Source organism: Rhinolophus hipposideros (genome assembly GCF_964194185.1).
Source record: "Rhinolophus hipposideros genome assembly, chromosome: 21".
Taxonomy (NCBI): Eukaryota; Metazoa; Chordata; class Mammalia; order Chiroptera; family Rhinolophidae; genus Rhinolophus; species Rhinolophus hipposideros.
In genome coordinates this window covers 42,622,301-42,738,957 of record NC_138067.1, presented here as the reverse complement: position 1 = coordinate 42,738,957, position 116,657 = coordinate 42,622,301, and the positions used below count along the sequence as shown (strand labels likewise).

Below are 116,657 nucleotides of genomic sequence, written 5' to 3'. Positions count from 1 at the left end.
CAGTTGGATTCACACATCTACCATCACCATAGGAAGGATATTCCTGGAATAGCCTGCTGGTCCCAAGCGTTGGAGGCATGTGCCAAGGCCAGCCAAGATCAGCCCACCCACAAACACCCGATCATCAGGCAACCCAGCCATGCCCAGCCCTAATCAATCAAGGCCAGATGACTTCAGACATACGGGAGAGCCCAGCCAAGATCAGCAGAGCCACCCATCCACAATCAGCTGACCCTCAGCCAAACCCCCGATGCATGGTGCTAAATAAATGCCCATATGTGTACATCACACACGAGTTTGGGTTGTTTGTTACCCAAAGAGTTAACTGATACATTACCAGCGGTCTACCCGCAGACCATCTCGTTACATATTTGCAATGTGAGTGTACGACCGCCAGATTATTTTTATTTTATTTATGATCCACATAGCAAGATAGTGTTGGCAAAATAGTAGGAAATTGTTTCCCAGAACCAGATGTTAAATTCAGATGACCTGGAAGGCTAAAGGCGGTTTTGCAACCACATAAGTTTCAGGATGATGTGGTGGGGATGGGGGCGGCTAACAGGCTTGAAAAATCCATGCTTAGGATTTCCCATGACTTGGCTGGACTTCACCCAGATTTTTTTTTCTGGAGGCTAGATGACATGTGATACTGCAACACATCAAATGCAGAAGCAGCTATGAGAATCCAGTTGTCTTCTATTGAGCAGATGTTAAATATCCTCAAAAATGTAGAATGCCACTTTTCTCATTATTTTTTTTGAAAATACAGCATTTCCAAATGTTATTGATATTAAAATACAATATTCCAAATGTCCATCAACAGATGAATGGATAAACAAAATGCTTGTGTACAATGGAATATTACTCAGCCTTAATAAGGAAGGAAATGGGGCCGGCCCCGTGGCTCAGGTGGTTGGAGTGTTGTGCTCCTAACGCCGAAGGCCGCTGGTTCAAATCCCACATGGGCCAGTGAGCTGCACCCTCTACAGCTAAGATTGTGAACAACAGCTCTCCCTGGAGCTGGGCAGCCGTGAGCAGCCAGAGGTGGGCATGAGCTGCCATGGGTTTCTGTGAGCAACCAACCAACGAGAGACGACAGCTGTATCCTACACAACTAGACTGAGAAACAACAGCTCGAACCAGAGTGAGGGGGGGAGGCGGAAGAAAGGGGAGACAAAAAAACAAGGAAGGAAATTCTGACACATGCTACAACATTGATGAACCTTGAAAACATTATGCTAAATGAAATGAGACAGATGCAAAAAGACAAACGTTGTATGATTCCATTTGCATGAGATAAATCTGCCTATTGTAGGCAAATTTATAGACACAGAAAGTAGAATAGACATTACCTAGGATTGGGGGTGGGGAAATGGGGAGTTAGTGTTTAAAGGGTACAGAGTTTCAGATGGGGAGGATGAAAAAGTTCTGGAGTTGAATGATAGTGATGGTTGCACAATTCTGTGAATTTATATTTGATGCCACAGAACAGTACACTTAAAAAATGGTTAAAATGGGCTGACCCACTGGCTCAGGCAGTTGGAGCGTGTCCTGTCAACCACAAGGTTACCAGTTCGACTCCCCCAAGGGATGGTGGGCTGCGCCCCCTGCAACTAACAACAGCAACTGGACCTGGAGCTGAGCTGCGCCCTCCACAACTAAGAGTGAAAGGACAACAACTTGACTTGGAAAAAAAGGCCTGGAAGTACACACTGTTCCCCAATAAAGTTCTGTTCCCCTTCTCCAATAAAATGTTTTTTAAAAAAATGCAATGGATTTTCTATGGCTAGTTTCAAATGAATTAATACTTTTGTCAACTTCTCAGTTTAATACCTAAATATTGATAGATAAAACCCACCAACACAAAATCTCTTTGGGCGGTCCTAAGTAATTTTTTATTTTTAAGGGTGTAAAAGAATGCTGAGACCAACAAGTCTGAGAACCGCTGCTCCATATACAGCTGAGGTGAGCTTGAGCTAGCTGCCCCTGGCACTTGACTGCAAACGCCCAGGAATTAAATAGCAATAAGGCAGTTTAAGTTTCTTCTGGGTAAAGTAGGCAGGCGACCTCTAGTGGAAGTACAAGGTATTCCTTGACAGGGAGAAATTGCTCTGGAGTAATTTACGTTGTAGAGTCCGTTGAGATCCCAAAACAGACAGAGATGATCGCCTGAAATGAGGACTTTATTTCAGCATGTTAACTTTAAATCCTGAGCCATGCCTCCCTTTCATGCACATTCACACTCTCAGAGACCCAGTCACATTCACACATACACACATTTACACACAGAAACAACTAGATGTTCACAGACACCACACACAGAGACACAGACACGACGACAGACTCACCATCTCTCATAGAGACCCACGTATGTGCACACACAGAAATGTCACGCACACACAAAGAGACGCAACCTCACACATGGACACACACTCACACAGTCACAGACACTTTCAAATACACAGACACACACATTAAAAATAGTATATCATTAACAACGGGATTTACCGTGTTTCCCTGAAAATAAGACCTAACCGGAAAAGAAGCCCTAGATGATTTTTCAGGATGACATCCCCTGAACATAAGCCCTACTGCGTCTTTTGGAGCAAACCTTAATATAAGACCTGGTCTTATTTTCAGAGAATAACGGTAGTAAATGAACGTCATTTTCTATTTTTAAAATACTGCAATGGAAAATGAGTTTCTACCCAAAGCCATTAAATAAATGTTGAACAAATAATTAAAATGAATCTAGGTTTTGGCAGTCTGCCCAATTAGAGGTCCACAATCCCTTAGCTGAAGCCCTTGGAGACAGATGCGTTTCAGAACTCAAAATTGTTCCAATTTTAGGAAGGTAATTCTGAGGGAATGCCATATATTATGTAACACTCACAGAAGCTGAAGCAGCCCCCTCCCCATCAGACATGTTAATATATTTGCAACAAACTGTGTGAAAATTCACACCAAAAAAAGATAAATGAAAAGTGTAAATAACTAATATTTATTTCCCACCGTGTGAGACTGGGCCAAAAATATCCCCAAGGAAATATTTTTTGGTTTTCAGCTTTTTGGAATTTGGAATTTGGAATTGCAGATAAAGGATGCGGGATTGTGTATTAGTAGGACTCTCACACGTATATCGACATATATTCCTGTTCTGATTGTAAATCTTCAATTCCAGGAATGGACAGGGGAAAGGACCGCAGGATCCGGGAGGAGCGCGTCTCTTCGGCGCCCCCTCCTGGCAGTCCCAGCCGTTGCAATTCGGCTGCGGATTTGGGATGTCAACTGGCTTTGGCCAGATCCAGCGAAGAGTCCTAATTGGTCTAAACCTTTAGAGTCATCCTGTCTTCACTTGCCAGTGAGTGGTTCAGAAACCCAAGCCTTAATCAACCAGCACCTGACATACCTCTGGCACAGGCATTTGTTCTGGGGTTGTCATGTGAGCCATATTGATCCAATCAGATTGAAGTAAAGCCCCTAAACTCACCAGTAGGGGCCAAGCCTCCTTATATCTGAGGGATGGGAATGAGGAGTTCACAAGTGCCTAGATCTGTGAGCATTTTGCAAAGCTGCCTGGGGATAAGACTGGTCCCGTGCACAGAAAGAACTAGAAACAGTTTAGGTCCCTGGTGGCCATGGAAGGGCGTTGGAGTGCCATGCTTCTAACTCCGAGGTCACGGGTTCGATTCCCACATGGGCCAGTGAGCTGCTAAGATTGTGAACAACAGCTCTTCCTGGAGCTGGGTGGCCATGAGCAGCCGGGGGTTGGCGTGAGCTGCCACAGGCTGCTGTGAGCGGCCGACCAACGACTGGCGGCTGACTGCCTCAGCCAGCGGGAGCGCAAGGCTCATAATACCAGCATGGGCCAGGGAGCTGTGTCCTACACAACTAGGCTGAGAAACAACGGCTTGAACTGGAGTGGGGGGGGGGAGACAGAAGGGGGGGAAAAAGATTCTGCTGCTGAGAGCCCAGCTGTCTGACAGCCCCACCGTGTTGGTGCCAAGGCTATACCTCTTTCAGGTTGTTCCCAATGACAGAACACAGTGGGTACTAGTGCCAGTCCACCACCTGACCCAGGACTCCTCTGATGGGCAACTTTGCTCAAGGACCCCACCCGTCATGCGGGAGACCCTGCTTGCTGCGCCATGTGTCATGCAGGGCGTCGGGGGGGGGGGGTGTCTCAGCTCCCGCTCCCCACATAAGAACGCAGGACATGGTGAGGCCTAAAAGGAACACCCACGGAGCCATAGATGGGGGAGTCATATCACTATAGTCTCGCTGGCGGCACTATAGTCTCACTGGAGGCTGGATCCACACTGTCCGCAACCCGCCATCCTAACTGCAATCTGCGCTTGCTAGCTCAGCCACCATCTTCTTGCTAGCCCCCATTTCTTCTGCTAGCGTAGCCATGGCAGTTATATTAGTGGCCAATGGCTCACTGGTATAGCTGACGGCCAACTAGCCACAGCTGATGGCCATCCAATCATAGTTGATGGCCATTTACTACCCGAGCCAGCACCTTTCCACATGAGGCCAAGAGCCTGGAAACTGCTCTCTGGGGCTCTGTCCCCACCCCACCCCCCCCCCATGGACATATACACCGACTTCCTCAGAACTGTGTTACAGCCTGAGTCTCCTCTCACCCAGTCCCTCCTTCCCTCTGACCTTTCACAGATCTTGGATGGATGGTGGTGCTGGTTGCCCAGCATTGTGAATGTACTTCATGCCCTGAACTGAACACTTTAAAATGGTAACTTTTATGCTCCGTGCATTTCACACACAAACACTGACCATCCACTTCTCCCCTCCTCTCCAGGCACCACGCTCGTGTAGCCACCATCACCCCTCACCTGAACCATGGCAGTGGCCTCCTCACTGCGCTCCCAGCTTTCACCCTAGCCCCTACAGTTCACTCCCCACGCGGCAGTTAGGGGGCCTGTGAATACCTAAGTTGGCTGACATTTCTCCACGGCTCAGAAGTCTCCCATGGCTCCACCTCACTCAAGAGTAGAAGCCGAGGTCCTCACCGTGGCCCATTAGGCTGTACACAATATCCCCCACTCTCTGCTGTCTCACCTCCTCCTGCTCACCTCCTCACTCACTGTTCCAGACACGCTGGCCTCTGTGCTGCTCCTCCAACAAGCCAACCACCTCCAGCCTCAGGGCCTTTGCACTTGCTGTTCTCACTTCCTGAGCACTCTCCTCCCAGAGATATGCAAGTCCTACCCTTATTTCTCTTAAGCTTCTGCCCAGCAACCAGCAACTCCCATCACTCCCTTTCACCTTTACCCTGTTTCTCCTTTGTGCTTATTATTACCTGACAACATATATTTAAATTACTCATTTTTTTTGTCTGTCTCCCCACTAATATGTCAGTGCCATTGAGAACAGGAGTTTTTGCCTGTTTTGTTCACTACTGTGTCCCCAGTGCTTAAAATAAGGCCCGGCGCTTAGTAAATCACAAAATATTTGTTAAATGAAAGCTTAAGGGATAGTGACCAAAAGAGAGGCAAGAAAAGACACAAAGAAAAGGGAGGAGATACGGGAGAGAAGCTGAACTAGGGGAGAAATGGGAAAGAAGAGCAAGGTGGGGGTGTTGGGCAAAATGAGGGGAGAGAAATGAGGAAGGCAGAAGACAGCTAGGGTGGAGAGCAACAGAGAGAGATTAGAGTGTCAGAGAGTAAGAGATAAAGACAGAGACTAGTTAAGAGACATCAGGGAGAGACACACAAAGATCGAGAGACAGACAAACAGAAAGAGAAAACGGGAGAGAGAGGAGGATGGAGAGGGAGACACAGAGACAAGAAGGAAAACCAAGAAATCGAGAAAAATGGGGCTGGGAGCAGAGAGCTGGAAAATAAAATGGGTGGGCCAGTGGGGACAGAGATGAAGTCCCTCCCTCTAATTCACCATTTGCTGACATCCAGATCTCTGGGCTGACTTGATATCCCTTAGGATCCAAGCTGTGGTTTTTGAAGCCCTGAGGGACAGAGGTGGGGTAAAAAGAAAGAGTATGTGATGCTGTTCTAAGAGCTTTGGATCACTAGCTTATTTAATCCTCAGAGAAACTCTGTGAGATAGGTACTATTATCATCTTTACAAGACCAAAGAGGTTGAGTAACCTGCCCAAAGTCACACAGCTAGTGAGAGAAAGAGCTGGAACTTGAATCAGGGCACCTTAGCCCCGAAGTCAGCGCCCCTAACCACCACCAATGCTAATTGTAAAGATGCTAATTGTACTGGCTTCCTGAGTTTCTCTTCAGTCTGGGAAGTGGTGTTGGAGAGGCAGACAAGAGGTGGGGACTTACAGAGAATGACTGATCCCCATCCCTCTCCACATCCACAGATATCCCAGTCTAAGGGAGGAGGCTCAGCTTCACTCTCCTAGAAAAGTCTCCAGTTCCAGGGAGCAAGCTGGAAAGGAAAACTACCTACTGCATGAAGGGTCCACTGCCCTCCCCAGACCATAGTCAGGCCTCAGTCTTCCAGACGGGAAAAGGGACTCACTTCTGATTCTTTCAGCGGAACCCGAGTTTCTCTGCCTTGGTTTACCAGCAGCATTGAAGTCGAGAGAAGCTGTACTAATGTTCAAAGACAGCGCACTGCCTTGAGAACTTCCTCTGATTTCCAGGAAGGTAGAGAAGCCCCAGCACCACCCGTCCTCCCTCATCTCTCAGACCCAAGGAAACATCATCTCCCTCATCTCTCAGACCCATCATTGCCTCCCAGCAGCATCTGGAAATCTCAGGATGACTTAGCCTCTGTCCCTGACATTATACTAAGCACAAATCCCAGAACCCCAGTTCTGGCCTGAAATCATCCCACCTCTTCTCTTGCCCCGTGCGGTAACAGCAGGGCGGACCCTCTACTTCTCTCCAAAGGCGCTTACCCTCTGCCTCAAGCATTAAAAAAACAACACACACAAAACTGTGAAGTTCTTCACACCGTCAGATCTTCAACTGCTCTGTTGCAGATAAGCCTCTTCTTCCCATCCCAACCCAAGAACTACATGATGGCGATGGAAGAGAAAGGACCACCTAGGGAAGGGAAGAACCCACCCAACCCACGGAGAACAAGAGACAAAGCTAAGACGCCAGGAAAGACTTCCCTCACAAACTTGAGAGGGGAGGCACCTCTGCAGACAACACGACAAACAAGCACGAGGCAGTTGGGACTGGAGTTTATTGCAGGTGGACGTATGGATACGGAGATTCAGAGGGGGACGAGCCGTGGGCTATGTGCTCAGAATCCTACGGAGGGTCAGGAAAAGAGGTCAAAATGTAGTCTGCCAGATGGTGGAGGACCGGGCCAAACAGCGGAAGAGCTGCGAAGCGCGCGGCCCCAAGACAGCTCCCCTTCGCCCTCCCCCTCACCCCCATTCTTCAGGATGACGGCGCCAGAGACGCTAGGCGATTTCATGAAGACGGAGACCGGGCCCAACTGGGAACGGAGGATCCACGGTGCAGGCGCCGCGCTCTCCAGGATCAGCGGTCTAGCTTAGCGTAATTGGGATGATTACCCGAGCCCTCGCCTCCTCGCGGCCTCCGGCGTCTCTCCAGGCGTCTGGCGGCTCCGGTCGCTGTGGCGGCGGCGGCGGCGGATGGGCGGCAGCTCAAGCTGGGGTCGCGGCCCGTCGGGGGCTCCCAGGAGACAGGAGACTGAAGCAGCGGCGGGCGCCGGGGCAGGTGGAGCGCCTGGGCGGGCGGCGCACTGAGGGGACGGCGCGCTGGGCGGCGGGCCGGCCGGGGCCGCGGGGGGCCGCGTGGGAACCCAGATGAGACCGTAGTAGACGGCGAGCAGCACGGCTGCCAATGAGACGCAGAGGAAGTAGGCGCAGACCGGGGCCAAGCGCAGCCAGCGACCCCGCGGGCCCTCGCTTAGCCCGGCGCCACCAGGGCTCTCGCCGCCGCCCACGCAGCTCGCGCCCCGCATCCCCGCAGCACACTCGGCCGGGTGCGGAGGCCCGCACAGGACCCACCCCCCCACCATAGGCCCCGCCCCCTCGGAGGACCGCCTCCGCGGTCTAAATCTCCCTGGTCCAACCGCGCCCCCGCCAGCGTGGTCACGCCCCCGCAAGGGCGGGCCTCCTCAGCGTTCTAGGCCCGCCCTCCCTCAGCCTCTAGCCAACCATTATCAAGCTAAAATTTAACCACAGCGTTCTGACCCCGCCCCAGGCTTGTAATACTTGGTCTTTTCTTAAATTCAGGTCTCGGCCCAGCCGACTACTGACAGACTTCTGAGTTATACCCAAGCCTCTTAAGTGTGAGCCCGCCCCAACGCTTAGCTCCTCCCTCTTTTTGGGGCCACTTTCCCGCGCCGTCTGACCCTGCCCCTTTTCGGGACTCAGACTTTTTCCAGGCATCTAGCCACGCCCAAACCCCGCCTCCTGCTCAGGCCTCTCAAGTCCCGCCCCTCCTTAGGCGCAACCCCGCCCCAGTTCCAACTTGCTTTTCTCCGAATCAGACTATACTCCAGCATTCGACTCCGCCCTCCTGTCTCCCTGGCCTCACCCCTCTCTGGTCCAGGCTCCTTTTCCTTTTCCTCACCCGTTTCCGCACCGAATTCTAACTACGCTCTCCGCCGGTGGCTGCCCCCCACACCAGTACTAGGAACGCCCATAAACCGGCTTTCGTGGCCCCACCTCTTTTCCTGACGCTTCGCAAGTCCTAACCCCGCCCACCAGAATCCGGCCCCGCCCAGGAGCACTAATCACTCCCCTCGCGGGACCAGCCTCCTCCTCCATACTGTGTCCGAGGTCAAAGGCCACGCCCCAGCCCACATCCAATCACGCCCCTTCCCTATCACCCTTAATTTCTCCCTTTCCCTAAACAATGGGGTCCAGAGGAGAGTGGGCTCCAGGGAGGAGAGAGCACAGCCTGGAGAGCCAGAATAACCCCCTGCAGCCGCCCCCTCCCCATCAAGGCGGGGAAGCTTCAGTCCCCTCCCAGCAGCGTCTTCAGGAATTCGGGGAGGCCTGCGGGAGGGGGGAAGGGAAGACGTATCAGGGGGGGAGGAAGGAGGACCCTTTCCTCCCGCCTCTTCCGCCACGGAAACGTCTGCGAAGCACAGCAACCCAGCCTGCCCCCGCCAGAAACACAGTTCAAAGATTAGCGAAAGCGCTGCGTTTTAATAGAGACGGGGCCAGTGGCTGAGAAATTCCAGTCCTTCGGAAGAGTCACCGGCTGGTGGCCATGCCCCAGATGTGAGCTGCTGCAGGCGAGGAACTCGGCCCGGAGACTGGCACCTACCCCCCAAGCCTCCCTAGGTGGGTAACCCGGGGGCGTCTCTAGCACTCGGGTGCCAGGGCGCCCCCGATGGTGAGACCGGTCTATCGCCCCGGTCCTTCCCGTTCCCGGTCCCTGACTCCGCCCCCCTTACATTTAACCCTCTCCTGGCTGGAGTGTGGCGGAAGCAGAGGACAGAGGAGCGAGGCGGCGGGATGTTAGTGCAGAGTCGGCGGGTGCGGTCAGCGGGCGGCCCCCGGTGGCGGAGCGGCTGCCACCACCTTGCAGAAACGCACCCTCTGGAAGTCGGTGATCTCGGCTGTCTCCTGGCCCTCGGGGCCCTCCTCTGGGGAGAAAAAGGGAGGTCAGCAGAGGAGAGCAGTTCCCGCCGCTCCACCCAGACCCGGGACAGCCCCGGTGAGCCCCGCCCTCAGGACTGGCCCCGGCTACAGCCGCTCCGCGCTAAGTAGTTTATGGGGCTCAGACAACTTTAATTCTCGCAGGGGACCCACGCAGCAGCACACCCCCCAACAGAACCCTGTTTACAATCGAGAAGATAACCTAGTATAGCGAGGTCAGTCACACTTGGCCAACACGTGACCCAAAGACAAAGCGCTCGGACACCCCGGCCCCACCCACCACCCTAAACTACTCCGACACTAGGCCACCCCCACCTCAGGAGCCTGAACCTGTCAAGACCTCCCTTGGAGGACCTGCCCTCCCTTGCCCTTGCCCGCCTCCTCGGTTCTAACCAGACCTTCCTTGGCTCTGCCCCCAAATCCTAATCCCACTGGGGGGGGGGGTACCTGTTTCACAACCTGGCTTCCACGGGGGGGGGGGGGGGGGAGATGGGGTTCAGCCTCTCGTTCCTACTCCCTTGGACTCAACATTCTAAACGGGTCCACATTTCTATTCTAATTTACCCCACTCGTTACACCTCAAAACCCTAATCGCGCTCAATTAAACCCATTCTTCTGTCCCTCCCCATTTTTTTAGACCTGTTTGAATTTCTAATCCTGCCCCTCCCCTTGGACCTAGCCCCACCCCTTTACCTGTAGATAACTTTCCTAAATGGCTAGGGCCCAACGCTGAATCCTAATCCCGCCCTGGCTCCACCTCCTCACCCCCAGGCCAGTGCGTACCTTCAATTCCTGGTCGCTGGGGACCGAAGTCCTTCGCTCAGCTCCACCCTCTGACCCTGGCTCCACTCTCACCTCATCCCAGCTTTCTAACCTCACCCCCAGGTTGCTACCCCACACACCTAAGGTGGAGCCACAGCTCCACTCCATCCTACACTCGCCAAGTCCTCCTCTCCTCAGCCCCAGATGAAGAAGAGGAAGGAAGGCAGCCACCTCCAGGGCCCATCAGCTCCCCCACCTGGAACTGCCTCAGACCCATCCTCTTCAGCTTTCTGGGTTCCTGGGAGGCTGGGCGCACTCTCCAGCAAGGCAGGAGCTGGCTGGTCACCTCCTGGGGAAGGGGGAGGCCCAGTCAAGAACCTCCCCCTCCAAACAGCCCCCACCCCGAGAGAAGGCACTAGGGGAGTGAGAGGGGGTTCAAGGACACACCTGGGGAATGTCATTTGACGTGAACTCTTTATTGGGAAGGGGGCTCTGAATGGCCCAGAGCAGGGGCAGGATATGGGGGTGGGCAGTCCAGAGACGGGTGGGCAGTACACAGCGGGGCATGGGCTGTCCTCCCTAGCCACCAGGGCAGTGGGACACATGGGGTCCCAGAGCACAGCCCCTAAGGTTCCCCCCTGCCATGCACCCCTGGAGCACACACACAAGCAGCCAGCTTCATGCATTTCCAAAAGGCCAGGCCTCACCCGCAGAGAGGGCATCAGCCGGGTGGGTAGTCCGGGGAGAATTCAGCTCCATCTCTTCACCCCAGTCGGACACAGGCTGATGGCCCCCCGAGGGCGAGAAGGGGCTGGAAGGCTTGCTAGGAGACTGGGGAACTGGCAGGGGCTCTTCGGGCCTGGAGGGCTCTTGTTTGGCCTGCTCACTACTGGGGCTCTCAGTGGGCTCTGCCTCTTGGGGTTGATGGTCTTGGGCTGCTTCTTCCTCCTCCTCCTCCTCCTCCTCCTCCTCTTCCTCCTCAATCTCCTCCTCGTCCTCACTCACATCTTCCCACTCCTCGTCTTCCCCTTCATCCTCCTCCCCCTCATCCTCCTCGCCCTGATCCTCAGGAGGCTGGTGGGCAGGGGCTGGGGTCTCAGGTGGCTGTGGGGAACACAAGGAAAGACGGGCGGAGGGTGGGTGCCCTGAGCACCTCCACAGCCCCTGTCCGGAGATGACAGCCCACCCTACCTTTGTGGTTGTCTCTTCTGGGGGATTGGGCTGTGGGGCCTCGGGGGCTGGGGACACGGCCTCCTTTGTCTCCCAGCGGTCATCATGGTCACTGGAGAGGACAGAGAGGAAGGGTGAGACCTGGGGGTAAAGAAGGAAGGCGCTTCCCACCTCCAGCTCCAGAGAAGCAGCACAAAAGTCAACTTGTGGGGAAGAGAGGGGCTGCGGGATTTCCAGGAGGAAATGGTGGCATGTGGTCCTCAGGTGTCCGGGAGAGATAGATTGGGGGGAGCGGGGGGACAGGTAAAAGAGGAGATGGGTGGGAGGGGAAGGGTGAACAGATGAGAACAAGGTTGAGAGCCAAGCCCCGACTCCCCCAACCAAGCTCCTGATCCAGAGAGACCAAGTACCCAGAGAGACACACAGACCCACAAATACACAAGTAAGAACGACCGGGGACAGGGCCACACAGCCCCACTAGGGACGTTCACATACTCAGGGAAGGGGTGTCCCACCTGTAGGCATGGGGGGCTGCCTTGGCCTGGGGTCGGCTGCTCCTCCTCCTGCGGCTGACCTCAGCTTTATGCTGGGACAGAAACTCCCTGAAAGTGGGGGGTTTGGGGGGCCGGGCCCAAGCCTGGTCATCTGCAACAGAACCCAGGAGGGGTTGGGGCGGGGAGCATGACACAAACTACCCCCCACGTCTGGCCCAACGAGCTGCGTCACCCCACTGGAGACACCCACTCACCGTAATGGTGGGACGGTTCAAGGGCAGCAGCCGGGCCATCCTTGAACCTAGAGAAAGAGAAGGGGATGAGCAGGCAACTGGTGACACAGTGGGAGCAAGAGGGTAGGAAGAGATAAGGGGCGAGACGGGGGTCAGGGTCAGAAATCAAGATCGTAGGAGAACATGTTCAACCAGACTGGGGGTCACTGATTAGAAGGGAGACAGGATCAGGTGATGGACAAGAGACAAATTTAACATACTGACAAATACAGAAAGAAAAAACTCAGTAACCCCCTAGAACAAAAATTTGTAAAGTACATGATCCCCAGCTTCCTGTCTGGACTTATTTCCAATTATTCTCTCACCTTCCCAGCTAAGCAGGTTCTCCTACCACAGGGAGCTTCTGCCTCAGGGCCCTCGCACCTGCTGCTGCTGGGACACTCTTCTGCAGATCTTCCAGTGGCCCCACCTCCTTCAGGCCTCAGCTCAGAGGCCTTCCTAAACCCCCATTTAAAATAATCGTATCTTGGGGCAGCCGGATGGCTCAGTTGGCTAGAGAGCGAGCTCTCAACAACAAGGTTGCAGGTTCAATTCCCACATGGGATGGTGGGCTGCTCCCCCTGCAACTAAAGACTGAAAATAGCGACTGGACTCGGAGCTGAGCTGCGCCCTCCACAACTAGATTGAAGGACAACTTGGAGCTGATGGGCCCTGTAGAAACACACTGTTCCCCAATAAAAAATAAATTTAAAAAAAATTGTATTAAAATAATCGTATCTTATTACATATATACTTTGTATACTTTGTTTACCCAAAACTAAAACCTAGCCGGACCATCAGCTCTAATGCATCTTTTGGACCAAATATTAATATAAGTCCCGGTCTTATTTTACTATAACATAAGACCAAGTCTTATATTAATTTTTGCTCCAGAGGACACAGTAGAGCTGATGGTCTGGCCAGGTCTTATTTTCGGGGAGACACAGTATTACCTAAGTCTGAAACAATAGCCTCCTTCGCTCCGTGCACTCTGCTTCATTCTTCTTCATAACCTCAAATAGTCATGGCCCATCTTTCCCACTGGACTCTAAGTTACATAAAGGCAGAAGTGTGCTAGTCTCTGCTGTGTCCCCATCATCTAGAACCTGACACATAAGAGGGACTCAATAAACATCTGCTGACAAAAATCAACGCACACATGCATTAATGAGACGTTGCAGGCTGTTTTAGGGAACCAAAGGAAAAACAATTACTTTCTCATTTTTAACCCTAAGAACATCTCCCCAAAAGCCCAGCTACCTATACTTTAGAAAGATCAGCAACAATATCTGTGCAAAATACTCATGCTTGCACAAGCTTAGCTCGCAATCCAAAAATAAGTATTCTGACCACCAGACACACAGACAAGGTCCTCCTTCTGTAGCCAATGTTAATAGAAGTTCTAGGTATGAAATCTTCCAACGCAGCAAAAGACAGAGGATGGCGTAAAAGCTACAGTTGCTGATCTTAAGACTTCCGTTCATCAGCTCTTTCAGTATGGAAGTTGGTCCTCTTGTCAATGACATAATGATGCCTTCGCTTTAAGTCTGACTAACTGGATTTTTCCTGGACCCGAAAGAGGACAGAGTCAGATTTGAGGATAATGATTCCGCTTGGGTTGGTGAGGGACAGGTTAAAGGGATGAAGGGAGAATGCAGAGGTCTAAACGCTGTTAGCAATTCTTCTTGTCCTCCCTGCGTATGTATATCCGTGCCTTAAGCCACGGAGCCACTGCAGTACTAGCCACTGGAGTGGGCGGTTTTATAGTTCCTGCCCTGGCGATGCTGGTCTCTTGACTAATTAGAATGGGGAAGTGTGTCCATTCTCCCCCTTGCCCATCTGCCAATGCTATGACCAGCGCTTCCCAGGGAGCTGCTCCCCTCAGCCTGAACCCCAGAATGAACACACGTGGAACAGAACTGAGTTCAACCTGCATCGAGAAGCCACGCCCAGCCAGACCCACAACTGAAAGTCCAGCCTGCATTAGCTGAACCCAGCTGACCTGTGAACACAAGAAAGACACTGAGACGTGGTGGTTACACAGCAAATGTGAACTGACATATAGGGTGAGAAGCTAGAGCAAGTCGAAGAACTTAGAAGTCAGGGCCAAGGTCAAGGAGCCAAACGGGGTGAGCACAGAGGAGACTCACATGCCATCAGTCTTCTCCGCGTCCCACTCCCGCCGCCACTGGCCAGTGGGCTTGCGGTGTCTCTGCAGCCGCTCCTGGTCAATCTTCTCCCTCTCCTGCTTCCAGCGCAAGTACTCCGACCGCTCCCGGCCCGTCATGGAGAGTGTCATGTCACCGGCACCACCCAAGCCGGCCCGGCGGCCCTGCCCAGCAGCAGACAGGCAGTCAGGGCCCTAGTCTACGCCTCAGCCCACCCCACGCCCTCCAGGTTCTCAAGGTCACACGAGAAGTGGACAGGGCGGAGATTAGAAGCAGGACTATTCCCGGGGCACCATCTCAGAGAGGCGATCCTAGATCTGTGCTAAGGAGCAGCCCTCTCTATCTTCTATCCCCTCACCCAGCTTTCTTAGACTTTTCTTGACAACATTTGGCATCACCTGACATCTTGTCATCTATTCATTTATTTAGCTGCCACCAGAATAAACTTCGTTAGGGCAGAGGCTTCGCCTTGTTTACAACCCTAAACCCCAGCAGCTCCGACAGTGTCTGGTACCCAGCCGGTGCCCAGTAAACATTACTGACATTAGGAAGCAGAGGACATGGCCAAAAGGAAGCAGTGTGGTACTGGCACCAGAACCAACATTTCATGCGGTGGTGACAGAGACGCTGCCTCTCCCTATCCTGTCTCTGTCGCCGCTGTGCCTGGGGCTCAGCACACACCCAGGGTGTCCCTGCTGCCAGCACCCACCTGCCGCTCCTGCTCAAGGCCACAGCGCACCCGCTCAAAGTCAGGACCCCCCCAGTTGCGCCCGTGCCGGCGGCTGCCTTCCCGGCGGTCCCGCTCGGGCTCCTCCAGGGGCCCGCTGCGCCGCCGGGGGTCATCCAGGAAGTTCCGCACGGGGTTGGGCTCCAGCACACCTTCCTGTGGGCACAGGGAGCAGGGAGTTGGCAGGCTCACCAGCCTAGGCGGCTCTGCCCCACACAGGGGACTGACACTGACCCGCTGATTGCGCTCGTACTCCGCAATCTTCTCCATCTCTTCGTTCATCTTCTCAATGTTCTGCCTGCGCCGCTCCTCCCACTCCTGGGGGACAGAGAGACACCAGCATCAGGAAGAAGCACTCAGCTCTTCTGTGCAGAAGAATCAACGTGGCAGACGTGAGCCTCTCTTCTCAGACAGACCTGCTTTCCAGGCTGGCTCTCAGCTGGCATCTGGAACCTGGCTCCCAGTGTGTTCTAGTCAACAGGTACTGACAAGGGGGGCTCACCGTGCCTCGACGGTTTATGCCATGATGGTGTATGCTGACCACTTGCTTTCCTTCTGGGGCCACAAGTTTTGAGTATGTACCAGGCAGAGGGGACCTACATGGCCAGCCCCCGATAAAAACCCTGGGCTCTAGGTCTCTAATGCGTCCCTGGTAGACGGCATGTTGCCATGACTCAATGCTGGAAGAATTAAGTGCAGCCTGCGTGACCCCATTGGGTGAGGCTTCTTGGAAGCTCACGCCTAGTCTCCTCCAGACTTCAGCCCACGTGCCTTTTCCCTTTGCTGATTTTGCTTCATATTCTTTCACTGGAATAAACCTCAGCAGGGAATCTTTCTAGTAAAACACTGAGAAGAGTTGGGAACCCCGACACTCCATAGCCACCCCAGTTATAATGACAATAATAGTAATAATTTGGCAGATGGCTAGGTGACCCACCCCCAATTTATTCTCCCCTTCTTCCACGGTAACAGAATTATACATGATCACATGGCCAAGCTGCTAGAGATGATGTTTTCATTCCCAGGGCTCGGCATACAAGAGGGAAATAAGCTTTCCCTTGGTATTGTGGAGTCTTTTTCTTACAGTTGCTTAGCACGTACAAATAGTCAACGTCTATAAGTCACGATCATTGAGCGCTTCTCTGAGAGTGTCAGTGCCTGATGTTGCAGAATGTTTATGATAACCTTTAAAGCTGAGTAGTCTTCCCACTTAAGAGTGAGAACCAGAAGCTCCCAGAGAGGAAATGAGCTGCCCAAGGACAGACAACTAGTAGAACCAGGGCAACCTCAAGTCCATGGCGGGCTCTGAGCCACTATGCTAGCTGGTCTCCCTCCCTGCTAACCTGCGTGTCGGGGTGATGGAAGCAGTTACAATAAAAATATCACTGCTCCACACAGACAAATCCAAGGAGTGAGACAGACAGAAAAAGAGAGAGAGCATATGCACTGGACAGAGCCCACCAGACAGAGAGAGCCCACCAGAGACAGACGGAGCCAGAAAGAGATGGGCAAGCACGCACCAAAGATCAATGAACGGGGAGACAGAGAGAAAGACGGGGGAAGTACACACAAGTACTGGCCAGGAAGAAGAGAGAGACAGTGCTGGATGGAGGGACTGGAAAAGAAAATGAAACACAGAACGATAGACAAATGGTCAAATGCTCCATTTGAAAGTAAAAAAGGACAGGAATGACAACAGAGAGTCCGAGGCAGAGGTCTCCACCCTCACTGGCTCCTACCTTGGATTTGCGGTCAGCAGTTGAGGTGTCTCCAGCTCCAGAGAGATGAGGGGATCCCCTGCCCCGGCCCCTCCGGCCACGGCCCCCAGCTCCTCCTCGAGGCTGCTCCCCAGGGCTGTCCTCCCAGCTGCGGGACGCCCGGCCCATGCCTGCCCGGCCTCCCTGCTGGGTGGGAGGCCGGCCTCCCCTGCTGGACCCTGGGAGCCGAGGAGTCCCCGGAGACCTCCGGGAGGGACCCTGGTGCTTTTCCTGAAAAAGGAAGGGAGGAAAAGTCCAATGAGTGGGGCAAGGAGACTGGGATGGCCCAGGTCCAAGGGCAGCTGCCAGGATGGAGGCCACCCACAGGTGTGGGACAGCTGGGAGGACTCTCGAGTCTCAACTCTCTCCCCCTCCCTGTTCTCAGGCATCCCCCACCTCGGTGTGGAGCTCACCACCTCAATTGCCACATTCTCCTTCTCCAGCGAGCGGCCCTTCCGGGGAGCTGTCACTGCTACACCCTCAAGTTCAGCTTTTTTACGGTCCTCTTCAATCTCCTAGGAGCAGACATCAGACGTAGGCGAGTATCAGAAGTCCTGTGCGCTGCTAGACTCCCAGAGACCCCTGAATTTCTCCTAAAATTCCCCAGCCCAGGCCTCTCTCCTGAGTGCTAGAAAACTGGTCACTTCAGTATCTTCCCCCAAACTGCATCACGCTGCTCCCCTGCTCAGAACCCTCCTGTGGTACCCACCTCTGAGTAAGAGTCACAGGCTACCCCACAACCTACAGGGTCCTAAGGATCTGGCCTTCCTACCATCTGAACTCATCTCCCACCTGCTTCCATTGCTCACTCTGGCCTCCTCACTATTCCTAGGAAATGCCAGACTCACATCTGCCTCAGGGCCTTTGCACCTGCTATTCCCTCTGCCAAGAACACTCTATCCCTAGAGAGCCTTCAGTCCCTCACCTCCTTCAGGTCTCTGCTCAGATGTCCCCTTCTCAAGGAGGCCTTACTTGACCAGCTTATCAAAACCAGCTCCCCTACCATTCTCACGCCCCTTCCTCTGTTCATACCTGGCATTATGTGTATTTTGCCTATTGTCTGCCTCTCCCCGCAACACAATGTGCTCAAGGACAGGGACATGTCTGTCCTGTTCACTGATATATACCCCAAGCTTAGGACACTGCCTGGAACACAACATAAACTCAGTATATATTTTTTTTTTTTGCTTTGTTTTGTTTTGTTTTTTAAATGAATGAATGCATGAGAAATGAATAAATGAAAGATATTCCTCTCAGGTCCCATCTCAGGGACAGCCCCATCTATTCTGTCACCTTTGACAGAGAACCTGGGCCTCGTCCTAGACCCTCCCTCCACCTCCCCACCTCCCATCAGTCACTGAGTCCCCTCAACAACAGCCCTTTCCCATGCCAGGCACCCCTTCTCTCCCCCTGAGGTCCCTGCCTTAGCTTCCTCCTTGGTTTCTGGTCTCTAGTTACCGCCTCCTCCTATTCACACCACACAGCAGCCACAGGGGCTTCCTAAAAAGCTATTCTGACTTGGTTCTACTCCTACTCCCAGGCTCACAGCCCTCCATGGCTCCCCAGTGCACTCTAGACAAAATATAAACTCTTAGCCTGGCCCCTACTGACCTCTCCAGGTCAGTATCGCCTGACCGACCCTCCAACTTTAAGCTCCAAGTTTTTGCACAAACTGGTCCCTCTGTTGGAAACACATTCCACTCTATTTTTCAAATGACTAATGTCTACTTACCTTTCAGGTCTCAGAATCCCCTCCTCCAGGAAGCCCTCCCTAATATACCCCCAGCTGAGGGAAGAGGCCCCTCTGAGCTCCCAAGGAGCCCTGAACTCCCATCCCAGCCTTGCCCAGTTTGGGTTATCACTAACTAAAGTCAGGTCTGTGCACCCACTGGACTGTCAACCCTGGAAGAGCAGGCCCAGGGCTGTCTCAGTCACAGCTGTTTCCCCAGCCCACAGGGCCTGATACAGTAAAGACCTTTTGTGAATGAATGACGAAATGATGGCATGAAGAAAGGAATGCCAGGCGAAGGCCTTTGGCTTTTATCCTGAGAGTGAAGGGGAGCCATGAAAAAAGGTTTTAAGGCAGGGAAAGGTGAGGGAAACTCACTGCGGGGGAGGAGAGGGGATGGGGTCTCCCAGGACGGGGCTAGGGCACCTGGTAGCGCCGGATGAGGGCCTCGTTCTTCCGCCGAAGAGCCTCGATTCTCTTGTCCAGCTCAGCGTCCTTGTCCTCCTTGGATTTCAGGTCCAGCGGAGCTGACTGAGAGGAAGAAACAGTAAGAACCTATACCCATCCCAGTGCCATTCAACCCAGGGTCTGAGTCTGGACCCTCCTCCCAAGCCCCCTGCTCCAAAGCTCAGATTGCAGAGACCCCACTTTCCATCTCACCATTCCACTGGCTGGGTGGGGCCGAGGTCCCAGCAAACCTTCCCTGCACAGTCTGGACACAGCACTGGGGGTTCCTGAGGGCAGAAGGAACAAAAGGACTAAGGCCAGTGCTTCCGCAATATGCTTCTTCGGCTCCCACACGAGGGGTTCCTCCCTCTCACACCGGTACACACAAAAACACCTGCACCTCGAAAGAATTGCAGCCCTCTCATGCCCTCTTCTTCAAATACTAGTCCACTTCTTACCTGGAACATTTAGGGTCGGCCCCCTGTGAACATTTGGACCCACCCGTTTCCCATGTAAACACTAGATTCCCCCCACCTTGGGAAGTTCTGGCCCCACACCACCACCTCGACCATCTAACACTGCTCCCTCCAAACCAAGTTCTCTGGTCCAGCCTCTGCACCCCTGTGCTGAGAGTTTTAACCTGAGACTCCATCGCAAGAGATTCGGAGATACGTTCTCGCCCCACGACCTGCACAAGAAAGTTCTCGGCCCACCCCCCGTGTCCATTCTGGTGCCACTCACAACCCTGCGAACATTCTAGATCCGTTTCTATCCCAGGAATGTTTCAGAGACGTCTCATAACCCCACACCCAAAACAAGCTCGAACCCCACTCCTACAGACTGCCGCGAACCCTTAAAGCACATTCTAAACCCACGTCTACCTCAGCGATGTCCTGGCCTCGTCCCCACCATCCCGAGAAAGGTGTCGCTGCCTCCCTGTACCCCGCAAAGATCACGAAAACAGGCCCGGTACCCACTGACGAGGCTTCGTAGGCCAGGCCCGACCTCCCCAGTGAATATTCTCCCGGCCCCGACACAAACAAAACTTGCCGGACCGCCGTGGCTTTCCAGGGAAAAGCTCGTCTCGACCCGGTCGGCAACGCCACGGCCCCGCCCCCCCGGCCAGGATAAACTTTCTAGCCCCGCCCACGCGCTCGCGTCACTGATCAGGTCCTGCTTCCGACATTCCCCGCCAACCCTCTGGCCCCGCCCCCTGATTCCCCAGGCAACAACCGGAACCCGCCTCCTCCTTCTCGTATTACACCGGCCCCGCCCCGGTTCGTCTGCCACCACTCTGGCCCCGCCTCCAGCCAACCTTCTTGTCACGCCCCCTGCCTCCCGCTCCCGCCTTGTCGAGTCAATATCTGGCCCTGTCCAACACCCCCAGCAACGGCCGTAGTTCTGACTCCACAGCCGGCTTCCCGGCCAACGCTCTGACTGCACCCCTGGCTCCGACAAAACTTTCTGGCTCCACCCCAGCATTCCCCTCCAGCACCCTGGACCCGGCCCCTGGCTCCCGGTACCTTTTTGGCCCCGCCCCCGCCTTACGTCAGCCTCTGGATACGCCCCTGACTTCCCGGCCAACCCACTTCCAGCTCAGGCAAAACTTTCTGGCCCCGCCCCCAGCGTTTCGGCCAGCGTCCCGGCCCCGCCCCCTAGCTCTCCGGGCAACACTTTGGCCCCTCCCCCAGCGTGGAGCACAACTTTTAGGCCCCGCCCCCAGCTGCCCACCCATTCTCCGGCCCCGCCATGCCGGGCCCTGCCCACCAGCCGACGTCTCGCCCCGCCAGCGCCCCTCTAGCTTCCCATGTGGGCGTCCTATCCCCGCCTCCCACAGAGTACTCCGACCCCGCCCCCGCGGGCTGGTCGCTCCCCCGCCCGCATCCGCTACCCCCACGTGGGGCGTCAGGCACCGCCCTCTCCGGGCGCACTCCCGGCCTCCTCTCCCGGTCACCTGTCCCGGAGACCCCGCGGCGTCCGCGACTCCGGGTCCGTCGGCCTCCACGTCCGCAGCTCCCGGGCCACGCGCGTCACTTCCCGCCCTCGTCACGTGACGAGGGGAAATAAAGAGGGTCACTTCCGGTCCTACCGACCCATTTCCGGGAGCCTTAAAGGTGCCGCGCTCCTGCAGGTGGACGCCGAAGTGCATCGAACTGGTCAGCAAGGGTGTTGTGCAAACGTGTTCCATGTCCTTCTGCTTGGATTACCTCCTTCCAGGGAAAGGAGACACCGTTCTCTCTCTGTCTCTGTCTCTCTCTCCCCCCTACGTGCTCCCCTCATTTCCGGGTGCCAATAACTAGGTCCCAGGCACCGGTCTATGACTCCTGGAAGCCTGACCTGCCCGGCTTGTGCTGGGGGAGATGTAGAGGGAGGGTCAAAGTGATGAACGTGGCAGATCCCATCCCTACCCTCCTGAGGGAATACACACGTAAATGTGAAATAACCAGAAACGGACACGTGGGAGATGCTTTGTAAGGGGCCGGAGGAGAGGCCTGAGGATGAGAGCAGGTGGCTGTGCAGGCAGAGACACAGCCTGTGCAAAGGCCCTGGGGTTTGGTGTAGTACAGGACCTGGAAGAAGATCGGAAAGGGATCAGCTGGCTTTGACTACAAAGTCCAGGGGGCTACGTGCATTACTCAAAACTCAGACATAATAAGCCAGTTATTATAAGTGATGATAAATGCTACGCACTAACTTTATAAGAGGTTATCACAGTTATAAGCCGGCAGACCAGATTCCCTGAGGTTGCCAGTAATTTTGTTTTGTTATTTAAAATATAGAAAGTGGGAGTATCTGGGAGTCTCTTGCCCATTATACGGCTAGTATTAACAGCCTTCAGAGACCTCTACATATACAACTTAATACTCATAAGTCCCCAAATACCTGTCAAGTTGACTACATCACTTGCTTCAGCTCTTTGTTCAAATGTCACCATGTCACCTCATAGGGGCTTTCCTTGAAACCAGTTTAAATATCTTTTACTTACTTAACTTGTTCACAAGCTGTCTCTTGCACTACATTTTCTGTTTTATATCTTGCTATGTTCCCATTGCCTCCAATGGTACCTCACACATAGTAGGCTTTCAAAAAAAAAACTGTTGGGGCCGGCCCGGTGGCTCAGGCAGTTAGAGCTCCGTGCTCCTAACTCCAAAGGCTGCCGGTTCGATTCCCACATGGGCCAGTGGGCTCTCAACCACAAGGTTGCCGGTTCGACTCCCGCAAGGGATGGTGGGCTGTGCCCCCTGCAACTAGCAATGGCAACTGGACCTGGAGCTGAGCTGCGCCCTCCACAACTAAGACTGAAAGGACAACAACTTGACTTGGAAAAAAAAGTCCTGGAAGCACACACTGTTCCCCAATAAAGTCCTGTTCCCCTTCCCCAATAAAATCTTTTAAAAAAAATTGTTGAATCTTTATTACTACTATTTTCTTGCCTTTGTATAAAACAAAAAGCATATATACTGCACTGAAATTCTATATCTTTTAACAATGGATGGTTGACAACCTTTTAAACTGCTGTGTGATATCCCATCCTGGAGATGGGCCATAATTTGCACACACATACACACACACTCCATGGACATTTAGTTTTTTCCAATTTGGGGATATTGCCGACAATACTGCATTAAACTTCTAGAAGCACACACCTTTGTGGGTACATGATCTGTAAGTTAGCTCTAAACGGACTCATAACATGGTTACTACTGTGGACTCGGAAGCTAGAAGGTGTGGGTTTGCATTCTGGCTGGAACACTTACCGACTGTGTGACCTTGGGCAATATAGGACATTTCTCTGGACTTCAGGTTTTTCATTTGTAAAACAGAGGTTGTGACACCTTCATCCTCGGTTTGTTGTGCAGAAGAAGTCAGTGTGTCAGTGAATGAAAACACATAAAAGTGCTTGGCACAAGACCATTATGACTTCTAAAGAGACAAGTTGCTGGATCGAAGTCTAATTCACATTTTTACTTCATAGTAAAAATGAAGAGTGGTGGCACCAGTTGTGTAGGGCCTGAAGTTTATACTCAGTAGGAAGCCCTCTTGGAGAAAAAGAATAAAATAGTACAAGATTAGATAAAGACAACAGATTGGTGGTTACCAGTTTGGGAGGAGGGTGGGGGAGGGCAAAATGGGTAAAGGGGGCCAATCATATGGTGACAGGTAGAAACGACTTTTGGTGGTGAGCACACCATAGTGTATAGAGATAGCGAATTATAATATTGTACACCTGAAACTTAGATGCTCTTATTAACCAATGTTACCTCAATTTTAAAAATTGTTTTAAAGAATACAAGACTGAAAGGACACCTCCCAGGGTGTTGGACAGAGCCATAGCAGTGAGGGGCCCAGAGTCTTACATTTCATGTGCCACACAGTAAAGCCACCTCTGATGGTGACAGCTATGTAAAGAAGTTGTGCCCACTTCCACCCTTCCAAACAGGACGGGAGTGCGTGCTTTCCCAAAGCCTCACTGACACGGCGTTTTATCACTTGTTGATTCTTGCCAATCTGATGGCCAAAGGGTGATGTCTTGTTACAGTTTGAGTTGCCTGACTAAATAAATCTCTGATTAAAAACTGAAGCAGAATGCTTTTGTGTATGTCTACTGGGGATCAGAAGATAAGATTAAGAGTGAGCCGGACCCTGAGAATTCCTCCTTGGGGCACTCAGCAGTTTCACCAGAACCCTCCATGAAACAAAGGGAACATCATCATTATCTCCGTTTTATAAATGAGGACGCGGAGGCCCAGTGAGAACCCAAAGGTCAGCTAAGCTACCACTGACCAGGCACCTGCCTGGAGCAAAGCCACAGGCCCAGGCTCCAAACAGTCCTGATCTCCTTGCCCTTCCCAGCCAGCCAGGAGAGGCTTCTCACTCTCATTTCAGAGATGAAGACCCATGGTCAGAGAGCTGATGCCGCTGGTCGTAAGTCATCCAGCTACTCAGCAGCCAACCTGGAATTTGAACCGAGGGCTGCCTGTCCTGGGAGAGGAGAGACAAGATCATGCATGGATTCTGGAGCCAGGCTGCCTGGGTTGAGATCCCAGCTCTGCCACCTGAGCTGTGGGACCCTGGGGAATTCACTTAACTTCTCTGATCCTTAGCGTCTTCATCTGTAAAATGATAATAACAGTGCCCACCATTGGGCTATGGGGGAGTAGGCAGGCTGAATAATGGCTCCCAAAGGTGTCCACGCCTTGATCCCTAGAACCTGTGAATGTCACTTTACATGGCAAAGGGGTCTTTGCAGATGTGATTAAGTTAAGGGTCTTGAGATGGGGAGATTATCCTGGACTCTCCTGGTGAGCCCGATGCAATCACAAGGGCCCTTATAGGGGGGATGCAGAGGGCGGTTTGACAGGGAAGAAGGCTGTGTGACACTGAAGCAAGATGTTATGCTCCTGGCCCTGAAGATGGAGCAAGGGCCCACGAGCTGAGGAATGCAAAGAACCCAGCTGGAAAAGAAGCTTGAAAAGGTTAGTAAACCGATTCTCCCAGAGTCTCCTGAAGAAACATGGCCCTGGCCACACTTTGATTTTGGTCCAGTGAAATTGATTTTACACCTGACCCCCCAGAACTGTAAGAGAATGTGCATGTTTGACAGCAGCAAGAGGCACTTGGAACAGTGCCTGGCACACAGTAAGTGCCTTAACAGTTGCTATTACTATTCCCTGAAACACCCCTGGCCAAATAACCCTCATTGCCTACTGGCGACTTCACAAATGTTTGCCAGCTTTTTTGTTAAATAAATGCTCTCCTAATTTGCATTACAGCCTACAAGGTACCGTGTTTCCTTGAAAATAAGGTCTTTTCAAGGAAAGGTCTTATATTAATTTTTGCTCCAAAAGATGCAATAGGGTTTATGTTCAGGGGATGTCATCCTGAAAAATCATGCTAGGGCTTATTTTCCGGTTAGGTATTATTTTCGGGGAAACACAGTAAGTGCCTATTTAGACCCATTTTACAGAGCAGAAAACAGGCTCAGTGAGGTGCTCTTCCCCAAGGTGTCACAGCTGCTAAGCCGCCGCATTTATGTCGTGGGGATGCCGTAACAATTTACCACAAACTGTGTGACTTAATACAGCAGAAATTTATTCTCCTGGAGTCCTAAAGTCTGATATCAAGGTGTTGGCAAGGTTGGTTCCTTCTGGAGGATTCTGAGAGAGAATCCGTTCCATGACTCTCTCCTAGCTTCTAGCGGCTGCCAGCAATTCTTCACATTCCTTGGCTTGCAGACACATTACTCCGATCTGCCTCAGTCTTCATGTGGCCTTCTTCTCTGTGTCTCTGTGTTTTCTCCTTTTCTGTCTCTTATAAGGACACCTGTTCCTGGATTTAGGGTCCTTTAACTACATCTGCAAAGACACTTATTCCAAATAAGGTCACATTCTAAGGTTCCAGGTGGACATACCTTGGGGGCCACAATTCAACTCACTACAGTGGTAGAGCCAGGTTTGAATCCAGTCCCTGGGACACGCCCACTTCCGTGTGCCTAGCCCTCAGTCGAGTCCTTCAGATAGAAAGAGGCTACCCAGGTCACAACAGAGCCAAGGTTGAGAAACCCTGCTGCAGCCACACAACAATACCTTTGGTTCCTTGAAGACAATATAGTCTCCGTCTTGTCTGGGCCTTGGCCTGGATGTTTCTCCTGCTTGGGACACTCTTCTCAACCTCTTCCTCTAGTTAGGTCCTCCTTGTCTTCCAGGCTCATCTTAGATGTTACCTCTTCCAGCAAGCCCTCCTTTACCCCAGGATAGGGTAGGGGGCCCTCTTCCCAGCCCAGCCCATTCAGGGTCCTCACTGTGCAGGAACAAGTTTGTATCCTCCCAAACTCAACCCCTGTAGAGGCAGGGCTGGGGTTGTCTCTGTCACCACTGTGTCCCCAGAACTGCCCAGCACAGCGCCATGCACACAGTAGCCCTCAATACGTACTGAACAACTAAAGCAACCTGGTCCTCACAGAGCCTTCACAGTCTCCCCCACCCATTAGACCAGCAGGTCTCAACCCCACAGTTTCCCAAACACCTTGTATGACAAGAACTATTTTCATAACACCCCTTTTACTATCCTGAAATGAAATGCATAGCTAGTACATCCTACCTGCACACATCATTTTAAAAAATCACTATAATAACCCAACTGTAACATAAAAGAAACGAAAGTAATTTATAATAGCGTAAAATATGTGTAAAAATGCATTAGTACAACTAGACTGGAAAACATAAAGAAATGGTCAAATGCTTCCACCTACTTATAATGAATGTGTTTGAGTAGAAGAGAATTCAAAAAATTGCCAGTGGAATAGTGTGAATTCCCTTTCGTTATATTTGAGATTTTGAGAAAGGGCTGCACTTTGTGTGTGTGTGTGTGTGTGTGTGTGTGTGAACACAGCAGCTGAGACAGCAGACTGACACAAAACACTGTAGTGAAACACTTTGATGTGACTTTGATACTGGAAGTGGGGTTGCAGTGGGGACATGATTATCAGAAATGGTGCAGTATCCCTGGCTGATTTCTGAACAAAAGAGTACGATTTTCTCTAGAAAGAAATAATTGAGTCCCTGGAAAATGCAGACTGTGTTATAACCATGCAAACAATATTTGGTGTCTACCAACAACAGAATGTCTCAATTTAAAGAGACTAACACCATCAAGTGTTGACCAGGATGTGGAGCAGCCGGAACTCTCATCCTCTATTGGGGGTGGGGGATGTGAATGCTCCAATCACCTCAGAGAATGAGTTCTACTCCTGGTCACACATGCGCAGACCCTATGAACCTGCCAATCCACTCTGAGAGTGGAAACACATGTGCATGTTCACTGAACGACATGTCAGGTACCAGAATGTCAATAGGAGCCTTAGCTTAATAGCCCCTCTTATGGGCTGATTTGTATGCCCCCCAAGTTCATATGTCGAAGTGCTAACCCCCCATACCTCAGAATGTGACTTTATTTGGACACAGGCCTTTTGCAGGGAAATTAAGTGAAAATGAGGTTATTAGGGTGGGCCCTAATCCAGTATGACTAGTGTCCTTATACGAAGAGGAGATTAGAACACAGACACGCACACAGGAGAAGACGGCCATCTACAAGCAAAGGAACGAGGCCTCAGAAGAAACCAACACTGCCAACACCTTGAACTTGGATTTTCAAGCCTCCAGAATTAGGAGAAAATACATTTCTGTTTTTTAAGCCCCCCAGTCTGTGTTACTTTGTGATGGCAGCCCTACCAAACGAATATAGCCTCAAAGTGGAAACAACCAGAAGACCGGTCAACACTGGAACAGATCATCTCACTCTCTGTGGTGCCCTCACACCACGGAATACTATACAGCAATGAAAATGAACGGTCGCTATCTCCACACAACAACATGGGTGAATCTCGCAAACATGATGCGGAGTGACAAAAGCCAGACAGGCACAAAGGAACACACTGCTTAGTTCCATTTATATGAAGTTCTAGAACAGGCAAAACTAATCTCTGTTAGAATTCAGGATCATGATTATCCAGGAGAAAAGTGACTGGAAGGGAGTTTGAAGGGAGGTCCTGGGAGAGCTTGTAAGGCTCTGTTTCTTCCCTGGGGTGCTGATTACATGGACTTTTTCACTTGGGATTTGGGGGTTTTACAAAAGTATGTAAGTTATGCCTCCATTTAAACAACGTTTTAAAGAATTTTGAAAATAAAATTTGAAAAGTTCAAAAAATTATCGTAAAAATACTTTGCGTGTATATGTAAAATGGAGTTAAACTCTAGCATTAGTTCATAATTATCAACTATCAGGCTATATGAAGATCTGGTAGGAAATTTGACAGCCAAGTAGGTCGACTTTCGTGTGCACGTTTCCGATTCGCCACCAGAGGGCAGTGTGGCTCTCTCCCTGCCGTTTTAGACGCCAGACAAGCATTCATTCAACAAATAGTCCTTGACCCATGAAAACCTACTTTGTGCCCGGCCTCCTCCTAGTTTTTCGGTCTGTGAAATGGGAATTCAAATGTACAGCTGTTCTGGAGTCACGTCTCTGCCGCCATGGAGCTCACTATCTCCAAGATGAGACGTATCGTAAACATCTAAACAAAGGAATCTATAATAGGAGCGCTGTGAAGCAAAATAAGGCAGGATGAGGGGACAGAGATGGCCAGGGAAGGCTTCTCCAAGGAGATGACATTTGAGCAGAGACCAGAGTAAAACACGGGGACAAGCTAGGTGACTATGGGAGTGTCCCAGGTGGAGAAAGGGACTCTGGTGGCTCCATTCCCCAGTTATAAGGGAGACCGAGGTGGTCCTAGCCAGGCCCGATGGGAGACAAAGGGCGGCACATTCTCTGACGCAAGGAACACAGGTCAAGGTATAGACAAGATAACCTCCTATGAAACTTGGGGGAGGCAGGGAGGCGATTGGGGGGCTTCTGCCTAGAGGAGGCAGCATAAGACTCAAAGCTTGTAGGCCTCTCAGGATGACTGAATGAGTATTTGTTTTATCATGACTGCTTTAAGGTCCTGTCTGGCTTTCTATCACTGTATCCCCAGCCCTGAAAGAGAGTACAGGGGATACAGTGATAGACATTTAAAAAGCATTTTCTACATCTCAGCCTCCCTTTGTTACGTGCATTATCTCACCAACTCATGCCATACTCTTCCAACCTCCACTTTACAAAGCAGGGCATCAAAAGCCAAGAGACGTTGTGAGCTGCCCAATGTCACCTGTTCAGCTGGGATTTGAACCCAGAGGGGTCTTTCTGACTCCCAAGAGCCCACTACACCACTGCTATAATAAATTATTATAATTACTAGTAGTATTGTGTTTGGCAAGGTGCTTAACTTTTCTGTCCTTCAATTTCCCCATGTGTAAATGGTGCTAATGATAGCATGGTGTGAGGATTAAATAGAACAACATAAGTGCTTATAACAGTGCCAGACACACAGTATATGTATTTGCTGTTATTGCTATTATCCATTGGATCCACAAATAGCTACTAAGCAAATTATGCAGACTACTTTCAAAATAAATAAATCGAAATAAATCCAGAATCCTACCACATCTCCCACCTCTACCTCCTGCCTATCAGGATAGTCATAGGATTTAACGAGGTCAGGCACATAGTAGGTGCACAGAATGTGAGTTGCCATCATCATCATTATCATCATCATCATCACCTCGGCCCTTATGATTATTAGGTTGGTGCAAAAGTCATCGCGGTTTAAAAGGTTACAAATTGCAAAACCACAATTCCTTTTGCACCAACCTAATATCTCAGGCCAAAACCTGGAGCTCCCTATACTCCTCTCTTTTCCTTACACCCACACCCAATGCCCCAGCCAATCCCATCGGCTCCACCTTTAATCTGATCCCAAAGCCTCTACTCTGGTCCAGTAGCCATCACACCATTCTTACTACAGTCATCCCACTGGGTGGGCTCCCTGCTCTCTGCTCACAGACTGTTTCCCACTTGGCCGCCAGAGGGCACCTGTTAGAACTAAATCAGCTTATATCCTTCCTCTGCTCAGAACCCACCTGTGGCTCCCACCTCACTTAAAGTAAAAGCTAAGGTCCTCACCATGATCTAACCCCCTCTCATACCTGTCCTCCCATGCCTCCCCCTTTGCTCACTCACCCCCAGCCCTTCCAGCTAGCTTCTCACCATCCTGGTCACTCCAGCTCTGGCCTCAGGACCTTTGCACCTGCTCTTCCCTCAGTCTGGGGCACTCTTTGCTCCCTCACCTCCTTTGGGCCTTTACTCAACTATCGCTTTCTCAGGAAAACCTTCCCTGGTCATCCTAGTGAATAAGATCACCCTCAACACTATCGAGCCCCCTTCCCTGCTTTCTTTTTTTTTTTTTTTTTTTTTTTTTTTTTTTGAGAGCCCACTGGCCCATGTGAGAATCGAACCGGCAGCCTTCGGAGTTAGGAGCATGGAGCTCTAACCGCCTGAGCCACCGGGCCGGCCGCCTGCTTTCTTTTTCTACTTCAAGACTCATTTTGTATTGTTGTTTATGTTTTTCATTGTCCATCTCCCCCAGACCAGAGCATCACACCCATGAAGACAGGGATGTTGTCTTTTGTTCACTGTTATCTTCCCAGTGCCTACCATACTGCCTGGCACAGCGGAGGTCCTGATAAGTCTTTGATGAATGAATGAATGAATGAATGAATGAATGAATGAATGAATGAATGAATGAATGAATATAAGAATAAATGACCGCTGGCATCTTTGTGGTTACAAGTATCCCCTTCTCTCCCTATGGAATCCCAGAGGCTCCATTCACCACCTATGTGACCTTAGGTGGCGGACTTCAATTCTCTGACTTCAGTTTCCCAATTGTAAATGGGATTTTAAATAGTCTCCATCTCATGGGATTGTTGTGAAGATTAAATGGGTTCATATTTACAGCATTCGTGAGTTGGTGACATCGTGAGTAGCAAAGGCGGACTGTTTTGGCGTAACCTGCGTTTCCCCCTTTCGCCGCTCGGGAGCAGCAGGCGCCCGACGGATTCGCCCGAACGGCTCGCTCGGGCTGAGGAGAGGGGGCAACTCCGGCAGAGGAAGCTGATGAAATCCAAGCCAACTCGCAGTGAGCTCATCCCGCCCGGGCGCCTCCGGAAGCCACGGGGCCGCCCGGCCTCCGCCTGGCCCGAGCGATAAAGCCCGGGTGCTGAACCAAGGCGGGAAGTCCTTCCTGAAGTCTGCCCTGCATGCTGCCAGAAGCCGGGCCCTGCGGGGAGGGGCGAGGATGAGTAGAGAGTTGGTCCTCTGACTGTCTACGCAGAATGAAAAGTGAATTCTGAGGATGGCTGTGGGAGTGAGAGCCAGAGGAGATGAGGGAAGCAGGGAGGGAGAGACAGAGACAAGAGGTGGGAGAGACAAAGAGAAGGAGAGACAAAGATAGGGAGGCTGAGGCAGAGGAGAGGGAGGCAGCCCAGGAAAGTAAATGGAGGGACAGAGATGGAGACAAACGGAAAGAGAGATGGGGAAGACAGAAAGAAAGAGACAAGGAGAGATAGAGATGGTGGAGATAGACAGCGAGAGACAGAGATGAGAGAGACAGAGATGGGACTTGGGAGACAGAAACAAAGAGACAGAAGGACAGGGACACAGAAATAGGGAGAGACAAACTTGGGGAGACAGAGATGGAGAAAGAAACAGAGAGACCTAGCAAGTGGCAGAGATTGGGGAAGCAGAGGCAGAGGTGACGGAAATGGAGTCCAGGGCACAGAGCTGTAGGGACAGAGGTAATGTACGGGAACCAATGGAGAGAGGGGGAGCCAAGGAGGGTCGCCCCAGGTTGGGGTCGCCTGCGGGGACGGGTGCTGCGGGAGACGGGGCGGGGTGGGCTCCGTGGGCCCCGTGGGCCCCGCCCCCTCCCAGTCCCCCAGCCCCGGCGGCGGCGGCGGCGGCGGCAGAGTCCCGAGTTACCAAGTTACCGCAGGATTCGCGAGCTTCTCACTGGCGAGGTCGCAGCCAATCAGAGCGCAGCGCCGCTGTTCTCGGGCAGGAGCTTGGAGACGCGCGCACCTTCCCCCGACACCGGCGCAGCACGCTGCTGACACACAATCACAGTGGCTCACACACACACTGTCCCAGGGACACGCAGCATCGCCCCACACACACGCAACCACAGTGGCACAGTGACATACACACGGTCCCGGGAACACGCAGAGACACTCAGCATCACACAGACACCCCAAATCTCAACGACACAGGCACAGTCCCAGGACACAGCACTGCCCAGACCAACAATCACAATGACACACAGCATTACCCTAACACAATCACACTGACACCCAGCATCGCCAAGAAACATGCAGTCTTGATGACTTCGTCCCTAGAACACACAGTATCAGTGACATACATGATCACAGTAGCACCCCCACAATCCCACAGCCAATTCATCCTGATACACACACAGTGACATACACAATCACAACAATGACACAATCCTGTTGACTCACAACATTGCACAGACACACAAACTCATTAACTCATACAGTCCCATGGACACACAACATTCCCCTGATAAACACAACCATGGTGACACCCATTTACAATGACACACACAATCACAATGACACACAGCATTGCAAGTTGCACATACTCTCAGTAATAATACTCCCATAGACACAAAATTTCAGATACAATAACAGTTACACACACAATTCCACTATACAGCACTGTCCAGACACACACAATAGTGACACACATACATATCTTCCCTATACACAGCAAAGCACATTGGCACACACTATTATAGTGACATAACAAACACCCACCACACACAACGTGACAATTCCATTGACACACACGACGGCACATACAATTCCACAGATATGCAGCATTGTGCACACACACACAACCACCATGGCACAGACACGCAATCCCACTGACACACAGCATTGCACAGACACACTCATAGTGATGTAACCACACCGACACACAGCGTTATACTATGTACAACAACACTAACACAACAGTACCATGACACAACTTGTTCACAGACCTTCCTGATAACACACATCATTCTGACATGTGTACAATCCCAGTGTTACACAAACACAATCACATAGACACACACCGCCTCACCCATGCACACCTGCATATTGCACATAACAGCACACTGACACAAACAACACATCGATACACCATCACATTCACACACAGGACACCAGAACATATACAATAGCACACTGACACACAATCACATCGTCTCGGCTTCTCCATGACACATGGGACAAATGTAGCAAGCTGACACACAACACCATCCCACTGACACACAATCAACTGATATACAATAGCACACTGACAGTCACACTGCACACTGACACACCACCACCTTCCTGTGCCAATACTCTGACACCAGCACACTGACCCTGCAGACTTAAAGAGGACTCTCCAGCACACAAACACTCAGTCACACAAATAATCCCCCATTCCTGCCCTGTCCCAGTAAAATGTGTGTGATGTGGGATGATGGGGGAGGGGATGCTGAGTGGGCTTGTGTGTGTGTGTGTGTGTGTGTGTGTGTGTGTGTGTGTTTATGTCTCCCCCTCTCAGCCCTTCCCCGGGGGCTAGGCAAGCAGCAAACGCTGTTACCGGGTAAACTTCCCCGCCCCCCCCCAACGCGGCCATTAGTCAACCCCCCCCAGGATGATGTCATCGCCTCATTCTGGAGGCTGAGTAATCCTCGACTCCGCCCCCCCCCAGGTACCATGGTAGGGGCGGGCCGCACCTGGGCTCGCCTGGGTCTGGAGCTGGGGGAGATTAGCCGCCTTGAGTCTGTCTCCCTGGGACGGAGGCTGAAGAATCATAGCCTCTCTGGAGTGGCCTGGGGGCTCACAATCAGGGTCCCTTGAGGCTCGGGGCTCACAGCTCCGGCTCCATGTCAGCCAACTAAAGGTGCTGTGGGGCTGGATCTTCCAGACCTAGGGTCCTGAGCATCCCAGGATACCGGGACTGGGAAGGGGCCCCTTGGACCATTGTGAGGAGCTGGGTCACCTGGTCAAGTGTCTGGGGGTAGGGTCTGAGAGACTCAGGCTTAGACTCCAGGGTCCTTGGCACTATGAGGCCTGGGACCCCTGGTGTCGGTGGGGTTGTTGAGTGCCAGTGCGTAGAGGGAGTGGCTGTGGGGTCAGATGCCTGGGTCCTGGAAGATCAACAAGCTGGACCCTGGGTAAAAGGACTCAGGGGAGGGGAGTTGGGCTCTCTGGGCTGGGCAGATGGTCATCTGGGTGCAATGGACACCTGAGGATCTGGTGATTGCTGGTGGGGGGGATCTTCCTGTATCAATAGAGCCAGGGCTGAGATGCCCAGGGGCTCTGAGACATCTCAGGGCCTGGGGACTCAAAGGCATGAGTGCCGATTCCTGCTGTGGCGGAGTGCTGTCCTAACTTTAATAGTATCAGATAGGCCTGAGTCCCCTTCTAGGGGCACCCTCAGCTCTTGTTTCCTGGGGCTGGAAAACGAGCATATCCTGGGGGGAGGGGACTCATATCCTTGTTGTCATAGGAAAGGGAATGCCTGGGTTCTTTGGGGGAGGGGAGGAGCATCCCTACTTTTATGGGGTCTGAGTTCTTTTCTGGAGGATCCTCAGTTCCTGTTTTCAAGAAACGCAGCCTGAATCCTTTTTTTTTTGGAGGGAGGGGGGTTCAACCAGCTCCTGTCTTCATGGGGTCAAGATGCCCAGTTCTTCTGGGAAGGGATCGCTGGGACCCTGTTTTCGCAAAGCTAACTCCAGCGTACCTTCCTGGAGGGAGGGACGGGATGCGCAGCCCCAGTTTTCAGCCCATCCCAAGTGCCCATCTTCGCCCGAAGAGGGCGGGGCGGAGGCGGGGGATCGGTCCATAGCCCGAGCCTCACCCCGGAGGGCCGCAGGCTTGCAGGCCGTGCGCCCGGCAGCTCCCCAGGGCCCGGCTCCCCGCCCCCCGCGCCGAGGGCTCCCCTAGATCCGGGCGGGCGGGCGGGCGCGGCGGCGGCCAATGAGCGCGCTCGCCGTCTCCGGGAGCCGGGCCGGCTCTGCCCGCCTGGCATTGGGCACGCGGTGGGCAGCGGCGGGCGGGGCCTGGGGGGTCCTCGCGCCTGGTTGGGCCAGGCTTGTTGCTGGGTAACGGGGCGGCGAGTTTCCCCTGGCAACGGCGGCGGGTACCGCTCACTGGCTGGCCGGGAAGGAGGGGGGGCGCGGGCTCAGGCAGGCCCCGCAGACCCCAGCAACAGCGCGCGGCCCCCGCCCCGCCGGGGAGCGGTAACCTTCACACGCGCCGGCCTCTCGGACCCTGCGGACGCCGGCGCCCCCGCCCAACCCCCACCGGCTCCCGTTCAGCCTCTAGGCCTGGGAGGCCGTTGCACCGAGGGCACCCACTAGCCACCCCCCCCATCACCACCAGCGCGAAAAGCCAGGACTGAAGCCCTGCAGTGAAAAGTTAAGTCCTTCCCAACTCCCTCTGGCCATGCTGACGAACCTACTTCCCGAGAATAGCGTACAAGAGATTCGGAAGGTTGTGGGTCTGCAGTAAACTAGCTGGGACATTTATTTCTTTATCCAGCACTTCACACGGAGGCTACTTCTGCCGGACGCCGCTCTACGTGCCTTACAAATATGCACTCATTTAATCCCCACATTTAATTTTGGGTCCTATGGTGATCCCCTTTGCACAGATGAGGAAACTGAGGCACAGAGTAGGGAAGCTACTTGCTCAAGGTCATCATTTGAACCCAGGTAGCCTGGTTCCAGAGTCTGGGTGTTTTATCACTCACTGTGCTGAATTTCCCTTTGAGAGGCATTAATATTCAAAACAAGAAACTGAAGTTCAAGGAAGGGAAACACACTAGAGGCTGTCCCGCGGGCCACGGTTTTGAAACTCCTGCCCCAACCTGAGGGTCTTAACTTAAAGTCTTTGTTTGGATTTTCAGAGAGTCAGTAGACCCCCCACACTGGTAGTAGTAATGCTAAATAACATGTATTAAGTACCCACCAGGCCTTAGTGCTTTATTTTTATTGACCTTCTCACTCTACAAAATCCTATGAGGGCCCTTTACTGGCCAAACTCACAGATGAGGAGGAAATTGAGGCATAGAGACATGACCACTTGTCCAAGGTCACACAGCCAGTAGGCAGCAGAGCTAGGGGATTCTAACTCAGGTCATCTAGACCCAGAACCCTCTTTGGTGAGCTCTACCCGCAGGCTTTGAGGCGGGTGGGCCTCAGCTCTGGGTCTGGTTTGGAAAGATAGGATGCCATAATTTGGAACAGGATCTGGACTAAATAATGGGAAGGATCTTGACCGGTGACAGTGCTTATGACCCAATAGACTCTTGGCCCTCTCCTGCTCTCTGACACCCCTACCCACCAAGCTGGATTCTTCCTGTCCTTCACATTCACTTTCTTCTCAGAAAATCATTCTAACACATCTGACCTCCTGGTGTCCAGTCCTAAAATGGGCAGCTTGAGGGCATGGATTGGTGAGTGAGGGATACAGGCTGGACAGTGAGCTAGCCCAGGGCTGGGGCCTGCCTCTCTCCCAACTTCATCACTGCCAGGCATAGAGCAAACACTGACAATAACTAGTTATACGAGTGATAAATGCTAACATGTATTAGGTGCCTACTACATGTCAGACACTGCACTCAATGACTTCCATGCATGATCTCATTTAATAAATGTCTAAAAGTGGCATTTCTTAAACACCTTTACACTGTCTTTAAAGTCAGAAATACGTGTTTTTTGTGTGTGTGTGTCCTGATATCTACAAACTACATAACAAATTTTTCACAAAACATTTTCCTTTGCCTTTATGATTTTTAAAAATGATTTTCTATTTTGTGTTTCTTTTCTACGTCTGGTCAAGAGCCACCACAATTGCAGTTAGAAGGAGCTGACAATAAAGGGGCACAGAGAAGTATTCGGGGTAAAAGAAATGTTTTGAATTTTGATTTTGGTGGTTTACAATAGTCTACAATTGTCACACCTTGCCAAACTATAGACCTAAAAAGAATACATTTTATTGTGTGTAAATATATCTCAATGAATAAAAAAAATAAGATCCATGAAAGTGATTTTACAATCCATGATTTGCTCACAACACACAATTTGAAAAACACTAGAAGGAAGAAAAGAAGGAAGGGGGAACGAATGAATGAGTGAATGAGGGAAGGGAAGGAGGGAGGGAGTTGAATTCATTAATCTCCAATATTTAAAGTAGGGAGATTTCAGGTGAGGTCTAGTACTGGAGGGAGCCGAGTTTGAGAATCTGGACAAGCCCACCATTGCTCAAGACTGGCATTCCTTCTTGGCCAGCCCAGTGCTGGCACTCAGAGGTGACTCATCCTCTGGTGACTTGGTTTGGTTGGGGGTGTGACATAGAAGAAATGGAAGGTGCAGGTCAGACAGAGCCCCAGGGCACTAAGAGAAGAAAGGATGGGTCACTAAGTGAGAGCTGGTGTGGTAGTGACAATGAGAAACTGAGAAAGGAAAAGGAAGTGAAACCCACGAGACAGTGAGAGTCGGTGCAGGGGCTGCCCGGGCATGTCCATGCCAGGTGCGGAGGCTTCCTTCTGGCCCTGGGTCCCCCATCAGATTTGTGGCAAGTGTGGTCAGGTGTGCCTCCTCCAGAGTGTGACAGTTAGCAGGTAGCTGTCACAGGTGTGACTTTGTGAACTGTGTGTTGGGGGCCAGTTTCTTTTATGTCTGACTTGATCTATGTCTGTGAGAGTCAACTTCTGGCAGTTTTACTGTCAGCTATGTTAGTGTGTGTCCCTGTGGGATTGTCATCTAGATCAAGCTGTGTGTCCAGGTATCCCCGGGACAGGTGTCTCTGTGTGTGTGTACCTGCTCAGTGGGAATGTCATGAATTCATACTCTGAGTTTTGGGGTCTGCATGGGCTCATCAGCGTGGGTGTCTGTGCGCCTGTGTGTGTCCCTCTCACTGGGTCAGTCTGCGTGTTCCAGCAACGGTGTCAGTGAGTCAGTTTATGTATTTGTGCCTGGGGGTGTATGTGAGTGTGTCCTCGCCCCTGTTCAAGGTTTGCATTTGTGTGACTGTGGCCATGTGTCTGCGCGTTGGTTTGACCCCGTGGCCCTGTCAGCACGTGACTTTGTATACTGAGCTCCAGGGGTGTGTGTCTGTGGGTCCCAGTCAGTGTGTCAGTGTGTCAGTGTATGTGTCCGGCTGTCCTGTGTCGCCCCGGGCCAGGCCCCGCCCCGCCCAGGCTGCAGGGAAACCCCCCGCGCTGAGGTAGGGGGCGCGGCAAGCGCCAGCAAGTCCCGACTTGTCCACCGCGGGCGGGCGGGGCCGTGGCGTCACTCGGGGGCGGGGCGTGGGACCCGCTGGGCGGGGGCGGGGCGGGGCGGGGCGGGGCCGCAGCCGAGCGGGCCCAGGATCCGCCGGGCGGCCTGAGACGCGGTGCGAGCCACATGCGAGCGGGCGCCTGGCGGTTGCAGCCACAAAATCAGCAGCGGCGGCCACGACGCGGACGGGCCTGCGGGCCGAGCAGCAGCAGCAGCAGCAGCAGCAGCAGCAGCAGCAGCAACCACAGCGACAGCAGCAGCCACTGCAGTTAGAGCAGCAGCAGCAGTCGCCGCAGCGTGCGGCGCTCGGCGGGCGCGTCCTCCTGAAGGAAGCCGCCCGCCCCCTATCACCACCCCCTCCGGCGTGTTCATGCCCCCGGGGTGAGTGTGCGCACCCCGAGTCCCAGCCGGCCGCGATTGGCCAGGCCGGGTGGGCTCCCTGGAGGAGGTGGCGGGAGTACACGCGGAGAGCAATGGGGGCGCGCTGCATCCTCACTTCATGTCTCCCTCTCTCCCCGCCCTCTACCTTCATGAAGGACCCTGGGCTGGGGTCTTTGGGCTAGAGGCACTAAGGGTCCGGGAGCGCAGGTGCCTCAGCGGTCTGGCGGGTTTGTTTACAAACAATGGGGTGCGGGCTCGGCAGCGCCCCCTGGCGGCCAGTGCGGCCCCGGGGAAGTGAGTCGACCCCGACTGCCCCGGCCCCCGCAGTCCGGGAGGGGCGGGGGGGGTACGGCAAGGAGGGGCGGCCACACCCCAGGCGCGCGCCCGCTGGGGGCGGCGACAGGGGGCGGCTCGTGGGCCGCGTAGTCTGCGGCTCCTGCGGGCGGGGGCTGCGCCCCAGCAACAGCCGGTTATTGGCCCCGCTCTCGCCTGGCGGGCGGGGCGGGCGCACGTGGCGGCGGCGGGGTGGGGGGGGCTGTGACAGCGCAGGGGGGCGTCTGGCCCCGCCGTGGGAGCGCGCGTGTGCGGGGTTGTGGATCTGCAGGTGTCTCGCCTGGGTGTGTGCGTGTATCTGGCTCCGAGTTTGTGCTGGGGTCCGCAGGGAGTGGTGGTGTCCGTCCAGGGGAATGTTGGGGCTGTGGCCCGTCGGGGTGTGTGCGTGAGTCCCTGTGTGTGTGTGTGTGTATGGGGTGCTGTCTGTGTCTGCCCTGCTTGAAGGGTGGGGGCTGTGTTTATGTGTGGTGTGGTGTACCTGTGTGTGTGTGTGTGTGTTCTCTGCGAGAGTTGTCAAGAGTGTGCTGTTTGGGGGTGATTCTGTGTGTCTGTGTTGCCTGCATGTGCTAGTGTGTGGTTGTTGTGTGTTTGTGCGTTGCTTGAGTGAGCTGTGTTTGTGTTTATATGTGTGTCTTGCACGATGTGCTGTGTTTGTGTGTCTTGCCTGTGTGGACTGTCTCTGACTATATCTCCAGGGTATGTGTCTCAGCTAAGCGTTTGTGATGGTGACTGCTGAATGCCGATGTCTGTTTTTCTGTCCAGGTGTCTGTGTGAGTTCTGCCTGGTGTATGTATGTGTGTGTGTGGTGGGGGGTGTTGTCTCCGTCTGTGTTTGGCTTGTGTGTCTGGCATCGGTGTCTGGAATTGAGGACCGCGTCTCTGTAGGGTCTGTGCCGTGCTGTCAGTGGGTGTTGCTGGCAGCCTCTTGCGTGGGGCTGTCTGAGCCAGTGTGTGTGTGTGTGTGTGTGTGTGTGTGTGTGTGTTGGGTCTGAGGGGCTTGTCTCCACGATCGGCTGGCTCATGTGTGTCATGTGGGCTGCGTGTGTGTAGTGTTTATGTCAGTCACGTGAGACCAGTGTTTTCTGTGGGTGCTTTAGGTGTGCGTGCTGCCAGGGCTGTGTGGGATTAGAGTTAGCTGGTGTGTGTGTCCGGGGCTGACAGTTGGTGATGGTTTTTTGAGGTTGGGGGAGGAGGATGGGTTGACGACTGCTGTTCTGCTGTTGTGTCTGTGTGTTGTTGCCGGCATGTGTGGTAATGCTTCTGGGTCCGATGACATGTGTTGTGTATGCCTGATTTACATGTATCCTGGGGTCTGAGAGTTGGTGACAAGTGGGTGTGTGTCTGGGATGTCTGTTTTGTGTTGATATGTGCATGAGTCTTGAGGTGTGTACGCTTTATCTCTTGGGTGTGTGTGTGGGGAGGGGCATGTGTGTTTGAGAAGTGTGGCAGTGCCTATTTAGTGTGTTTCTGTCTGTGCTTGTGTTTGCTGCATTGTGTGTGTGTCTGTGCATATCAACAGTGGGTCAGTGTGTGAGATTTTGACAGTTTGTATATGTGTGGATGGAGGGGATGGGTTGTGCCAGACAGTATGCATTGTGTACATAGCTCTTCCCATGGTTTATGAGTATGTCCACGTTTTGGTCAGTGTGTGTGTGTGTGTGTCCTGTGTACTGAGTAGCAGTGTCTGACACTGGGACCGTCTCAGTGTTTCTGTGCAAATGGGAGATGAGGTGGGAGGTCAGGCTGGCCCGACCTGCCTGAGTCCTTATGTGTGTGTTGTGTACCCTTCACACACACCCTCAAGTCTTACCCATTTGGGTCTTGCGTGTGGCCTTGTGTGTGTTGAGGGAGCGGTCACAGTGCCTGGCTGCTCTCCGTGTGTGCCCATCACTGTGTTCCAGAAGTTAACCCCACCAGTCCATGTCCTGTGTGAACCCCTGGTTGGGTGAGCTTGTGTTGTGGGGCTGTCACCCTTAGACACACAGACACCTGACAAACCCCTGGGTCCTGTGTGAGCCCTTGTACTTGCTGTGAGAGCAAGCCATCCTGTGCCTCCCTGACCCTCATGTGTGCCCATAACCATGTGCAGCCCTAGGTGGGTGTGTCTTGTGTGGCCATATTAGGCATCCACAGTCCCCTCCATTTGGGCCCTTGTGTGCTGTGGTGGTTGCCATCTCTGCCCCCATGTGTGCTCATCGCTGTGTGCGAGAGTGGGGGTGTCCTGGGGACACCGTAGCGTGTGTATGTTGTGGGGCCGTGGTGCCCCCTGCACTTGCTGGCTGACAGCACCTCTCTCCTGTCCCGCAGGCCCCAGGGAGCGCCATGGCCCGAGCACGCCAGGAGGGCAGCTCCCCGGAGCCCGTAGAGGGCCTGGCCCGCGACGGCCCGCGCCCCTTCCCACTCAGCCGCCTGGTGCCCTCGGCTGTGTCCTGCGGCCTCTGCGAGCCAGGCCTGCCCGCTGCCCCCGCCGCCCCTGCCCTGCTGCCAGCTGCCTACCTCTGCGCCCCCACAGCCCCGCCCACCGTCACCTCCACCCTGGGGGGCCCCCGCTGGCCTGGGGGTCCCCGCAGCCGGCCCCGAGGCCCGCGCCCCGACGGTAAGTGCCGCCCCACACCAGGGATGATGGGAGACAGGAGAGAGACAGAGGAACTGGCGAAGTGGGAGCGGGTGGGGGGAGGTGGCGAGCCGGCCGGGCCACAGGGAGGGTGTGGCCAGTGTGGTCTTTGTGTTGCAAGAAGCAGGAAGACGGAGTGGGAGGCTGGGGGTGGGGGAGGCCGAGCGGGAAGTCCCTCCTGGAATCTGACTGCAGTCCTTGAGTTGCTGCCCAGGGCCTTTTCCGGGCCTGGGGCAACAGCTGTTTCCCAGCCCCTCTGTCCTAGTCTGGGTCCCTTGAGCTCTGCTGAAGATTGTAGTAGGAGAGAGTGTGGGGAGTGCGGGAGGACGGTCACTTCAGGACTTTGGGGAGGGGTCGAGGGTGGTCTTTCGCCTTTATCTGCGTCTCTTTGGCCAGGGCCGGCCCTCTGCGCAGTCCGAGAGGAGGAACGATGGGGGAGGGGCCATTATGTTGGGAAAGTTGGGGGGGGTGAGTCTTGGGGAGGGAAGGGTTAAAGGTCCCCCTGCCTGATGGGCCGTTAACCCTGTGGTGCCCGGTAGCCCCAACCCAGCCTGCACACTTGGTGGCTGGGAGACTGTCCCGGTTTCCCTCTCCAGCCCCACCCCGTCCCTGGAGCCCAGGAAAGCTCAGAGAGTAAACTTCCTTGGCTCAGTTCCCTGGCAGTCGGGCAAGAAGGGACCCGATTTCAAGACCAGAGTCCCAGGTGTGGAAATTGGGGTCTGATTTTCGGCCTTGGGGATCTCTCAGGCTAGGACCTGGGGTGACCAGAGGAAGAGACGTCAGAGAAGCCCAGAAGGGGGTGGGGCAGGAAGGCATCTCCCGCATCCCAGCCCCCCCAGGCCCGTGCCCTGAGGCAGCCAGTCTGGCCTTCTGGTCTCCAGGCCCCTGCCACATCCGGGGGTGTGGCTTCACTGTGGTTGGACAAGAGAGGGCAGGAGACCTGAGGCTTGTGACTCTGGGTGTAGTCAGTGGTTGTATCCCTGTGTGACCTTGGGCCACTTCTTTAGGGTGGGCCTCAGTTTCTCCATCTGTTAAATGGGGCAGGCAAAATTTGGCCCCGTTGTGGAATAGAGGTACTTAGGTCAGATAAGAGGAAGGCCCTCCATACTGACGGGTAGTGGGCTGGTAGCTGGTTAGACAGGTGACCCCAGAAAGGCCACCCCAGGACCTCTACCTTTCTGATGCCTGGGGAGTAGGAGCTGACAAATTTGGCTCTAAGAGGGGAAAACGGAATCGCTAGAAATGAGACAGGGAACAGAGAAGTCAGGCGGCTGGAAAAGGGAGAAGCAGGCCCTGGCCAACTAGTCCCTTGGGGACACCTCAGGGTCTAGAGGGGTCATGGTGCTGACCACACCCCTCGGCTTTTCCCAGGTCCTCAGCCCTCACTCTCACCCGCGGAGCAGCACCTGGAATCGCCGGTGCCCAGCGCCCCGGGTGCCCTGGCGGGCGGCCCCACCCACGCAGCCCCGGGAGTCCGGGGGGAGGAGGAGCAGTGGGCCCGAGAGATCGGGGCCCAGCTGCGGCGAATGGCGGACGACCTCGACGCACTGTACGAGCGGCGGGTGAGTGCTGGGGGAGGGGTAGACGGCAGGTGGGACTTCCCGCCGGGGAGGGGGCTGCGGGCGGCCCCGCCAGATGTGCGGCAGCTGCTGCCCTGCGCGGCGGGGTCGCGCCGGGGACAGGCAGGTGGGAGGGGCGGCGTGGCCGCCGAGCCGCCGAAGGGCCCGCGCTGGCGCGGCTCGGGCGAGGGCCGGGGCTGGGGCTACCTTGAGCGATGCGGCGCGCCCGGGCCCGCGGCCGCGGGGACTGAGGGCGGCGCTCGGCCGTGCAGCTCATATATCCCGGGCTATTTATAGCTGGTGAGTCAGCAGCGGCGGCGCGACCGCGCCCGCCCGCGCGGCCCGCAGCGCGCCACACTGCTTCCCGGGCCGGCCGGGGGCGGGGCCTGGAGCCCCGCCCCGAGGAAGGCCCTGCCCCCAAACCCAGAGCTCCGCCTCTGATTAAAACAAAATATTTGAAGCCGCCAGCAGAGAATAGAGAATAACAAACATCAGGGCACCCACCGCCCAGCTCTGTCCAAGCTGAACATGACACCCACACTGCTTGCTTATTCAAAGCAAAACAAAAACCGGATGTTGTGAAGCCCCTTGTTCTCTCTGACCCCCTCCTGTCCCCCCTTCCCAAGGAAACCTCTCAAGTTAGCCTGCTCCATTCTTCTGCAGGTGTTGCTTCTTTCACTCCACATTTACCAGGCCAAACAATGCTTAGGCCTGTGGGGCGTTTTGGGCGTTGTATACATGAAACAGTGTGTGTTCCTCTCCAAACATGACCCCCTCAATTTATGCTTGAGATTCATCCATATGGGCAGAGGAGCTTTGGTTTATTCATTTTCACTGCCACATAGCATTCTATTGCATCAACGTACAGTAGCCGTGTTCATTTTTTATTTGTTGGCTTTTTCTTTGTGGCTTTTCCAAACAATGCACATCTTGAGTGTGCACTCCTGTGTGTCCCCAAAATAGATACCTGGATGGTCTGCCTGCCCCTCAGCCTGACTACATCATTGTTGGCTTGTTCACCAAGGTGGCTGTGCCAGGTGGTACCCAGAAACAGTGTAACGATGGCCGACTTTTTAACTTATGCCAATCTGATGTGTCCTTTTTGCTACCTCCTGGCTGCAAGAGTTGGTGGGGAGTGATGAGTAGGCAGGGACTGGTACCAGGCAACCCACCCCAGGCACTCAGTAGGATCATTAGGATGATTTTTCCCACCTTGTTCTCATCTGTAAGATGGGTTTGCCATTCCTGTCTTGGGGATTGATTAGGTGGACCCCTCCTTATTAAATAAGCACAGAGCCTGGCTGTGCACTCAGTGTGGGGCCGGGAGAGTGCTACACCTTACCTTTCATTTTCACTGGTGCGAGTCTTCTTGTATTTAGCTTTCTTTGTGCCCGCTCTCCTAGCACTTTGGAGCTGACAGGGTCCTAGAGGCCACCCAAGGTTTCATCTTGCCACTGGAGAGAGGGCAGGGGTTAGCTTTGTGTAGACATACATCTGTGCAGCCTTAGCGCAGATGGTGAACTGTTCCCATTCTCCTCCTTCCACAGATTGTTCTAGAATCACTGAGACTATGAGCTCCTTGCTCCCTTCTTTCTGTCTCATCAGCCTTTTAGGGGAGGGCAGGATGGTCTGCAGTCCAGCCCTAGTCGTCAGCCCCGTGTGACTTTGACTGGGTGACTTTCTCAGCTGGAAACCGGAGATGAGATAGATCACAGCTAATATGCACTGAGTACTCTGTCGTCCTCTGAGGTGTCATTGGCCTCAGTGGGCCGAGGAACTGGGATTTGGACCCCATTAGCAATAAGAGCACCTACTTCCGAGGGTTGGTTGAGGGTGTAGCTCACTCTTAGGACCATGCCTCGCTCCTCACTGCCCTTGCTGCTGACCACCGATGTGCCTGTCACAAGCCCGCTCTGACTTCCTTTCTCTTCTCTTTCCCTAGAGACAAGAGGAGCAGCAGCGACACCGCCCCTCGCCCTGGAGGGTCCTGTACAATCTGATCATGGGACTGCTGCCCTTACCCAGGGGCCGTGGAGCCCCCGAGATGGAGCCCAATTAGGTGCCTGCACCCGCACGGTGGACGTCAGGGACTTGGGGGGCAGGACCCTCCCACCTCCTGACGCCCTGGCCAGCGCGGGGGACATTTTTTGCACCATGTAGCATACTGGACGACCAGCCCTGCCTGTCCCAGGGGCGGGCCAGGGCAGCCACTCCAGGCCCAGCCCCGGCCTAGCCTGGGGCGCACTGACGGAGATGTGGACTCCTGGGTCCCTGGCTGAGAAGCCAGGAGAGAGAGGGCTGACGGACTCGGACTCAGCGTCTGAAGGCGGCGGTGACCGAGGGGGTGGGGACTGAGCCACCCGCCTCTGCCGCCCACCACCATCTCAGGAAAGGCTGCTGGTGCTGGCTGCCCGTTCCAGCTGCAGGGGTGACACTGGGGGAGTCTCCCTCCCAGTGCTCCTTCACTTTGGGCCTGGCCTCATCAGGCCCCTGGTGCTTCCCCCCCTCCTCCTGGGGAGGGGGCCCGTGAAGAACAAATGAGCCAAACGTGACCACTAGCCTCCTGGAGCCAGAGAATGGGGTGCGTCTAATGGCTGCCCCAGCCCAGCGCCCAGCCATCTTCCCTGAGCCAGCCGGCGGGTGGTGGGCATGCCTGCCTCACCTTCATCTGGGGGTGGCCAGGAGGGGCCCAGACTGTGAATCCTGTGCTCTGCCCGTGACCACCCCCTGCCCCCATCAATCCCATTGCATAGGTTTAGAGAGAGCACGTGTGACCACTGGCATTCATTTGGGGGGTGGGATATTTTGGTGGAAACCGCCCCAGCCTTAGTCCCCAGGGCGAAGCGCTGGGGGGAAGATGGGGAGTCAGGGAGGGAGGGAATCTCAGAAGAGGGAGGAGTCTGGGAGCGGGGAGGGATGGCCCAGCCTGTAAAATACTGTATATGCGCTGCTGTAGATACCGGAATGAATTTTCTGTACATGTTTGGTTAATTTTTTTTGTACATGATTTTTGTATGTTTCCTTTTCAATAAAATCAGATTGGAACAGTGGATATTATTTCGGTTCTCCTTTCCCGCTGTGTGACCTGGTCGGAGCCTCCTGACCTGTCTGGGTTCAGGGGGCACACCTGGGTGTCTGCAGCTGTTCCTAAAGGCAGGTTGAGGATCCACCGACTGCCTGTGTGTGGCCAGCCTTCATGCATCCTTACTGAATGCCCACTCAAAGCAAAACCCCATGAGGGTGGGAGTTCTGGTGCTTCATTCTCATTTTATCCCCCCACTGGATAAAGTATGAATGGCCTGTAACTTACATGCAGAAGCACCACCTTGAGGACTCTTGAGGAATGTGCCAGTAATGAGATGGACAGTGACCCTGCCCTCAGGGAGGCATGAAGTAACATCTGGGAGAGCACCTCGAGCTAGGCTTTACCTACCGTGCTTCCTCGAAAATAAGACCTAGCTGGACAATCATCTCTTAACGTAAGACCTGGTATTATTTTACTATAAGACCTGGCCTTACATAATATAAGACAGGGTCTTATATTAATTTTTGCTCCAAAAGACGCATTAGAGCTGATTGTCCAGCTAGGTCTTATTTTCAGGGAAACGGTATGTAGCTGCCCTAAGGCCGTAGCTGCCTTTATGCCTGGCATAAAGAGCTGGTGTTGAATAAATGTAACAAGGGGGCTCCTACTGTTACCTTCCTGAAATCAGGGCAACTGGCCAAATGCTTTCCTTGTGTCCCCTCCCAAATAGGCAGACATGAGTTCAAATCCCAGTTCTGCCCCTTCCTGCTGTCCTCACTGGAAAAGAGGAAGTTCAGGGGAAGTGGCCCTTTTAAGAGGCCAGGGCCAGGTTAAGGGAACCATCGCTTTGGAGAGGCATTTGGCAAAACCCTGTCAAGTTGAGGTTGAACATACCCTATGCCAGCAACAGCCATCCTGGGTATCTCCCTTAGATGTGGATGTGCGCAAGAGTCCGAGAATTGGCAACACACAAAACCAACCATCTAAGTATCCACTAGCAGTCAAAAGGGTAAATTGAGTGCTTGTCATACAACAGAAAACTCCACAGCAGTTAACTCGAATGAACTAGAACCCGATCCATGTGAATAAACAAATAACAGGATGTCAAAAAAGCAAGTGGCAAAATGATGACTGAGTACCTGGGTGTTTAATTATTGTATGTTTCTTCATACTTAAGTACTGGTGCACCGACCCGAGGGCGGGCAGAGGCATAGTCACGCACGCGGCTCACCTTTCCAGTAACAGTTCATGGAATTATCCATATGGCTGGATTAGGTCTAGCGATTTATTATTGTAACTGCCACTGCTCGGGTCCCCCAAGCTTCTCCACACCCATAATTCTATGCTATAGTTGTCATATGGATTACGTCTACACCCATGACAAATTCCACAAGACAATGTCAGAACTTTTGCTTTAGTCATGTATTTCAAAGAAATTCAGAGGAAAAGTCTCTGAAAAGAATTTCCTCATTTACAGTATTGCCAGTGCTCTTCAATGCATCCTGAAGTCCCAAGTTTCTCTTGTGACAATTTCCCATAAGCCTGAAGAATTGTATTAGCGTTTCTCATAGTGTATTTCTGCCGGAGACAATTTCTCTTAATTTTCTGTATCTGAAAATACCAATTTCCACTGGTTATAGAATTCTGGGATTGACTGTTTGCTCTCAGCATTTTAAAGATGTTTCGCTGTCTCCTGGCCTCCATCATTTCTGAGAAATCTAGGATCATTTGAATCATAGTTCTGTTTGTAATGTTTTTGTCAGGCTGCTTTCAAATTTTTCTTCGTTTTTGATTTTCATACTACGGTATGTCCAGGCCCAGTTTTCTTCATATTTATCCGGTTTGGGAGTCACCGAGCTTTTCAAGTCTGTAAACTTACATCTTTCTCCAAATTTCAAAGTTTTGGGCCATTATTGACTCAAACATTTTTTCCCCCATTCTCTCTCCTTCCTTTCTGGGACTCCAAGGCGACATATTATCAGACCTCCTGACGCTGTCCCACAAGCTCTCGTTATTTAAAATCGTTTTTCCTTTTTAGACTGGATCATTTCTACTAACCCACTGCCAGTTCCCACAATCTCTTCTCCATCATCTTCATGCTATTACATTAGGTATACCAGTGAGTTTTAAAACGGCAAGGATTATATTTTGCAGTTCTAGAACGTCCTTTCAATTCTTTAACATTTTCTATTTCTCTGCTGAGACTTCCTATTTTTCACATCACACGTATATTTTCCTTTACCTCAATGAGGTAAACTCCTTCTGTTAATTCCAACACTTGGGTTCTCGATTATCTTGTCTTTTCCTTTCAGAATGGGTCACATTTCCCTGATTCCATGTATATTAGGTAATTTTGGATTGTATCCTGGCTATCATGAAGGTTATGGTGTAGACATTCTGGATTCTGTTAAATCCTCCGAAGGATGTGACTGTTTTTTAGGGGATATTTGTTAGAAACTGCTGCAGGGGGTGACAGCTCAAATCCAGTTCACTTCTGTCCTGCTGAATCTGCCACACACATTCATAGTCTGATGGTCAGCAAGAGTCTTGGGCTGAATTGATACACGTACCTTGGGGTTTCCCTTCGCTGGCGCTCTTTTCCGGGAGCTGTGGTTAACCTGGCTCTGTCCTCTGGTTCTTCAGGCCAGTAAGACAGCTGGTTTCCTACCTGAGTTTTAGTGGCCTGGCGCGCTGCCTCAGGCTAACATGGTAGGGAAAAAGAAAACACACAAGCACCAGAAAACTCATCCTGTGCTGGGCTCTTCTTGCAACTTTCAACTCCCCTCCAAATCCACCTGCCTTTGTTCACTCTCTAGGACCTTCCAGTAGTTGTTTTTTGGTAGCGTTTTTTTGGTTGTGTTATTTTGTCTAGAATTATTTTGTCTGTTAGAAACTTACCCCACCACACAAGAAACAGAACTTCTGTATCTTCTTTTGAATAGAACCAAACCTATCGTTTTTTAGAACTGAAAATGGGGAACCCCATGCCACCATCCAGGTTAGATGAAAAGCGGAGACCCAGGGACAGTCAAAGCTAGAGGCCACATTTTGTTAACCCAGTCCAAAGGGCTCCTAGAAAAACAAAGGAGGGATCACTTGTTTGGAGGGAAAGGAACACATACCTGGTCTATGGGGCCTTCTCCCTTGGAATCAAGGTGCCAAGCGGTCCTGCAACCTGGCAGAGTGAAGTTCAGAGGACCTGGCAAGGAGGCCCTCAGCTAAACCATTGCCACTTGCAAACTGCGCAATCTCTAGCAAGCTAACTCCAAACTTGACCCGACACTCTTCACCCACTTCCAAATACTCTCACCCTGCAATGGTTGCTGCTGGAAAGGGAAGATTTACTTTTCATCGTTTATAAATTTGCCCTTCCTTAAAAAACACAACTGCATATCTTTGTAAACCTTTCCGTTCCGTACTACACACATGTACTTTCTATCCAAACAACAAAGGAAAGGTCCGGTGCTACCACCCTATCGCCTGTGGAAAGAATCACCATCTCCAACGCGCTTACTCTGTAACCTGAGCATTTGGCTTTGGGTGTCTTCCCAAGTATGTACAAAGGAAACAGGCTCAGTATCACTCAACAACACACTGATTAAATGGTTTATGGCTCATCTGTGGTTTTGGAATTTGATGAGTGATGCAGTGGCAGTCTCGAAGACATAGTGAGAAAAAGCAAGTTGTAGAAAAAGTTATTTACACATATGCACAATACCGTGTTTCCCCAAAAATAAGACCTAACCGGAAAAGAAGCCCTAGAATGATTTTTCAGGATGGCGTCCTCTGAACGTAAGCCCTAATGTGTCTTTTGGAGCAAAAATTAATATAAGACCCGGTCTCATTTTCGGGGAAACACGGTAGCAGCTGACATTGAGGAGTTTCTACTCAAAGAACATATTAATTCATTTAATTTTCACCTATCAGAGGAATGCACTACTTGTTACTCCATCTGAGATGGGGTAACTGAAGTACAGAAAAGTCACTTGCCCATATAGCTAAGAGGTAGTGTGGGTTTGAACCTCACAGCCTGGAAGGGTTCACTCTCAGTGGCTGCGAGAGGTGACCTCTGGGGTAGACACGCAAGTGGATACACGTAACATACACAAAAAGCGTCTCACGTTTCTCTCCGAAATCCTGAGTTTAGCTGCTCCTATGTGGCCAACATCGAGCTGACAGGCCATATGACAGTGTGGGGGAAATCTTTTCACTCTTACGCTGGTCTATCACTTGAAGGCTTTACGAGCTTAAAAACAAAACCCACCTGCCCCTCTGGCCCCAGCTGAAGTCTCCCCCCAGCGCCGGAGCCTGACTGGTGGTGTCCGGTGGGGTCTCCTTGCCCTTACCGAGGTCATCAGAAGCGGTGCCACTAAATGAATGTTTACGTGTCCGGCAGAGACTTTACCGTTAGCCCACATCTCACCCCTTACCTCTTGGGTGAAGCCGTTTCCTTGCCTGCAATATAGTCACAACAGTATGGACCCCCATGGGGCTACTTTGAGGATTCAAACAATTTAGTGGAAGTACAAGCATTTTGAAAAATTCCAGGCAGGTAGTGTGAACACGTTAGCTATTATTATTAAACTCTTTTGACTGGACAACTATAACCTAACCTTCCATTTCCCCACCTGTAAAGGGGCAAATAGGACATATCTCAATATTTGTATGTACAAAAGAAATGCAGGAAACTGACAAAAAGGGTCTGCACTGCTAAGGGAAATCACAGATGTGGGCTATAATGGAACCGAGCTTGTTATTGTGTTGTAATGTGTTTTTACCTTTACATGTATTACTTTTCTTCTTTTTGAGTAGCACCTGTTCCACTAGAATGTTCTGAAGACTTCAACACATTAAGCACTTAACGGAGTTTCGCTATTGCACAAACCAAAGACAACAGAAGTGGCCTATGGAGTGGAAAAAGCTGGCCACCCCAAAGCCAGCCTTTCATTTGTTAACTCCAGCACCCCAAAAGTATGTCATCTTCAGAGTCGAATCTCTTTCCCATGTGGGCTACATATCTCCTGGAGCGACTAGAAACTACAGGACAATCACTGTGCACTTCCCAGAGACTTAGAAAAATCCATTTTTATGATAATACTGACATATAATATGGGAGAATGTGAAATGTGAAGAAATGAGAATAAAGACATTTCTTGCCTGGGGCTGGCAGCTTCCAGTACCACTCCCTGATTCCCGAGGGGTCCTCTGTGGATGACTCAATCTCTGCCATGAGAGGTTCAGGGTGGAAAAGTTTGAAAAGCCTCAGAGAAGATTCTCCAATGACAATTTTTTCATCCATTCAGACCCGCCTGCTCCCCCTTGTGACCAAGGCCCCACATTGCAAAGTAAGGGTATAATTAGCTCCACATTTCAAAGGCAGTGTGAGATTCATGCATCAATAAAACCGCTGACCTCGGTGCCTCTGACTTGACACTAATTGGAACTAGAAAGGGGCCCGTCCAGAAACGCAGCCCTAGCCTCACCTAAGGCGGGGGCAGAGGTGACCCTGAAGGAGTGTGGGGAATTAAGTTCTGCCTCCCGGACCACTTCCTTTTCACGGACTGCAGCAGGATTGAAAGAGGAAAGGAGCTGATTTAGTCATTCAAACTGGCCAAGCCCAAACCTCACACAATTTTAATTTTACATCAAGGAGGAGCCTACTTGGACTACTGAGTCAAGACAAACCCGGTGTTCCAAGGACAGCTCTGACCCTTACCAGCTGAGAGACTGGGGCACATTACTTAAGCGCCACTTAAATTTAAAATGTGGCTGTCGCCCCTTTCACACTGCACGATGCCTGGCACAGAGGGTATAAACAGAGGTAGTGCCAGTATCATGTTTTACTCCTTTTCTATTATTCCTGTACTTCTCATCGCTGAGAACAGCCACTATTTAACTGAATTATTCACCGATCAGAACCAGAAACTTCTACGCATTCTAGAATTGGAGCAATTTAACGTTTGCTGGCTTATCCAGCAGCGGCAGGAATGGTTGTTAGCGGGGAGGAACTGTGGGGTCACGTTAAAGCATGCGGAGATATTGCTTCAGTCGGCAGGACCAGTCCCAGTCAGAGGAAGTTTCAAATGTAGAAGAAAAGCAAACAAATCCCAAAGCAAGTAACTTTATTTCTGTCATTCCTTTTTAAAGAACCATGGAAATCTAGAAAATGTAAAAAAAACACACAGCTGCCATTCAGAGGGAAAATGAAGGACTGACACAGCCCTTACATGCACCAGCCTCCAGAGCGGTCCTCAAGATAGGGGTCTGTCAAAAGGACAGGCTCCTCCCTCCCAGCTCTGCCGCTGCAGATACGAATCCCCAGCAGGTGGGACCCTGGCCTTTGCCTTTTAAAACAAGTTTTCCTACTAATGTTCGACTTGCAAGGTCTGGCCCTAATGCCCAAGAGGACTTGGTAACATTTCCTCTCTTCTACAATCCAGGCTGGAACTCACTAATCCTCAACTAAAACTCAAGAACAGCCCACCAGAGGCCACCTGTTGTTTTTCAGGATCTCAAACTTTGGAGAAAATACATTCCGCCTGCCATGTTTTTTCCTTTCTCAGGTCACCTGTCTGACTTGGAATTGTGGTTCCATCGGTCCTGGGCCTTATTCCCACCTGAGGTCATGCTCCTCTCTGTGTGACATCAGGTGGGGAATAAGTCCAGGAACGTAGCGAGAGGCTCCTAAGCAACCAGGCGTGCTGGTTCCTGGCAGGCATCCCCAGGGTACCCCAGAGGCCTGGCCAGGCTATGACAGCACCAGGACAGAGGGGTGTCAGAGGGCGCTCTCAGGTGACCGACACTCGGGAGCTGGCAAACAGCCGTGCATGCTGGGAAGGGAGCCAGCCGGCCCCTACTCCCCTTAGCGCCCAGCAGCTGCTGGGGCTCGCAGGGAGCGTATCCGCACAACCTTGCTGCTTGCAGGAAATGCTTTGTACTGGTCCAACGACCTCACTCTCCCCTTGCCTGGAGATGCCTTCGTGGGGGAAGGGGACAGGGGACATGTGTGGGCACGCTGAGGGTCAGCATCTCTGGGGCTGCAACGTCCTGGGTTCACTTGGGGCCGAGGCACTCCACAATCCCATTCCCCTTCATGCCATCAAAAAAGAAGAAGTTGTTGTGAGGAGGGTCCCTTTGAGACAGGGCCTGGGGAGAAAAACAAGAAGAGGCTTCAGCTCAAGCGCTTCGAAAGTGATAAAACAGAGAAAAATAAGAAGAAAAGCACCCCAAACCAGGTCTTCTGTAAGGGGTGTGGGCAGTGGTTTCCCAATAGAGGTCGCTTTTGCTCCCTAGGGGTTATCTGGCTATGTCTGGGGACATCTGTGTTGGTCATGTCTGCCCTTGCTAGCTGTGTGCCCTTGGACAGATCATTTAGCCTCTCTGAACCTTACTTTCCCCGTGACAAAAAGAAATAACAAATCTATTATCCTAGGCATTAAGAGATGATGTACCTCAAACACCTTGAACAGTACCTAGCATGAAGCAGCACTACTTAGCAAATGGCAGTACAATTATTTGACTCTTCAACGGAGAGGCAGTGACTCATTTCAACACGTCTTAGGCTGCAGCCTTCATTGCCTGACAGGACACAGCGCCGCAGAAGCGGCTCGTCCGTGAGGAGACTGTGCTGCCGGCCTTCCACGGGTCGGGCCGGGGCTGGGACCCAGAGGGCTGGGGAGATGCAATGCAGCCATGGGAACGGAGATTGTCTTGTGGGGTTAACACAAGGACACAGCACTTTTCAAGACAGGCTTAGATGCCCCGAAATTCCATGCTGAGTCATGTGCGTGCCTGAGTATACTGGGTTCACAGGTGTCAGTGTTTCTTCTAGGAGGTTCTGAACCCAAACAGGGTTACCATTTAAGAGGACAGCCATCACCTAAGCAAGTTGCTAAGCAGCGTTTAGAGTTACCAGGAGCACCATGTTGTCATTCCTAAGGGCAGGATTTCCTTTACAAGGTTAGAAATGTGCTCTAAACATCCTAAACTTCTCATTTAGTGCCAATTCCAATCCATTTCCTCGTCTGTAAAATGGGGACAATTACACCTACTTTAAGTGGTTATTCAGCCATTTGTTCAGGAAATGTACTGAGCATCTAGTACCACGTGTCACATACGGTACTAGATACTAAGGGTTCTGAGGCGCTGCATGGCGCTTGGATCTGACTCGAGCTTGCTCCTCTGGCTCACATGTGACATGGCAAATAAATAGCACCTGCTGACCAGAGCTTCTGGTGAGAATGAAATGCGATCAAGCTTGTAATGTGCCCAGCACGGGGTAAATTCTCAGTCAGTGGGAGCTGCTGCTACTCACGGAGGCCGGGGGCCCTTTCCAGTATCTGAGTATCCCAACCACTCAACTGGGTGGGAGGGCCCAAGAGCCCACAGGTGGACCTCCTAGACCCTGGTCCCCAAGTTACAGGAGATGACACAGTGAGACTTAACACGGAGCCTGGTATGGCTGCTGTCATTATCACCTCTGCTAGGGTAGGCAGGGAGCCCTACTGTAGACAGTGGGGAGAGAAGGAAGCGTGACGTGATGGGGATGTGGACAGAACACGGGGTGTCTGGAACGATATAAGGAAGGAAACAAAGATGATTCCAGGAGAACAGACTTTTACATTTGTCCTCCATCGTCTCGTGTTTACTTGTTATGAGTGGAAAGCTGGTCTCTGCAGAAAGAAGGGGGAGGTCCGTGGCCCTCAGCTTGCAGGCCCCTACTGCCAGCTGCCTGAAGGCTGGAACCGTGTTAAGTAGGGGGGAGTCGTGGGGATAAGACAGCAGGGCATGGGGTGAACACGGGGCAAAAGGTAAAGTGCTTCCCAAGCCAGATGGGGGGTAGGAGGAGATTCCAGACACACCCAGCAACCAAGAATGCAGAGTGCTCTGGCTATCTGGGACAAACAGAAACAAGATGCTGGGAACAGCTGTCCCCAGCAGGCAGCGAGGAACGGCCGCACTGGAGGTTAGGACTGGGAGGCCGAGACGGCGCTGAAAACAATGGGGTCAAGGCCACCTGCCTTGACCCCTAATTTCCACCCCACATGAAAAACCCAGGGAGTAGCTTCTCAATGGGATGTAAAGAATCTGTGGGTGCCAGGACAGCAGCCTTGGGGACAGCAGCCTTGGGGACAGCAGACTTAGGGACAGCACCTGAGGCATGACGACCAAGTGGTGAAGAGCACAGGCTCAGACACCAGACCGCCTGGGCTCAAATCCTGGCTCCACCACCTCCTCCCTCATACATCAGGGAGCGTTACACTTCCTACCTCACAGAGCTGTGGTGAGGATAAACGGAGTGCATCCCTGTAAAGGACAGTCTTTGTGTGGTACACAGTGGGCTGTCAATAAATGATATTATTATTGTTGTCATTAGAGGCTACAAAAATGTGTCTGTTCCCATTCCCCCATTAGGATTTTTTCATCACTGCACTCTTTCCTGCCGAGTCTGTCAACAGGCAACCCCAGAATCCTTCTCAACACAGCTCTCGGGTGACCCCTTTCTCATACTGGGCACATAAACTGCAACTGCACATCACTCTGGGCGAAGCGGAAACAAGCCTGGCCATCGCATGCTCCTCTTCTTCCCTCTCCGTATCTCCTCGGTGCTCACCCTACTGTCCATGACATAGAAGATGACATTTGGGGAAAGAAGAATTTGGTCCAGAGAAAACGATCAGAAAAGAGGGGAAAAAAGAGCCTTAAGATGGCAGGACTATCAAATTAAGTCAAATGTCTCCAAGAGCAAACTTGCAGATCCCAAGACAAACTAGTGAGAACTGGGTCTCCAAATCCTCCTCCTAAGTTCAAACTTGACATGTAAATGGACTTGGAAAATCATTTAACCAGGCATGACTCTACCCCAGGAAAGAAAAGGACAAACCATCATTGTAAGGCCACTAAAGCAGCCAAGAACCTGCAAAAGGCAAATTTAGCATCTTTGGGCAAATACCAAAGTCCCCAAAGAAAGTAAAATATATTTGGGGATATGCTGTAGTTTTAGCAACTCAAATGTTCTTCTAGAAGAAATTCAAAAGGATGTGCTAGTTACTGGTTCCACAACCCTGGGTTAGATCCCTCCCTTCTGAGAGGGCCAATGATACCTACCCGATGTGGTCACATCACCCTCTACCGGGCACAGCACACGTGCCCCACTGGTATTGCTTTTCCTCCTCCTCTCTGTAAGTCCTATGGTGTGTGCATTTAACAAGACGGCGCTTTGACGCCACGGTGATGGACAGAAAGAAACCCTTGAGGTTAAGAGCACAGGTTTTGGAGTCCCTTCTCAGAGCCTCAGCAGTGTTCTCCTCTTAATCGGGACCATTTCATAGAGCCATGAGAAACAGAATACATGGCCAATATCATAAGCACCAAATAACTAATCAATACAGTTAGGGGAGGGCAGACAGAATCTTAAGTGCACTGTGTCTAGTTCTGGGCTGAGCAGAGAGCAGGCCCTCCGAGGTCATAGGCTGAATGTCCACCTGGGTGGGCTGGAGAGGATGGGATGGGATGCGAAAAGGAAGGATACGAAACAAGGACGAGTCAGAGAAACCAGGCAGCTAAGACAGTCCTGGATTCTCTCTCGGCACATCTGCAAGGTGAGCAGTGGATCAACGTCTTCTGTGCCATAGAGACTGTTACCTTCACGATTTCCTGGGCTAAGATCCCTCCAACCACTGCACATACTGGCGCCATCTCGGAGAAGCAGTACCTAAAAGAGAAGGCAAGAGAAATGAAGTACTGAGGAACAGGATGGCAGATGGGACATCTGGAAAAGGTCACAAGAGCTGCCTGAATGAAAACATCTACCAGGAGGAGTCAATTCAGACAACAATGCTAATGCTGGCATCTAGGAGAGAAAATCCAATCTGATCCAGGGGGTAAGTAGGTGGTTGGGAAAGACCTTTGAACTTGGGCAGGCAGGAATTGTTTCACAACGCTTTTTTTTTTTTTTTTTAAGTTAAAAGAAAAACTATATCTACGCTTCCTAAAAATAAAGTCCTACAAATATCAGATGTTTCAGTGCCCTGGTCACATTCTCGCAATTCTCTCCTTACCCATAATGGGCGGTGGGTTCTATATGCTATTCCCAGACAAATGTCAGGGAGAAGGCCTGTGTTAACATGCAGAAGGCAAGGGAAATTTGCGACCTGAAATTAAAGCAAAAAAGTCTTTGCTACCCACATAGATACCAGCCCTTCTGGGCCAGGATGGGGCATCCAGAGGACAAATTTTAGCTGATACTGTCACCTGCCCCTTCAAATCACCCATCCTGAGTAGCTAAACACTATCTTCCATCACCTCCCCAGAGGAAATATGCTTGGCCAATTCCTAACCCTGAACTCAAAGGGGTGGGAATTGGAACACAGACAAGTTAAAGGGAAAGCTTCCCTAAGGAACCCTACCATCAGAAGACCACCTCCAATCTTCTCAGTTTGTGCACATCCCTCTAGACAGTTTTAAAAGTTCACATATCTAAACATTTAATTTTAAACCCACATAGTATCAAGTAGTATTCATTCCACACTGTAATCTACTGATGGATATTTAGGCTGTTCAACGTTGCAATCACACATTTTGGCATAGATGTCCAAATAATTTATGGCAAATCCCTAAATACAAAATTGCTGGGTCCTGATGCATTTTGCCAAAAGGCCCTCCAAAAAAGCTGTATCCATCACAACTCCCACCAACTGTGTACGAGAGTGCCCTTTCCTCACACCCTGGCCAGGACCAGCGCTCCATCTGTCCAGCCACAGAGGTAACTTTTCCTCCTGACTATCAAAGTCTATTATTGAACTATAAAACACATCGAAAACTTTACCAAAGAAAAACAAATCACCCATAACTCTACCACTCAAAGATAATCAAATGTGGGAATATTTTTCCTTTTCAAAATACACCCATTCTCTTATGATCATTCTATACAATTTAAGATTCTGCTTTTTTCTCTTAAAAGTATATTATCTCAAATAAATGCTAGCAAATCAAACCAGCAACATATAGAAGGAATTATATACCACCACTAAGTGGGATTTATGCCATGAATGCACGGTTGGTTTAACATCTGAAAAATCAATCAATGTAGCATGTCATATTAATTGAATATAGGACAATAAACACATGGCAATCTCAATAGACATAGAAAAAGCATGTGACAAAATCCTACCCTTTAACGATAAAAACACTAAATGAACTGGAAGTAGAGGGAAACTTCTTCAACCCAATAAAGGGTTAACTATGAAAAATTCACAGCTAATACACTTAATGGTGAAAGATTGAAAGTTTTCCTCCTAAGATCAAGAACAAGACAAGGATGTCTGCTCTCACCACTTCTATTCAACAATGTACTGGAGGTTCTAGCCAGGGCAATTAAGGAAGGAAAAAGAAAGAGAAATCCAGATTGGAAAGGAAGAAGTAACCCATATTCACAGATGACATGATTTGGTGTATAGAAAATAAGGAAACCACACAAAAAAATAATTTGAACAATTAAATATTTCAGCAAAGCTGCAGGATACAAGACTAATAAGCAAAAGTCAACTGTATTTCTATATGTTAATCATGAACATTCTAAAGTGAAATTAAGAATTCCACTTACAATAGCATCCAAAGGAATAAAATATTCAGAAGTAAGTTTGACAGATGTGTAAAATTTATACTCTGAAGAGTATAATACATTGTTGCAAGAAATAAAAGATCCAAATAAATGGAAAGGTATCTCATGTTAATGGATCAGAAGACTTAATATTGTCAAGACAGAAATACTCCCTAAATTAATCTATATATTTGACAAAAATCACTATCAAAATCCCAGCTGCCTTTTTGGTAGAAATGGAAAAATCCATCCGAGCATTCCTACGGGAAAGTAAGAGACACGGAATAGCCAAAACAATCTTGAAAAAGAACAAAGTTGGAGACCTCGGGTGTTTTAATTTTAGAACTTACTACTACAAAGCAACAATAACTAAGACAGTGTTGTACGGGCATAAAGACAGTCACAGATATCAATGAAATAGAACTGAGAGTCCGGAAATAAATACATACATACATGGTCAATTAATTTTTGAGGGTTCCAAGACCATTAAATGGGAATGAAAAGGCCTTTTTAACAATTGGTACGGGGACAATTGGGTCTTCACATGCACAAGAATGAAGGTACACCTCTAGCTCACACCATGTATAAAAAAATTAACTCAAAAATGGATCACAGACCTAAATAAAAGCTAAAACTATAAAACTCTTAGAAGTTACAAGAAAACAGAGGAACAAATCTTTATTACTTTGGATTAGGAAATGGATTCGTAGATGTGATACCAAAAGCATGTGAAAACAGAAAATAGATCAACTATATTTTATAAAAATGAAAAACTGCTTTAAAGGATACCATCAAGAAAGTAAAAAGACAATACACAAAGTGGGAGAAGATGTTTGATAATCATATACTAATAAAGGCCTAGTACCAGAGTACGTAGAGAACTCTTGCAAGACCCTCCACCAGCAAAAAGATTACAACTCACTTTATTGTGCAACTTGTGTTATTACACGTATCGCAATAGAGTGTCTGAAATCTTGAACCTTCAGTATCTCTGAGGTATGCGTGTCTAGTACATTCTTGGAAAAGGCAGAACCATAGGGATAGAGAACAGAGATCAGTGGTTGCTGGTGGGGAGGGGGCTGCCTACAAGGCACCATAGGGTATATTCGGGGATGAGGAAACTTTTCTGGATCTTGATTGAGGGGGGTGGTAGCTACACAACAATATGCCTTTGTGAAAATTCATGAAACTTAAAAAAACCCCAAAAAACGAAAACAACAAAATGCACACAATTCATAGAACGGTATGACAAAAAAAAATAAGTTTTACTGTATGTAAATTTTTTTAAAAAGCACCATGAGGAAATAAGAATGAATTTATTTTACTGTATGTAAGTCTAAATAATAAAAATCAAACAAGACAAAATAAGGATCACCTCAAGAAATAATCAGACAAATCCAGAATATGGCATATTCTACAACATAATTGGTCTGGACTCCTTAAAAAAAAAGTGGTAAACTTCTAGATCAATAGTTGGAAAACTTTCTCTGGAAAGAAGCAGACAGTCAATTTTTTTGGCTTTATAGGCCATACATATATGGTCTGTTTAAACTCTTTAAGACTGCTGTTGTAGAGTTGTAAAAACTCTACAAAAGCTCTAACAGATAATACACAAATGAGGAGGTGTGGAATGAAACTTTACTTACAAAAAACAGGTGGCAAGTCACAGTTCGCCAACTCCTAGATTAAAAGACCGATAACCAAATGCAACGGATGAACTTGGATGCATTTTTAAAGCATCAATCACGTCAGCATCACGCCCTTACCCCCCAAACTAAAAGTAAACTAGTAACTGAATCTAAATCTAGCTGAGTGATAATATAGCTGTTCACTACTATACTAGCCTTTCCATTTTTCTGCATGCTTGACATTTTCCATAATAAACATCATTTTAATCCATGAATAATACTGCATTGTCCTATACCATTAACTCTTTATTACCTTTCTAATGCCTTTCTTTAAGGATAATTACTATGCTAAATAGGGACATTTTAATGACTCTTAATACCTATTTCCAAAGTGCTTGCTCAAAAGGTTGCAGCTTTCTCCATCACCCTCGCTAACAATAAGTATTATGAGTATTTTTTTAATCTACAAAGGATTTTGTTGATCTACATATGCTATGATAGAAAATATATAAGATGTAATACCAAACAATCAGTGGTATTCTGTACTATCTAATTTTTCCATAAATGTATGTTATTTCTGTAATTGTCACAAAAGGACAAACAGTGTATGATTCCACTGAGATCCATGAGATACTAGAATAATCCAAGTCAGAGAGACAGAGAGTAGAAGAGAAGTTAGCAGGGGGTTGGGGAAGGCAGACTGGGAAGTTAGTGTTTAGTGGGTGCAGATTTTCAGTTTGAGATGATGAAAAAGTTCTGGAAATAAATAATAGTGACGGGTGCACAATAGTATGAATTTACTTAATGCCACTGAACTGGACATTTAAGAATGGTTAAAATGGTATTTTTTATGTTGTGTATATTTAACCATAATGAAAAACATTTTAAACAGTAAAAGTTACATTACATATACAAATTATGAACGTTCATTATAAATGTATATAATAGTGAAAAGCTATCAAGAACTTAAATATCCACTAATTAAGGTAATGGTTAAATATAAATAACCACATGTCAGATAATGAAACATTATGAAGTACAAGTGAGGATATGGAACTGTACGTATTTTTGACACAAATAGGCTTGATATGCTAAAAAAAGAAGGCTGTCATATGGAAAGTACGATCTTCATTAAGAAAGAGAAATAAATGAGTAAATATACACAGAGAAGTCTGTGAGGCTAAACCCCGAAATGTTAGCCATGGCTACTTCTCAGTGGTGGGAGTACAGGGGATTCTTTTCCCTTTTCTTCCCTTCTACACTTCCTACGTAGCAGCAGGCATCTGTTACTTTCATAATCACAAAAGCAATAAAGCTTTCTGAAAAGAATAAATAAGGTGACATAAAGGACAGTGCAAGCAGAGCACAGACAGATGAGGGAAACAGAGACTTGTGCACAGCCTTCCCTTCTCAAGAGCACTTCCTGCTCCGAGCTGGCAGTGGCAATTTGTGAGGGGAGCTCAGCTGCCGACACCCTACCGCATCTAAGGTCTTATGTCCACCGATCCACAGGCAGACTTCAAGAGGCCACCAAACCCCTCTTACTTAAAGGACACAGAGCAGGAGCACCTGAGCACACAGGACCTGGACATGGGAAAGCAATTTCCGCAAAGTGGGTGGGCAGGCGGGGAAGGGAAACACTTTAGAGAGAACACCAGCCAGCTGCTAGTTAGGCTGCTAGCAGTTAGGAGGTGGCTTTCTCCTTCTGGGAAGTGGGGCCTCAGCCACTGGCTGGCGATGGAGAGCCAGGCCGTCCATCTCTCTAAATGCCCAGATTAGTCACTCAGCTGCATACGCACGGGCTGGCACCCAACCCCGGGTATCGGCCCGGCCTGCCTGGCTGGGTCTGCTGAAAATGGAGTCCTGCACGAGCCAGAGCAGTTACCACTTGCTTCTCACACACTGTCCTTCCTCCACCAAGACATTTAGCTTGAAATGGGGACCCCATCGGCCCCTCATCTCCCGGTGCTGACATACAAAAGCACCTTGTAGACTGCTGCCTCTTTATGGCTGAGAGCGCGGCAGGTGGTTCAAAGCCAACTGCTGCTCTGAAATCGGGTGGGGTTTGCTGGGGTCTAAATGAGGTGCCGAGACTCAAGTGGAGAAAGAAAGGACTAGGGAAGGACGGGACTCTGACTCCCTCTCCTGCTAAGAAAACCCAGGCAGCACGTACGACCAGAGATCTGCACTGTGGACCTGACTGACGTCTTGGTTAGCTACTTACTCAACTCTGGGCAAGTGCAAGTACCTTTCGGAGCCTATTTCTTCATCTAAATAATGGGAAAATAATCATAGCTTGAGGGAATATTGTGGCAATTAAATGTGATCTTGTGGGTAAAGCACAGAAAAGCTTCAACACACGGTGCTACTGTTATTAACTATATAAACCTTGGACTAGGCATTTAACTTCCCTGAGCTTTACCTTCTCCTCACCCATAAAATGGGTTACTGTGATGAGAGACCACGTATGTAGTAGCTGCTCAATAAATCACAGTCTTCATTATTATTGCTACAAGCTGGAGGCACAGCAAAGCAAAGCACAGAAAACCCCCCCAAAGACACAGAAAGAAAACGAGAATGAGCAGATGATCCCAGAACTGCCTGAAGGGGTTCCTGGTCTAGTCACCGTGTGGACTTCCCCAATCAAATCCTAACCCTGACTGTGGATACGAGCAGACCGGTCACATCCGCGTGCCCAGTGGAGAGGATGCCGGGACCATGCCTGCCTCTGCTGCTGAGGGTGTACACTGGTAAGCCATCGGTGGAGGGCAGTGGGGCAGTGTCTACCAAGCAGTGAGTCACATTCTTCGGACCAAGATGGTCCCTTTCTAGTAATTTATCCTGCAGTTATGCGTGCACACACACGAAATGACACACACACACACACACACACACACACACACACACGGTCACAGGCAACAGCATTTTGTGGTAACAAAAGTTACCAACAGCTGTTGTCACACACAACAGCATTTTGTAGTAACAAAAGTTACCAAAATGTTACCATTTTGTGGTAACAAAAGCCTCGCCACAATGAACTCTCCTGCTCCTGGAATACTCTAGAGCTATATAAAACGGGACAGGAAAGTATGGACTGATCCGGAAACATCCCCGAAAGAAAATGTAAAGTGAAAGAAGGTACACAATAGGGCACTGCCTCGATTGGAATGCACCATGTGAATATAAAACACCTGTTAAACACATAGAACCCGCACCTCTGTTTTTCACACACTTGCTGTACCAACGGGGAGGCTCAGGTCTCTGGAAGTTGGCAGAATGCGGCCAAGGAGGCTGGTCTCCTCAGGGCTTTCGGTCTTAATACAGCATCTCTCCAACTTAAGGCAAACACTGAAAGCCAACGTTCCTGCGACCAGGCTAAGCTGTAATAAACGCCGAGACCAACCTGACAAAGTCCTCGGAGAGCAGGTCAGGATTGACACCCAGGGAGTCAAGCACATCGTTTCGAATCTGGAGCAAGAGCTCAGAATCTTCCCCAAAGGTATCAGAACTAGGGTCTCTCCCTTTATCGGTGCGGAACTTCAGGAGCACTGGGAAAGGAAAAAGAAGGGAGGTTGAAAAGCCAAGTCTGCATAATAAATGCTTATAGCTGTGAACTGTTTTCATTTTCTAGGACGCATACATCAATTAAAATGTGGGCTGAGTGAAAGGTAATACACTTTTCATTTATTCAACAAACATAGCCAGAAAGGCAATCAAATGATTACAAAAGTGACTGACGAGTGAGTGCCATGACAGTGTGAGATCGGACGTCTGCAGGGTGGTGTCAGGTAAGGCTTCCCTGAGGAAGCAACGATGGAGCGCAGTGTGTGTTTGGGGAGAAGGGGGAGACGCTTCCAGCAGAGGGAAGAGGCCTGATTATGACCCAGAAGAGAGGGCAGGAGCAGGAGGCACGCATTTTAGGCGATGGTTCAAAGGGCCGCTTCAGCCAGAAAGGCCAGCCAAATGCTCACTCATCAGACAGGCAAGTCATTGATAAACGAAACCTCCCTTAGTACAACAATTATGTCAACCTCCAGAAATGGGTGTTTCATTTTGGTTGTGAACCAGACAGAGGCTGAGATGATGGGAGCAAAATCAGAGCCACTGTGTAACGAACGGTGAGAGCCTCACAAGGCTTACACTTTTAGTGCAAACTGGAAGACACACGGAGGAGGAGAACAGTAAGACCAGTTTCATCTCAGAAATACAAACACCTTCTATGGCCACGCCACCCTGCCCACAACGTTCGCTGTGTGCTGGGTGGATGGGTCCCCCATATGCTCCCCAAGGCAGGGGTGCAGCCAGTCTCCAGAGCGACACTCTTCCCACATCACACAAGCTGTATGTTTCAGAGCAGAGGTAGAGATTGATGGTTCCCTGGGGCTCCGGGATAGCACCTCTTACGTGGAGGGGGCTTGACAGTTTACAAAGTGCTTCCATTTAAGTCTCATCTGTTATGTGCTGACTGAAGAAGTTACCTTATTCAGAAAATTATGTTCTTTATCAGTATAGGGGTTCTTCCCTAAAAGTTAACTTAAGGTGGATTGAAAACTCAGGCAATTGCTGTGAGGCTCTTTAACAATCCAAGTATTTGGAACCCACTCCAGACTAAGGAACGAATCCTTCTTTCTCCTTGTTTTCTTAAGACTCACAAATAGTTCTGGTGATGAGCAGCCTGGGTTGAGAACCACTCTCCAAGAAATAGTACAAACTCATTCATCCAACCAGCAGGACCAAGCACTCACTGTGCGCCTGGCAGACGGAGGCGCTAAAGAACGAGGGCAGGCGAGTGAGTCTTGGCCTGTGCACGCATGCAGGCGACGGGGACAGGACGGGGAAGTTGGGAGCTACAACAGGTGGCTCCACTAAAGCCTAAAAGAAGTTCATAAATGGGTTATAAGTGTTCCAAGAAGCACCCAAGCTGCGGAGGCCCAGGTGAAACATCCAACCTGCTTCTGAGCTATGCTTTTCTCAGTGCCAGTGTCAAAGAAAAGCTCCATGTCTGTATTTATCTGGCAACATGCTCAGAAGAGAGCTCTGTACATCAGAGGGTTCAAGAGAGGTGGGGTTTGCTCCAGAAACACTTGTTTCGAACCGTTTGCTATCTGGAAACGTGACTCTCCTCTCTTTTTCAAGAACACAGCTCCTAGAACCTCAATTCTACCTGACCACTTGGTAGCCAACTCAAGGCCAGTGACCATTTTGGATGCTGGCTAAACTGATCCGTCTTCACCTAAGCTTAACTTCTAACTCTGCAGATGTATTACTACAATTCCAATTTGGAGTAAATAAACGCAGTCAAGTAAGCACTTGGGGGCAGGGTGGAAAAAAGACCGAAGAGGAAATTCATCCATTTAGACCAAGCCTCTTTTCCAACAATGCCCTGTGAAGACAAAGGACTCTAGAAATCCGCTAGTCCAGCCAAAGCAGAGGATAATCCGAGCAGACTGTACCAAATGTCAGCCTTATTCTTGTCACTCACTCTTGAGAGGACACAGTCACAAACTCTGAGTATCAGTGTTGCCTGAGCAGACACGGAGGCAGTGCCAAGTGCAGATTGCTTGTACTACACAACCCAAGGCCCAGTAGCAACCATGAGGAAACTGAGTGAAGCTGTTTGGTTTTCAGCTGTCAGGGGGGTGGACAGCAGCAGGGGCCCTATACAGGTGTTTCCATCCGATCCTCTCATTTCTGTGTCACTGGGACAGAAGCACGGCTGTCACAAGGGATCAAGACAGGATAATTTTTTCAGCTCTCACCACAAAGGTTTTCATTTTTTGGTTAGAAAATATAAGCTCTTGGAAAAAAGCTCAAACCATCATAATAATAGCAAAGCCAACTGCCTACTATGTGCCAGGCATCACTGTAAACATACTGCATATGTGAGCACACCCACAATAACCTGGTCAAGCTGGTGGGTCCTGTTACTCTCCCTACTTTATAGATGAAGAAACTGAAGTTCAGAGAGATTAAGTGGCTTGCTCAGTGTAACTGCCAATAACTACTGGCACAGAAATGCCAACTCTGGCATTCAGTCTCTGTGCTTTTTAACCTTAATCAAACCCAGGAGAAATGGCAGGACCATCAGGAATGCAGCGTCAAGGATTCCAAGCAGCCTGGCTCTTTGCCCCCCACCTCAGGAGGACTCCCATTCAACCACATTTTTGTGCATTTTCCAGATAGGCCCTGCCCTCTCTCAAATGGTCCATTAATTGTAAGTTACTACTTCAGTGGGTGAGAAGTGGAGGCGGAGGACACATGAAACCTTGCCCATCAATCTTCAGACAGTAAGACCAGTTTCATCTCAGAAAGAACTAAGATGGCACTAAGAGGAGTGAAGGCAGCCAGCAGCTGGGCCCGCTGTTTCTCTGGGCCCCTTGCTTGTTCTTGGTGCAGGCAGCCTGGACGAGGGCCGGCAGGCTGGCACCGTCCAGATACCTCGCTGACCACATCTGAAGTCCTCTCAGGGCCTCTGGGAAGGAGGCCAGTTAGTCCGGCCACTCATTTGCAGCAAAGCAAACAGAAGCTGTATTTTTCACTCTTTTTTCAATGTCAGCACTCCAGTTAGCAGGGGTGGAGGGGTGGGTGGGAAGAAGCCCATGTTCTAGACAGGCAGCAGCCTCAGAACTGACCCCAGCCCCTGACAAGTTCTTGCTTATTAAATTCTCCTCTTTGTTCTGCTCTCCACCCCTCCCACATAGCTAGACACACACACACATCGCTGTTGACTCTGCATTTCTGAAGAGCACCTCCCCACCAGTTTCCAGATTATAAAACTGTTCCATTAAGATCAAATATTGCCAGGGACGGACAGCTGCTCTGCCAAAAGATGACTCATCGAATGGTATCAAAACACTGCACAAAATTAGAGCCCCGAACTTGATTGACTTCATCTGAACCTTTTAATTAACTCAGGTTGCTGAAGTCCGGGGAAATGACATTCATCGCTGTAGATGACAAGCTAGCGTCTCTGCTGAAGTTCAGAGTTTGCCAGTGTAACGGAAAAGGAAAAACCAAGCACCTTTTCATGTATTAGAAGAAAAACTGTGTACATGTAAATATATTACTATATTTGCAAAAAGAAATTAACACTCAAATTTAAATTTAATCTGAATCAGAATATCAAATTAGTGTTACAACAGGAATTTGGAAAGCAATATTATTAATCACTGTATTTCTTTCTATAAATTTCTTATTGCATTTAAATAGCGGAATTATATTTAGAATAATCACTAAGGCCACCGGAAAAAAAAAAAGTATTTTTATAGAGAAAAAATGAAGTCAATGTTGCAAATTAGCCCCAGCCCAATTATTATCCCCAAAATAGCTCAATTAAGGGGAAAAAAAGCCAAATCTATATAAAAACCTCATTTGCCTGACTGATGCCTAAAGCTTTCTGTTCCAGACACCTTCTGTTCCAATCTCCCTGGTTCCCTTGTGTTCCCCAACCTACTGGATACCCCTTCTCCCCAAGCCAGCTCCTTCAATGGAGACTCACGATCTCTGGAAACGGCCTAGAAATCGGCTCCACTCCTGAGTTGCATAAACTTCCAAGAAAACAAGAAGTACAGTTATCCTCTGAGCTAACAGCCTATCTTCTAAGGCAAAACACGAAGTCTGACATTTAGTCAAGTGTCCATTCAATAAATTTGTAAAGGGCACCGACTTTGTACCAGGCACTGAGCTGGGCAGGGGAGAGCAAAAGGTACCCTCTGCCCCCTCGGCGCCTTCATTGAGGGCAGCCAACTAAAACTCCATAGCCCATAGCGACAGGTGGGAACCAGAGAAGGAGCTCTGAGAGCATTATGGGGGTGCAGTGGCGGGTCTCGTCGAGTAGCCAGGCTTCGCACCATCGGGTTGAAGCACCCCCTCCTCACTGGCCCCCACCATCCTCGCGCCTTCCGCATGCGCCCACAGGCTGCCCTGCGGGCCCACTGCACCGTCTCTCCCTGGAGCTCTTCCCAGGCCTGGGGAGCTGCAGTGAGGACCACAGCTCTAAAGCCAGACTGCATGTTCTGAGTCCCTTACTTTTCCACTTACTGTGACCTTGGGCATGTGACAATGTCCCTGCGCTTCCTCTATAAAACGGGAATTGTTAAGAGCACTTACATGATGGGGTGGAAGGATTAAGTGAATGGACGTAAAGCACCTCGGACAGTCCCAAGTGCAGTGAAGAGCTGGGTGATGATACTCCAGGGGGCTCCTCTTCCTCAGTCTCCAGAAACCCAGCTGGCAGGCCCCCTAGAGCTGACATACTCCCTCAGTTAACTGTGTCACCACTAGTTCAGCTGTGAGCTCTGGGCACTGCAGTGCACTGGGCTCTGAACGAGACTCTGTACCCCCTCTCCTGCCCTTCGTTTGTGACTCCTCCCTCTCAATTTGTGACTTCAGTCACCTTTGTCAAGTCACTTGTACAACTGACTTGTCTCCTCCACTGCAAGCCTATGCTCTGTGCGGCAGAGGCCATACGTTTTGTGTCTAGCTACTTAGTGTCTTCTAGCATGGGCTTGCCTCCTGGTAGGACTGAGAGAGTCTCTGTTCCCTGGGAAGCCTCAATGTTATTTTACTATAAGACCGGGTCTTACATTAATTTTTGCTCCAAAAGACGCATTAGAGCTGATGGTCTGGCTAGGTCTTATCTTCGGGGAAACACGGTAGTTGTGGAGGGCGCAGCTCACAGTGGCCCGTGTGGGGATCCAACCGGCAACCTTGTTAAGAGCACCGTGGTCTAACCAGCTGAGCCATCGAGCCGCCCCTGGATCTGTTTCTTAGCAAGTATTTACAAACATGCTAGACACGGCATGTCCAGCAAAACACAAAAAAAGACACGCAGCGTGCCACATCTGCCCTCCAGAGGGAAACAAGAAGTCTCGCTTTCAAGGCCATATCTGAGATCTAACGGTGCAAGAACAGCCAGCCCACGGGCATGAAGCGCAAAGCGGGACGGAGCTGGACCGCAGACGGCAGGAACACTTCAGAGAAGCCACCACGAGTGTGGCTCTAGCAGCCTCTGACCTTTCAAGGCATCTGGCCATCTGCTCAGCTCGGCTCAACAATATTCCCCCCTCCATTAGTTTTTCTCTTTAACCGAGAAAATTAAAAGTACGTCTGTGTTCATATTCAGTCCTTCACTTTTTCATGCACAATCATTTCCTGAGCACCTGGCCTCTACCCCTACACACTGTGCTGACCTGTGCTAGGGGCCCAGAGAGCCCCAGGCCCTGCACTCAAACACAGAGCTCACATCCACGGGGGACACTCGTAAGCCTCCCCAGAATGTGGGAACACTCTGTCCCCACAGCCACACAGTACTTTGATCTCCTTCTCCAGAGAACGTCACCTTCCGGGTGGTCTCCCCTGAAGACTTACTCTGAAATGCCCCTTCTGAGCCCCAAGTCCTTCCACCTCCCTCAATAAAATCTAGTCTATGACCTCATCACCTATCAGCTCAAAACAGAAAAAGAGCTCTCTCTTGTTATGTACAAGGCACTCTCTTCTGAAAAAGAATTGAAGGCAGCAGGATGAAGCTGTTGATAGAGGAGAATGCTATTTCTCAGAAACCACCTGAAAACAAGATGCCATTTTTTGCCTAGCAAATTACAGACCCAGATCACTCAACCTAAGCAAGAAGGCTGACGGACCAGCTCTGTCACCCAGAGCTGGTGCGAGTGTGAATGCTCAGTAAACCACCTGAAAATGCAGTATTGAGGATCTTCACAAAAGGTCATACCCCTTGGCCGGTGACTGAATTATGTATAAATGGTCATTGCCCAAATCGGGAAATAATCTCACATTCAATAACAGGATGGTTACATATGCTATACTGACAGAATGAATAGTATTCAGCTATTAAAATTATGTTTAAGCAGTTTTTATTACGTTTTTTACATTTTAGGTTTTCAAAAAGGCACATAATATCCTATATTCAGAATGAGCGCTCCCATGTAAAAATAAAACTGAATGAAATAGGTACAATTGTTACCGTCCTCATTTTAGAGGTGGGAAACTGAGGTTTTGGAGAAGCTCGGGTCACAATGGACTCAAAAGTCACCACACCAGTAACCACTACATTATACTATTATACTGCCTCTCTAGGAGCAGAGAAAAGATAGAAGACATGCTCATTAAAAAAACAAAACAACAAAAAAACCACTTAAATGGGTTTGTCTCCACACCCTAGAGCAGGGGTGTCCAAACTTTTTTCAATGGTTTTCACCAAGGGCCATATGTGGTAAAACACACAAACAGCCGGGCCACTCACTTGAGGTGAAGTACGTATTGCCTCACCTGGTTTATTTAAGTAAACTAAATACATTTTTGGAATTTGCTGCGGGCTAATTAACAATGGATTGCGGACACCAGTTGGCCGCGGGCCGCAGTTTGGACACCCCTGCCCTAGAGAGCCCACTAGTTTGGAATAATGCAAAACACCTGTTAAGACTCGATGCAGCCAAATATTCTAGTTTTCCTCTAAAAGATGTCAAGTGATTCCTGAGCTTGACACTCACCTTTAAAGTTGAACATTCTGACTAGTATAAAAAGACTGTAATTTACAAAAAGAAGGGGACACAAAAAGTATCTACACTGCAGAGGCAAATAATGCAGAGGACAAGTACAGAGCTCCCCCAGCGCCTACTGCATGGCCCCTCATCTCTGAGCTCGGGCCCCCGCACCCCTTCCTCACAGAGGCATCTGACAGAGCCCTCCACATTCGCACACACCCTGCCTGATCACAAGCAGCAGGGAGACAGGGTCTTTTCTCCAGCCCAGCACTTGAGTGGCACATGACCTTGACTCTAGGCATCTGCTGCTCTCTGCCAACCGCTCTTATGGAGGGAAGATGGCACAGGACATCCGCGTGACTGTTGTCTGACAGGGAAAAGATGTGAGGCTTTAAACAAGAGTTGCAGCTGGGCTGCGGGCCCGAGAGCTGCTGAGACACAGGCTAAAAGCCGGGGGTGGTGGCGATGTGGGCCTGTGAAGGAAAAAAACAAGGCAGGTTGTTGACAATGTTGCCCATTATTGCAATCTGGTCTCGGTGGGCCTTAGTTTCCCATCTGCAAAAGTAGAGTAAGAAAATGTCACAGGGCTTTTGTGAAGTTCAGCTTTAAGAAATGGACATAATGCTATTATTAGTATAATAATTAATCATTACTAATTTGCTAATAATTACAGTCTGACCGAGCACTTTGAGACAGTGCTGGGTGAGACTTAGGCACTTACTAGGCGGGATGATCCTGCACAAATGACTCAGCCTCCCCAAGACTCAATTTCCCTGTGTGAAGATGGGAGGATCTTAAGACCTGCTCTCAGGAGGGTGCTGTGAGGACTCTGTGATCAAGATGCATACAAAACCCTTAACCAACAATTACCAACACACAACGTGTGCCCGGCCTTCATTTTCTCCCTGTCCCCTGAGGGAGACTTAGGGTTATGCCTGCTTTTCAGATCGAGGACTGGGGCCGGTGCCTACCCAGTCGGTTCTCTCACCAGACTATCTGCTGATGGCTGAAAAGCACTTATGGGTCACCTCTGCCCTTCTCCTCACCTCTTCTCTCTGCATGACGGTGCCTTCTTCCTTTCTGAATGACTGTGGTCTGCCTTCTCTCTACCACTGATAAGGTAGTGGCACCAAACAAAAAAACAAAACTCACGGCTTTTTTTTCTTTCTCCCTCCCTACAAATTATTTTTAAACATTTGTGGTCATGACAGCAGCAAATCAACAAGTACTCAGCTGCTGCCCGATTATGGGAACCCATTTCCCTGTGGCTGTCCCCCTCAGTAGTTCTTGTCACTGCTGGACACCAAAACACCCCCTGGGGAATGCCAGGCCCAAATAGTGATGACTGCCTGCGGCCTGCTTTACAAAGGTTACAAGTTCTAAAATAAGTTCCTTCTGAAGAGAACAGATCACCAAATCAAGCTGAGGTCTGGAGACAACGTCAATTACAAGCATAAAAACAGGGAAGTTGGGAGTGTGGTGGGGACAGGGAGAATTGAGGAGGAGGAATTGAAGAAACAAAGTTTTCTAGTCTGTCTATAACAGTAAAAAAATTACAAAGTGTCTGTCGTTAGGAAACCTTGCAAAAGAATCCATGCAGTGATGTAAAAGAATGACATATGAAATACTAGAAAGTTCTGGAAGAATACACATGAAATAGCAGTTTCTACCAAGGTATCTATTTTACTAAGAACATGTCTTAACGATTTAAAAAAGGAGAAAACTGGACTATTTCTAAGGCTCTCCTATCCATCATCTCTGGAAGTAGAAGACTGTCAACATCTCCCCCACTTCCATAAGGCAAACCAGGCTGCCAAGTGAAGGGACTTGCTCAAGACCAGGAAGTACAAGGAGAGTTAGGACCTAAGCTTCTTTCTTCCAAATCCAAATCTGGAGACTTCAGGCTTAGGTTTTACTCACAGGAAAAAGTAGACATCAACTCCAAACTGGTTTGGCCAGATATATGAACCAAGAACAATCAGCCACCTTGGAAAAAGATTATTAATTCCTCCCCTCCCCCCCGGAGGACCCTAGGCCTGACCTCACCAGCTCCTAGCAGAGATAGGGGCTGCTGCTTAGAAAAGAGCCCTTGTTCGCTGGACACAGCGAGTTACAGGAGAGTGGAAGGGCTTCCTAAGCCTTTGGGTGGTTTAGGCAGAGCCCTGTAGGAAAGTCTTGGGCTTAGAGGTACTTCCTGTTCTGTGGCACAGTGGGGAAAAGGCCTAAGGCCAACTATGCAAATTAGCACCATCTAGATGCGTTACATGGGCCCTAAATAAATTAATGAAGCCACAAGTTGAGAATTGGCAAGATTCCCCATACTTGGGACAGGTGGCTACAGCCATCAATCAACCCACATTTACCAAGCCTCTGCTTGCACCAGGCCTGGGCTGGACAGTCTCTTGAAGAGACGAGGGAGCTGTGTGCTCCCTGCGCTTAAGTCAGCTCTGTTGTCCAGAAGGTAGAATGGGATTACAGAGGAAGGAAACCCAACTCAGATAACAGTCGTCATTGGAGGTAACATCAGAGCTGAACAGTGAGGATAAGAGGGAAGGGCCTAAGCAGGACATTCCAGGCAGAAGGAATAGAAACGTGTGGAAATGAGTGGGTGACAGCATGGTGTGACATGTCTGGGGGATAACAAATAGTTCAATATGTGTAGTTCAATATGTGTAGGGTTCAAGGAGGGCAGAAGGGAGTGGAAAGGAGAAAAAGAGGTCAGCAGGTTCTAGGTCTGGGATGCCAATCCAGGAAGTCTAAATTGTATCCTGAAGGGAAAAGAGAATCCTGGAAGGGTTTTAGTTTTTCCATAGATTAGTGACTGAAAATGGATAAGGAGAGCTGAAGGCAGAGAGCAGCTGGGAGGCTGGTAAGGGGGCTAAGTCTCTGATGAAGGCTGACGGTGGGAGGCAGTCCTCTGGGACAGCTCACGGGCAGGTGACTAGGAGGGAAGGAGGAGAGCAGCAGCAGGTGTCTAGGCTGAACTCCAGTCCCATAGGGTGCCACACAGGGCGCTTGTCCGGGGCTCTAGGTGAAAGCAGCTGCCAATCAAGTTCCTGAACATGATTAACATTCTGCAGAAGAGAAAATGGCAAATGGTTTTGGAACAAAACTAAGTTAACAGCTCAACTTGGAGTTGGTTTCCGAAAGATTCCTTCCAGCTGTAGATGTGTGCAGGCAGCCCATTAGGACATCTCCTGGCTTATCTTTAATCCCTATCCTTAATCAGCTCAGTAACCAACAATGAGACTCAGCAGGGGAAGTGACTCATCAGAAGATACCAAGCATGCCCTCTGCACCTCCAGTACCTGCCCCCAAGCCACCACGTGTATTCCTAGTCAAGTCCTGTCCAGCTCTAGACAAAAACTGAAGGCTTGTTTGCTGTTAGAAAATTGTTTTTATTTGCATATAAATGCAAACACACCGCCTACTGTTAGCCTAAACTACTTACTGCTTGCCAGAGGAAAGTCTCTGCAGAGGAAGGGCCCAAGGTGGAGGCTGACCCAGCCGAGCTCTGCAGTGGGGAGGTACTGCCTATCTCCAGCCAGGTTCTTCCAGGCTTGTTCTCACTCATGAGCTATGGGATTTCTCGCAAAGCAGAGGTCTCTACGGACCTTTGCAAATCTGGGGGCACCTATATAGTTCCTTTCCAGAAGAACCGTACACAAAAGAATACCAGAGGACGTCCTCCCCACCATCTGAAGATGATGAGATGCACTGTTAAATGTGTCCCCTTTTCTGATGGACTCAGCACACATCAAAACCCCTCTGCAGGTATTACTCAATCGGTCATCAAATATCAAGGTTTCTCCAAGTGTCGAGAATGGGCTTTTTTGGAGGTTGTTTTGGTTTTTCATTATTTTAAATTGTTTTGAAATAATTTTAGACTTCCAGAAAAACTGTACACACAATTCCTGCATTACTTCATCTAGATTTTCCAAATGTGAATATCCTACCAGACTTGTCATTATTTCTTTATATTTATATTTATACATACATTTATTTCCTGAATGATTTCAAATCTGCCCCTAAACACTTCCGTGTTATTTCCTAAAAACAAGAACATCCTCTTATATAAACATAAAACAATTACCAAAATTGTTAAATTAACATATTATCTAATCTACAGACCTTTTTCAAATTTAACCAATTGTCCCACTAACGCCCCTGAGAGCGAAAGAAAAAGAAAAAATCCTCCCCGACTCTCAGATCCAATCCAGGACGCTACATTCCATTTAATTGTCGTGTCTTTTCATTCTTCTTTCACCTGGAACGGGGTTCCCCAGTCCTTCAGGCCATTTATTTTATAGAAGATTCTTCAGTTCGAATTTGTCTGATGTTTCCTCCTAAGGAGAGTCCAATTACCCACTTTGGACAGGAAATCCTGCGAGGTCCAGTGTTCTTCTCAGCGCATCCTATCAGGCGGCATGAGATCTATTTGTCCTATTCCTGAAATGCTAACTTGGACCTCTTGGTTGAGTTACAATCTGCCAGGGTTCTCTAAAGTCTCTCTTAGTAATTAATGAACGAGAATCTTGGGAGGAGACATCATCCCTGATTCACAGCACCCTCTCCACTAGTTTTAGCCTCCATCAGTGATTCTTGACTGAAACCATCTTTGACACTACGGTGATAGTCAAATACAGATATTTTATCTTCATCATTCCTGCTTTATTTATTGTTATTCTACCGTAAAAAAGAACTTTCTGTTCTCCCCCCATTTATTTACTTATTCACTTATCAGTATAGACTCACTGGGTTCTTATTCTACAGGTTATAATCGATTACTAGCATTATTTATTTGATCCTTGAATTGTCCCAGATTTTACCACTAGGAGCCCCTTCAAGTTGGCTCCTGTGTCCTTCTGACATGACCCATCGTTATTTGAGCACTTCCTTCCTTTCTGGCACAGCAGGATACTCCTAGCTCACCTGTCATTTTCCTACCCCAGCCCCAGGATTAGCCATTTCTCCGAGGAGGCCTGGTTCCCTGGATATAACAATCAAGGTGCAGGCGTGAAGTGTGTTCATTGCTACCAGTGTGACTGTTTCTAAGCCCTCTCAACAGAGCTAGGAAATACGTATGTATAAATGTGAAGACACATACATACACACATCTATTTCTATATCTATATATAAAAAACCATGAATTCATCTGGATGACTCAAATTACAACCCAATCCCACAGGGTTCCTTCTAGCCTTTCCCACCTTCCATATTTACTTTTCTGTAACTAAAAAAAACCCCGATTCTCATTATCTGCAATATATGCGTATTTACCTATTTGCTCAATCCTAGAATACATAGTAAGTAGTTTCAGAATTGCTAATCCATCCCACTGTGAAAAACAAACCTACTAACCAGAGTTCAATGTGTTCTAACCAGAATTCAATGTGTTTATAGCTCTTTTTTCTTTAGTCTGAGGGTATCACAGTCCAAATACTGTATTCGAGCTACATGTTTTAGTTCCTTTTTTTTTTTGCTCCCACCCCCGTTTTTTAAGCCACTGTTTCTCAGTGTAGTTGTGTAGGACACAGTTCCTTGGCCCATGCTGGTGTTATGAGCCTTGTGCTCCACTAGGCTGAGGCAGTCGGTTGGCCGCTCACGGCAGCTCTCGCCGGCTGCCGGCCAGTGCAGCCACCGGCAGCTCACACCGACCTCCGGCTGCTCACGGCCGCTGTTGTTCACAATCTTAGCTGTAGAGGGCGCAGCTCACTGGCCCATGTGGGATGCGAACCGGCAGCCTTCAGGCTTAAGAGCAAGCAGTGCGCCCAGACCCCTGACCGAGCCATCCGGCCGCCCGGGTTAGTTCCTTTTTTTCTTGCCTCAGTTTTCCTCATTTGAAATGTAGTATTTAACTGATTTAAAAAAAAAAACACAAATAATAAATTAAGGCTTTGACACAGGACACGGGTTCCCGTCCTCCTGTGGCAGTGGTTTCCCTCTAACTGGCTGACCCTTCAGAAACCTTTACCCAAATATGGCAATGTCAGCCACCTGTAGTTATTCTGATTTACTCAATCTGAGTTATTTTTTTGTATTTTCCAAATGTTCCTGGAGTGACCCTGATACCCTATCAGTTGGGGTACCACTGGCTTGACTGTAAGACAAAAAGCCTAAAAAGCAGGGCCCTGATGCTTCCGTCTGGCCACTTCCCACCCAGCTCCAGTCTCAACAGAACGGGTCGCTGCAGTGCTGCCACTTGCATGTACCCCTCCTCGGCCTACAATCTTCTCCTCTCTACACCACCTAGCAAACACCTATTCTTTAAAGTTGCAACTCCCCACAGATGGCCAGACCCTCCGCTCCCTGAGCTCCTGTACTTTGCTTTTGATTATTATGGAGTAATTCGCGCATACTGAAAACAACAGCACAACCCAACAGCTTGTTCCGTAGCCCTCTGTTATAGCTCTCTTCGTGAGGAGAACTATTTGTCTGTCTTTTCCACTGGCAAGGAGACTCACTCTTCCTCCTCTGATGATTCCCAGGCATGGGATCTGGCACATAGCAGGTGCACAAAAAAATATGTGGTCGAAGAGTGTTTGTAGCTTTAACCCTGTGGCTCGGAGACGGCCTGAAGTACTTTTCCACAAGTTGCCCGAACAGACAGAGAAAGTTAAAATGCCGAGGATCCTCTGCTAAGTGACTCCTGTCTTGGGATAGGCCATTTCTTCCCGCTCGGGACTAAACCTGTATGTTATTGTTCATGCTGGTAAGTGGATGCTGTTTCCATACTAGACCCGATATTTTTAGCACTCCTGTTATGATAAACTCACAGTAACCTCAAAAAGAACAAATCAAAGTCAACTTTTTGCCACAGGAAACCAGCTCACGCTTAATGTTTTGCAACATGCCATGGGAGAATAATAAAAAGATGAGACCTTTTGCTCACAGATGGCGAGGCCAACTCTCAAGATAGTGGAAAAATGCAGCAGGAAGCGTTCAGTCTGGCCACTATCTTATTAAGTAAACTGGAAAAACACTCACCACCCAAACAAGGCAAACACATGCACACGGGCGGCAGGACAGCTGCTTCCCCAGAGGCTGGACTGTGAATGGGGCAGTAAGAACTGTGTGCGTGTGAGGGGCGGCCAGGGCCAGGGGCTCTGGCCTCAAAAGCCTGATGGATGCCCGAGGGGAGCAGGCAGGCAAGAGGATCCTGTGAGGACACCAGTGGATAGGCTCCTCTCCCTCTAGAGTGGAACAAATGACCAGACAAGCAAGAACCAGTCACTCCTGCAAAAATATTTATTTGTGGAGCACCTACTATGCGTTCCATTAGGCAATGGTGAAACCAAGTCAGTCCCCAGGAGGTATTCTCAGGTGTGCATTACAGCCAAGCACCCTGCCCTCAGTAGGAACTCCTAAGGCCCCATCAGGTGGGTCAGTCATTTGTTACCCTAAAAGGCTCTGGGAAACAAATTCCAAGGACGGGAAAAAACTGAAAATAATTTACATGCCTTTCAAGATGAGACTGGTCACAGAACCTATCAATGCATTTAGTAAGGACTTACTGTACACTTAAAACGAGTAAACTTTCTGGTATAAATCATACCTAAATGAAACTGTAGAAGCATAAAAATAATAAACAGAAAAACAAGAAACAAGGAGAAACATATATTTCATTAGGTTCATTATTTAGAATGAGAAGAGATTTTAGAGAAAGGCCAGCTAACTTAGTCCTACGGTTTTATAGGTGAGGAAACAAAATCCTAAAGAGGCAAACTGACTTCTGTCCAAGGTCACAAAGACAGTTGATGGTAAGTGTGATTGGCAGAAGGCCACGTCACATGGGGAAGCTGCTGTGCTCTCCTACATAAATCCAACGAGGTCAAATTATACAAGAATCTCAGTTATGTGAATGGCAAAGTGGAAAATCAAAAATATTTCTCTGGGGTGGTCGGTTGGCTCAGTTGGTTAGAGCGCAGTGCTTGTAACACCAAGGTCACCGGTTCGATCCCCGTATGGGCCAATGAGCTGTGTTCTCCACAACTAGATGGAAAAACGACGACTTGACTTGCAGCTGAGCTGCGCCCTCCACAACTAGATTGAAAACAACTTGATTTGGAGCTGATGGGTCCTAGGAAAACACACTGTTCCCCAATATTCCCCAGTTAAAAGAGAGAAAAAAAAGTATTTCTCTAAATATAAGACTATGGTTATAAGATTATGGTGATACACCCATAGAGAGTCAGCTTAGGACCCACAAGCTGAGGCTTCTAAGCTGCTGGCAGTAATCAGGGAACGAGATCACAAGAGCCATTTCCCTCTACTCTTAGAACCTTAGCCCAGCAGTCAAGGGAGTTCAACAAATATGTACCAACAGAGAAACTCCCAGAAAGCCAATCAGGGCCTTGGGCTTACTTTAATTAGCACACTCCTTATAGTTCTAGTTGTAGCACTTCTGGAAAGACATAAAGAGTTCAGGAAGACCAAGGGGCAGGGGAGATCATTGGAAAGGTTAGGACTTGTCCTCTGTTGCAAAGAGAAAGGCCAAGAGAGGTTATGTTGGACATAAAAAAAAAAAAGCGGGGGGGGGGGGCGCAGGCGGAACGTCTGGCCAATAGCTCAGGTGGTTGGAGCGCCATCCATGCTCTTAACACCAGTTGGATTCCCACATGGGCCACTGAGCTGCGCCCTCTACAGCTAAGATTCTGAACAACAGCTCTCCCTGGAGCTGGGCTGCCATGAGCAGCCGGAGGTCGGCAGGGGCTGCCGTGGGCTCCCATGTGCGGCGGTGAGTGGCCGGTAGCCATCGTGAGCAGTCAGCAGCCCAGTGGGAGCTGCTGTGAGCAGCTGACCAACAACTGGTGACCGACTGCCTCAGCCAGTGGGAGCACAAGGCTCATAACACCAGCATGGGCCAGGGAGCTGTGTCCTACAACTAGACTGAGAAACAACGGCTTGAATTGCGCGGAGCGCAGGGGTTAGGGGGAGGCGGGAGGGGAAAAAATATTAGGAAGAACACTGGACACTGGGTGTGGTATAAAAGCAGCAGACGCTGGAAGAATTAGGAGACTTGGGTTTAGACCTAAGACACCACTAATATGTTGTGTGACCGTGGCAAGTCACTTCCCTTGTAGGCCTCATTCTTATAAAAATTGAGAAGCGGGTTCATTCTGCATGCCAAGTCAGAGAGTGACTGCAGGCAGTGATGTTTCAAGGAGTCTGAGGCCATGGGAAAAGTGGCTTGTTGGTTTAGACAAGCCGAACAATGATGACGGCTCCTTCAGCCTTGTCTGCCGTAGGGGAGGCACCGGGGGAAGTAGGAAGCACGTAGCTGCCACCCTCGGCTTACACAATATGTGGGGTTGCCTCCTTCTTCTAAAATTCTCTGGCTATCACATGTACATATATAATAAAAATGCTTAAGATGGTACATTTTATTGTGTTTTACCATAATAAAAAAAATCGGACTATTAACTCATAAACATAGTTTTAATCACCAAAACCAAAGTGCTAAAACTTGAAACTGAAAAAAACTAGTACCATTTAGAAGAGAGAAGCAAGCATATGGGATATATTATCCCACAAAGTGTCACAGGCTGAAAATAAAACTCAACAGGATTGCTGCTCTGATAGATACTACTACTCAAGTATGGAATTATGGGTAAATTGAGTCAACCCCAAAACTTCTACTACATGCCAAAACAAACTAACAAAAACCACAAGCACACAACGTCACGAACAACCCAGGTCTCTAGGACTTGCTCTGTGCCAGCCTTTTGCATGTAACCCCCATCCAGCCTCACAAAAACCCTCTGAGGCAAGTGATATTAACACCCTCAGGCGAAAATGTGAGTGAGCCTCAGGGACCTGAAGTCTGTGGGGTTCAATGTCACCCACCTCAAAAAGTGGTCAAGCCAGGACTGAAAGCCAGGTCTGTTGTGATTCCAAAGCTCAAGTTCTGAACGACCACGCACTGCCTGCCATGAGGGTCATAATGTTCAAGCTCCTGCTTCTTGCTCATGATGTGTCTCCTCCCCCAGCCCCTGGTTACTTCTGATAGGGAAGGTCAGCAGCATTTGGGTTTAATGTACACGTTTCCCATTTCCCAGGGTATTCATTGTGTCCCCCCATCTCGACAGGCTCCTGAGAGCAGGGATGGCCACAGGCCTGGGTCTTCATCAGCCTGTCTGTGCCTTTTATATGGGGGCACCCCTATATCGGGGCACAGCAGCTACTTCATACGAATGCGGCGAGCATCTAATGAGCACTGGGAATGGAGCCTGGTGCTATTATTACCTGGTATCTCACATAGTGTTATTCATTAGACTTGAAAGACCTGGGCTGTTCAGGTCCTACCTCCCTTGCCATCGATGCTCTGTCCTCTTAGGCAAAACACCAAGTCTCCCTGGGTCTCTGTTCCCTCATCTCAGGAAAGCAACCTGCGGATGATTCTCACCCTTTCTACCTCATAAGAGTGCTGTGATGATGACTGGAGGAGAAAATACTCTGGAAACTGCAAAAGGTTAGGTCAGGGTTTCTCAACCTCGGCACTCCTGACACTGGGTAAGAGATCAGCTCTGTCACAGGGAGCTGTTCTGCGCCACGTGTCGTGGGGCATTTAGCAACACCCCTGCCCTTTCCTCACCCCACCCCCAGTTGAAATCACCAAAAATGTCCCCCGACACTGCTAATGACCCCCAGTAAGAATCACCAGATCATGGTCTCCTTTTATAAGTAGCAGTTAGAAATGCTCAGGCTATAACCCAAACCTTTGCAAATTAACAGCTCCTGTTTAGTGAGGCTTTCTGTGTGCCAGGCACTGAGCCCAATGGCTCCGCCCAATGGGCCAGGCCAAGTGCTCTCTACATCCTGGCCAGGAGAGCACGGCTGACTCCAGGTGGCATTTCCGCATTGTCCTGTCCCGTCCTTAAAGGAGTTATTTTCTGAGTCCTATACTCCCACACTAAGACTCATTCCTACTTAACCCATTTAATCATTCCTATACAAATGGATATTAAGTGTTTTAAAATAGTTCACTCCCCACCTCTCTCTGTCCCCAACCTGGTTAACACCATTAATTAGTATGGGAAAAGCTTTATTCATAGATAACGTGAAGATAACCTATAGCCTTGTCTGATCTTACTAGTATATTAAGGAAGTTTTATGTATTGCCCTTTGGAGAGGAATTTTTTTTTTTTTTTTTTTTTTTTTTGCCTTTTTTTGTTGAGAGCCCGCTGGCCCATGTGGGAATCGAACCGGCAGCTTTTGGAGTCAGGAGCACGGAGCTCTAACTGCCTGAGCCACCAGGCCGGCCCCTGGAGAGGAATTTTTGTGACCACCGCCTGTCCTGACTTGGAGGGGGTCCCTAGAGACTGCAAAAAGAGAAGGAAGGAGGTGGGATGCAGCTCTCACCTCCGCCCTGTGGAAAGGAAAGCTGAAGACTGTCCAAACGCAATCAGAAACTGCTCTGAAAATGTTATAAAGAACAGCTCCATCTCTCTGACCTGAATCCTCCTGAGAAAGGGTTGTGGTTCTGCAGTTACTGACTCTTGGGCCTTGGAGTGAGCGCACAGGGCCTGGGACAGGTGACTGAGGGACTCCAGCATCCCATGCAAATACTGGGCTACACGAACTGGGACATGGAAAAACCAGTTGGGAAGCACATCCCCCAAAACACAAACATGTGAAGGTGCTTAAAAAAAAAATCATTTCTGGTATTTTCTACAATAAATTTGGGTGATTTTTACACTAATTAACAAACCATTATTTTTACACTTACTTGCTGTATAACTTTGAGAATATGAGTAACCTCAATCGCTCCATGACGCAGTTTCCTTGTCTGTAAAATAGTAACAGTATCTACCCCCAACGGCTCATGCTACGCACTCAATGCTCATGATTATTTAAATATTTAAAAAAGTAAAAGTGCCCAGCAGAAGAACACTGACAAGCCAAGCAATAGTTAGCTAGCAGCCCTCTGAGCACCAACCAGGAAGGAGGAAAGAGAGAAGAAAAGCCTTTCAGGAGAGGAAGGGTGGTTTGGGGGCCAAAGAAGAACTCTGAAGAGTGGTACTGACAGGTTGGCTTGATTTATGATACCGTTATCTCAGGCTCAGCTTTAGAGCGCACTTCATTTCAACAAATGATAGGCCTCGTCTCCATTCACTCCGATACTCTCCATTCACTCACTCGGACGTGTGGCCACTGAGAATCAGCTAATGTGGAACTCGTCTCAGGGAAAACATCAAGACACCACCTAGACTCTGCAGCCACATTTGCAGGAATCAGCCCACAGTGCTCACCGCTCATCAGGAAGCTTTGCGCCCTCACCTTGAAGGAGAAAGTAATCCGAAGTTGTGCGCTTCAGAGCTGCCTTTGCTTTCTCGCTGCTCCAGTCCACTTCCAGAGCATCTTTAACGGAGCAGAAGACCACCTTCTGTTGAAAAAAGACACAACCGCTCAGGGATAAACTATGTTCGCTTTAAATCACAAGGCAGCAGCTCTTCGCCATCTAGGAGAAATGTCATGACTTAAGGTTTACTATTCATTAAAACAAGCTGAGGCCCACTCAAACCCAATAAACATTTATCGAGCACTTACTGTGTGCTCTTCTGGGCACTGGGGACAGAGCAATAAATGACACGTACACTCTGAACTGAAGGAAGACAAAGCAAAGCTCAAGTCCTAGTTCCATTCTGGCTCTTTAATTCTGGCTGTATTTACAACTTTTAGGCAGAAATACTCGCACAGGTGAATAAGACTGTGTCTGAAGATACTCAATGAAACAGTCTTCGATATTAAACAAAAACAAACAAAAATTAACAAATGTTTCTCAGTAGAGGAACGGTTTGCTGATGATGGATGACAATACTAGTAACAGCAAGAATGAGCAAAGAGGGTGGAATGAAAGCTCCAAGCTATGGAAATGGCATTTGCAAAAGTCCTGTGGTAGGAGGAAGCATGGCTGAAACCTATTAAGATAAATCAGATTATCTTGGAAAAATGCCAGGGTGTATTTATATTTTAAAATATAAACAATTAAATATGAATAAGAAAATGGTTTCCCTTTCTCTTTCCTGAACAATTCGGTCCAAAAGCCATTTGCTAGGACTGAGGAAAAGGTTGTGGGTGGAGGGGCCGGGTGGCCTAGCCGGAGGCCACAGGGCAGAGAGGGGTAAGGGCATCCCCAGGTGGCATCAGCAGGAGACTGCATCCGTGGAGTTGATGCAACAAGGAAATACACTGAGAATCTGGGGAGATAGGTTTCTCATGTCAAAGAAGAGAATTAGAATATGGAAACAGAGAACTAGAATGAAGCTTGTGGTTGTTGGTCTGAATTTCACACGCACGTGCACGCGCACACACACACACACACACACACACTAACTAGCTATGCCCACTGAGAAAGTCTAAAAGCAATGATACTCTGGAAAGAATGAGCACACTGCAGATCTTGGTTTCTAATCACCATTCTAACGTTTCTAAGAGAAACATTTCTCCTTGGAGAAATGGCTCATTTCAAAACTGGGGCAGGAAAAGTAGGAGAGGAGCCTGGAACATCTGATTGTGCGTGAAACAAGGGAAATACTCCAGAACGATGGGGATATGGAAGAGAAGTCAGGAGCCAGCTTACAGGAACTTGCACTGGTCAAATGTGGAACAACGTATGGATAAAAAGAGAGAAAAGATTACAACATTTTAAATAAACCAGAAACCTTTAGGCCACAGACTTAAAATGAACTAATAAAGTTTGATGAGGAATGGGATATTTACATATTTTCAAAATACCTCTCCACAAAATACATTATTACTCCCACAGGGAAAAGAGGAATTGTATTCAAAGAGGTCTGGTGACAGAACCTTACTCACATGGTGAAAGGTTACACCACCAGTCAAGGAGCAGATGGAACCCACGCACCCGTCCACCGGGTGTGATGAGAAGATCCCTGCTGTGGTCTTTTGGCCAAAATGTGTAACTAGAATCTAATCAGATGAACCCAAACTAAGGGGCATTTTACAAAATAACTGGCTTATAATCTCCATGAAAACCTGGGTCCACGCACAATTCTGAACCGGATCCTTTTGCCACTAAGGACATGACTGGAACAACTGGTAACACTTGAATGGGGTCTGACGATTAGGCGGCAGCGATGCAACCAGGTGAATTTCCCGATTTCGATGGTTGGTCTGTGCTGACGGCCTGTTTGAGAAAATTCAGACTAAAATCTTTGGGAGTGCTGGATGGGCCATTGTGTTGGCAGCTTACTCTCCAAAGGTTCAGAAAGAAATGGTTCTCAGTACTAGATACTTTTACTGAGTTTAAGATAGGTGTGTGTGAGTGTATAAGTAATTTCAAACTTACAGAGGTATGTGTCTTTCTTCTTTCTCTCCACACACACACCAAACACCCCATAATCCATCATCCCCAGATATGAGAGAGAGAGAGAGAGAGAGAGAGAGAGAGAGAGAGAGAGAGAGAACAGTATAATTTAGGAGGTTTAGTGAACCAAGACCTACCAGCTACCAGGCAGTTTACACTGCTTGCTAAGGACCAAAATGGATTTGATAGATGAAAGTTCAAATTGTTAATGCAGATAAACAGTGATGGTTTTTAAGGTGGCTGCCTGCCTTCTCAGAATCACTCCTTTGGGGTTTGGATCCATTGTAAAGGCTGATGTGTAAGATGTTTGTATTGCCCGCAAACATTTTGGTCAATGGGTCTGTTTGACCTCAAAAGATAAGTCCTGTAGTCAGCCTAGTGACATTTGGTGCCTGATACAGACTGCCAGACCCTTCTTCACAAGTCTTACAACACAGATGAAGCCATCAGCAGAATGGTCTGGGAATGCCATCACAATCAGGAAACAAAGTGTTTTCAGGTTTGAAAAACTATCAAGACCTTAATTCAGAGTTTTTGTAGTTTGCCTGGCTAAGAGCCATGCTAAGAATCCACTGATTCATTAGGCCACTAATGATGAACGAGGGGGGAAAAGTTGTATTTTTAGAGTCTCAGTCCCAGGCAGGCCCGCCTCTAACACTTTCAGGGCCTGGGGCAAGAGTACAAATGAAAACCCATAGATCATGTCAACATATTTAGTTATAAATCACACTAACAAGCTATTAAATAAAAGATATTGTATTCTTCTGCCTTGACAAATATACTTTCTCCACAACCACCCGGAAGACCAGGTTCAAATTTGGAATTCTCACACTCGTTGGGAGTTCCGTGCCAGAATGAGGTGCACTGGGAGAGCTGCCCCCACCCTTTTCCCCTTCTCTGTCCCACAATGCAAGAGGCTCTGCACTTGAGTGTGCCCCCCTAGCCCATACTTTCCCACCGAAACATCCACCCTCCAGGCCCAGGAATGCAGACATTGTGGTGAGATCTGCACTCCAGAGGCAGATTAGGGAAGAAGACCGTGATAGCCTGGGTTTTCTGGGAAGGAGATTCTGGGGTCCCAGGTATCCAGACTGTGGTCTAGAACTGGGCAGAGGAAGGCAATTTCCTTGGTCCTACAAGGGAGAACAGCTGGAAGAAGGAAAGAGTGGGAACTTAGAGCACCAGGGCCAAGCAGAGAGGCCCCGTTTCCTCCCCAAATCTGAGGGCAGAACAGAACAATTCCCTGTTTTGCCACTAACTTGTGACCTCAGGCAAATGAATTTACTACCTCTTAGGCCTGTCTGTGACAACAACTGTCAGGGAAGTTCCCGCAGTGGCCCCGCCTATAACATGTACCAGCCCTCTAGCCACAGATGACACACAGGAGGGCCCACGGCCCAAGCCTGGCCAGATTTTCTCTCCTGGGAATTGAGAATTTGAAAGTTGGAAACAGAGACACATTAATGGCAGGGCTCTAAAGAGAAAGGCCAAATTCCTACTGCCTCTGAGGCTCCCCAGCTGCCCGGTCTTTGCCCTTCTCAGATCACAGTAGTTATTCAATGCTTCTTGGGCCTCTAATTAATGTCCCTTTTTGTTGTTGCTGTTCAAATGACCCGAAATCTACTATTGTCACTTATAACAATTAAAAATAAAACAAAACTTAACCAAGTCACCTAATCTGTACAAGGTGGTGCCTGCCTTACCCACCTCACCAGCAGTGCTTTCAGGGAATGAAGGATCTCTCAGATGAAGCACCCAGCACAGCGTCTGCCTGAATGAACACACTAAAACATAACTTTCACACCTCTTTCACCCCTCCCACTTCTCCATGCCCTTGGCTCAGGGATCCCTCTGTCTAGAATACTTAACATACCCCCTTCCACTAGCCATTCCTCCCCTGAGATTTTGAGCCTTAAGGATTTCAATCTGACAGTCAAGTTAAGATTAATAACAAGCCCTCTTACACCTTTAACTGATCTCCTTTCCTCAAAGCTTCCTGAGGCAGAGGCCACAGTGAAAGGTACAGCGCTGAATAGACTAGATTTTCAATAAACCCGTGAGCTGATAGGATCCAACCTGCTTTTCATTTGCCAAAAAGCCCAACAGTAAATATAAAAGATGAATTCTCCACACAGTCTATCAGCCATCAAATTATGGTGTTGTGCCGAGCCATTTAGAAGAGTGGGAAACTGCAATAACCTCAATGCAACAGGAGACCGGTTCTATAGATTACGGCACGGCAAAAATGAAAAACCTACACAGCTATTTAAAACCATGCTCTTCAAAACAGATATAAAAGCTGGGGGGTGCTTATGAAAACATATTGAATAATAAAAAAAAAAAAAGCAAAAGACAACACATATATGTTTCATGTACATTAGGTCATTATATGTTTTATTTGTATCAACGTACATTGATAGGTACTCCAATTTTATCATGCGTACGCATAGAAAGAATACTGAAAGGAATGTTACTCATTCCTGGGGAGCAGGATTCACATTCGCTCAACTTGTTCCGTTTCCTGTATTTGGGATTGTGAACTGAGGTTACTTTTTCAATCAGGCTAAACATCTACAACAAGTGACACCGTTCTGGCTATAAAGTTGAATGTAAATCAGAATTGAAACAACTTTCAAAACTACGGATTTCTAGGTCTAATTTCCACACCTACTCATGGGAGACTATAGTTTTGAAAAGCATTCTAACAAATGACAACCACAATTGGAGACAGTTGTCCCACTCGGCAGAGTGGCAAAGACCCTGAATGAAGTGAGCGCATGTTACCGTCACCAACTGCTGGTTCTGGAACATAAATGGATAAAACTCCAAGGGTAATTCAGCAGCAGGGTCTGGTGAAGGTGAAGATGTACGAAGCCCACTCTTCCTCCCACGTGTCTATGTGCCCTAGAGAAATCACACATTTGCCCGAGGAGATTAGCTATATACACACAAAGCACTGACTGCAGCCCGATTGTAACAGCAAACACTTACACACCTAAATGTCCAACAATGGCAGAATAAACGGTGAGGTAGTGACATAACAAATACGCTACAGCCAGAAAAAGAGAACGTCCTGCAGTGTTGTCCAAAGGAACCTGCTGTGATGGAAAGGTCTGTCTATGCTTTGCGACACGAATGCCAAAAAGCCACACGTGGTTACTGAGCACTTGAAATGTGGTCAGTGAGGTTGAAGAACTGAATTTTTTATTTTATTTAATTTTGATTAATTTGAATTTAAACAGCCACACGTGGCTAGCGGCTATCATAATGGACAGCAAAGCCCTAGAACTAAACACACAGATGGCCTCACAAAAATAATGCTGCTCGTAAAAAACAGGTGGCAGCACACATAGAACATGAAACTAGTTTTTAAGAAGTTAAAAAGCGTATCAAACAATTCCATCTTGCTGGGAAATGCATACATATGTAGTGAAAAGAAACGCATGGGAATGAGAACACGACTGAGGGCCGTGTTGCTTACGCTGAGAAGGGACCACACCGGTAATGCTGTGCGCTTTAAACTGGGTGATGGTACACGGCTGGCTACAGCCTTCTTCATGCAGACCCACAACTGCACACAGTAAGTTTTATTCCATTTGTTTAGATTTACAAACACATGGTAAGACCCCCTGCCAAGCAGGGCCACATCCGCCCCTTCCAGGTCCACATTATTAAGTCCACACAAATGTACCAGCAGCCCTGGGGAGGAGAGAGGAGCGCATGGATTGGTACAACAGTACTGGAAATGTGTTGGTTTTGAAGTGGAACAGTTTTATCTTTGTGTTCCATAACTTGCAATGAAGTCGCATGATTTTTGTGCATCAAATATCACAATAAAGGGGCCAGCCTGGTGGCTCAGGCGGTTGGAGCTCCATGCTCCTAACGGCTGCCGGTTCGATTCCCATATGGGCCAGTGGGCTCTCAACCACAAGGATGCCCGTTCGACTCCCGCAAGGGATGGTGGGCTGCGCCCCCTGCAACAATGGCAACTGGAGCTGGAGCTGAGCTGCGCCCTCCACAACTAAGATGGAAAGGACAACAACTTAGCTTGGAAAAAGTCCTAGAAGTACACATTGTTCCCCAATAAAGTCCTGTTCCCCTTCCTCAATAAAATCTCAAAAAGAAAATTACAATAAAAAAAACCAATCTGGACTGTGCTGTGACGCTGGGAAGGACTGCCTGTCCTCATCCCTGGAGCCCAGAAACGCTTCCCCTGTGAGACAAGGCACCACCAGCACCCACCTCACACCCCACACCCGATGATTGCCCCACTGGAAAACCTGCTATCAGCGGTCCACCGAACTCCGCCATTTCCTCAGCTCTCCCTTCCTTCCGCCCCACCCCTACCCCAACCAAGTGATTCTGATACTTAGCAGGTTTTGAACCTCTGGCCGCTGAGCGCTCCGGCCTAGGCAACCCACTGACTTACTTCTAAATATTTCTGGCCAAGTCCCTTGTCCTGTTTGGAATGTGTTCTCTTAGCTCAGCTCAAATAACCTAGTTAACTATGAAAACTAAGGTACTACAAGGTTAATCTATTTAATTGATCACACAGAAAGTTAATTCAGTAATTCTTTTTTAAAATGACAATCTCCTCCAGAGTTGTGACATTACCCTGCAAGAACACCCACAACTCCACTGCACTGGGAATACAGCTGTAGACAAAACTGCCCAGTCCTTATGGAGCTTCAACTCCAATGGGAGAGACACTGACAAGTAATCTGAAGTGCAGTCAGCATTACAAATCAAGGTGCCACATAAAAGAGGAGGAATTAGACTAGTCAGTCACCAGGAATGTTTCTTTAAGGATGGGGGTGAGAGGAGGATGAGAGCTGTCAACAAACTGCTCAGAGAGGGGGAATCAAACTAATGAATCACTACTCCACTGTGGAATTTCACAACTAATTCATGAGAGAGTATTAACAGTGCCCAAATTAGTCACCTACTATTTCAGAAGCAGAGGTTAAAATTAAATCTGTATTTCTTAGCATGTCACGAACAAATCCTACTTTACGTTTAATTTTTAATGAGCTACTAGGGCGAGTAACCACTCATGGCAGACATCTACTCATGTCAGGCAGCCCCTAACAATAAACATGAGCAGTGACACGGGAGCATGGGGGAGGCCATTTAATCCGAAAAGTTTTTCTGGAAAATCCCAATGTTCACGTATTTTATCCTACCATCCTTATAAAACTTTACCCTAGAATTATCCTAGAAACTCGCAGGGGACTCACCTTGTCAGTAGCAGGGTGAGTCGACACACTAAAGCCACTGTCTACACTCTCCCCATCTATTCCTTCCTACCAGAGCAGCGCGGTCTTAGACAAGTCATTTAACGTCCCTAGCTTCAGCACCTGCTGTAAATGGAGACAACAGGACTGGCCCTGCTTCCCTGCACCTAATACAGTGTCTTGCACACACAGCAGGTATCTGCAACTCAAAGGTACAACAGCTGGCTGTTCTGGAATGAGGGAAGCCAGAGTCACTCTGTCCTACACCTGTGCTTTTGGTTGATCCTATTTCCTGTGACTGAATGCTGGTCCTGGCTTCCGTGCTGCACAAATTGGCCTTCATACACCAACTCTAAACAACTCTTCCTCTGGGCAACCTTTCTGAATACTTCCTACCACAAACCATCGCTCTCGCCTTTATCTACAGTGCATTAGTGGCTACATCAGGTTTGTGCCCAAGATCCGATTCTGATGAAATCTGTCTCATGACTTCTCCCGGGCACCAAAGGAGGCAAACAAACTCCTGAGCACCCATCTCACTCTGGGCTACGCATTTCCCCACTGCTGTATTTCTCATGATGGCACATGTGCTAAAAAGGCCCAGTGTCTTCCTAGACGGTGTGAAAACCACAAGCTCTGTTTTTCCTCTTTGTTTTTTAACGTTTCTAATTTAGGAGCACAATGTGTACCTTAAAGCAAAAGTGGCTTTACAACATTTGGTTGAACCTAAGGAAAAGGGGGAGGGGAAGGGAACCCTAACCAGAAACCTTTCACAGGAAACAGGAAGTGGCTGCTTCCCCACCCCCATCCTGCACTCTGAGCGTAACCTAACGAGTTATTCCCTACAATTTAGGCAAAAGGGCAGAATCTGAATCAAGGAATTACTGAGTTGGAAGGAAACTTCCAAACCATGGAGCAGTCAGCCAAAATGGAGGAGGCCTGTTATTACAAGGTGGCAAGGCAGTTCTTCCCCAGAGCTCTTGGTGAGGCCACACAAAGGCAAGGTTTGGAATCCCAGGGATTGTCATCAGGAATGCACTGAATGCCTCGCAACTTGAAGGGCTCGGGGTTGGAATCCCAGCCTGAATTGTCCAAGTGAAACAGCTGACTAACAATGTCAGCTGGGGAATATTTTGATACCTTCCAATTCGGCCCCATGTAGGAAGAGGCTGCACGAAGAGCTCTGTGGCTGATGAGCCCCAGGAATGGTACGCAAGGCCTCACAGTGCCTGCCCGGGCTGCCCACATTCTCCTCATAGCTAGATAAAGTGGCTCCCAAAAGAGGTTTCCAGATCCGTCCCAGTGGGCACTGTCAGAATTGAATCCAGGGAAACTTCCAGCTGTGAAGGGCTAACAAAGCTAGGCACTCTCTCCATTTGAATGTGAAAGACCCGCCTCAATCAGAGAAGCCCTTAAGCCATAAAACCCTTCACACCAAGGCCAAGTGTCACACTTGTAAGAGGGTGTGATTTATAAATTGACAGCACCCACAAAGCTGCTTTTGTACTCCTCCGTTAGTTAACAATTTATCTCCCCCCACCAAACTCACGGAGCTATTCAGATAAGGCTCCACTGGGCCTCAAAAGGAAAGAAAGAAAGGAAGAAAGAAAAGGACTCAAGTTTTGGCCAAAACACCAATGTTCACTCTGGATAATTATGGTCCTGTGAATAGACACTAAAATTAGGGCTTAATAATTCCTCTGTATCACACAGCATCAAACTATTCCAGTACAAACATAAAGAGCAAGAAAAAACTCCAATGCAGCCTTGCTGGAAACTTGAAGAGTTCCACTTTTGTGGTTTTCTGCAATCTCTTTTGTGGTTTCTGCACTTCTTAGAATCCCCCCTTCAGAGCAATTTTAACTCGATGCTCTGACCAGCTGTTTTTCTTTCTCAACATTTAAATCTACAAAGCAAAGAGTAAATATGGGCTTGGTGGTGTCTTTTCTCTCCGGTCAACAAAACCAATTCTGGCCACTTCATCTTTTTTTCCCCATCATATGATTCCCTTCTCAGGTCCCACCACTGGCTAGGAAACCATCATCTCGGATTCTCATCCCACTCCTCTTTCTAGAAAATGAATTTCAATTACTGTATTAATTCCAAGTAGAGTCTAAGTATATGTTTAAAAATATACACCTAATAACATTTGTCAACACTGAGGCTTTTCTTCTTGAAAGATTGATGAAAACAAAACAAAACTTTAAAGAAACAAAACAAAAGCAATTCAAGTTTAAACTGTCTCATGCCCACTTAGGACTTTTTTAAAAAAACAAAACAAAACAAAAGTAATGGCCTTAGCTCAAAAACAGTCTTTCTGACATTACTCCATAAACCAGGGGTCAAATCGGTAGCCCACAGAGCATATCAGTCCTGCAGACATGTTCTCTTTAGTCTCCAGTGTTGACGAGAACAGCATTTAAACCAAGGTGAGTAGCTTGCCAGTATTACAAAGTTTGAGACAGAGCATACAAACAAATCTCCATGTCTTATTCTCTTGAAAACTCACATCTGGCATCCCAGGTCCACACATTCCGTCATAGCTCAGCTGGCTGGCCCTAAGCAACAGCTGCCCCCGCTGTAAGTGGGACAAGCACTGGCCCAGTCTTTCCACACCCCTTCCTTCAAGCCTACTAGACTTGCTTCCCACTCTGCAAATTGTAATTGCCTGCCCCATACAAGGCCCCAGGGTTGCTGACCCTTGCCCCCGCACCCTTTCCTGCCCTCCCCGCCAGTACACGTACCTTTTTGACCATAGTTGTCTCAGATGAATCCAGTTTTGCTCTCTTTGTATCAGGTCCATCTTCTACTCCTTGGCTAACTTTGGCAACTTTGGTTTTCTCCCTAGAGGGTGACAAGGGAAGAAATACATTCTACCCTAGGAATCATGCCATTAGAACAAAAAGAGCACCAAAAACAGCTCACAGAATAGGATGACACTTAAGAGCAAAAGCTTTGGAGTCGGACAGACCTGGGTTCAACTCCCAGCTCGGCCACTGGTGAGCCCGTTACCCACTATATGGGAGTAACAACCCTGACAGGACGCTTGTAAGAAAAGAAATAACATCTATCGCTTAGCGCACTGCTTAGTAAGCTCTCAGTAAACTTTGTGAATGTTCCACTTGAATCATGAAATAAATAGCCGAACTGACTTCCTCCCCTCTGCAATGGAGAACTCACATTCAAATAATCTGCACTGCTTTTCTCTACCATGACTTATCCATTCAAATGTGCCCAAAGAACTGCAATTTTCTAGTTATTAGAGTTACAAGAGCTTCTGAACATGTTTGTCTTTCCCCCATCTCAATTTTACAGGCAAGAAACTTGCAGACCAGAGGATTTCTGGTCAAGATGGCAGAGTAGAGCTTTATTATGATGCTATTTTGTCATTGATTTGATCCGTTTGAACTAAAATTTGTTAATCTGAAAAAAAATAAAACAAAATACATGGTAGGGTACAAATCATGACTTAGTAGTTCAATCATATTTATTTTATCTAAATCTTGTAACCTTATTTTGTCTACTTAATGTTACCAATTAATAATGTTGAGTTAAAAATTCCATTGAACTTTTTTGTTTCTTTCCACTTCAAAACAGAAACGAAACTTACAGACCAGAGAAATTTCAGTGCCTTGTCTACAAAGCTGAACTAAAGAAAGCAGTTCTTCACTCTGGGTAGGAAGTGCCACCTGCCACAGCAGGGTCTCTCTTTACCTCTCACAGGTGGAGGAGGGCAGGACAGTGGTCAGAAAATTACAGCCAGAAACCCAACTCATATAGTTTTACAGTATCATCTTTCATAGTTCATCTAGAAGCTGTAAGTTCAAAACACGGCAGGTCTCATCATGTGAGAATTACCACGTTCTGCAACCGCAATGTTCAAAACCAGAGGGTTATTGTCTGTTGGTTGCACCAGACCTGCCTCCGGACCTTAGAGCTTTTCCAACGTAGACTTTGGCTGAGTGTGCCGTCATCTATTTCGTATTCATTTTACTATTTCTCAACCTGAAAACGCCCAAGCCCAAGCTGGGCAACAAATGTATACAATCCAAGCAAGGCTTCCCAAAATAGAGTGTGCTTCACCCTCTGAAGTTCAGACGGATCAAATCCTCAGGTGGTCGGTGTGCTTTGATTGCCTAGAACTCCGCTTTCTTTATGCTTTACATTAGACCATGAGTTTGGAAGGCAGCGGCCCCATCTACAATTCTGAACGCATATATCTGTATCCTAAACTATTAATGAATTGGTTTCCCAATGTTCTAAGTGTTATAGTAAAATACTTTTCTTAAACAGTTCAGTTCCTATCAGTGAATAAATCTACACTTTGAAAATGTTATGTTCTCTCCTCCTCTCCCAACACTTACTCCACAAATTCATGCTCTCCAAGATTGGCAAATGTGTATCCGTGGTAGCCAAAAACATCTCCTGTAAAGAACTTGATGCTATTTTTGTGACAGAGCTGGTCAACTTTAACTATCACATCCTTGGAGCAGCAAGTCAGACATACCTGCAGAAAGAAAGAAATTGGCTGGGTGTGAGTTTTGCAAACTGTGAATCACTGCCCTGATGTCTCAATAAATCTTAATGAACAGTCTCTCTGGGCATGTCTAAAGCTAGTTTCAAACTGGTACAACAGGTTCTTTGGATCCTATGGTTAGAAGACAAAAGAAAAGTTGCAGGTTTCAGTATGTGGAAAATGTAAATTATGAGACTTTCTGCAACCAAAACAAAATGTGTTTAGATAGAAAGTAAAAGCCATTCAATGAATTTGGTTCCCCGTGATCCAGGAAATGTATATAAACCACATTTCATAAAAAGGAAAAAGACAGTAATAACTTAGTGTAAATTACTTCTAAGTGGTTAAATATATTAAAATCAGAATAAGCTACAGCGAGAAGCAAAACTTGTTTTTTAAATGGACCCAAAGGCCACGTTGAAACACAAGGGCATTTTTTTTCTCTCCCCTTCTTTTGATTGATATGCTAAGATGAAGATGATAAACTAGTCCTGTTCAGATTATTTTTCCAGTTTTCCATGTGAAATTTTATCTGAATATAAGGACAAAAGAAAAGGTTACTGACCAAGTGACCTCCCATTCAGATTCAGAACTGGTGATTTACTCTGTGGAATATCAATGCTGCTCTGAAGCCTGTAGGTTCTGTTCCAATAAGTTGAAGTATTGGAAATGGCTAAATTTTACTGTACAAAACACCATCTTTTCAGAAGAAACTTTCTGATCAGCGCCAAGAAGACAACTTCTAAATTACACATGTTCTCTTCTGAACATAGAAAAGTTAGAAAAGAAATTACACAAGGACACGTTTGGTAGAAACTCTCTACTCTTGTCTGGCAGCCTGAACACTGAAATAACACTCAGAAATGTGTGCCTCTGGTGTCATTCAAAGGACACAGCCTCCCAAGGAAAAAGCAAATATAAAAGGTAAGACACCCACAGTTGAACATGCAATCAACTGACCAAATGGAAGCCTGCAGAGTCAGAAGTGACTGTCAAACCTACTAGGGACCAGTCAAAGATGGCCTTTGAGGCAGGCATGCTTGCCCGTGCACATGCAAGCAACTGGAGCGATGCTTCAGTTCTAACAAAGCTTCTCTCTAATTGCTAGAAGTTTAAAGGACACTTAGAATAAACCAAATGTGGTTACTATGAATAAAGAAATGAAAAGAAGCCTTTTGTCCAAATGGAAAATGTTCCAGTATTTGGAGTTACAAAATAGAATGAATTAAAAAGGGGGGAAAAAGACAAAATGCACAGACGATCCATCATTCTGTGCTCATATTTGAACAGACGCACATATGAAATAATAACAGTGCGAAAAACAAACTACTCAACCCAAATTCTAACCTCTTGTGTAATGGACCTTTCATTTAAAAACCAAGTAGATCATCTGTGAATACTTCACGGTTATCCAACATTTGTATAGCTTTGTCCCAGGGTACAGGGAACCATGTCTGAAAGGTCACAGACATTGAAACAGAATTTAACTTATCCTTTCACCTCTGCATAAGATTTGGCGGCGAAACCAAATGAGGTTGGATACGCCTCATTTGGCCTGTGAGTACAGTGATTTGGTCTAGTTATCCATGGCAACATGGCCCAAGTGGCTGTGTGAAAGAGACAGATCAAGATCAGGTGTGCTCTTTTTAAAGACAAAACACAAGCTGTAGTTTGATATTTCTAACAAACAACAAAAAAAAAACGACTGCTGCAGAAGTGAATCACCCACTTGTTAAGTTTTTGGGAGAAAACATTCGCAATAAAAATTTATCAAAGCAGATTCTGGAAAGAAGACAAAACACCGATGATGAAACCTGGTCCAGGCGAACATATGCCCAAAGAAACCAACAGACAGCAACTCACAGCTAAGCAGATCCAACTACCTACCAACACATTCTATCTACTAAAGCGGTATGCTAACTTTAAAGAACACAACTTACACACTTACTTGGGTGAAAGCTCAGAACTCGAGATTTGTTATAACGCTCTCGTATATCCACTATACATATGACCAGTGCTTTAACCTGCTGAATTCCCACAGATCGTACACACTCTATGAAACTTACAGCATCAAACTGAGTGAAAAACGACTCAGGCTTCTTTTCTATATTCTCAGTGTCCACCTTCACATCCACCATGGGGTTGAGATTCTGGGCTCGCTCCAGAGAGGCTTCGGCCCTGTTTCGGCCAACGGACCCAGTCCGGATCAGGAACTGAGCTCCGGGGTCTTCCAGAGATACCTAGGAAGAGTTTTTTTAAATACTTCAATTTGAGGGAAAACAAATCTCAAAGACAATGAACTTTTAAAGGATAGCTAAAATACCTACCATCTAATTGCATTACTGTTCCCGCAGGAATTTGCCTAATGCAGACTCTCTACACTCTTGCTGTCTGAGGCTTTAAAATAGACATTTAACTTTTACTGGGCATTGACGGTTAAAGAGCACCCCCTTGTGTTTATGAAGAAAACTCACTCTAAACCCAAAAGTCCATTCTTTCTTATACTTACATTTTTTAAAGTGTTAACAAAATGGCCTATTTATCAGTAATAAGAATTTACCAAATACCTTCCATGTGCCCAACTCTGAGCATTAAGAGACAAACATAAATAGTTTCAAGGATGAAGTCCCTGCCTACAAATGGTTTAAAATTAGATCGGGGCAAAAAAAAGCCAGACAAGAATGCTTGAAACCAGCTCTCTTAAATTCAATCACAACTCAGAGGAGATGAGTGGGGGGCTGGAACAGAGGCCTATTTCACCCATAAGACTGGACATCGCAGAGCCTCAGACAGATAATATAATCATTTGACAGTCACCAGTAAGATTATGGACACCATACTGTTCACGAAGCATTTCTTCCCATGTCAAACATCTAATTCAACCCTCATCTGTAAGTATGACCTTGCCAGCTTCACCAAGACTGGTTCACCAGAAGTACTCTCCCCTCCTCACCTCCTGCCAACTATCCACAGCACACACTCTCTCTTACTACCTTTCTTCCAAGAAAATGAGCGGGTCCTCTTCCCATTCAAGGCCAGCCCTCTCACGGCATCTTTGATCCATCCAGCCTGCTTCTTCAGAGCTCTCGCTACGAACCAAGAGGCTCTACATCATACTGGTTAAGAGCAAGTCTCTGGCATAGTTCAAGCAGGATTCAAATCCTGGCTCAACCACTTATGTGTAACCTTGAGCAAGTATGAGGGAATCACATGTAAAATGTAGCTGTTAATAAAAATATTGCACTTACTCATCACTCCATCAGTGTTATTACTACCTGCGCTCTGCTCCCTTGGCCTTTCAGACCCTGACTTTCCTCCTCCCTCGCAGACAGTCCAGTCTCTATATGGGCGCTCCTAAGTGACTGTTCCCAAGGTTTCCATCTCAGAATTATCTTTTCACTCTGTATAGATCCATAAGCCAACTCAATTCCTCCTGCAGTTTCTACCAAAATCTTCTGGTATTTCTCAAATCGCTCTGACAGATTACTTCTTGAATTCTCTGAGTCGTAACTGCCCACCAAGTATTTCCTCCTGGATATCCCACAGGCCCTTCATATTCGACTCCTGTATTGGCTGTCTCTGTTAACGAGCCCACCAACCACCCATCTAGTCACCTGAACCACAAACCTCGTCTTTATATCCTTGGTATTTCCTTGATAGTAGCCACCTGTTAAGGTCCTAAGAGAATGGGCCTTGCCAGGAGTCAGGCTGACTGGGTCATTGTATCACTAACAACTGCGACCCTGAGTGGGCCAATACTTCAACTTCCTTTCCCTCGGTCTTCTTAGCTGTAAAACAGGAATGGGAATCCCTACATCTCAGGGTTGTAGGGAGGACTAAACGACATAATATGACAGCCCTTAGATGTGTCCAGCACCTTTAGTAAGCTTCACTGCTCAAGTTATTTCTTGCTCTCCTTATGCCCCCATGTACAATCCCATCAGTTCTACCACCTAAGTTTTTTCTCATCTCTGTGTGCTTCTTGTCCTATCACCAGTAGCACTACTCAGACCCTTTCCATCTCTCACCAAAACTGAAGAAGCCTTCTAAGTGGTCTACCCTGTATCTCGTGCCGACCATAGCTGTAATCAGTGTTGTACCGAAAGCCAAAGCTGACCAGGTCACTCCTTCCCGCTGGAAACGCTTCAATGAATCCTTATCACCCAGAGGTTTACGTAAAAGCTTATGGCACTGCTTGCCAGCAGGCTCTTCATGACGTGGACCTACCTGTAACCTGCTCGCGCCCCCCCCAGCTCTTTGGGTTTGTAAAAACTCTAAAAACATGCTAAAAACACCAAACTGCTTGTTAGACTCTATTTCTTTCATGCTGCTTTGTGCCACTGCTTATGTCCCCTGCCTAAAACACAGTCCCTCAACTTATACACCTCTACTCGTTCTTTAAGACTCAGCTCAGGTCAAAATTCTAGAAAAGACTTTCATGTCCTGTTACCATGACCTGATTCAGGGAGCCCACTCTGATTTCTGGAAAAAATTTGAGAATGGGAACCAAATGCTGTGCATCTTTGTATCGCCAGGACCTAGAGAAAATACTTCAGGGTGGCAGCAGCTGCTCTTGGATGCTTGTTGGTGTAAACAAAATGAAAAAAAACTCTAAGGGGCAGGAATTCATATCCTCATTTACTAGGTGAGCAAAATGAGTCTCTGAGAGGTCAGGTCCCTTGCCCAGCTCAAGGATGTGGGTTTTGATCCCAAGTCTGCACGATTACAAAGCTTCTACGCTGTCCCCCTGGAATGTTCCTACTCAGAGAAACAAGCAAATTGCAAAGGGCAGGCCAAACACAGAGTGTTCCTGAACTACAACATTTGTGAGATGGAGTCAAGCTGACTGGGAACAGGTTATAAAGCTAGTGGTTCTCAACCTTCCCTGTTCTTCTCACTTGGAGAACTTTGGTTTTTAAAAGCTCACTGAATATTCTAAGGCACAGACAGGCCTGTGAACCTCCGTTAGGCCTTTCTGTCTATGCACTCCAACACCAGCTAGCATTCATCACTGGACTGGGGGTAACAGAACTCTATCAGGCACCCCTCAGTGTTACAGTGCTGTTCCGCCATCTTGGATTCCCCCAACCAGATGAGGAAGCCACCGTCCTCGAGTGGTTTCCCTTTTCCATGGCAAGGGCCTCCAAGTTTAGGAAATAGCCTTCCTTGTGTGGCCACTCTTACCCTCTCAGCATTGCAAACCAATTCTTCCTCGAGATGGGGTGCTCCTGCCTCTAGGGGGCACTGTAGTTGGGCAGATGTCAAAGCAGCCTATGCTTAAACCATTCCTACCGTATTTCCCAGAAAGACCTAGCATGATTTTTCAGGAGGCTCGTAATATACGCCCTACCCCCAAAATAAGCCCGTTAAGATCGTCAGCCAGATGGACGCATTTAGTACGTCCATTGCAACACACAATGGACGCATTGAATTAAAAAAATTAATATACAATATAAATATTACTATTGACATTAATACTTACATGATAATATAAATTATAATTATTTGTAAATACCCAAGTGGGTGCCTTGGGACGAGAGGTAAATGCCTATGTAAACAGATGAACTCGAGACTTATTGCCGAATGACCAATCAGAGTACAGACACAACGCTCGAATAACGTGTGCACTTGATAACGAACGGAAATAGTTGTGTCTAATATGAATCTTCATAATTCAATACGTCGTGTGTTGTAATGGACGTGCTTAATGCACTCATGAAATAAAGAAACGTTTTCTGAATTTAGGTGCCTGCAATTTTTCGTCGCTTTTGTGTGGACCATCATTCTTAACTGTCATCATTTTTGTTGCCACTCCTGTCTCGTAAGTCTTCAACACTTGATTTAATGGTAGATTTTAAGGGAATAACATTTTGATGCCCAGACAAGATGAGTGAAAAAAGAAAGCGATTCCGTCGAGTACAAGAAAGGAATCGTGGAGGACTCCGGGCCAAGAATCTTATGGCTTTCTGTAAAGAGAAGTCGGTCCGAAAATGGCGAGCAGAGTACAGTAACCTCAGTCAACAGGTGGAGGAGGGAAATATTAAGAAGCAAAGGTGTGGATCACGTCGGCAACCATTATTTCCTGAGCTGGAAGACATCATCTGTGAATGGATTGCTGACAGGAGAGCAAAGGCTTTGGTTGTGCGCAGGGCTGATATTCAAGCATTTGCCCTTGCAGTGCCACCACAGTTAGAAATATCCCCAGATACAAAGCATCACCACACTGGCTGGATGGCTTCCTTCAGCAATATGAAATGTCTCTGAAAAGATCGATAACACTGTTCAAGCTGGAAGATACTGAAGTTATTAAACGTGCACTTGCATTCAAGTCCTTTGTTGATGGCATCGACTTTCCTAAGTGCCAACTCTCCAACACGATTGCAATGGATGAAACTGCAGTGTTTATGGCCCAAGGATCTCAAACGACAATTGATCAGAGAGGTGCCTCGTCAATCTCCATTCCCTCTACTGGTTATGAAAGTGCACGTATTACCTGTATTTTGGCAATTCGTCTGGATGGAAAGAAAGCCCCACCTCTAATCATCACTAAGGGCAAGAAAGATAAGGTTGAATGTATTTCAGGCGTTTATGTTCTTGAAACCAAAAAAGCCTGTGCACGCAAGCAGTTGTAAGGAAGTGGGTTGATTTAATGCCCCCACTTGTTTAGCAAGGTGGCCAAAGAGGTCTGCTAGTCTGGGATTCAGCCAGGACTCACCGCGCTAAAGACATGAAGCACTTCCGTGCAGAGAGAAGAATAGATCAAATAATGATTCCCGTAGGAATGACCGCCTATCTCCAGACTCTTGATATTGCAACAAACAAGCCATTCAAGGACCATTTGCGCATGGAAATCAATGACTACATTGAAAATAGAACGGAGAGAAATCAGCCTGGAAACTTTGTGAAGCCTAGCCTGGAAGAGGTCGGGACTTGGGTGAAGAATTCCTGGGATGAAATCACTGACGGCTGTGTTGCCAATGCACCACGAGCTACATGGACAAGACGTGCTCGTTTAAGGAGAGCTTTGTTGCTGGACATGAGACTGGGGTCAATGGTTCTACAGGAAATGGAGTCGCAAGAAATTCAAGCAGGAATCCGGGGTTTGGAGAGTTATGACGATGTTCCAGAAGAAGACAACATGACTGTATTTGAATAAATGTAGATCTTTGTACATGAATAAATGAATAAATGTAATTGTTGTGCATGAATAAATGTAGATTGTTGTACATGAAAAATTAAGACATCCCCTGAAAAAAAGCCCTAATGCGTCTTTTGGAGCAAAAATTAATATAAGACTTGGTCTTATTTTCGGGGAAATTTGATAGCCTGGCAGGAATTTTCTTTCTGTAGGTTTTTGAATCAAGTCAAAAATCGATTTGTGATTGTGATATAAGTAAGTCAACCCATATTTCTCTTCATACTGAAGAATTTTTAAAAACTCAATAATTCCAGATACTATTTTTCTTCTAAAACCCAGAACAAGGGGAGCTTTTAAAAATTTCACTAAAATTTACTTTTGTCCACAAAGCCTATATACCTCACTCTATGTGCTAGGTTACTTAGTGTGAGACAGGACCCCTGTTCATTGCCTAAAAGGAAAGAATAACACAAGTTGTATCATGTGACAATACAATCTTGGAAGTATTTTACCTAAAATACTGTCCACAAAAATTGAGGGGAAAAGATAACATTTTTAAAAATCAACAAAATATTAGTATCTATAGAAGCCATGTAGGTGGAGTGTCAAACACTGTTCTCTCTACCTCTGTATATATTTGAAATTTTCTATTAAAAAAAAACCTAAAATGTCACTGAAGCATGAGAATGTAGAGAAAGCAGCAGTTAATTTCACCTTAGACAGGTCACAGGAACGCTACATTGGAGTTGGGCTCTATTACTATCAATTAAATAACATTATATCATACAATTATTATTAATTATTGGGTATATAACAAGTATCCAATAATTAATAATAATTGTACGATATAATGTTATTATGTGCAGGCACTACGCTAAGCAGCCCGCATACATTCTCTCTGATCCAATGTTTTCCAAAGTAATATCTATGATCCATCTACACAAGATCTCCTGAGCACCTTTAAATTTTTTTCAATTTATTTAATTGAGTTGAGATAGTTTTTTTTTTCGTTTTTATTTTTTTTATTTTTTATTGTTTATTAGTTTCAGGTGTACAAGACAAGGTAATACTTAGACGTTCATCATTTATATCCCTCACACTGTGAACCCCCCTCCCCCCATCCACTATCCCTCCGACCTCACACCGAGCCATCACATTATATATATAAAATTATAGTTGGCATTCATTAATGTTTAGCTTCTGGTGTACAATGCCATGATCAGGCATCCACAGTATCTCTGAGGTGGTCTCCCAAATAGGACGCATGTCCATCGGATACCCAACAAAATCTTTACAACATTATAAGATAGTTTTTTAATGTATGTACTCCTGAGCCTCATCTCAGAGCCTCAAAATAGAATCATGAGGATGGGGGTGGGTGTGAAGGCTATACCATGACTAAGCCCCAAGGCAATTATCCATTTTTAATTAGTTATTCAGGTGACTCATGGCACAAATTGGGTCCAAGGGAGAAGTTAACTACACTTTCCAGACAAGAGCAAGCTCAACAAGGGGACAGGAGTCTCCCCTGGTCGCCCACGTAGGATGAGCTGGAGCTGAATTCAAACCCAGTGCTAGCACTCGCGATCGGGCTCCCAAGGCTATAGTTCCATTAACGACAGCCAGCCCTCCTTTCACAGCGCTGAAGGGGCAAGCAGGAACTCCCCAAATCTCCAAGTGTTTATACTGAAAAGGAGAGACTGTGAAGGAAAGTGACAAGATGGCTGCACATCTCACCTGTTCATGATCCAGCATGGTCAGTCCTTTCACTCCTGCCAGGATGAGATTCTTGGCAATTTCAGCCCCGAGTCCTTTCATGCCGACAAGCAACACCCGGGAGGCCCGCAGCCTGTAAGGCAGACATTGTTAACGGGATGACAGAGATCAGTGGAAGCTCGCCGCATCACAGAAGAACACAACAACAGAATAACAATTTTGGTTTTCACAAAATGCACTGAAGCATTATGGCCTCAAAACTAGGAAACAGACGCTCCAATCTATCCTGCAGAAAAATATTCATTCAACAAATATTTGTTGAGCACCTATGCCAGGCACCTCTCTAAGGTGTGGAAATACAGCAGTGAATAAGACAGACATCATCCCTGACCTTCCAGAGCTTATACTTCATGAAGGAGATAAACAAATAAGATGTCAAAAGTTAAAAAAAATCAAGCATCATACGGATCAAGATTGACAGAGGATGCTATTTTAGTCAGACTCATCAGGAAGGCCTTTCTGAGAAGGTACTGGGCACAAATCAAAACGAAATAAAGGATGAAGAGAAGCTATTTGGGAGAAGAGCATTCTGGGTAGAGAAAGCAGCAAGTGCAACAGCCCTGAAGCAGGAGTGCTTGGCATGTTTCAGGGACAGGAAGAAGGGCATGAGCAAAGGGAACAATGGTAGTAAAGGAGGGTGTAGACAGAACCAGGGGCTACCTCATGAAGACTCTTACAGGCATTGTAAGGATTCTGGATTTTATTCTAAGCCTGATAGAAAGCCATGGGGGGAGAGGGGTTTGGAGGGGAAGTCACAGTTAAGGTGAGAGGATGATGGCTTGGACTATTCAGATAAAAGAGATGGGAAGGGGTACTATTTAGGTTATAACACACAAGCAAAAACGTGGCAGCATGAAAGAGGGTGTACCTAGGAAATGTTTGTAGCATTCTAATTGTAAATTGACAGCAGATGAAGCTAACAAAAGATGGTCAGAGATTGGGTTATCCCAAGAAGTGTGGACTTAATTCTGAGGTCAGCGGAAGGCAGTATACAAGCAGGTCCACAATATCTTACTTGAAATCCCTTGAACCAGAAGTGTTTCAGAATCAGAAATTTTCAGATTTGAAAAAGGAATAAGGAGTATGGTGTCATATGGGTACTAGACTTATCTAGGTAGGTGATCACTTCACAACGTATATAAATGTCTAATCACTATGTTGTACACCTGAAACTAATCTAATATTGTATGTCAACTGTAATTGGAATTTTTTTGAATAAAAGAATAAAAGAGTTAACATCATGTATTATGAAACAACCCCATCAAGATCTTAGGTGGCACCCTGTAATTAAACTCATTAATATTTCTGCAGCAAATGTATGATTATTCACACTGAAAAGAACAAACTCACATAAATTCAAATTCTGCTGGCCAATGAATTTGCTCTTGGTTTATGAAATGAGTCAATTCTCAACAAGTACCAGTATTGGGGAGAACATGCAGAAACTTTTCCAAAAATGGTTCTAATAATTATGGACATTTGCATGTCATTAGACTAGAAATCTTTAACAAGAAAGTGGCTGATAAAATAGAGTCCTGTGCTGATTCTTGATGCTAGCAGATTTTGGATTTCCTTTGCTGATACAACCAGGGGTAAAATTGGGGCAAGGAGAGAAAATTGACAATATTTTCCTCAAAGGCGTATGTTGGGGCCTCAGCTTCTCCATACCTGCTTTTTTTTCTTCCCCTGCCAAACACAGGTTAGCACACATGAGCCTTTCAAGTGACAATTTCACTTCACCAGAATAGGAGGAAGTTGGGACAAGGGCTTATCGTGTTTCCCTGAAAATAAGACCTAGGTGGACCATCAGCTCTAATGCGTCTTTTAGAGCAAAAATTAATATTAGACCCGGTATTATATTATATTATATTATGTAAGACCCAATCTTATACCAAAAGTAAAGTAAGACCGGGTCTTACATTAATTTTTGCTCCAAAAGACGCATTAGAGCTGATGGTCCAGCTAGGTTTTATTTTCGGGGAAATAGGGTACAAGAGACAAGCAAGGTAAATAACACAAGATGCCAGCAACGAGCAGGTCTCTTATCAGAGACGTATGGCATTATACCAGTGAATGAAAGGAGGAAAGAAAGCTGTCTTTCCAGAGGAGCTCTAATCCCTTGAGAAGCAGCACATACAATAAGCAACGTTTCTAAAAATAATATAGTGTATCTATCAAACCTTTGACATCACAAGTCAAGCACCACCCTTTTACTTCGCCATACCTTCCAGGTCTCCGCGGTCACTATGAGTCCAGAAGCCCTCCCCTTACCTGGCCCCAACACTGCTGCACCTTGAATTCCAGGTTCTAGGTTCCCGTTCAGCCTGCGTGACTGGGTTTCGCCTGTCGACTGCTCAGTACCTCAAGGACACAGCTAGAACGGCCCAGCTGTCTCCTAGGAATCTGTTTCTTCAAACATTCCCAATGGCCTCATCTCCAAACCGACTGTTCTCCTTGTGTTCCTTCAGCAACAGGCACTGCCCATCTCACGTGCCCTCCAGGCCTGAAGACCTGGGTTTAAATTGTGATTCTGCCACTTCCTACCTGTGTGACCTGGACAAGCTCTAAACTTCAGTTTATTCACTTGTGAAATGGGGACACCAATTCTGACTTCATGTAATTTAATCCCTCTGACAACCTGGTAAAATGTGTGTGCAAAGCCATCTAGCATAACCCCCGGCATACACAAATGCTCAGTACATGCTTAAACTTAATTTCTCAATCCCCACTGTCTTAGTTATAAAATGGTTCAATGACGGGTTTCATTCCGATTTTCAAAAATATCTAACAAAAAATATCTAAAACTGGCATTTAAAACCATTCAGTACAGGCTCCCCTTACTTTCCCAGCCGTAGCTCCCACTACCACCAAATTACTCACGCCCAAACGTGCCCTCAGTTTCCCACCTTCAGACTTTAAATCACAAGACCCCACACACCTGAAATGCACCCCCTCTTTCTTTCTCTGCCTAGTCATGCCTTCCTCCAGACTTCAAACTCCAAATCGAGTGCCATTTCCTCCCAAGTCCTTTCTCATCATGGCAGACTCAAGTGAGCACTCTCCTCTGAACTCAGAGCAACGCCACATAAAAATGCCCGATGAGAGTCACGTGGCCTCTCCACGATCCCTACATCCTGTGGAGCTCTCCAGACTCAGACTGCTGGTGAGATTTTTATTCAGCTGGCATCACCACTGAACATGTTTATGTTGCTAACCCTTAACTGTGCTAGGGACCCTGAGACTGCAGCTTAGTTACGGCTCAATTACATAAAAAGCACTTAAAATAGTATCTGGCACATAGTCAGCACCTAATGAATGTCAGCTATTATTCTCACACTGATGCAGTGTGAGAATGGTTCCTACAATTGCCCTTGTAGGAACCAATCCTATAGAAATATTCAAGTGGGCACAAAAATCCTGTACAAACATATTCACAGTGGCATCGTCCATCTGCTTCCCACTACCTCGTCACCACCCTGACCAGAGCCACCATCATCTCTCGCCTACAAAACTACAAACACCTTATACCTGGTCTCTCTGCTTCCCCTGTCCCCATCTCAGGTAGAGACCTTTTAAAATGTGAACCAGATCATGCCACCCACCAGCTCAAGTCTTTCAGTGGTTCCCTATGCAAGTTCCGCACGCTGGACTCACGGCCCTGTGTATCCCGCCCAGCTCGTCTCACTTTCTGTCCCTTGGTAACTTGCCCACAGCCATGCTGGCCTTCCTTGATCCCAGAAAACACATGCTTGCCCCCACCACAGACTTTGCCATTAATTGTCCTCTCTGCTTCTTCCCCCAACTTTTCACATGACCCATCCTTTAGGTCTCAGATCAATTGTCACCTCCTTAGAGCAGTCTACATTGGCCACCATTAATACAAAATATGTCCTCTTCTATCTGGAATTATGCTACCTGCTTGTAAGTTCATTGCCCATTCCCCTATTAAAATGTAAACTCCAGCCTAAAATATGGGGTGATGGTTATAAACACCCCAGAAACCACTGTATCTCTACAGCCATGACTGTGCTTGGCACCTATTATACTGCTACACAAATAGCGGTTGAATTAATAGATCGGCAGAATTACGTAAATCTGGCATGTAATAGTAGTTAACACTTATTGAACACCATGTGCCCAGCACTGTTCCAACTCTTTATATGTATGACGTCATTTAATCCTCATGACAATCTTTTGAGCTGGTCCCTTGTTACTCCTATTTTACAGCTGAGAAAACAGGCACAAAGGGGTTAAGTAACCAAGGTCACACAGCTGAAAAGTGGCTAACATGATCAGCTAGTAGGTAAGGGCAACAATGAGGCAGAGCTATTAAGATGGTGACTCTGAGGCCACACTGCCCTGGTACACACATACTATGGGAAACTAGGCAGCCATCGAAAAGAGTAAAATAATAATGGCACTTAACACTTATTAAACAGTTACTGTATGCCAAGCATTGTTCTAAGCAATTGAAATGTATAAATTCTGTGAGGCAGGTACTATTATTATTCTCATTTTACAGATGAGAGCTGAGTGGGATAAAAAATCACGCCCTAATCCCTGGGACCTATGAATAAATTAATTTACAAAACAGAAGGAACTTTACTGGTGTGATTCAGGATTTTGAGATGGGGAGATTACCCTGGTAGGTCCAAATAATCAAAAGGGTCCTTACAAAGAGGGAGGCAGAAGAGGTCCGAGTCAGAGAAGCAAATGTGATTGACAAAAGCAGGGGCCATAGTCAGAGAAGAGATTTGAAGATGCTATGCTGCTGGCTTTGGAGATGAAGGCAGGAGCCGCGAGACAAGGGATGCAGGTGGTTTCTAGGCACTAAAAAGTCCAGTAAACATTCTTCCCTAGCGCCTCCACAGGGAGTGTGGCCTCCACACCTTGATTTTAGCCCAATGAAACTGATTTCAGACTTCTGACCTCCAGAACAGTAAGAGGATAAATTTGTGTTAAACCACTATTTGTGGCAACTGTTACAGTAGGAAGAGGAAACTAATACACTAAGGCACAGAGTCCTTAAGAAACTTGCCAAAGATCACACAGCTACCAAAAGGTAAAGCAGATACCAGCTCAGGCAATATGTGCTCTTAAAAGTTATATTGCCTCTCAATATCACAATAAATGTAAAATTACATAGTGACATACTGTGTTTATAGTCCACTGCTAACAACAATGGCAGTAATTACATCCACAGAGGGCTCGCTAAGTGCCAGGCGCTGCTAGGTACGTAACATACTGTGTTTCTCTGAAAATAAGACCTAGCCGGACAATCAGCTCTAATGCGTGTTTTGGAGCAAAAATTAATATAAGACCTGGTCTTATATTATGTTAGATAAGACCGGGTCTTATTAAATTTTGCTCCAAAAGGCACATTAAAGCTGACTGTCCGGCTAGGTCTTATTTTGGAGGAAACACAGTAGTATCTTATTGAAACCTTGACTGTGGTTCTTCACCATTTTTTTCTCTCAGAAAAAAACCATACACGCCATAAACGTTGTATAAAATTTCTCTTCCTAAAAGTCCGAGGCTCCACAGACCCCAAGGGTAGGCCATCATGCTTCCACAGACAAGGATCCATGTCTGCCTTGACGAAGAAAAAAAACTGAGGCTCAGGAAAGGTGTCCAAGCTCTCACAGCTAATGCGAGGCCAGAGCTAAGATCAGAATTCATTTCTGACCATGATCTATGATTTTTCCTGTGTCTCCCCCATGCTGCTTTGTATACAGTATGTGCTAGATATATATATGGTGGTTTATTGTCCTCTCTTTGACTTCTGCTACCACATGAACATCTTTTAAATTTCTGGGAACGAAGGACTCAGAAACTTTTAATCTTTTTAATCTTTGTCATAAACTTTTAATCTTTGTCATAATCTTTTAATTCACAGTACACACTGCAAATTAAGTCAAGTCAATGAATTCCACTATGGTTAAAACCCCTTAAAGCTACCAAATTCACATCCAAACCACCCTTGAAAGCCTAATGTATGAGTGAGTCATGCAAAAATCTGGTCTAAGACAATTTCAAGTAGGGTAAGCACAAAGCCCCCGAGGCCACGAAGAGCTTTAGCATATTTGAGGAACCAAAAGACTCAAGCAGCTTGAATGGAGTAAGCAGGGAGACAGGAGGCAAGGTCAAGGAAGGCAATGGATTTCAAAAGCTTTGGATTTTATTCTGAGTACATATACCAGGAAATCACTAAAAGCCTTAGGCAGGACTGTTGTAATCTGATTTTTTCATTTAAATCTGTTCAGCTGCTGTGTGGAGAGTATAGATAGAGTCAGGAGTGGAACAGGGGAGACCCATGAGGAAAACTGAGGTAATGAGACGGTGGGTGTGGCTTGGATTAGGAAATGAAAGGTAAATGAGATCAAGATGGAAGCAGAATGACTGGACTTCCCAACAGACTGGATGTGGGCCTAAGAGACAGCGATGAACAAAAGAACAAGGTTTCTGGTCTGTGCCACAGGACACACGGTGGGGCCATCAGCATTTCGCAGAATTGACCACTGTCTCCTTCTAGGAATAGTCTCGTCTTCACTTAACAGTACAGCACTTTTCATTTAAATCAACATTACTGTTCCATCCATCTGCCCATTCATTATATTACTTAAATGTCTTGTCAGAATCCAAAATACAATTTCAGACCGCTCCCCACAGTGACCTGCTTGGGCCAATCTGCAACTCGCACCGTCCTCCGCCTCCTTCCGGAGCCCCCGACTCCTGCCTGACATCTGCTTATATATCTCAAGCTACGTCCTATGAAGTTTCCCTTCCTTTATTGCAGGAGATTTATACTTGTCAAATAATTGTAGCTCTCATTCACTGAATGGACACTACTCATGCATTATCCCATTTAGTGCTCCACAATCTTATAAAGGAGATTCTACTATCTCCATTTGATAAATGAGAAAACTGAAGCAACAGAGAAGCTAAGAAATGTATCCAAGGTTAAATAAATAACAAGTTCTGGAGTTGAGAGTCAAACTCAACTATTCACCACTACCAACCACTAAGTAGGAGAACATGGTCGTTAAACAAACCAGGACAGGCCTCCAAGTACATGCTCAGTCCCTTTAATGACAAATATGAGCCTATATAACTGCTGAAGTCTTGTGACCGGCCAGCAGTGTTGGGTACCGAATGCCTAACAATAGGGCAAATTTTGTAGCAGCTTTTTTGTAAAGTCTAAATTTCAGAGTTGGAAGAGTCCTTGAAAGATTTATTCACATTTACCTCTTCTTTTTGCAGATGTGGAACCTAAGGCATATGGGATTTACCCAAGAGCAGAGAGCTAGTTAGCAGAGCTGGGAATTGAACCCAGGTGTTTGGTTTTACTAGGTCTTTGCAATGTACAATCATTTCATCCACCCAACAAATTTCTAAATGTCTATACACTTGCAAGCACTAGAAATTGAAGAGACCAGTCAAAACCCACATCTTAATTATTGGACATTTTTAAACTGCTTACCCTCATGGAGCTTATAATCTGCTTCCCTCTTTCTAGTGACCCTTCCTCTTTCAGATATGGGATACATTATTGGTGAGGGGAAGAAAAATCAGACACACCATTGTTGTGAAATGCAGTGCAAAACCTGTGCAGCACACAGTGTGAGGACATACACAACTGCCAATTTCAACACTTGTCTCTATGTTAACTGGACTGAAAAAAATGAGCCTCTGTGGTGGAAAATGGAGCTGTCGTGGAAATAGCAGTGAACCTGAAGTTAGTGACTATGAATCCAGTGCTAATCCTATTTATTTGGTGTGTGACCTCAGAAGAGTTTGCTCCTTTCTCTAAACCTCCTCCATAAAACAAGCTCTGCACCACAGCAAGAGATGCAAATTCACATTCTCACAGGAGCTGGGAAATGATGAGGTGTGATCAAAAAATACAGTGAATGTTTAAATTTTAAAAAATTACAGTAAAAGACACTGCCATTAATCCCCCTCAAAAGACTCCCTCTTGTTTCGAACACATCCCATCGTTCTTGCCACTTTCGGAAGCAGTTCTGGAAGTCCTCTTTCATGAGTGTCTTTAGTTGCACTGTTGTGGCTGCCTCGATGTCCTGAATTGATTCCATTGATTCCATCATGACAATGATAAAGGATGAAATCTCCAGTGAATGCTACTGCTCCTAACATCAAGGTGATGTTAACTGTGTTTTTTGACCTCGATAGAATTGTGCGAGCCGAGTTTGGACTCGGGAACACTACAGTGAACTCTGATTATTATAAAGGCTTATTAAAGTGTTTAAGAAACCACGTGCAAGAAAACAGCCTGAGAAATGGGCAAATGGTTTCATCCTTCATCATGACAATGCTGTGTCACACATCGCTTCTGGTATACGGCAATTTCTGTCAAATAACATTACAGTGTGTCCTCATCCACCTTATTTACCGGATCGGGCACCATGTGACTTCTGGCTCTTCCCCAAAGTCAAAATGATCGTGAAAGGTACATGTTTTGAATCGATTCAGGACATCAAGGCAGTCATAACAGCGCAACTAAAGACATTCATGAAAAAAGACTTCCAGAACTGGCTCAGAAAGTGGCGAGAACAATGGAATAAGAGTGCTTGAAGCGAGGGGGTGTGTTTTGAGGGGGATTAATGGCAATGTATCTTTTACTGTAATAATGTTTGTATATTTAAACATTCACCGTATTTTTTTTATCATACCTACTATATCAATGCCTGAAGCTGAAATGATGGAGACAATGGCAGAGAACCCATGCTCTGCATAAAAGAGGCAGCCTCTACTTAGCTCCAAGTAATGTGTGGTTGTCTGACCTTTCTATATTTCAAAAGACAGAAATCAGAAACTCTATGTGAAACTTCCAGATGGGGGATCTTCTCATTACAAAAACTTTCAAACATACAGAAAAGTAGAAATAGTTAACATTTTGCCCTATTGACTTACCCACATACCTATCCCATGGCATTTCATGCCTTTCGCGTGTATCTCCAAAAATATGACATTCTCCTTCATAACCATACTATTACGGTATCACATCTAGAAAATAATCCCCACGTATCACCTAACAGGGCTGAATATTCAAATTTCCCCTACTGTCTGAAAGATGTTTTTGTAGAAGTTTTCTTCTTGAACCCGAATCCAGTCAAGGTTCATATCTTGCATTTGGCTCCACCTCTTTACTCTTAATCTAGAACAGTCCCTCCATTTGTGTTTTTCCATGACATTGACTTCTGGAATAGAACTAACGCAGTTGTCTTGTCAAGTTTCATATTCTAGACATCGTATCAGTACCTCAATAGTGTCCTTTAATTTGTTCTTCTGTTCTCCAACAGCATGTTTAGAGTAAAGATAGATATTCAGCAGGAAAATGTCAAAGATGCTGCACTGAAGTTCTTATTTCACACATCAGAAGGCACATTATTAATAATCGCCTCCAAGAGACAAACGAGTTTTTATTTTTCTTTTGTTTGAATATTATGTTGGCCTCATGGGTTCTAAATCATTAAATATCATTAAAGGAAGTTGAGTTTATTCTTTCTGATGCTCAAACTTTCCCTAATTTGGCCAGTTCTCTAGATTTTAATTTTTTAATTTTTATTTAAGTGTTTTTCCGGGACCCATCAGCTCCAAGTCAAGTAGTTGTTTCAATCTAGCTGTGGAGGGCGCAGCTCACAGGGCCCATGTGGGGATCAAACCGGCAACGTTGTTGTTAAGAGCGCCGCGCTCTAACCAACTAAGCTAACCGGCCGCCCCCAATTCTCTAGACTTTAAAGCTGGCAAGGAATTTCAAAAAATGTAAAACACTGTATGAGATACAGGCCAGTTTTTAACCTCTAGACTATGAGTTTCCCTGGGAAGGCCCGTTTTAATATTATTACTCTCCCTTCCAGTTCTGACAACATTGGTCCACCATCACAGAGGCAAAACTGTAGCCAGAATGCAGTCTGCCACCTCCCATTTCAAAAGGAACCCTAGTAGCCTCCAGAGTTCTTCTATCACACCTGGAGTCCCCTTAGAAGCAAGGGAACTGTCCCTCTACCTTCAATCTGCTTTGAGGAACCTCCTTCCTGTCTATACAGGGGAGGAAATCACTGCCCTTCCTACTCCAGAGAGCTGTTGGGAGACAGTTGAAACATGGACATGGGAACACTGAAACTCAGTCAGATTGTCTCCAAATATAGATTCCAAGTTATAGAGGACCCTTTCCTTCCCTTCCAGGATCCTCGGCCAATCTTTTTCAGGTTCTCGGAGTTCAGTACATCTCCACTACCTCAGAGGAACTCCGGCCTCTCAAGAATTCCATACCCTGACTTTAATTTGTCCCTTATGTCATCTACTCCCCAGAAGCCCCCATCCGTTCCTTATTGCTCCTCAGATGAGTCACACCCATCCCTCTGACACTTCCCTTATTACATTCCTATTTAACCCTCACCAACTTTACCCCACCACAAACAAAACTACCTGCTATCCCCAATTCCTTGGATCAACCTTTCTAGTACACTTAGGAGTCCTAAACACTCCGGTCCTTCAAACAGCAGCCCCTAAAATCAATCAACCCCACCATTACTTAACATATTATTTATGTTTGCCTCCAACACCAGAATGTAAATTCCATGTTGAGTACGGAGTCTGTTTGGTTCCGGGCAGTTTACGCTGCGCCTAAAACAATGCTTGAGACAGGTGCTGGATAAATATTCCATCACACCAATCACCTCTTTGAAAGACCTCGTCCCCTTGCATAACTCCTCCTCAATGCCCCGGGTAGGCCAAACCGGTCCTGTCGGGACACACCCCACACCTGGACACAGCAACCTCTTCAGGCAGCTCCATCCGCCCGAGACTCTCCTCCCAGCCTTTCAAGACTCCCACGAGAAATAACTTGCCGCCAAACTCCTCAAAACCCTCATTCTTTCAGACTGGCCCGCCCACCGCTCAGAAGCTGCGAGAAAGGAAGCTCACATGTTCGGCTGGGCGGTCTCCCCAGCAGCCAGCAGAGAACAGGTCCCCACCTCCTAGGAATGAATGAACTACGCCCCCGCCCCCCCCGCCCCGCTTCATCCCTTATTCCCGAACCCCCGCCCCAGCCTGCACCCCACCATCACCCCATTCGGGCTCCCGAGTCCCCGAGTTTGACTCCTCCTCATCCCCCAGGCCTCCCCCACCCAGCCCCCTCCACAGGCCTCCGATCACTCCCAACGGCCCTCTCACCACCCTGGGACGTCCCCGGGGGCAATGCCTGCTAGAAACACCCCAAATCAACCCTTCCAGTCCTCGCAGGTGGGCTACCACCCCCGGGTACAGAATTCGCGCCTCCCCTCTTCAAATTAGACCCTCTCGCTCCCCGAGGGCGGCTAACGCCTCAGGCCAGACGACCGCTCCAGACCCTCAGCCCCGCAAGCCGCTCCGGCCCTGACCGTTTCTGGGCCTCCAATCCCCAGAGACGAATCTGCCGGTCGTACTGCGCCGCCTCCTCCTCGCTGATACCGCCGCCCGTCTCCTCCTTCTCCACCATGGCGCCGGCTCTCACTGCCTGCGCCCCGGTTCTGCTCAGAAAACCGCCCGCCAGCCCGCTCCTCGCCAACCGCCGCCAGCAGCGTCTGCGCCTGCGCCAGGAACCGCGACTGCGCAGTAGCTCCTCCGCGGGCCAGCCAGCCCGCGGATCCTCGGACAGACCAAGGGGACCTCCCCGGGCTCAAAGGCGGGCCAGTGACTGCTAGTCACGTGACCGAGACTCCAGCCAATCCTGACTAAAAAATGGCGCGGCCTATGGCCCCCACGAGGATACCCAAGTGGTTGTTTATGAGGCTATTCATTCAACGCGTGTTTATGGAGTGCCTGCTGCAAACCTGGCATTGGGGATGTTGTGAAAGAAAGTGGTGAATAAAATAGTCAAAGTCCTGACCTCACGGACAGCTTCCACTTTCTATCTCTTGGGACACTTGCTCTTAACCCCAGCCTCCATGCTAGCAGAAGCCAAAACAGCCCAAGGAGAGGTCCACATGGAAAGGCACCAAAGCTCCTGACTCTCAGCCAGGTCACAGCTGCAGCCAACAGCCAGCACCAACTTGCTGGCTATGTGAATGAGTCATCTTAGAAGTGGATCCTTTGGCAGAGGGTCAAGTCACCCCAGATGGAGGAGAGACAAGGCATTCTTGCCAAGCCCTGCTCAAAGTGCTGATCTGTAAGCAAAACAAATGATTGCTGTTGATTTATGCCACCAAGTTTTGGGATCACCTACTACGTAGCATTGGATAACCTAAATATTCTTCCCCCCACAACTCTCTCTTCACACTTTCCTCTCTCCTGTCTCTCCTCCCGCCGCCCTTTGCCTGACCCCAACTCGTTCTCTTCCTGACTCTCTTTCCCTTTCCGTGCTGACATTCTCCATCTTTCTGAATTTAGTCTCTTACATAAACTCCGGGGGGAGTATTTTGTACTGTGGGGTTGGGGAAGATCTCTCAGAGGAGGTAATGAACAAGTAGAGATGTGAAGCATGAAGAAAAATGAAGACTGAGCTGTGGTGAAGGGGACAAAGGCATTAATCAAGAAACCAGATTATGGGCCAGCCTGGTGGCTCCCGCGGTTACAACTGGACCTGGAGCTGAGCTGCGCCCTCCACAACTAAGACTGAAAGGACAACAACTTGACTTGGAAAAAAAGCCCTGGAAGTACACACTGTTCCCCAATAAAGTCCTGTTCCCCTTCCCCAATAAAATAAAAATTAAAAAAAACATTATGAATTCTTTTTTAATTTAAATATACACTTGACCCTTGAACAATATGGGGTTAGAAGCACTAACCCCCTCCCCCCTGGCCCAGTTGAAAATCCACATATAACTTGATTCCCCAAAAACTTAACTACTAATAGCCTACTTTTGACTGGAAGCCCAACTGATAACATGAACAGTTGATTAACATATATTTTGTATGTTATGTGTATTATATAATGTATTCTTACAATAAAGTAAGCTAAAGAAAAGAAAATGTTATTAAGAAAATTAATTATAAGGAAGATAAAATATATTTACAGTATTTATTTTAAAAAGCTGCATGTAAGTGGATCTGTGTTTTTTTCTTTGTTTTACTTTTTTCTTTTTTGTTGTTTCTGGTTTCTTTTTTTCAATTCCCATTTATTTTTGGCTCT

At 48.0% G+C, this 116,657-nt stretch overlaps 4 protein-coding genes across 13 annotated transcripts; 1 reads left to right on the top strand and 3 right to left on the bottom strand.

Annotated features, from left to right (window-relative positions):
- Positions 1–7,377: 7,377 nt before the first annotated feature.
- INAFM1 (InaF motif containing 1) lies at positions 7,378–7,976 on the bottom strand. Its single transcript, XM_081030777.1, has one exon. It carries the CDS (start codon positions 7,936–7,938, stop codon positions 7,522–7,524), a length of 417 nt encoding a protein of 138 aa, XP_080886903.1. The 5' UTR covers positions 7,939–7,976; the 3' UTR covers positions 7,378–7,521.
- Positions 7,977–8,552: 576 nt separating this feature from the next.
- Positions 8,553–21,197, bottom strand: CCDC9 (coiled-coil domain containing 9). 9 transcript variants are annotated; one of them, XM_081030772.1, is made up of 15 exons: positions 21,070–21,197; positions 19,329–19,402; positions 19,095–19,199; positions 17,353–17,454; positions 16,922–17,170; positions 15,417–15,500; positions 15,165–15,338; positions 14,438–14,619; positions 12,270–12,316; positions 12,037–12,166; positions 11,543–11,633; positions 11,059–11,455; positions 10,608–10,700; positions 9,527–9,576; positions 8,553–8,980 (listed from the first exon to the last, which is right to left on the bottom strand). In XM_081030772.1, exons 2-15 carry the CDS (start codon positions 19,329–19,331, stop codon positions 8,963–8,965), a joined length of 1,725 nt encoding a protein of 574 aa, XP_080886898.1. In that variant the 5' UTR covers positions 19,332–19,402; positions 21,070–21,197; the 3' UTR covers positions 8,553–8,962. The 9 variants fall into 9 exon arrangements, with proteins under 9 accessions (XP_080886898.1, XP_080886902.1, XP_080886894.1 ...); XM_081030776.1 differs by having other exon boundaries at positions 17,356–17,454; XM_081030768.1 differs by lacking the exon at positions 8,553–8,980 and having other exon boundaries at positions 9,116–9,576.
- Positions 21,198–37,997: 16,800 nt separating this feature from the next.
- On the top strand, positions 37,998–45,832 carry BBC3 (BCL2 binding component 3). 2 transcript variants are annotated; one of them, XM_081032136.1, is made up of 4 exons: positions 37,998–38,271; positions 40,911–41,199; positions 42,589–42,779; positions 44,719–45,832. In XM_081032136.1, the coding sequence occupies exons 2-4, from the start codon at positions 40,926–40,928 to the stop codon at positions 44,833–44,835; spliced, it is 582 nt and encodes a 193-aa protein (XP_080888262.1). In that variant the 5' UTR covers positions 37,998–38,271; positions 40,911–40,925; the 3' UTR covers positions 44,836–45,832. The 2 variants fall into 2 exon arrangements, with proteins under 2 accessions (XP_080888262.1, XP_080888263.1); XM_081032137.1 differs by lacking the exon at positions 37,998–38,271 and adding an exon at positions 38,833–38,888 and having other exon boundaries at positions 44,719–45,831.
- Positions 45,833–51,906: 6,074 nt separating this feature from the next.
- On the bottom strand, positions 51,907–115,213 carry SAE1 (SUMO1 activating enzyme subunit 1). Its single transcript, XM_081030434.1, has 9 exons — positions 114,928–115,213; positions 103,487–103,598; positions 96,678–96,851; positions 94,460–94,602; positions 92,840–92,939; positions 82,812–82,917; positions 63,434–63,578; positions 56,446–56,515; positions 51,907–52,947 (listed from the first exon to the last, which is right to left on the bottom strand). The coding sequence occupies exons 1-9, from the start codon at positions 115,023–115,025 to the stop codon at positions 52,855–52,857; spliced, it is 1,041 nt and encodes a 346-aa protein (XP_080886560.1). The 5' UTR covers positions 115,026–115,213; the 3' UTR covers positions 51,907–52,854.
- Positions 115,214–116,657: the final 1,444 nt, after the last annotated feature.

Coding starts and splice junctions, on each gene's coding strand:
- INAFM1 (XM_081030777.1), bottom strand. CDS start 7,938: ATGCGGGGCGCGAGCTGCGTGGGCGGCGGCGAGAGCCCTGGTGGCGCC.
- SAE1 (XM_081030434.1), bottom strand. CDS start 115,025: ATGGTGGAGAAGGAGGAGACGGGCGGCGGTATCAGCGAGGAGGAGGCG. Junction 92,940..94,459: donor GGAGAGCATGAATTTGTGGA/GTAAGTGTTGGG, acceptor GTCACCCTCTAG/GGAGAAAACCAAAGTTGCCA. Junction 82,918..92,839: donor AGACAACTATGGTCAAAAAG/GTACGTGTACTG, acceptor TTTTTTCAACAG/AAGGTGGTCTTCTGCTCCGT.
- BBC3 (XM_081032136.1), top strand. CDS start 40,926: ATGGCCCGAGCACGCCAGGAGGGCAGCTCCCCGGAGCCCGTAGAGGGC. Junction 41,200..42,588: donor CCGAGGCCCGCGCCCCGACG/GTAAGTGCCGCC, acceptor GGCTTTTCCCAG/GTCCTCAGCCCTCACTCTCA. Junction 42,780..44,718: donor ACGCACTGTACGAGCGGCGG/GTGAGTGCTGGG, acceptor CTCTTTCCCTAG/AGACAAGAGGAGCAGCAGCG.
- CCDC9 (XM_081030768.1), bottom strand. Junction 10,701..11,058: donor GGCTGATGCCCTCTCTGCGG/GTGAGGCCTGGC, acceptor CCCCTTCCCCAG/GAGGTGACCAGCCAGCTCCT. Junction 9,577..10,607: donor TGGGTCTGAGGCAGTTCCAG/GTGGGGGAGCTG, acceptor TTTTCTCCCCAG/AGGAGGGCCCCGAGGGCCAG.